Source organism: Petromyzon marinus, chromosome 52 (genome assembly GCF_048934315.1).
Source record: "Petromyzon marinus isolate PM22_M1 ecotype Great Lakes invasive population chromosome 52, UKy_Petmar_22M1.pri1.0, whole genome shotgun sequence".
Classification (NCBI taxonomy): Eukaryota; Metazoa; Chordata; class Hyperoartia; order Petromyzontiformes; family Petromyzontidae; genus Petromyzon; species Petromyzon marinus.
Window position 1 is genome coordinate 12520271 of NC_133718.1, and position 144179 is coordinate 12664449.

Genomic DNA, 144179 nt, shown 5'->3' on the forward strand with positions numbered 1-144179 from the left:
TGACGAGAGTGGAACAGCGCGGACGTGCGAGAGTACAACTCTTATTGGGGACCCAATCTCCTCCTGGCTTGTGTGTTTGTATATTGAACTTCTTTCGCACCGTACGTAGTCGACTGTAATTGTGGTGTAACCATCAACCGCATCAGAACACCATCAACAGGCCGAATGGTAAGTTGAAGACGAATCCACAGCGCTGCTATTGTGGCCATGCAACCCAAACTCTGGACCGCGTCGTGGACCACTGTGGTCTGCGCTCTTTCAAGGAGAAGTAACAAACCTGCACGGACTCTCTCCTGAAACCCTCTCGTCGTGGCTAACACACCTCGACAGTGGACGTCTAGCCCCTGAGCATACCGTACTGCCATACGCAAGTACAGAATAGGATGGATAATAAGAACAGGGAATAATTTCAGACCAAAGCTGTGCAAGGGCTACGCTCCGGAAAAAAATCTGTATTCATTGTGTCTCCAGACACTTTGCAGGAGAATCATTCATTTCGGGACGTGTTTATCTATTTAAAACAACGTTGTGCCGAGTGGGATGCAATCGGAGAAACTCCACTCAGAATACAAAGAAAACAACACATTCAGTGATCCGTGCAGATGGGTTCAAGAATCCACTTGCTATGTTGCCCATCTCCTGACCACAACCTCGCAGCAGCCCATGCAGCGAGGCTTGGTCGTCTCGCAAATCTCGACGTGATCCACCAACCCTTGAATCACAGCCACTCACGTCACCACGGCCAGCTTTTCTTCAGGTCAAGATGCAGCCCTGCAGTTACGCGCTCGCTCCACTGCTCGCGGAAGAAGCCTCGACGAGAGAGAGAGAGCTCTCGGAAGCCCTGGAGGGCCTCTCGAGACGGGATTTGGTCTACCATTGCACGATGGCCAGCACGTTGTGGAAGAGGTGGGAATGCCCACACTTTAACCCACCACACGCGACCTGCCGGTCGACTGTAGGTGCCCACAGTCCTGCTTGATGGACGGGAGTGCTGGGGGTGAGGGGGGAGGGGTAATGAGTAAACTTGGACATTTTGACTTAAAACTTTCGCGACTGCAGGAATTAATGTTCTTTGGTTCTTTCGGTAAAGTCACGTTTCCTTGTTTTCCCCTCCTGATGACGATCGATTGTGTTGTGATCGAAATGTCGTAGTTTTATTTTATTTACTTTTATTTGTTCTATCTACGTGACTTCACTTAAAGAACCAAAGACTATAAACGTGGCCGTTGTTTCAACCGACGAGTCGGGACATACGACCGAGCCGGTGACTTGTGGATTGCAAGGCCAGCGTGCTGCTATGACACACGCGCACAAAGACCCTCAACACATTCGTCAACAACAACACTGTGGCCTTAAAAAAAGAGTAGATAATATGCGACGTTTCGGGAAATGACCCTTATTCATAGCACACAGAGAGGCCAGGGAGACACCCAAATGCAGCATCCCTGAATAATAATAATATTATATCGGCAACTTCGAAACAATATCTGGTGGAGGGGGTGGGCGGGCAGGGGAAGCAGGCGAGGCAAGCCGAATCTTGCACGGCGTATATATTTATACCAGGGGATTATCTCTGTGCCACGCAATAGGTTCTGATCAGTGGAGTGCATCTGTGCCATGGCGTGGCGCCGGGAGGATGAATTAATGAGCGGCCGAGGCTGCTGCATTTTATTAGCGGCGCACGAATGTGCGCGCTTAATTAATGAATTGCAAAAAATGAGACGTGGCTCATGTCAGCTGAAGTGCCGCGTGTGACCGAGTCAGTGAGTGCCTTGGCGTGGGGGAGCGGTGGTGCAGCGGTTAGCGCTTTGCGTGCGCTACGAAAACCGGCGACCCGAGTTTTATTCCCGCTCACGGCCAACAAAACCAGTGACGATTGTCTGAACCGGTCCTGGGCCATCCCCTAGGTCTACTCAGCCTCAAACGAGTACCCGGTGTGGTGTGTAAACATCGCTACCAGGGAGACAAAGGCGGCCGGGCGTGGTTCTGGCCACCCAACCGCCTCGTGTGCCGTGACAACCTTCATAGGTGCTCCTCGTGAACAGCACTTGCCCCAACAGTCTGTTGAAGGCTATACGGGGGACCCTTTGTCTTTTGAGTGCCGTGGTGGGTTTGGTCAATGCATGCAGATTCAGCAGCAGCAGCAGACGCAACAGCAGTGCTCTCGGATAGAAGGCGCGTGGGTTCAAATTGCGGTCAGCTGTCGTCACCGCTGCTGCCGTGGCTATTTATCAGCGCCAGTGTGTCATCGTCATGATTATAATCATCGTCATTCAATGTTCACAATCATAATCATCTAATAATTAATACATATCATCATCCAGTTATCAGATTCAATTGCATCATCATTATAACCATGTACCAGTCACAATTGCATTCATAGGTTAGTCGTACTCAAGTACAAAGACAAAGACGACGATCCCCGAGTATAACCTCATCAGAGTGTTGGGGCAAGTGCTGTTAGCGAGCACCTCTGAAGGCCGGAACGGCACACGAGGGGGTGGGTGGGCAGCACCACACCCGGCCGCCTTTGTCTCTCTAGTGACGATGTCTTTACACAGAGCACCCGGCCGCCTTTGTCTCCCCAGTGACGATGTTTACACACCGCGCCAGGTACTCAATTGAGGCGGAGTCGACTTAGTGGGCCCAGGACCGGTTCAGATAATCTATACTTGGTGTTGGCCGTGAGCGGGAATCGAACTGGGTTTGTCGGGTTCGTAGGGGGCCATCCATTTAGTACGTACGCATGGAGGGGGGTTAACCCAAACGCGTGCGCTTGCGTATGGGGGGGGGGTCTACTGACATTGTACGCATATCAAACGGGGGTGGGGGGGGGCGAAGCCGCGATAATAATTTGTCTACGTTGGACTTCAAATGAGTTAGAGAGTCCGGCGGTGGACTATCTGTTTGCTTAAACACGTTAATATTATTAATCCTTGATCGTTTCTGCGTGGATTAAATATCGGCCGTTCTATAGGAATCGTAGGGGGGGGGGGGGGGGGGTCAGGCGTACGAACGCAGGTGGGCGGGGGGGGTAGAAAGTCCGCGTGCGTACAGGGAGGGGGGAGAGGTCACGTTGTGACAGATCGTTGCGTCCCTACTCAATGGATGGTCCCCAGTGCGGCGTGGCTCTCACCGCTATAATCGTGCTGTATTCATCATCAATAAGTAGTCGCGCTCAATAAACATCGTCATCCGATAGTCACAATTCATTACAGTACATCATCATCATCGCGGTGCATTTTATAATCGTGAAGTACACATCGATATCGAGTGCTTCATAACATCAGCACCGTTCGCAGAAACTGCAACTTTTTGTCCAGCTAAGTTGCCGGTATCGTTTTGAAGACGGACTCGTCCCTGTCATCAGAACGTGGAAATCCACCACTGGCTTTGGGCAGTGATGGTAGACTGGGGCTGCGGATCTGTTCACGGTTTACTAGAAAATATCTTCGCCATCAGCCGATGGCCATTTCACCCGAAATGTGTCCGAGTTCATCATATCTTGTAAGCTAAGCATGTATTGAGGCTGGTCAGTACTTGGATGGGCGATCATCTTGCTTAAAACAAGGTACGCGTACTACGGCTGCTGGGCTACGTGGTGTGCAGTACAGAAAAAAAAACAATTGTTGTATTGTACTTCTATGCTACCACGTCTATGCTCGCCGTGCCTCGCAGTCACCAGCGTGATGAGGTCCAACAGTGTTCAATAACACGCACTTTGCGGAAAGGTCGTCATCCAGCAGTGGATTATTACCGTATACTTCGGATTATAAGAACCATTATTTTTCTGTGCTGTAAAGCAAAAGTTGGGGGATGCGGCTTCTAATCCGGTAGGGGTGTGTGCCTCACTCTCCACAACGTCTTATAAATAAACTGAGATAACTGTCAGATGCACCACCTGAGCTCCCCACTGTGCCAACACTGACACTCACTCATCCACACTCAGCTACAACCATGCTCGCATACACTCAAATATCCCTCGTGTAGCCTTAACAGACTGTTGGGGCAAGTGCTGTTAGCGAGCACCTGTGAAGGCCGGCACGGCACACGAGGGGGTGGGTGGCCAACACCACGCACGGCCGCCTTTGTCTCCCAAGTGGAAATGTTTTTACACATAGCACTAAGTACTCAAATAAGGCTGAGTCGACCTAGGGGAGGCCCAGGACCGGTTCAGATAATCGTCACTGGTGTTGGCCGTGAGCGGGAATCGATTTCGGGTTGACGGGTTCGCAGTGCAGCGCACTGACTGCTACACCACCGCTCCCCCCCCCTCTGACCCACACATCCACACTCAGACACAACCACACTCTCACATGATACTTTGTCGTTCATTCTCATTGGTTTCACAATTTCACAAAATGCTAATAGGTGTATAGCATGTGTACTCGACGTGGTTATTTTAGTTTGACTGTAGTGGCATGGTTCAACTGATGGGCACACGTTGCCGTTTAGCACGAGAACTCAAAGCGAGAATGGAAACAGACGACGAGAATGATACAATTTCATTTGCATAGAATGTGCGGCCATCAACTGCTGGCAAATCGATGTAATTGGGCTGAGTTTAATTGGGTGAATATTTCTCAATGTGGAATCTCAGTTTATCCTTCCACCACCGATATCCATTAATCATCATCATCCACCACGACCAGACCACCACCACCCACCAGCATTATCACAACCACCACCACAGCTTACCAGCACCATCGTTATCACTATCATCGATCACCAGTCGCCAACACCAAGATTATTACCATCATACACCGCTACCACACTTAGCACCATTATCATCATACACCGCTACCACACTTAGCACCATTATCATCATACACCGCTACCACACTTAGCACCATTATCATCATACACCGCTACCACACTTAGCACCATTATCATCATACACCGCTACCACACTTAGCACCATTATCATCATACACCGCTACCACACTTAGCACCATTATCATCATACACCGCTACCACACTTAGCACCATTATCATCATACACCGCTACCACACTTAGCACCATTATCATCATACACCGCTACCACTCTTACTGTAGCACCACCAACATGGGAATCAGCCACAACACGGACCACCACTCCATCCCATTACAACGATCACCATCACTCACCAAGAACAGCCGCCATTCGACACTCAGTGGCAGCGACGTCACCAGGCGCTTGTGCCAGGCTAGGTGCACTTTGAGGCCACAGGAAGTGTCGAAGGCTCGCTGAGAGGAAGACACGGGACAGACCCAGGTGCTTATAGGTTGACTGTCCGAGATGACTGCCAGAGGCATCACCAATGCTTCTCACAGGTTGACTGTCCGAGGTGACTGCCAGAGGCATCACCAATGCTTCCCACTGTGCGAACTTGCTTCGTTTTGGCCGTCCGGCACTCCGCTCGTTGTTGTGAGCGTCATTCCTCCTTCCCCCTCTGTGTTTGAAAGGTAACTGCCTCCAACTGCCCATTGTCGACCTTCACGAGCCTGCTCTACAGCAGAGGCCGATCTTGACACGAGTGATACCAGTCATCGGCAAGCACACTTTGCTCCAAATCTCTTCTCTAGCCCGTGCCGCGCCCGTTCATCCCTCTCTATCTGGTCAACCAGAAGCTGCTTGGGCATGCAGTGGCTGAGCATGTGAGCTGCGTAATCCAGCCAACACAGCTTCGCCTGTCGGAGGAGCTCACCGATGGGACTGTGCCCTGGTCGGTCTTTCAAGGATCTGCGCGAGTTCCTCACACAATCCAGTCCGGTTCATTCCAGGATGGATCGTAAGCAGGCCAGTCTGATTGTTTCAAACCAGCGCAGATGCTCCTTCAGAGGGGTCTATCACTCACAAATCCCACTGTCACATTACTGGCACTACCATCCACCATCAAAAAAACGCATCACCGCTACACCGTGACCATCACCACTCACCGCCACGCACCCACCACCAACACAACTCACCACTACCATCACCCCCCCCCATTACCCCCCCCATCACCCCCACCCGCCACACCCCCCCCCCATCACCCACCCCCCATCACCCCCCCATCACCCAACCCCATTACCCACCCCACATACCCCCCCCCATCACCCACCCCCCATCACCCATCACCCAACCCCATCACCCAACCCCATCACCCAACCCCATCACCCAACCCCATCACCCAACCCCATCATCAACCCTCTCCCAGCCTCATCCCTCGCAAACAAACAAAAAAATCCCGGAGCATCGAAAAATCCGTCGGTTGCTGGCAGTGCGCATGCGCAAAGCACGGGTCTTGGGCTGTAGTGGGGGGGGGGTCCTCATCTGGCACCATTCTCACCATCCCCATTCGCGGGTTAGAGCGGCGCAGAGAGCCGGGCAGCGCAGAGCGAGCATCGTCCAGGTTCGTGCGGACCGCACCACTACACACACACACACACACGTGTACACACACACACGTGTACACACACACACGTGTACACACACACACGTGTACACACACACACGTGTACACACACACGTGTACACACACACGTGTACACACACACGTGTACACACACACGTGTACACACACACGTGTACACACACACGTGTACACACACACGTGTACACACACACGTGTACACACACACGTGTACACACACACGTGTACACACACACGTGTACACACACACGTGTACGCAAAGTATACAACCATACTACACACACGTGTTCACGCCGTGTGTACTGCAGTCAGTATATACTGCACACGTGTACACACACACGTTTACACAAAGTATATCGTGCACTCATATACTACACACGTGTACATACACGCCGTGTGTACTGCAGTGAGTAGATACTCTATTGAACACACGCGTGTAAGCGCAGTGTATTCTGCAGTCCGTCCGTATATACTGCACTTAAAATATACTGCACGACACACAAATGTGTGTACGTACACGTTGGGAAATTGTATAACACGTGCGTATATACGCAACATATACTACACACAAAGACAAAGATCCCCCGTATAGCCTTAACAGACTGTAGGGGCAAGTGCTGTTAGCGAGCACCTATGAAGGCCGGAACGGTACACGAGGGGGTGGGTGCCCAGCACCACGCCCGACCGCCTTTGTCTCCCCAGTGGCAATGTTTACACACCGCACCAGGTACTCATTTGAGGCTGAGTCGACCTAGGGGAGGCCCGGAACCGGTTCAGATAATCGTCACTGGTGTTGGCCGTGAGCGGGAATCGAACCCGGGTCGCCAGGTTCATAGCGCAGCGCGCTGACCGCTACACTACCGCTCCCCATACTACACACACACACGTGTACACACACACGTCTACACAAATTTCCTACATAACCACACGATAGAAGGCACACGGCACATGGGATGTATACGCGATCGGACAGTTGCAGCAGTACACGCGGCAGCAGCGCAGCAAAAAGCGTCGCTCACTCACAGCAATACAGCTTGTGTGTAATATATATTATTATTACACGCAAGGTGCCGCTTATATGTGTGGTCAATTACATGTTACACGCGTGAGATGGTACATGCTAACTACATGTAATACACACGAATCACCATGTACAGGCATAGTATTATTACATGGGCTTAAGCATGCACTTAGCTCAGCATACATGTGCTTGACATGTCTCAAGATAATGCAAATATCACCCCTATAGCCTTCGCAGGCGGTTGGGGTAAGTGCTTACAGCGAGCTCCTACGGAGGCCACCACGGCGCTCTAGGGCTGACCAGCACCACGACCGGCCGCCTTTGTCTTTCCAGTGCAGGTGTTTACACACACGCCACAGCAGCAGGTTACTCGTTTTAAGGCCGAGTCGACGTAGGGGAAGCCCCAGGACCGGTCCCGATACTCTGCACAGATCGTTGGTGGTCACGAGCGGGACTCGAGAACGCCGGAGTCGTAGCGCAGTGCGCTAACCACTGCGCCACCGCTCCCGTCCGCAACGCACGCGCGCGTCACATACTTCGCGCACACATGTCACAACACATGTAAACAACTACACACGTGTAGCAACTACATCCTCGCACGCACGACCGCGCTTGGTGGATAACAGGGAGATGTTTGTATTGTACTGAAATAAGAAGCTTGTCTGTTTTTTTGACGAACAAATTAAATACAAAAGCAAACCAAGAGAATGAATTTGAACACGAATGTAAGAGATGTTGCTCTGCCGTAGCTTCCACGGATGGTGAGCAGTGTGCGGTCCCCGCAACGTTGCTTGTGTGTCCTGGATATTTGCGCGAGTGGATGATCGATGTCGTGCGGAGCGGTGGCGCAGCAGTTGGTGCGCTCGCCGCGAGCCCAGCGATCCCAGCGAGCCCAGCGATCCCAGCGAACCCAGCGATCACAGCGATCCCAGCGATCCCAGAGTTTCCAGCGATCCCAGAGATCCCAGAGATCCCAGCGATACCCAGCGATCCCAGCGGTCACAGCGATCCCAGCGAACCCAGCGATCCCAGCGATCCCAGAGATTCCAGTGATCCCAGCGATCCCAGAGATTCCAGCGGGCCCAGCGATCCCAGAGATCCCAGCGGTCACAGCGATCCCAGAGATCCCAGCGGTCACAGCGATCCCAGCGAGCCCAGCGATCCCAGAGATCCCAGCGATCCCAGAGATCCCAGCGGTCCCAGCGATCCCAGAGATCCCAGCGGTCCCAGCGATCCCAGCGGTCCCAGCGATCCCAGCGATCCCACGTCAAGTAGCAGCAGCAGCAGCGCAAGGCCGACCTGCAGCGGACCGAGTGGTGCCTGTGGGCCCAGCCCATCCTCCTAGGCAGACTCAGTCTTAAATGAGCACCTGGTGCCGTGTGTCAAAAACAAAACGATAGCCTGGGGAGACAAAGGCGGACATGCCTTGTGGTTTCTGGCCACAACCACCCCCCATGGTGCGTCGTGCCAGCCTTAATAGGTGTTCGCTGACAACACTTGCACCAACAGTCTGTATAGGCTATATAGCGATTTATGTGTGTATGTATATCTAGCAATATAATTACGTATTGCATAGGCATATATAATTAAATAATGATGTGAATGTATGCTGAATCTACACGGCTTATTGCTAAATTTACATTGTTGCAATTATTCATGTATAAATGTGCTTACGACCAGCGGGAGTACGAATGCGTACACGTGTATCCAGAGCAGTGTATTAGTTAAATGCAGTACAGTACTGTGTAAATTCTAGACTGTATGCGGGATGTGGAAGTGCTGCATGGAGGAAGCAACCACGTGGATTAGAGAACACGCGCACGCAAGTTTAATGACATCATCCAAACTGTGGCGGAAAGTGAGAGCGTGGCGCTTTGTGCAGGACGCGCCACGGAGAGAAGGGGACTGATGGTCGAGGCAGCCAAGGGATGTAACGCGTCCGAGAGCACGTGACCGTGAGAGATGGAGCGGTGCATTGAGCTCAGCTCTAGTGCAGGTGTTAGGTGGATTATTATTATTATTGTGGCGAATGGAAATGCCTTCAGTAGCTAAATGTCGAGCTCTGCTAGCCGCGAGCAGAGGGCTTCGGTAGAGAGTTCGTAGGATTGCGATGCATGCCGGCGAATTATGGAAGATCTTCATCCAGCAGTGGATTGACCATGGCTGGTGATTATACACTGTATCTAGCTGGGGTTCGTGCTGTATTTACGCATGGGATGACACGTGGTTGTATTTGGGAATGCTATAGGCTCGTGTTGATGCTGGTGTGTGCCTTGGCTGTGGGAGGGCGGCACATTAGTAGTCAGTGGCAGTTCCACGTGGAGGGATATTAATGCAGAACCAAAACAATAAACACCGGAGGCACGGCACAAATAACACAAATAATCCTTGGTGATAACAATACGTAACTAAAACTGGGACCAGATGCTACATTCTTAAAGTGTTTCTTAAAATGTTTTCCTGTCACCATTCCGTAGTTTGTGCAACTGTATTGGATGATATCATTCGGATTTTAAATTGGAGATGGCCCACACAAATACACGCTTTACAAGAATACCATCATCATAGTTTTAACAATAAGTGTCAGCTCATGGATTGAGGAAGGATTCGCATCAACTTTAGGAGGGTTCTGCTGCATTTGGAGTTTGGCCATTGATTCTATTCATCATGGGAGTTTGTCTTCGTGTGGCAAGAAACTTTCGTTGCAGGAGAAATCCCAGCACAGCACCGGTGCTCTGTATAAAGAGGTAACACTCAGCACTGTCATCTACTGGCCACACCTACAAAACCTGGCAAGCCCTGGTGGTCACTCATCCAAGCACTGGCCAGGCTCGTATATACCTGCTTAGCTTCCGAGATTCATCGAGAGAGGCCCTATTTATTTTGACTTGATTGGAGTTGACCGTGCATCATAAACAACGTGATTTATGATATACTTGATATATATATCTATATCATAAACCACGTGATGCGTGTTTTGCAATATGTTCATGGCAGGGATTTATTTTCTTAGGACCTGATTGGTATTTGAGAATAATAATCATACAATATTGCAGCTTGTGGAGGTTGTCATCCAGCAGTAGAGTGGTCAAGACTCTTGTTGTTGATGGTCATGATGAATCTATATGATTACAAAGAAGAATGTCCCATTGGTGCTATGCTCGAATGAAACTTTGGTGACGTGCATCTGTATCTAACAGTGCTGACCCATTGGTGGACATTCCACATTCCCATGGTAGAATCCAATTTATCCAAAGACCAATAGTTGACACATTACTGAGCGCTGTAGCCTCATGGTTGTGGTTCATGTTTAACCAACCTCAAAGGGATGATGATGATGGGGCAAGTTGATCCGGTTGGGCTTTGAACTCATGGTTTGAAGATTGGGAGCTCTGCGTCATCCCGCTTGCCATCTGTGCGATTATTCCCCTTGTATGCTGGGGTTTTCTCCGGGATTCCGTATTTGGTCCCACGTGTTAAACACTCGCGACCGGAACTGGTCAAACGTCCCAATTTCAGGGAACACCCTGAAAAAGAGTTTAGAGTGTTGAGACTTTCCCGAGTAAATAAGTGACTTATTAGACGCTAATTTTGGCACAGTTTCCTCCTTAAGTGGTGTAGCTATCAGGTGTGCAGGCGGTGCAACTGCACTGGGGCCCACGAACCCCGGGGCCTATACCAACCACGCTACAACACACATTTTCCCAGTATTTAAATGATATTGATACATATGCGCTGCATTTCCAGCATTCACAGGAGCGGTTGTGTTTCATGATGATGGCGAAGCGAAGGCCTGTACGTGGAGGCGCCCGTGTACTTTTACCTGCGGATAACAACCACTCGCATTCTGCTGGTGCCTTCGCAGAGATGAACGGCGGTGTCTTCGCGGCCTGATCATCGGCTGCATCCCGAGGCTTTCGATCCTGCTTCGCCTCGGCGTTCCGGGGAACATTTGAGGGACGGTGGACTTCCGTTGAAGAGGATTAACCAATTATATATTTATATATATAGAAACGCAAGCGAGGGAGCTACGGTTATGAAGCTGCCGCATTTAATCGTCCGAGCCGCCATCCCTTGAGCCACCACAATTGAGCTGCGGCGTTGATTCGTCCGAAGGGATCGTGGGCCGATGCGGCTCGGGAGGAGGTCGCTCCGTCGGTGAGCCAAGTTCCGCCGCTGCCGAGTCGCCAAAAGCCTCCGCGATGCGCAGGATGCTGCCGACGGCAGCCGCGTGTGGCCCGACGCCGGACCCGGGCACCGTTCGGTCGCACGAGCAGCCGAGCGGCGCCGCCACCGTCTCGTGCGACCACGACCGGGAGTTCTCCATCACCGAGACGAACTTTGCGGAGGGTGGGCTAAAGCTCAAGATACAGAGCATGCGGCGTGGTGCCAAGCGGCAGCAGCAGCAGCAGATGGAATTGGCTGGACTGCGCCCCACCGCCATCACCGACGCCACTACCGCCGTCGCCGCCCAGCCGGCCATCAGGATAACAATAAGGCCTGGCGAGACGCACGGAAAATCTCAAGTGGCCCGGCAGAGTGAGAGGTTCTCCAAGAAGAAGGTGAGAGGGTGTGGTGTGTGTCCGTGCGTGCGTTCGTGCGCGTGTCCGTGCGTGTGCACGTTGCTTGCGGGGCGTGCGCGAGTCCTGCTGTTCTCCCATGCAGGAGGAGAGGCCACTCCTGGGATGAAGCCTCTGGGATCTGTGTCTCGCGTCTTAAAGGAAGGAAGCCCCCATGCCGTTTGGGGGCTTCCGTTTGGGTCACTTAAGTTGTGGACGTTGTCACATCGATTGTGCAGGCGGTGCAGCTGCACCGAGGTCGACCGGCCAGAGTGGTCCAAGTGCCAGGCTGCAAAGAGGGGGGGGGGGGGGGATGGCAGTCAAGGGGAAGGGGGGATCCCATTTCATTCCTTGCACCGGGCTCAATGCCAACCATGCCATACCACGGTCATGTACAATGCTTTCGTATGATGGAGGATATGTGGTAATGATGACTAAATCTGAGCCTAAGATTGTTAAACCGTCAAGACCCATCATCTGTGCAGTCCTCTTTCTGTGTCTCGGTCATTCCCAACAAGCAACTCCCCATGCTTTGTGCACCATGAATACAGCATTTACAAAGTCTCTCCTGACTTGACACCTCCAAGTGACAAGTTTCTCCTCTTGCTGAGGACGTGGACCTCATGGAGCAGCTCGTGGGATCTGTGTTGGCGCCACGGTGGCAAGATGTTAACTAACTCGCCTGGTATACAGGAGGTTGTGGGTTCGATCCCGACCCTGACACCTGTATATTTAGAGTTTGCATGTCTCTCTCCTCGTGGTCACGTAGATTTTCCTCCTGGTCCTCTGGTTTTTACCTTCACATTTAGAAACATGCGTTTGGAGTATTTGGCTGCAAGAAATTTCCACGCGATGACAAGCCACTTCGTTGAGCGATCTCTTTGTGGCCAGGTCGCTTCTGAAAAAGAGCCACATAGCTCAGTGGGCCTTACCTGGTAAAATTCAAAAATTGTTTATAGTTGTATTAAACGCCCTTTATTTGTCCTGGAAAGCTTCGCAGAGTCTCCACTCCTTTTTTAATGAGGGTCCTGCATTGGGCTCTTCGACCAACTACGCTTTCAAGGAGTGTTTTCTCTGTGGAAGGAAACTGGAAAAATCCCAAGAAAACCCATAGAGAATATCAGCACGTATGAGGGGGGTGGTACTTAAAGGTCCCACACAACCCAATTTCACGAACCTACTTTCTGTACTACACATGGATTAAGTTAATCCACCTCTGTCCGGTTCGTGGACTGATAATATTGCCTCTCGCTATGGCTGCGGCGACTACTGGTCACGTGCCACCTACTCCCTGTCGACCAGCGACCTGGCAAAAAAAATATTCGATGACAAACGAATCCCTTGGTATGTTTAACCATTTCTTGGCCACCTTGCAGTTTCACACAGCTGAACGATAACCCACCAACCCTTGCCCCCAAAGCGGTGGGTCACGTGCGTGTGTGTACGTACGTTTACACGTGTGTACACACGTGTAGACGTACACGTGTGTACACACGTGTACAGTACCGTTGGTGGGCCCTGTGGCTAGCGCAGCTGAGCTTGAGATGGCCTGTGATTGCACTTGGGTAGGTTGAGAAGGGTGTTAGGTGGTAGGTGGAGAAGGATGGTATGTGGTTGGTGAAAGGTGATAGGTGGAGAAGGATGGTAGGTGGTGGGTGGTAGGTGGAGATGGGTGGTAGGTGGAGAAGGATGGTCAGTGGTAGGTGAAAGGTGGTAGGTGGAGAAGGATGGTATGTGGTTGGTGAAAGGTGATAGGTGAAGAAGGATGGTAGGTGGTGGGTGGTAGGTGGAGATGGGTGGTAGGTGGAGAAGAATGGTCAGTGGTAGGTGGAGAAGGATGGTAGGTGGTAGGTGGAGATGGGTGGTAGGTGGAGAAGGATGGTCAGTGGTAGGTGAAAGGTGGTAGGTGGAGAAGGATGGTAGGTGGTAGGTGGAGATGGGTGGTAGGTGGAGAAGGATGGTCAGTGGTAGGTGGAGAAGGATGGTACGTGGTCGGTGAAGGATGTTACGTGATAGGTGGAGGATGGTCAGTGTTAGGTAAAAGGTGATAGGTGGAGAGGGGTGGTAGTTGGAGAAGGATGGTTGGTGGTGGGTGGAGATGGGTGGTAGGTGGTAGGTGGAGATGGGTGGTAGGTGGAGATGGGTGGTAGGTGAAGGATGGTCAGTGGTAGGTGGAGATGGATTTCCCTCGCAGTGGCAGTGGTGGCGATGTGGTTGGATTTTGTGGCGAAGATTTTTTGTTTGTTACCGAATCTCAAAACGGCCGCGTCGGCCTCCGCGCCCCCGCCACAGCTGGCAGGCGCCGGGCCGGGCCGGGCATCTGCCGCCTCCCGTGCACGGATCGCTGGGTGGGCGCCAGGCGTCGGGATGGGCGTCGCGTGGCAGGCGGGGCAGGCGGGACGCACGGACGGATCGACAAACGTGACGCCGGCGAGAACGTCTCTGTCGCCCCTTAGAACCCGCGAAAGGCGCCCGCGGAGATGATAAATGGCCGAGCATTGTCACTGCATTCAGAGGTCACCGGCTCGGGGCACGAAGCTTGCACGTTGCTCCCGCTTGTATTGGCAGGTGTGCCAATTAAGGACACTGTCCCAGCACACCCCGGTTTAGATCTCGCAGCCAAATTGTTCCCTTTGCGTGTGGAGTGTATCGAGGGCGGTGTTGTCGCTGCGCGTGGCGAACGACGTGGAGGCGCTCGATGGTGCCAGTTTTGGTGGATTGACTTCGCCACTCATGTGAGGGTGAAGTTCTGTGGGCCATGGAGGAGGGGGTGTACCGAGTGCAGATTCCTTCAGAATGTTACCGGATATTATAGGATGCGCTTGAGTAGGGGTTGACCCAGTGTTTGTCATCGCGAGGCCTGCGGGCCACGACTGGTGTTTCGTGCGGCCCAAAGGGAGGACACCCCCCATCGTCATCGTGCTGCTGTCAAAGGCCCAATGGTTTCAAATGTGTGGCGGCCCTCACGCTGGCGATGTCTTATTCTTGGTTCTTTCGGTAAAGTCACCACGTAGAAGGGAAACAATAAAATAATAAAAATATAAAACAATAAAATTCTCACGACGTTTCGACTGCAACACGAGCAATCATCATCAGGTGTGAAAACCACAACAAGAAAATTGGTGATGTCTTATCGGCGAAAGTGCCCCCCCCCTCTGAACATTAGTGAAGAACACTGGATAATCCAACAAGGACTGTCCGGGTCAAATGACTGCCAAAAACAAAATAACACCCGGCACACCACTTCCAGTATTCCTATCGGTACGTGCTGGAATGAGTCACGTGGAATGGGTAACGTGGAATGAGTCACGTGGAATGAGTCATGTGCCTCATTCCAGTCTGAACAACAATCTGGAAAATATTCGGTGATCAATGAAACCCTGCACTTACCTTTATTTCAATTTTCTGTTTGACTTTACTCCAAAAAAAGGTTTTATTTCGAACAGACACCTACTACTTTTACCTCGATGTGCATTATAATGTTCCGTCTACGAAATGGAGTGGCGGTGCAGTGGTTAGCTTACTTTGTTATGAAGCCAGTTACGCACCACCTCTGCTTGACTCCGGCCCATGGCTAAGATTGAACCGATCCAGTCCCCACGCCTTCTGCACCAAACTTCACTGATCAGTGTGGTGAAGTATGGTCAAACACCCCCCATGATCGATAGATCGTGGGGGAGGCCTTCATCCAGCAGTGGAATAGACAAGGCACTGTAATAATAATTATGATTATAATAATTATTAATATTATAATAATAATTAAGATTATAATAATAATTATGATGTGTGGCGGCCCTCACACTGACGATGATTATTATATAAATGCCATAATTACATAAGCGCACCAATTTCAAATGTTTATTTTGATCTGAATGATGCATTTTTCTCACGGGCACTTAACGTCGGCTCAGTTTGTAATTGCCATGTATGTCTGCAGTGATATACTGAGAACAGATCAAGTGCTTCTGCAAAAAAGCTGGCGTTTATCCACCTCAAAACATCTCCTAAATGGCTCCTTTTCCAAAAGAGATGCGCTCAATTGTGCGGCCAATTTGGAATTTCAAAAGAGAGGTCATTATCATTTTATTTAAATGCGGCTAATGCGATGTAAATCGTATGCGGCGATGCAACATTACGCCACATTTTGCCGGTGATACCGGCGCATCTGCGTCTTGAGATTTCCGCCTCGTTTCACTCCCCGCCCTCGCTCCGCAGTGGGAATAAAATTGGGGACCCCCCCCCCCCCCCCAAACACCACCACCACCACCACCACCTCCCCCGGCCCATTCGACGACCGCATATAAATATAATAAACAGTCCTAGCGAGGTGATAAGCGATGTCGACAAAGAGATGCGCGCTTAGCGAGAAGAGTGAAAGGTAGACGCGCGAGACATGCAGACGAACGACCACGAGATTCAGTTGGACGACAGCGGCGACGAGAGAGATTAATTGGCTCTTCAGATTGAATATCTTATTACGTCCTCTGGGATTCGAATTCGAGCTGATATTTGGCTTGTCACCCCCGTACGTTTTCACGACTCTGGCGGGGGGCACTCTTGAGCTACTTGGGTCCCTGAGCTGTGTCTTGGCTTGATTATGCCCCCCACCTCACCGCCACTGCTGCCCGCTCATTGCCATGCGGGGTGGCACGAACATTGGCGTTGTCCGTTTCTTTGCGCCGTCGCTGATAATTGGGTGGCGAGTTTGGCCTCCGCCGCTTTCCAAAGCGCGTTCCGGTTGTCTCGGTGGGTTGCCCGAGATTGGGTGGCGGTGGTGGCCGTGGGATGGGAGGGGGTGAAGCTGGGGACTGGGTGGGGGGGTGTGCAGGGGGGTTGGGGGAACGCGAGTAGACATTCTCAGGCTGTGCCTCTTTGATATGCTAATGCACTGAGTGGGCCGATGATGCTTGTGAGGACTGCGTGTTATACATGCTTATCGGCGTGGCAGCTGTCGGCCTGCTCCCTCCCCCTATCCCCCCCCCACGCCTCTTTAAAAGGAATTGTCTTGAGCAAGCTCGGAATATCGTGGCCAGGCCACTGTGTGCCACCGCCAGCAGCGCATTACTATTCGTTGTGATTGTGATCTGTGTTCGGTCGTCATCGTCAATGGCCATGGTCAATCCACTGCTGGATGAAGGCCTCCCCCCCCCACCCCGCAATGATGTGATAATAATAACAATAGTCCACCGTGCCCCTCGATAGCTACGAAGATGATTAATCGCTCGGTCTCCGCGGTGGACGTACTCTGAGACCCGTTCCGTTACGTTGTGGACACAGCACAACGTCACATATCTGACCGTGACATGTCCGCCCTGACCAGGTAACCGCCTGCGCCCAATTACGACATTACACCCACGTGCGCTTGGGTGTCACTGTCATTTTCTAGAGGTGTTCACTCATCCGACTTTTTCACATATCCGCCTATACAATACCTGGGTTCCCAGCCGGTCGGATATGCGACTTTGTACTGGGTACGTAAACCAATTGGTGTCGACGCTGCCTTCGTTAGGAAGGCAACACACGTGACCAAATTTCAGAAATAAATATTTGAAATCGTATCTTGCAGCGAAATGTGACTGAACAAGGATTCGTATTGATAGAGCGCGGGCTTAAATGTCTCCAGAAGTAGTCTAGCCCAGATAACCCCCAGTGGCAGCTGCCCCTATACGGCACGAAGAGCCTTGGCAGCTGGCCTGCAAATGCGCATCAGTTTGGCGGTAGAGGGCGATGTTGCCGTGTAGTCTAGCCTAGGGGACCCTGGTGGCAGCTATCCCTGTGCAGCACGAGGTGAATGCTGCAGCAGTCACATCAGCAGCAGAAGCCTGCAAGTGGGGCGTTTGCCTGCCAATTGGGTGCGATGTTACCATGTGCTTTTACTAATCAAGTAATTTGCGAGCACTGCAATTTGTCAACTCAGTGAATTTGGGTGCGTCACATTGGCATGCATGCCCTGCTATATTTCAAATAACGCCACGGGGTCTTGAACGTCCACTGTGAAGCCCGTAATTGTACGTGACGTCTGTGAACTGCGCGTATTTTGAGATGGTGATCAATATTATTATACGTCCCCCCTGCTTTCACATCTGCAAAAATATTTTGAAGTTCCAAAGCGTAAAAAATATACTACCGTATGCTTACATATCATGAGTCGCATATTTTCTTAATGTTATATTAATATTAGCATTGCTTACACTAATCATAAGCATAAAAACAAAATAACCGCAGCGTTGATTCCTGTCTGTCATCGCCAATGTCCGACATTTCGCTCCGTCCTGGGAGCGCCTCTTCTGAGACTAACAATCCGAATTCTGAAGAATATACTGGCACGTTTTATTTAAACTCTTAAGCAATGTTTTATTTTACCAGGTAAGGCCCACTGAGCTATGTAGCTCTTTTTCAGAAGCAACCTTGCCACAGATGATAGCTCAACGAAGTGGTATATTGTGTGGACATTTATAGCATCCAAATACTCAACGCACGGTGATTCTAAATGTGGAGGTAAAACTCGGAGGACCCGGAGAAAAATCCACGACCATGGGGAGGACATGCAAACTCCAAATATACAGGTGTCAGGGTCAAGATCGAACCCACGACCTCCTGTTTACCAGGCGAGGGAGTTAACATCTCATGGCGTGAAACGTCGGACATCGTGACGAGCGCATCGCGGCGGTTACAACACGAACGCGAGTCGCGGAGAGAATAATATCACGAGGCACGGAACTTGTGACGCATGTTAGAAGCCATATGCGCTTAATAATTTTCCTTGTCGGTGTGTGCACCTGGCGGTGCTGGATGTAACCGCCCCTGACTGGCTCTGTCTTGTGGAATTAAGTGTGGTCCGAGCACCCTTTGGGGCATCTTCGCACGTGCTCGCGTTCGCGTTGTCAACGCTCAAACGGGCTGCACGTGTCCTCCGTGGGTGCACCGCCTTCGTCCGCTCCCAGGGCGCCTGCGATCCCTCTCGATTCATCTGCTTTGTTTCGCGCGGTTCGCGATCGTAATTGAGGCTTATCATCATCATCCCTTTTGAGGTTGGTTCAACAAAAACCACACCATGAGGCTACAGCGCTCGGCAATGTGTCTGTTATTTATTTTTTGCATAAATTGGACCCGACCATGGGAATGTGGAGTATCCACCATTGGGTCAGCACTGTTCGATAGCGATGCACGTCGCCAGAGAAGGTATTTTGAACCACTCTTCCACGCAGGCCATCCATCTTTTGAAGAGGTGGGAATACCCACACTTTACCCCACCACCGATCAATTGAATAGTGATGCTGTACACTGACACTGCCGTGTAGACAGAGGCGATGGGGGGGGGGGGAGAGTTTAAAGAATCTTGCACCGTGGTAACAAACTGCCACGCCGCTCACCGTGACACCACCATGGGGAGCTTCCCTCGTGTCAACTGTTCGACTGTGTGGGGTAATGCGGGGGAAGGGAATGGCCTCGGCAAGACAACATCACCGACGACGAAACTCGCAGCGTAAAATCCCAATTCTGCCCTTGCAGCGGAGTTTTCCCAATTTGTAACATGAGGCCGCCGTGCTGTGGACCGCTCCTACGGATGACATCATCGCGTAATTAACGTCCACCGTGAAGCAGACGACGGCGTATTTTACGGTTGGATACACCCGCAGCGTTAGCCAGGGCGGCCTGCTGGACCGAACCGCGAAGCTCTGCAACAAGCAGCGACCGCGTGCCACGGCTCAGCCCCGTCGCCGCTCGCCGAGCAATGAGTTGGGAGCAGCGGACACGAGACGCCAGCGCGCGCATGAGTGCGCGATGGCACGCTTTCAATTTTTATTGAAAAAAATGTACAAGCACGTTTGATTCTGCAGCCTCAATAATCCGTGCACATATAATATAATCAAGCAGTTACTCCATATCCGTACACACACACACATGAACTCTTTGCACCCCCGATGTAGCGCAGCGTTGGCGTGACTTTGTGGGACCTTTGAACCCACGTGCGGGCGTCTTGCCGTTTTGACGGCTGCCGATGTGGCAGCGAGTGTTACGCAACTACCCCGTTTACACCCTTGCGTGCAAATAGGCCACGGGATGTCTCACAGCGGCACGGACACGCAGGCCAAGAGATTAAAAGAATGTGTTTAAAAATGCACGTGGGAGTCGTGTGTGTGTGTGTGTGCGTATACATACATATATTATTATCAAGCTGTGTCCGCACGTGGCAATTCTGTGTCCGATACACGAAAATTCTCATCGTGGGCCACATATTGTCTACTGCTGGATGAAAGCCTCCTCACGCTGTCGCGAACCCTGAGTCCTGCGATGCCGCACTCCATGCTGCACACACACTTGATCTCGCGGCTCAGCCTTGACAGTGAATGTCTTCTCAGTCATCTTCGTCCCCTTTAGCTGCCAAGCCGTCACCAGTCTTGTCCGTTGGTGATCATCTCTTTGAGTATAAATGCTCTATTACAAATTCTGAGATTTTCTTTGTAAATCGTTTTTATTGGTACCTGTATGTTGAATAGAAAATGGTAGTAATAATATTACTGTACAAAAGTTTGAGCTAGGATGCTCGGCTGGCTCTCAAGGGTCTTGCTAAATTGGGATGTTAGCCTTGTTAGGCCATCCGAGGAGGGCCTGACGCTCAGCACTGCCATCTCCTGGCCACACCGTGCAGCGCCAAACCCACAACACCTGGAAAACCCTGGTGGTGATCACCCATTCAAGTGGCGAGATGTTAACTACCTCGCCTGATATACAGCAGGTCGTGAGTTTGATCCTGACACCTATATATTTAGAGTTTGCGTGTTCTCTCCGTGGTCACGTAGATTTTTCTCCTGCTCCTCTGGCTTTTCCCTCCACATTTATAAACACGCGTTTAGATCATTTTGCTACTTTAAGATTCCACGTGATAAGTTACTTTGCTGAGCTATCATTTGTGGCCAGGTCGCTTCTGAAAAATAGATATATTGCTTGGTGGCCTTACCTGGTGAAATAAAAAATAGCTGAGTTTAGTTTAAGTACCAACCAGGCTCAACCCAGCGTAGTTGCTGAAATTCATTGAGATTGGGGGCATTTAGGGTGGTAAGGATGTAAGCCAGATATAATAAACAAAATAAAATACTATTAGTGAAATGAGACCTTATAAAAAAAAATGCATGCACGTAGATGTTATTCCACATTTGGACTTATTTGCAAAATATTTTGATGGAAACTTAGCAAGGCACGAAGGGAAATGTGCGCGGGAGCAAAAACACGTCTGTAAGGAACAGAGCTTGCATTTAGTATTTAGTGAGGGCAACTCAAACTAAAGGTTTTATGAAATCAATGCTGGTAAAACTGAAAACCCCTACACTGTGGCATTGTTTTGCAATCGTAGTAATAATGATTTCCACTTGTAAAGGGCGCAGTATTTGCTTACTCCCAGAGAGAACGGCTCAGAAGCATGAGGAACCACGGACAAGTGGGAAGGCAGCATCAGCCAGACGGTGAGACGGCGCTACCAACAAATGCCCAAGCCCTGTGGTCCTCTATTAACCCTTTCCCGTTTCGAGACATCTGCAAGTTGTAGGGTGGGTCCTCTTCGCCGCTGAATCTCGGAACGCGCAAGCGGTTAGCGTTAATTTAATTTAGAGAGGCGTAGTGCTGCTGTTTTTAAAGACGTTATACTCACCGCAGAGAACTGTAGCGACGCTACCGCACTCTATGATAGCTGGCGCCAAAGTGTGCCACACACCCTCCTGCATGGCCTTGTGGGAGCCTCGATACATCTTCTGACCTGAAGGCGTACCAATAGAGTTCTAATTTTCTTCTGATTCCGTTCTGATGACATACACGTCTGATGATGTACACGTACGCCATCGGGATGGGCAAAGGTTAAGATGTTTTCAGTCAATTAATGAGCATTCATACGCACAGGAGGAAACCAGAGCGCATGCAGAAATCCCACGCGTGCGAGGGGGCGACACTCGATCCCCGTGCAGAGGCTCGTTCTCTTAAAACGGTCTCTCGCCCAGTTGAAAATGTGAGATGCACTCAGACTGCCAAGTTTCCTTGAGCATTTTGATTTTGTTCCACTTCAGAGTTTTACGATTGTACACAGCTCTTAGTTGTGCACAGCTCTATTGTAAGTCCACGTGCTTGACCGGTTGGGATGTCACTCGCCAATGATGTTGGCCAGTGAGGCGGCTCGGCGGTAGAGTGAGTGGCTTGCAATTGGAGGGTTGGGTGGTAAGGCCCACTGAGCTTATAGAGCTCTTTTTCAGAAGCGATCTGGCTATCGCAAACGATAGCTCAACGAAGTGGCTTACCATGTGGAAATTTATAAGCAGCCAAATACTCGAAACGCGCGATGTTGATTCTAATTGTGGAGGGAGAAACCGGAGGACCCGGAGAGAAAATCGATGCGACCACGGGGAGAGAGACACGCAAACTCCAAATATACAGCAGCAGGCGTCAGGCTCGGGATCGAACCCACGACCTCCCGCATCCTAGGTGAGGTAGTTAACATCTTGCCACTGGTTGGGGTTTGACTCAGCCCATCATCCCTCCGGGGAACTATAAAATGAGTACCACTTTCAGTGCAAGTTCACAGTGGTTGTCCTATATATAGACTCGCCATAGAAATGTGGAATTTCCACGGCTGGCTCTGCAGGGCTGTAAATGAATAGGAGATGAGCTCCGATGCGTCAATGCTGAGCAGCAGGCAATGGACGCTAGTGGCTGTTGATGTTGGCTGTGGGTGGAGATTGGAACTCGCCGAGGTTGGCAGATTCACAGGGCCAGCGCTAGCCAACCGCTGCTCCACCGCCTGCCCGCCCACCCACCACGATGTCCTTTTGGGTGGGAGCGGCTTCGTATTTGGATCGTATCACTTTGCAACATGTGTGGACCACGCACGCCGTTGGACCCACCACTCCGAATGCTGCACCTACTGTGCCTGTGCACATGGATATGCACGGTCCTGTTTGCCACTCCCCTGCACACCAACGCCGGTCGAAGGGAATATCTGACCGTACTTCAGTGCGGGTTGGTGAAGGTGGGGAGCATAGACGGTATTCCATAGTGCAATACTCCATAGTGCAATACTCTCCTAATGTTACGGTACTGCTGCAGCAGCCTGTTTTATGCCTGGAACTTGTAACACTATCCAGTGATAACAAAATAACACAAATCATACAATGTCACCGGTAGTGTCCAAACATCCCAATGCTGAAAAGTGACCTGCAAGTTTCTCTATTGGGATTACACAAAGCAGCATCATCGGCAATACTACTGTGAAAACTCAGCAGGATCTTCCTGAAAAAGAGTATTGATTAAACGAGCTTCATAATCATCGTGACAATCCTGCTGGGCTTCTGAGATACGAGGCAGTTTGGTGCATGCCCAGTGGTTTTGTAGAGGTGTGTCTGTGTATACACACACACACAAACCTATCGTGTTAATGCTGATATCATGGGTTTCTATGTTATGCATCCTTAGGCTTTTGTTGTCGCTGATAAAAAGCTGTGTGCTGCTCACAGACAGGTGGTCATGCCATTTGCACATTCCCAAATCTCTCTTTAAAACGCTGGCGCAAGGGTAATCCATAAATCTAAACGTAGGCTGGCAATGAGTCGCCTCATGTTGGCTCTATTTGTTCCAGCCCCGCGACCGCATTCCGGGCGTAGACGTTGTTACATAAACCCCGCGCAGTCTGTTCGCACCTCAGAGCATTGAGCCCCTCTGTGTGTTTAAAAAAAAAACGATGAAAGGAAAAGACGTGACACTCGCGATTTACACGCAGGCTTTTAAGCGGTTAATCCGAATTGCCAGCAGTAGGCCGTAGTTTATGTTTCAGCTAAAAAAAAATGATTTAGTGGCCCACAGCGATGTGTGTCCTTTGAGTTTGTGACTCGCCTGACGGCACGGCGGGGCCACGTGTCCCGAAGCTGCGGGGGATATAGACCCCTCTCAAGATCACTGACTTAGAACTCTGGGGGGGGGGGAGGAGAAGAGAGACCAGACGGCCAAGTTTAGGAGGCCCCTTCGAAATGAGTTTGAGTCATTTCTTTTTCCTTTCATCCCGTGGCATCCATAAGAGACCTGGCGGGCTCGGCCAACGGTGTTCTGAGATTCAATCACGTGGCTGAAGGAGAGGGATTGAATCACGTGGTTGAAGGAGAGGGATTGAATCACGTGGCTGAAGGAGAGGGATTGAATCACGTGGCTGAAGGAGAGGGATTGAATCACGTGGCTGAAGGAGAGGGATTGAATCACGTGGCTGAAGGAGAGGGGTGAGGCTGGCGAATACGGAGAGATTCTACGCTGCTTATGAACAAAGCAACTTGAATGCGCCTGCTCTGATTCGGATATTGAAGCTTCAGACATGCAGCAGCAGTGCAGTGATGTTCACACTGGCCTATGAACCCGTAACCTGAGTTTGATTGATGAATCACCACTGATGGCTGACATCAGTTGTGATTAATATCTGAACTAGTCCTGGCCCAATGACCAGCCTGGTGAAGTATGGTCAAACACTCCCCATGACTAACGTGGTGTGGAGAGGCCTTGGTCGAACAATGGATTGACAAAGAGATGTATTTCAATGTTGGAAGTAAGCAGCTATAGCCTGGTTAGTATTTGGGACCGGGGAGTTGCTGGGAACACCAGGCATTAGAGCTATGAGCTATGCACTGACCGAGAGTTGGCAGCTCAGCAATGGATTGAAAGCATCTGTGCGGAGTTTTGAGCTGTTTCATCGAATGCATGGTTTGTTTTCTTTAAAAAATTTTCCAGAACATGCCAAACGCACACCCCAACATGCCAATTACAAAATGCGGCTTCCAGGGTGCTAACTGGGACACCCTTTATGTATCACATCACAGAACTGTGCTCCTGTCCCTTCACCGACTCCCTGTCTGTACCCGTATTGATTTTAATATTCTCTTGCTGGTATTCAAGACCTTAAATGGACTTGCTCGTCCCTACATTCATGACTTCCTTCAGCCACGTATGTCCCATGAAAAAGATCATGAAGATCCTCAGATTGTGCATTGCTCACTATCCCATGGTGTCAGGGCTTCACACTTGGGCTGGTGAAGGTGCCTTTGCAATTGCGGCTCCTAAACTCTGGAACTCATTGCCCTCCGAGGTCCGAACTTCCGAGACTCTACAAATCTTCAAATCTCGACGAAAAACGTCTCTGTTTAAAATAACTTTCTCTCTCTTTACTTATTTTCAAACGTCTTTCTCACTCCTTCTTTCCCTGGTTGAGGTTAAACTATTTCTGCCTTTTCATGCATAGCGCCCCGAGAACGATTGTTTAAGGGCGCTTTATACATTTAAATTATTATTACCGCCAAAATCACACACGAATACTGGACCATCCCATTGTGGCCAGACCCTCTGGAGCCTTGAGTCTCGGTTAGGCCTTCCCGGATAAGTAAATATAATGGGCGAGCAGTGGTTATCGCACCGCGCTATGAATTCGGTTGCCTGAATTCGATTCCATGCCATGGTCTGACATTTGTGGTGAGTGCTATCTGAACCGCTGCAGGGCCACTCTTCACCAGCCGGCACTGACCAGTGTGGTGAAGTACAGTTAAACACCTCCCCATGACCTGCAGAGCATGGGGAGGCCTTCATCCAGTGGTGGATTGACAAATGTCCTCACGTCCCAGTATAAACATGCCACCATTGGCCCAACGTTGGCATGCGGTTGAGCCAAGGTTGGCCCGACGTTTGCCCGACGTTGGCCCAACGTTCCACGCTTGCTGGAATGTGGCATTTTACAGATGGTGGGGGCCCAACATATTTGTACTTTATTCAGTTGGACGCGAGCATGTAGGCCAATTTTTAGGATTTCCCATGAAATCGACACGCGTTGGTGAGGGGGTTATTTGGCCGCTATAAATTCCCACAATGACCAGCCACTTCGTTGAGCTATCATTTGTGACCAGGTCGCTTCTGAAAAAGAAAGAATAGCTCGGTGAGCCTTACCTGGTAAAATAAGAATCGTGTACTTTTAGTTAAAACTCTTAGAGTGATTTTCTTACCTTTCCTATACTTTGCACTCCGATAGTTGTTTGGTATTATTTGTTGTTGTAACTTTCTGACCCGCACCTACTCGACATCTATGAATGAGATTCATAGTTTATCGGATCTCTGCAGGATAAATAAAGATGATAACTGATTCTGAGTGTGTGCGTTGCACCGCACTTCAAAGGCTCCGAGCGAGGCAACGCTGTGCCCTGTCCCCTGTGAACCTTGGGGACGTTAATTAAAACGCGACGCCGCCTCGTTTACGAGTGGCCGGGATGCGACACCCGACGCTCTCCCCCCACTCTCCCCGCACCGCGGCTCGGTAATCGTGGCTTGAAATCCCCCCCCCCGAGACTTCGCACGCCTCTGTATTCACGGCAAGTCGAGCAACGTGGTGCGAAAGGCGGGGGAGCGATAGAGACGTCAAGGTCACGCAGGGACGTATGGGATTCCTGTCGGTGCTGCCTCGCCGCTTCAAATATCCCTTTTTGCATTGACACAGCTGAGCCAGCGCGCAGGGCCCTCGTGGTACGGGTGGGTTTCCACTGGCTCACCCGAGCCGTGCCAGCGCGCAGGACCCTCGTGGTACGGGTGGTTTTCCACTGGCTCACCCGAGCTGTGCCAGCGCGCAGGACCCTCGTGGTACGGGTGGTTTTCCACTGGCTCACCCGAGCCGTGCCAGCGCGCAAGACCCTCGTGGTACGGGTGGTTTTCCACTGGATCACCCGAGCTGTGCCAGCGCGCAGGACCCTCGTGGTACGGGTGGTTTTCCACTGGCTCACCCGAGCCGTGCCAGCGCACAAGACCCTCGTGGTACGGGTGGTTTTCCACTGGATCACCTGAGCCGTGCCAGCGCACAGGGCCCTCGTGGTACGGGTGGGTTTCCACTGGCTCACTCGAGCCGTGCCAGCGCGCAGGACCCTTGTGGAACGGGTGGTTTTCCACTGGCTCACCCGAGCCGTGCCAGCGCGCAGGGCCCTCGTGGTACGGGTGGTTTTCCACTGGCTATATGCCGAGATGTGAGAAAACCACGATACGCTGGCCTCATACGACATTTTAATCTACTTTGTGGGCCAAACAGGGCCAGGGCTTATGACGCGTTCGTTGCCTCTGGCCTGAGCCGGTACGCGTGTGAGCACACGGTGCACTCACCGAATCAGCTACTCGCGTCGCAACTCGCTCGCCGTACGCGATGCCGGTCGGTGCAACTCATCCTCGCGAATCTCGATATCGGCGGCACGGCACGGCATTTTTCAGCGGCGCAAAAAAACCAGTGCTGTCTCATGACCTGGCAAATGTGTCGGCGGAAACGAGGCCGATCGAGCTCACGCGGTAGCGAGAGCGCCACACATTGCGGTTGACGCACCGCTTGGCGGAGGGACCCCGGTTCACCCCGCTGGGTGCACCGGGGTCACCCAGCGGGGTGAACGGTCTAGGTGAACGGTTCACCCCGCTGGGTGAACCGTTCGCTGCCGTTAGCCGGTCGGTAGGTCGCGTGTGGCGGGGCGACGTGCCGCGATTGCGCGCTCGCTTTGGCCGGGTCGCCACTGCTCAAGGGCTTCTGAGCTCGCTGGGCATCACCCGGAATCAACTAACTGAACTGAATTGTGGGTACTTCCACCTCTTCCGAGACGTCTGCCCAGCGTGGAAGAGTCGACTAAAATACCTTCGAGAGAGGGGCTGTCGAGAGCTCCTTCCAGTGGAGACCCTTCCACCAGCAGTGGCTTAAGCGAGCGATTGCAGGGCTGCACCTTTACCCTTCATTTGTGATTTTTTTTGTTAATAGCCACGCCAATATTTCCATCGCTAACGATTGCCACCCACCCTGCACGCGTGCAGGAGCACGCGGTGGGCTTGCACCCAGCATCGCCAGCCTCCGGCGCCAGGAATGTTGGAACGTGGCGATGTTGTTCTAAGTCGGCGGCCCCTGGGCTGTGCGTCACCGTCGCGTGCTGGATCGCTATTTATTTGCTTTGTCCCGGCGTGAGGAGGAAGTCGTCATTGGCTTCTCTTCTCCCGACGGCTGACGATGTCTCCGTCGACGACGCAGTGGCGAGACGCGGGGCTGCCATGCCGCTCTTGGGAAGGACCGAGGGGACCTCTTGAAGGCTCCGTCGCAGACCAACGTCTGTCCCTTACGGTGGGGGGGGGGGGGGGGGGGCTTTGCCGACACGTGACGAGATGTTAACTACCTCGCCTGCTATACAGGAGGTCGTGGGTTCTCCCTGTGGTTAGGTGGATTTTCTCCTGGTCCTCCGGTTTTTCCTTCCACATTTAGAAACACGCGTTTAGAGTATTTGGCTGCTATAAATGTCCACGTGAGAAGCCGCTTCGTTGAGCTATCATTTGTGATGGCCAGTTTGCTTCAGTAAAAGAGCTACATAGCTCAGTGGGCCTTAACCTGGTAAAATAAAATATATTGTTTACAATTTATTCTCCGTCTCATAACCTAAAAACTCCTGACGGCGATTACAAATTTGGCTGTCCGCGTTTTATTTGGTGCATTATTCTTGCTGGGAATTCGGAGAAGGCTGCACAATGTCCAGTGGCATCGCCTGGCGTAGCGTGGATGGTAAGGGCCCTCTTAGCCTCGGCACCTCAGATTCTCGAGCCCATGGGCCCTGGTGCAGCTGCACCGCCTGCACACTCGATTGCAAAGCTGCTCGGGCCTGCGTGAGCCCACGAGTCTCTGCGTCGGCGTGTCCATCTCGGACGTTAGTCTGCGGATCGCTGTGTGTGTCTGCAGGTGTCGGTGCAAGTCGATTGGTCTGTACGCGACTCTGTGATCCATGATGGGTCTCGGTGGCGCAGCATGGTTGGCGTGGGCCCTGTTGTCAGAAATGAGATTCAAGCCGTCCCTGTGGCCCCCCTCCCTCGCCCCTCCTTGTCGTAGCCTGGCGCCCGGGTGGGCCCCTTCGGCCCGCCGGTTCTGGGGCAGTGGCACCGCCTGCGCGCTCTCGTTGGCTACGAGGCTGGCGATGATGCATTCTGACACTGCACGCTGCTACTTAATTGGCAGGTTATCCCCAAGGATTCCATTCTAATTTCCGCCGTGCACGTTTAGATTTTCGCCGCCGCCGCACGTGGGCAAGGAGGAACGCACGTGTGCCTCTGATGCCCCGCCATCGCAGATCGCCGCCAATTTACAAACGTTACTGGTAACATTGTGGGTTTATTTATTTATTTATTTCACATCCGAGTTGGATTTCACCACAATCCCTGACGGCGTCGCAGATAACTGGTTTGACGCTTCCTTCACGATTGTGCAAAGCGTTGCTTTTGCCTCTTTCTGGTAGTCGGTGCGCATCTCTGACGAACCTCGTGCCCTTCTTGTTTCCGTCCTTCTCTCTCTCTCTCTCTTTGATCGATCAGCCAAACACCACCGCGAGACTTTGCGCGGGTAAAATAAAAATCGTGGTTGGCTGTGCGCAGGCCCCCAAAGCTCAAAATGCCTAACGGCCAGCAACAATCGGCACCATTGAAGGTGTAGTAAATGAGGGTTTATACATTTCTTGAACTGAGCAAAGGTTACCATGAACATACTCTTTGGTTCTATTGGGTACAGTCACGTAGGTGAAAATAAAATAACAAAAAATCACGACGTTTCGGCCACAACACAAGCGGCCTTCATCAGGTGAAGGGACGAGACTGTCTGGAGGACAGTGCTGGAGTGGGAGAAGCCACGCTTAGATCACGACCTTTAAGCTGTGTGAGAAGAAAAACACCAAGCGCCTTGACAAAGGAATTAGCATATAATTTAGCATTGAAATGGCTCATTGAAATAGCTAAGTTAAAGTATACACATCCGCAGAGGTACCCCTTGACAAAGGAATTAGCATATAATTTAGCATTGAAATGGCTGAGTGATTAGCTTGTAACTGGTCACAGAAATAGCTATGTTAAAGTCAGAGCATATACATTCACCGAGGCACCTAGTACTCATCAAACAGGAGAATTTAGCGAAACACAACCACGCTCAGACAGCGGACCTTTAAACTGTGTACGAGCAAACAAGGTGTTCTGACAAAGAAATTAGCATAAAAATTAGCATTTGATTGGCGGATTTTAGGAAAGAGGTGGTGTACGTGCCGTTTGGTGCGGGGAAGGGGGGGAGGGGGAGTTTACCTATGAATGGTGTGAAAAGGGAATTTATAAGAGCTGTGAAAGTTTGGGGTACCACTACTTGAAAAATATACTGTACCATTGAAATTAGTTTAATGCTTAGTTCGATTTAGAACATCTTTCCAATGGTTGCTTAATTTGAAACCATCCTCTCGGTTGAAATTGTGTCTGTGTTTGTAGATCTGAATTGCTTCATGAACAAATCTCTGATAAAAGCCCGTGGGTTTGCAAAGAACCTTGGTATCGGAGAAAATTATATCGTGATCCCCCACAGCGTTGTAACAGTGATCAGCCATGGCAGAAGAATTCGTTTTGCCGTGTTTCAAATCTGATTTGTGCTCGTGAATGCAGTCAGAGACATGTCGCTTTGTCTCACCGATATAGCAATCACCGCAGGTACAACTCAATTTGTAAACCCCAGGGTACTGTAAATCAGGAATGACATCCTTCACGGATGGGATCAGATCACAAATTTTGTGTACTGTATTGAACCGGACCTGGATCTTGTGTTTGTTTAGAATTTTGGAAATCTTTTTAGTAACGCCTGCTATATATGGAAGTGTGATGGTTTTGACCGGAGTATCAAGTGGTTGTTTCTGTATGGAGGGAGAGACAGCTTGGCGGATGGTACGGTCAGAGTAACCATTCCTTTTGAGGGCCAGGTGTACATGTTTTAATTCACTGGTCAGGTGGTGTTGGTCCGAAATGCAATGAGCCCTATGGTATAAAGTTTTGATGAGATAATTATTTTGGGCTGGGTGGTGGTGGGAATCAGGTTTCAAGTAGGAATCTGTGTGGGTGGGTTTCCTGTAGACAGAATGCCCCAATGAGCCATCAGGTCTCCTCTCAAACAGAACATCTAAGAATGGTAGCTTGCCATCTTTCTCCACTTCCATGGTGAATTTGATGGCGGGATGTCTGGAATTGATGTGGTGTAGGATAGGGTTCAGAGCTGGGAGGCCATGTGGCCAAATGACGAAAGTGTCATCCACATATCTCTTCCACAGGGAAGGTCTGAGGGTGGAAGTCTGGATGGCGTCTGATTCAAATTTCTCCATGAAAATATTGGCTATCACTGGTGATAAGGGGGATCCCATGGGGGTACCCTCATTTTGTTTGTAGAAAGAGCCATTCCAAGTAAAGTAGGTATTGTTGAGGCAGTGCCTAACCAGTGCAGGTGTGTCGGGGTCTAGTCCATGTTGGACCAAATTTTCAATTATTTCAATGGTATCAGGTACTGGGACCTTGGTGAACAAAGAGACCACATCGAAGCTGACAAGGATATCGTCAGGGGACAGTACAACGTCTTTGACCATAGAAACCAATTGGGCTGAGTTAAGTACTGCTGAGGCGGTCTTGCCAGTGAAAGGCAGCAAGGTATCTGACAGAAAACGGGCTAGTCTATAGGTAGGGGAGTTGATCGTGGATACGATGGGTCGAAGTGGGGTGCCTTCTTTATGAATCTTGGGAAGACCATAGAATCTAGGGGGTCTTGCAGCAGAAGGTTTTAGGGAGGGACGTTTAGTTGGGTCGATTAGGGAGGTCGAACTTGTGATGATCTTGTTGGTTTTTATCGCTAGGTTATTAGTAGGGTCATTTTTTATTTTTGAGTAACTTCCATCGTTGAGCAGATTCTGGATTTTGTTGTTGTATGAATCTTTATCCATAATAACAGTAGCGTTGCCTTTATCGGCTGAGAGGATGACTATATCACTTCTGTTTTTTAAATTCGCGAGTTCAGAGCGTTCATTTTTGCTGATGTTACTGATGGGTTTCTTAGCATTCTTAAGAATAGTGGCTATTTCAGCTCTCGCAACGTCTGCTTGGATGTGTCCTACGCCTTTGAGGGCTACATCGACCTGAGAGATGATATCATCTATTGGTATGTGTTTTGGGGTGACAGCAAAATTTAGTCCCCTAGCCAGTACTGTTTTCAGATTGTCCGAAATCGGGGTGCTACTCTGATTAATGATGATTTTGTTAACATCTAGTTTTATTATATGTGGAACTGGGTTTTTCTTTGATAGGTGGTTGAATTTAGAAATCAGGTTAGCTTTACATTTGACTGACAGTGACTCAGCAGAAGAATTCAGATCTACAAACACAGACACAATTTCAACCGAGAGGATGGTTTCAAATTAAGCAACCATTGGAAAGATGTTCTAAATCGAACTAAACATTAAACTAATTTCAATGGTACAGTATATTTTTCAAGTAGTGGTACCCCAAACTTTCGCAGCTCTTATAAATTCCCTTTTCACACCATTAATAGGTAAACTCCCCCTCCCCCCTTCCCCCCCCCGCGCCAAACGGCACGTACACCACCTCTTTCCTAAAATCCGCCAATCAAATGCTAATTTTTATGCTAATTTCTTTGTCAGAACACCTTGTTTTCTCGCACACAGTTTAAAGGTCCACTGTCTGAGCGTGGTTGTGTTTCGCTAAATTCTCCTGTTTGATGAGTACCAGGTGCCTCGGTGAATGTATATGCTCTGACTTTAATATAGCTATTTCTGTGACCAGTTACAAGCTAATCACTCAGCTTTTTCAATGCTAAATTCTATGCTAATTCCTTTGTCAAGGGGTTCCTCTGCGGATGTGTATACTTTAACTTAGCTATTTCAATGAGCCATTTCAATGCTAAATTATATGCTAATTCCTTTGTCAAGGCGCTTGGTGTTTTTCTTCTCATACAGCTTAAAGGTCGTGATCTAAGCGTGGCTTCTCCCACTCCAGTGCTGTCCTCCAGACAGTCTCGTCTCTTCACCTGATGAAGGCCGCTTGTGTTGTGGCCGAAACGTCGTGATTTTTTGTTATTTTGTTTTCACCTACGTGACTTTACCCAATAGAACCAAAGAGTATGGATCCTAGCAGTCACGAAAGCTTTAAATCTAGAAGTTACCATGAACATTTGGGAAAAGAGATGATGGGGGAGAATTCCAAAGCCGAGCAGTGTGAGGAAGTGAGCAGAAGGAGAAGTGTTGTTGTGAACCTACAGCTTGTGAGCGAGTAAGTGGGTGAGCGAGTAGTGAATGGGTGAGTGATAGGGTGAGTGATAGGGTGAGTGGTAGGGTCAGTGGTAGGGTGAGTGATAGGGTGAGTGGTAGGGTGAGTGGTAGGGTGAGTGGTAGGGTGAGTGATAGGGTGAGTGATAGGGTGAGTGATAGGGTGAGTGATAGGGTGAGTGGTAGGGTGAGTGATAGGGTGAGTGATAGGGTGAGTGGTAGGGTGAGTGATAGGGTGAGTGGTAGGGTGAGTGATAAGGTGAGTGATAGGGTGAGTGGTAGGGTGAGTGATAGGGTGAGTGGTAGGGTGAGTGGTAGGGTGAGTTATAGGGTGAGTGGTAGGGTGAGTGGTAGGGTGAGTGATAGGGTGTGTGGTAGGGTGAGTGGTAGGGTGAGTGGTAGGGTGAGTGATAGGGTGAGTAATAGGGTGAGTGGTAGGGTGAGTGATAGGGTGAGTGATAGGGTGAGTGGTAGGGTGAGTGGTAGGGTGAGTGATAGGGTGTGTGGTAGGGTGAGTGGTAGGGTGAGTGGTAGGGTGAGTGAGTGTGTTGTCGTAACAGGGGGAGCGGTAGCATAGCGGTAAGCGCGCCACGCTATGAGCCCAGCGACCCGGGTTCGATTCCTGCTCACGGCCAGCACCAGCGACGATTATCTGAACCGGTCCTCGGTCTCCACTTGGTCGACTCGGCCTGGTGTGTAAACATCGCCCATGGGAAGACAAAGGTGACTGGGCGTGGTGCTTGCCACTCTCCCCCTCGTGTGCCATGCTGGCCATGAAAGTTGCTCGCGAACAGCACTTGCCCCGGCAGTCTGTTAAAGGCTATACGGGGGATCTTTGTCTTTGCTGTGGCTTGCAGTGTAGTGGTTGCACACATTGTGCATGAGACTAAAGGGCCAGTCTGCTAGACCGAGTGCTCGACGTCAGTGGAGGAATCAACGAGTGAAGTTCACGTGAACGGTTCTCATGGTAGCAGCGACAGAAGAGCGATATTAGGCCGTTAAAGTAACACAGCATTGGTGCTGGCCCATTGGGGGCTGAGGAGTGGCGCGTTCACTGCTTGTTGCAGAGGTTCGCGGTTTTAATCAGGAAGGCCACCCTGGTTAATACTGCGCCCTGCGGGTACCTGGTTCTGGTCAAACAACGGGACAAGTGGCAACGCTAACACCCACAGTATAGAGAAGCAGACAGTACGTCTCCTCCTGACCGCTGGTGAGTGAACGATTGAATGGAGTGAATCGGTGAGTTCCAGATCATCGGTCAACCCCGACTGCTACGAAGCGCGTACGACGACATCATGGGATCTGTGCGCTCGGCTCCAGATAAGACGACAGCGTTCCCAACTGTGGCCGAATTTGAAGAGCGAGGGGAAATGGAGCGCACGCTGGCAAGATCTCGAGTACAAATATTCCTCACGGCCATGGACGGAGATTTCCTCGGAAAATAGCGAGCGAAATTCAGGGGCCTTGCAGGAAAGCCATGTTTACGATCTGGGAGGGATGGTTTTCAGCAATTACAGCCGAATGATGTCATTGGCTACATGGCAGCGTTACCAAAGCACGTGGCTTTAATTTAACGCTCGGCACATGTGGCCATTCCATCCACGCGCAGTCTATAAAGAAACGTGATTTACGTGTCTGCGCGCTCGGAGCTTTGCCATGTGTATCGATTAATTGTTTTTTTAAGGCTCCTCTGCCCGGGCGCGCGGGGGCCGTAGTCCGTCTCCGTGCCGCTGCGTCGCCGTCGTTCGTGCATTTGCCTGCGGCTGCTTTGGGCCTCGCGTCGACGCAAAGCCCCCCCGCCCTTTGAAAGCAAAACTCATCGACACGGAGTCTCTCCGGAATCATCGGCGGCCGCCTTTCCCGGTATTGGCTCGCCCCCCCCTCCCCAACCCCTCCGCCTGCCTCGACGAGTCCATTCTGTTCCGACGAGCAACGGAAAATGCCGAGCGACGCTAATGGGTCGTCGTTTTTATTAAACGCGCGTGCGTGCCGTGAGTTCGCCTGTTGTCCGCGGGGGTCGTTTTGTGAAAAATATGCCGGAGCGGTGACGCGGTGGCTAGCGGCGCTTCGCTTGCCGTGCCGCCACCCCCGGAGTTTGATGTCCCTGACAACGGCTTCCGTCGGTGCCGAGTGATTGTGAGATCCGAACCGGCCCTACCCCCCGCCCGCCCCGCACACTGCCCGGCGTGGTGAAGTATGCTCCAACTAACTGCCATGATTGACACGACAAGGGAGGCCTTCACGTAACAGTCAAAAAGTGTTGTAAGTTATGAAAAGAAAAACAATAACTATAATTTATAGTCGTTATGGGCTATAGCCACGTTAATCTGTATGGTGTCATGATTGATTTTATGGTTGGGCAGCATAATTATCATTTTGGCTTTCTGAATGTTTTAATTTGTTTGGCTGTGTTGGGTGATGGATAGTTCTTAGCGACACAACTTTGACCACATCATTATAGGGCCTAACCCAGCCATTTATTGAAAGTCGATTTGAACAACTTTGTTTTTTTTTTAAGCTCGATTAAGGAAGAAGTAGATTAGCGGAGAACGTTAAATGATTTCCTAAACAGAGTTGTGCAGACGTCCATGAGACAAACTCCGCTCCCAACACGTCCCATCGCTCGCATTCAATGTCCTGTGCATTTGGCATTTGCCTACAAATTGGCAACGCGATGGAATCTTTGAATGGTTTCCCCAAAACCTTTGAAAACCTCCCGAGTCCACCCCGCTCCGTGATTAGGCCCTCGGTCGTGTGTGCGCACGTGTGTTGTGTTTAATCCCTGGCAAGACGAAGCAAGCCATTGCTGAGACCGACAGCCGAATGCCAAATGTACCGAGTGGGCATCGTGTGTCGTTAAACAACGCAGACAAAAGGGTGTATGGAGTGCTCTTGCCAATGACATCTGGTAATCCATTCGGCGGTATTTGTTTGGCAAGCCTAACTCTGCTGATGAGACCCAGAATGTTGAAACCGGTGCAGAGCTAACTTGCTTAAACAAATGCTGCTGCTGTTGCTGCTAGATAATGTTGGTCGGGAAATGCCGATAGGCCGGAGGGAGTAAAATGCATATTCATCTCCATCGCATGCGGGGATACACGGGGCGTAGTTCTTCTCACGTTAGGGCTTTACGAGGATTTTTTTTCGCAATGTTTGTACGTTTTAAAATGTTGACCCGAGGTTGCTGTCCGTGAGTCATGAGCTGTGCCCAGTGGTCCGACCGCCGCTGATGCTATCTTGGGGCCCCAGCAGAGCCCAGCCTCCCACCACCACTTTGTTTGCTTTAGTACGAGCGGTCTTTCAGGGGGAAACTTAAACAAGAGTTCTGCCTGAGCTGCCCGGGTGGCTCCTGGGGTTAATGCCAATGTCATGGTACTAAGCCAACAACGCCGCTGATACTGGGTCAAAACCTCGGGGGCAGACAGGCGAAAAATTGCCTTCCAATTCTCAGCTTCATCACCAGCGACTCAGACGGGTGGGGGGTGGAGGGAGGTAGCGTTTGCCCTTGGATCATTTGTACGTGGTCTACCGTACTCTATCTGCTACAAAATAGCCACGCGCTTTTGTTGCAGAGCGGGAGAGCTTCACGCAGCCGATGCTGCGGAGGGCGCTGTGCGGATGTGGCGGCTAAATGTCGCCAAGCAGTAGATTGGAGGAGACCATCTCCCTGCCACTCAGAATGAAAATCAGAATGAATTTTTTTCTGCACTGCCCTCTGATTAGCGCGATGCAGAATCAGAATTTTTGCTTATCCTGGAGAAATCCGATGAGCTTTGGCAGCTTTCAGCGTGGGGCACGAACGCGCCTCCCCCCTTCTCAATTTGCCGCTTCCCCACATGGCAGTGTTCTCTTTACCATGCTGTCCTGAGTAGTTCGTGCTGGCGCGGGAAGTTTCTCTTTCCAGCGCCTGTCCTCGAAAGGAGACCACCCCCCTCCGTCGGCGGTGCGCGCCTGATGTAAATTCTTGCCTGGCAACGGGCGGCATGAATATAAAACTCCCCCTTTGTGCCACCCGAATGCGTGTGCCATGAGAATCCACGGTTGGTTTTGTTTTAGAGGCTTTCCAGGGCGGCGGCGGAGCCAGGAGTTCAGCGGTAGCCGCTCTGCTAAAAATGTACGCGTGTAAAAGTCCTTGGTCGATCGACTGCTAGATACGAACCTTCCCGTCCCCCTCTGCCACAGCCTGTCGTTATGGGTTGTGGGGGTTGTTGGACCATACTTGGCTTGCGAGATTTTCTGAAATGGGGCCCCTTCCATTTGACTTTGGTTTAAAATAATAATCGTGCAATTGCCATGGAAAATGATGGAAATCGCGGTGTGGTTTTAACAAGAAACGTCCAAGCATTTTCAAAGAACCGCAGTTTGTTAGCCACAAATTTGGCGTGAATTTTTTCATAACTTTTTAAATTCATCAGTTGACGAGAAACATCTTGAGATATAGGGGACTGCAGAGCTTGTTGGTAGTGCCGGCTTCGGGCCACGTGGCTGCTGCTCCCTTCCCCACTCGTCCGTGCTTCCTCCTTGTGCCTCCGAGCCATCCTCTTCAAGAGCGAACGAACATTGTGCAGCGACGGCAGCGGCACACAGTTACACGTTGACATGATTATTTTATTATATTTACAATAAATGCCTCTGGAGCTGGAGATCTCTTACTTATGACCTGGGTGACAGCTCATCAAGAGGCCCGAGTCTCTATTGAGGGAAACATGGGTTTTGATAAAAAAAAAATACTATCTGTGTATGGTTATTGAAGGTGGAGGAAAATCAAAGTTAGGAAATAAAAAGGCAAACGAGAGAGAGAGTTGGAGTCATTTTGTAAAAGTGGAACTTCATAAGGAAAAGTAGCAATGTGCACCCAGAAGAAGAGAGCTTTCATATCAGTGAGCGTGTGCACGACTTTCTGTGAAACGTGGTTCAAAAACAGCGATGCCACTCAGGAAACTAAAACTATTTATACTTTCTAACTCTTTTGTTTTACGAGGTTAGGCCCACTGAACTCAATCGCTCTTTTTCAAAAGCGATCTGGCTACAAACGATAGCTCAACGAAGTGGCTTATCACGTGGAAATTTATATCAGCCAAATAATCTTACTACATGTTGAAAAATGTGGAGGGAGAAACTAGAGAACTTGGAGAAAAATCCACGTGACCACGGAGAGAGAGATGCAAACTCCAAATTTACAGGCGTCACGGTCGGTATCGAGCCCACGACCACCTGCATTCCAGGCGAGGTAGTTAACATCTCACCACTGTGCGCAAATAAGCATGGTAGGGAGACGCATGGGAGGGAGGGGCATGCTGGGAATTACGTCGAGAGACAGGAACACGTGGGTGAGAAAACACTCGCAAGTTCATGCCATCATTCACACGTTTGAGGAGGCTTTCATCCAGCAGTGAATAGATCATTGCTGATGATTTATGTCCTGTGTTAACTCTAAGATGCTTGCCTCTGTCTTTGTGCATTGCGGGGAGTGGTAGCGTTGTAGTTGGCGCGCTACATTATGAACACTGCTACGCAATTTCGATTCCCGCTCACGACCAACACGAGTAACGATTATCTGAACCGGTCCTGGGCCTCCCCTAGGTCGATTCGGCCTCAAATTAGTACCTGCTGCGGTGTGTAAACATCGCCACTGGGGAGACAAAGGTGGCAGGACATCATGCTGGCTGCCTGCTCCCTTATTGGCCGTACCGGCCTGCATAGGCGCTGCCCGCTAACAGCACTTGCCCCAACAGTCCGTTACAGGCGATATACAGGGGGTGTTTGTGCATTGCAGAAGATGGCTAGCAAACTGTGCTACCAACTTGGCAACTTGTATTTAATTCCCGACGATGGATAACGTTGGTGACAAGTGTTGTCTGAACCTCTGTGGGGCCTCCTCCTTGTGGTTGACTGGCCCCATGTATTCGTTCCTGGTGTGGTGAATTAACGACTAAAACAACATAAACAACTAAAACAACATAAACAACTAAAACAACATAAACAACTAAATCAACATAAACAACTGAATGTCCGCAGTGGGAGAGACGAAGCTGACCGGGCATGGATCTGTCAGACCCCCCCTCCCATCTCCTGTCCTGTGTTGGTTCTTTATCGGTCAAGCCTGGCACTGTCTGTGAATGATGAGAAACCAATCGGACAGGGCAGTGTGTGCAGGCTGGCAACAACTCGGGGTGAAAGTCCGTGCAAGTGTGGCTTGTGGACACAACGCTTGCCACAATTGAACCACAATACCTCGCTGATCTCAAGGAGCATAAACCATCACGCGGACTGCGCTCATCCCCTCAAGCAGCGGCTTTTGGCTGGCCATCGAACAAAGACGGTCACTGTTGCATCGCGCGCTTTCAGATGCGCTTCTGCGGCCGTCTGGAATGCTCTTCCTTCCGATATTAGGACGCCACTGAAGCTACGCTCTTTTAAATCCAGATTGAAGTCTCATTTATTTAGAACAGTTTTTTTGTGTTTAGTTTGTTGTCCTTGCCTGCACCCCGACGGTTCAACATACATAAATTCGTCCCAACAAGTCTTATACAGCTTAGCGCCACATGTGTCATTGTGAAATAAACATGTATTTCTGAGATCCCTTTATTAACATCCCCAGACCTAGTGAACATCGAATGTTGGGCTGACAACGTTGGGTCAACGTTGGTTTCCCAACGATTCCAACCACAGGCCAACATTGAGATATTTACTGGGGAGTGGAGTGTTGGCATTGGCAGCTCTTCCGAGTCATCTGGCCAGCGTGGAAGAGAAGACCAACTTACCCTCGCCGAGGGAGCTTCCTTGAGCATGCTTCTGGGGGAGGAGGTCCATCTACCAGCAGTGGGCCTGAGCAGGTACATTGCAGGGCTGCACCTCTATGCTGTATTACTCCAAGGTGCGTGCCAACAAGGACGTTTGTCCGGAAAAAGTTTGTGAAGCTGCTGTGGGTGATTTATCCGCGTCTCTCTACGGAGCGCTGCACGCATCGCTGGGGCTGCCCTGCTTAATCTCGCCAGGGCTGCCCTTCTTAATCTCGTTGGCTCGATTGCCACCGTTGTTTGCTTTCAAAAGTCAGCTCGGTCACGGCTGTGCACCCAATGACTGTAATTGCGGTTGGTGGGTACAGTGCCCGGGCGCTTTGCGGGGTGGAAGCTGCTCGCAACAGGAAGCGGTGACTCCACGTGGAGCCCCCGGGAGAGAGCGCGAGAGAGAGCGTGGCCCAACACCACAGGGAGCTGGCATGGCAACGTGGCACACAAGCCGCTGCTCACACGGCCCGGTCGCCCACACGTCCACCCCCGCGGACCTCCTTGCCCGCTGACTCGCTCGCCCGGTCACTCGCTCGCTCGCCGCTCGCTCGCTCGCCCACACGTATCCCAACGGCCACTCGCCACTTGATGCTGGAGGTGGGGACCCAGGTGACTCGTTTGCTTTTCTGGGTACCTACTTTGTGTTATGTTTTTGTTTTTGTAATTCAACACGAGCCCGGTACAGAACATGAACCGTAACAAGTGGAGGGGCACAGAAACTCCACGGACAAGAGTCCTAAATTAATTTCCCATTATTCTTGTGATTTTATTATTGCCGTTGTGCGTTGCGGTATTACGGATTCGTGGTTTCGTGGCTGAGCTGCACAGCTGGGCGGTTAGTACGCCGCACGTGGCTGCGCCACGGAGGTGCCGGCGATGGATCACCGCACATATGTTTGAGAAACTCCCTTTTCCCGTGGGCATCGAGGATGTGCCATACCCTGGCTCGCAAGTAGGAGGCGGTGGAGCAAATGTGGACTAATCGCCATCTGTTACATCTGTCTCCCAAGGCCCCTGCATGTGTGGGTTTTAATTTAGGTGCTCCGGTTTCCTCCCACATGTAAACACTCATTAATTGGCAAAAAATATCTTAGTATCTAGAGGACTGAAGAGCTTGGGCAACTGTCTGGCTGTTGCTGTCTTCCTGCTTGTCTGTGATTCCTCCTCACCTGTTGCGTCTTTCTGTCTACCGTGCGGTGGCAGAGTTACAAGTTGCAATTATTACAGCTCTCTGATGTTTCCAGGGTGCACCGCGTCTTATTCAACGCAATGCATGATGTTTTGCTCCAGTGTGCTGGGAGCTTCTTGAGACGACTCAAGGCTGTCACCTGTCCAGGCTCTCATCTGTTCCGGTCGGTATGTGACGGACTTTGAGCTCTGCCTCCGCGCCTTCGAGTTCTCGATGGAACATTGCGTCCGATTCGCGATACATGTGCGTATTGTATATTTGCGAGTGATTAACCGAGAGCAAATTGCAACTGCTCGTGGCTGCAGAGTTTGTGTCAACGGTTGCGTGCAGATTCCATCTCTCATGTGTGCAGAGGGAATGTACGGTTGCAGTCAGTGTCTCGTTTCCGTTCGGTGACGATGTTCCGCAAGGCGCTCGCCACATTTAAGGGCACGGCACTACAAGACAGTAGACAGTTGCATCTATCCCCGTCCTCTGTAAGCTCAAGGATTAGATCACACATCCCTTTCGCTTAACCCCCCCCCCCCCCCCCACGGCGAGACGTGATTACCTCCACGCAGGGTTTTATCTGTGCAGATCATTACAGGGATGAGTGTTCTGCCTGCACCGCTGATGATGTTGCAGACGCTGTTGAACTTATCTCCGATCTCCGCATTTCGATTTCGCACCACCGCTCTCATGTGGCACAGCCAAGCGCAGGTTTTTTTTTGCCTAATTTTAAAGAAACGTCACATGGCGCTCACACCAATTGTTTTTTTTTTATTATTTTGATGATCGCATGCGGCCTGCCGCTTGGAACAGAGCCAACTACGCTGTCAAGTCTCCTGCGGGAGGAAAAAAAATCCGTTTATTTCCATCGTCACGTGAAGATGTTGACGTGCAAACGATTTGAAGAGACGTCTCATTTCGCTATTTAATGTCGGCTCAGCTGATAAGTCGCGCGCTTTTTGACTATCTCGGGAGCGCTCAGCGCGTTCGTGCCGTTTATATAAACAAGAATTGATTTTCTTTCTGACCCAAGCCAGATTTATTACTTTGAGCGGCGCTGGGGGATCAACGCAACGGGCGTAATAAGGGGAAGGGAAATGCGGCTCGCATTGTTGCGAATCGTGAAGGAAGTTCAACGAACACGGTGGGGGAGCGCCTTCGCCGCTTGTTGGAGAGGTTCGCGGTTCGAATCCGACAGGCCGCCCCTGATTCATACTGTGGGTGAATTAACCCGACTAAATAAGCGAGGACGTTAAAGCTCAACCCCCGCTCACCAACGCCGTGAGAAACGAGCCAGCCGTTGTGTGCCGACCTCACGGTCCACATTTGCCAAATTTGAAAAATGAAATTGGGACTACACGTAACAACATCGCCCCCCTGCTGACAGACCGTATCAGTCTGCGACACACAGAGTACCGTCTCGATAATAGCCCCGCGTTGTAGGAATGGTACAAATACCACCACAATGCAGGCAGGCGGAGTGAAGGTTTAGCGAGAGCAGTCATTGACAAAACAGAAGGGGCGGATCTTCACCTTGAATTAAACAATTGGGGGAAATATCTGAAGTGGTAACGTTGCGCTGAATATTATTCTAGACTGGGGAGCAGCAGAGGAGCAAGAGCAACGCTTACATATGTACACGCCCTTGCTGCCCCAGTGGAGCACATTCGTTGAAGTTTGCGTGACGGCTGTTGTGTAAGAAGAATGCCCATTGTAGTTGTACGACCCGCAACGGCTCAATCCACTGCTGGACAGTGGCCTCCAGACCGTGCGGCTCGCGGGGGGTTTATTAGGGTCGCCACAGTAACAAGCTGTTAACTACCTCGCCTGGTGTACACACAGGAGGCCATGGGTTCGATCCCGACCGTGACGCCTGTATATTTGGAGTTTGCGCGTCTCTCTCCCCGTGGTCACGTGGATTTTTCTACAGATCCTCTAGTTTTTCCCTCCACATTTTGAATCAAAGTGCATTTATTTGGCTCGAATAAATGTCCACGTGACAAGCCACTTTGTTGAGCTATAATTTGTGGCCGGGTCGCTTCTGAAGACGAGCTATACAGCTTAGTGGGTCTTACCTGGTAAAAAATAAAAAATACTTTAGTTTCGTTTTAATTGTCCATACTTCATCACCCTGACCAGCGCAGAGTGAAGATACGATACGCCAACCCGTGGTTTACGTGTCGCGTGAGAAGAAGCTCGCTCGGTGATTTCCCAGCACGTTAAACTTTAAAGGGCCGCCAGTCTCCGCCGTGCCTTTTACATCACGAGATGCAGTTTATGAATTATGGACATGAAAACCGACGAGGTGACACCTTTGATATCTCGCCGTTTAAGTGGAACACAGGCGCAGTGTTAAACGACAGCAGCGTGTGGCGCTGCACTCGCCTTGTGATGAATAAACACAAAGCGTTGTCGGCCTCGCGGTGCGTTTGATAAGCACTTAATATTGCATGCGGAGTCTGCGAGCGGGGATCCTTTCAACAGTTGTCACGGCCGACGACCACGAGTCCCCCCGCTGATCAATGCACGTGCTCCATGGGGCGGATGCGCGGTTGGTACTTTTGTAGTTGAGCGCTCGACTCACAGGCGAAAGGTTGGTCAAGGAGTTGGATCAGCCGATGCGTCAATCCACCGCTGGATGAGGGTTTCCCCATCCCCCCCCCCACCCCTGCCCCATTGGGTGCACCTCTGCAGCAAACATGGAACTTTGGGGCAACTTTGATCCAATGTTAGTACATTGGTTCTAACCACATGTATGCATGTTGAACTTCTTTCGCACCGTACGTAGCTAACCGTGCTCATTGGAGGTACGGGGAAAAATATGCCCAACGTTGACATGTTTATTGAGTCCGAGTGTCGTCGGTCGTGCTCTCGCCTCGACGGCAGATCGCGCCCTGCGCCCCGAGGCGTTCCCAGCCTCGTTCCTGCAGCGCGGAATTCCGAGCGTTCCCGTAAATCGCGCGAAGGGCACAGAGGTCCTGTGAGGACCGTGTTGGATTGGGCGATTCAGGAAGTGGCTGCCCCTAGCTGCCCTGCTGTTTCCTCAACAAGCCGTGGTTTCCTGTTATGATACGCTCGCTCGTCCGACTGCAGGCGCCGGATTAAGAAGAAGGAGAAGCGGAGAGGCGCGCTCGCTCGCTCGCTCACGCCGGCTGGCATGCCGATGGGGGCGTCTGGCCGGCGCTCGGAGCCACCAGGGTTTTGCGTTGGCACCAGTGCTAATTTAGTCGGCGAAATTTATTTCAGTCGTCGTCTTAGGCGCCCCCCCCCCCACCCCATCCTTAGTTATGGCACGGCCCTGGCTTGGCCTCTAACCGCTCAAGCTCAGCTGGGGCGTTGAGCCGCTCCGCTGCTTCGTGAGAAGCGCGAGCGATCGGCTGGCTCAGCCCATCGCTCAGCTCAGCTCGGGCTCACCGAGGAACGGACGTTCACAGAGTGCGACGCGCCAACTTCAACCAGAATGTGTACCTACGCGGCGCGTGGTGATGGGACGGGGGCGGTGAAACTTCACGTGGCCCTCGTTTCCTCTTGTAAGGTGCAGCAACAGAGGAACAATGATCCCTCAACCCTCGTGCCACCGACGTCCCTTCACACACAACGTGTTCCTTCGCTGGTGCTGTTACTTCCGTTTTCCATGATGTGATTTCAGCTTTTGGGAGGCCAAATTTCCTCCATTGGAGGACCACATCAGCGCCATCAGATGTCGAGGTCCAGCCTTTGGATGTTGACTTCTTCCATGTATAGAAACATTTGTTTATGGAAAGTGTCACATTGCGTTGATCTGGATCATCCGGATTGTGAGATAACATCTCAAAGCTGCAGTCCCTCGAACGACACGACCAACTCCAGGCTCCTCTGGTTGAAGAATTTCGTCGACTGTGTACGTGTTTATTGAACTTCTTTCGCACTATACGTAGCCAACCGTGCTAATCGGAGGTGCGGGAAAAGGACAAAAAAACTTAACACAAAAAGCAGTTCGAACGAAATGAGTTTTCAATCTCGAGTAGTACGAGTGGTCCAAAGCAGGATACGTGGATCACCGTCACGAGTAACATGTCGCACCGGTGTTCAGTATTGTTTTGGAATGTATTTCTTCAAGCAAAACTGTCAGGAAGTTGTGAAGGAGGGCGTGTGAATGGTGAGGCCATATTCATTTATCAGATGCGCTGCCGCCACTGCTACTGCCCATTGGGAGCTGCGTCTGTGTCTTTCACTCTTATATTACCTTCCACTGTTGTTACCGCATGATTTAGACATTTGTATGAATCAGCCCATTGGCCATGAGGGCCACGTGGAATTTCACCATTCCTTTTCTCTCGCCACGGGCTGTTCGTGTGCAATCTGGGGTTGAAGTTGGAGCGTGGTGCTCCGTGAATGTTCCTTGTCAGGAAGTCCTCGTCGTGGCTGGCAGCCTGCTCTGGCTCACTGGAATCGGAGTCGAGCCGGGAACTTCAGAAAATGGGCTTCCATTCCGATTGGTGACATCCTGCGGTGGTTTATTCGAGTCTGTGGCGTGCAGGTAGCTGTTCTCTGAACCTCGTCAACTTAAGCAGCAGTCCAAGATGCAGTTCACGTTGAGTGATTCGGTGGTGATGGTGGTGAGTGGCACGCGGCTTGCTGACTCACCTTGACATTATTAGCTCAGCCAGTCGGTGAACTCGGTGACTCTTGCTCTACGGCACACAGACAGATACCGGATAGTTAACTACCACGTTTGGTCTTCCTCGGTGTGCTGCGATTTATTGTAACATTTTTTTAAATTGTCCCAGTCTTTGTCCCGACTCATGGATCTCTTCTTGTCAGTTGGTCGCACTTTGGTGGGTAGCCAGAGTCATCGTCGCGCTCGTTGATTTCGATCGACTACAGGCGATTGTTAACTAAAATGAGCGCGGTTGGCAACGTACACTGCGAAAGAAATTCGACATATACAATACAAAATATCAAACGCGCCTTGCGAAGATGTTTACAGAATGAACGCTGGCTGGCACATGAATACACTGGTCACCGATGGCGCGGCCACGTGGCTTGTAATGAATCACCCCCCACTACGCCTCTTCCCCCGGCGATTCGAGGAATTGTTGAGATTCCGACGAACAGATTCAGACAGATTCAGACGAACAGATTCATTCGAGGAGATTACATTGACTCATCCACACCCCCTCCAGTGTAAACTTCGTTCATGACATTACAGTAAAACCATTGGCTTGCTGAACTAACATGGGGGAGCCCTGGTCTCGCTAGCTAAATGAATGTAACACCACACGTGTCTTGTAATGTATTTCTGTCTGTGTTGTGTCATTATACAGACCAACAAGTACAAAGTATCTGCTCTATACTGTGTTGTACAGTGCAGGAACCCACTGCTATAATTTGGTGCGTTCTGTAGTGTAGATGTCGCCGTTTAATTAGGCGACGCACTTCGTTTCTACGTGTTAATGTTTCACATATTCGTTGTTTTTAAATTGGGAGCGCACGTGGTGGAAGTGGAATATTTTGTGACATAATACCGAACTGCACACCACCAGGAATCTCTCCGCCACGTGTTCAGCCTTTATCCACCAGGCCCCGCCATTATGCGTGATCGCCGTGCACGTGTTAGGTAGAAATATTGAGTCAAGTGATCGTTTTAAAAAGAACAAAGTTTAAATGGCTTACAAAGAGCAGTGGAAAACGCGGAGTAAATGATGACGGTGCCTCCTGGCAGGAAAAGGTGAAGGAAAAATATCGATAACAGCATTTTTCTGAATTGTATTCATCTAGATTAGAAGTTTAAAAGTGTTTATAAGCAAGTGGAAAGGCAGTCGAGTTTGCCAGAATGTTTGCCCAGCGCACGACCTCCGTTGAGCGGGTGCCTCTGAGCGATGTCTCGACACGTTGGGGCAGGGGGCAGTGGGCACCCAGGCGGCCTCTGCGACGCCACAGACGGTGGCGCGTGACCCCGGCACGGGGCACGGGCCACGGGCCGACACCGCCTCCGCGGTTCTGGCTATCCGCAAATCGCATCTGGAACTCTGCACGACTGCATCGAGAGAGAGAAAGAAAACGATGAGATAAAGTGATGAGAGAGAGAATGTGATGAGAGAAAGTGATGAGAGGTATTATTATGGTAATGTTCACGTATTTAATAGCTTATTTATGTATATATTGAAGGTAATTAATAAAAAAAGATAGGTCAATATCATTATCTGCGAAGTTTATATTCACGAGGACCTTCAGAACGTATATCTCGTGAATAACGAGGGGACGCTCTAGTCGGTTTCCATGGACGAGAATGTGACGCTGTGTAGCCCGAGCACGGTCACGCGACATTGCCCGAGTGAGCAAAACGGCTGCCTCCTCGCAGCCGTTGGAGAACCCCGCTGCCAATTTTGCCCAGCGGCTTCCGCGTCGTTGTTGTGAAACTACCGTGAGAGCCCCGTTCGCTGGTGGTGGGCCCCGTTAGCTGGTGGTGGGCCTCGTTCGCTGATGGTGGGCTCCGTTAGCTGGTGGTGGGCCGCATTAGCTGTTGGTAGGGCCCTGTTAGCTGGTGGAGGGCTCCGTTAGCTGTTGGTAGGGCCCCGTTAGCTGGTGGAGGGCCCCGTTAGCTGGTGGAGGGCCCCGTTAGCTGGTGGGGGGCCCCGTTAGATGGTGGAGGGCCCCGTTAGCTGGTGGTGGGCCCCGTTAGCTGGTAGGGTGCCCTGTTAGCTGGTGGAGGGCCCCGTTAGCTGGTGGTCAGCCCCGTTAGCTGGTGGTGGGCCCCGTTAGCTGGTGGAGGGCCCCGTTAGCTGGTGGGGGGCCCCGTTAGCTGGTAGAGGGCCCCGTTAGCTGGTGGGGGGCCCCGTTAGCTGGTGGGGGGCTCCGTTAGCTGGTGGTCAGCCCCGTTAGCTGGTGGTGGGCCCCGTTAGCTGGTGGAGGGCCCCGTTAGCTGGTGGGGGGCCCCGTTAGCTGGTGGAGGGCCCCGTTAGCTGGTGGGGGGCCCCGTTAGCTGGTGGGCGGCCCCGTTAGCTGGTGGTGGGCTCCGTTAGCTGGTGGTGAGCCCCGTTAGCTGGTGGTGGGCTCCGTTAGCTGGTGGTGGGCGGCCCCATTAGCTGGTGGTGGGCCTCATTTGCTGGTGGTGGGCCCTGTTAGCTGGTGGTGGGCCCCGTTAGCTGGTGTTGGGCCCCGTTAGCTGCTGGTAGGCCCCATTAGCTGGTGGAGGGCCCCGTTAGCTGGTGGTGGGCCCCATTAGCTGGTGGTGGGCCCCGTTAGCTGTTGGTAGGGCCCCGTTAGCTGGTGGAGGGCCCCGTTAGCTGTTGGTAGGGCCCCGTTAGCTGGTGGAGGGCCCCGTTAGCTGGTGGTGGGACCCGTTAGCTGGTGATGGTCCCATTAGCTGTTGGTAGGGCCCCGTTAGCTGGTGGAGGGCCCCGTTAGCTGGTGGAGGGCCCCGTTAGCTGTTGGTAGGGCCCCGTTAGCTGGTGGAGGGCCCCGTTAGCTGGTGGTGGGACCCGTTAGCTGGTGGTGGACCCATTAGCTGGTGGAGGGCCCCATTAGCTGGTGGAGGGCCCCGTTAGCTGGTGGTGGCCCCGTTAGCTGGTGGAGGGCCCCGTTAGCTGGTGGTGGCCGCATTAGCTGGTGGAGGGCCCCATTAGCTGGTGGAGGGCCCCGTTAGCTGGTGGTGGCCCCATTAGCTGGTGGAGGGCCCCGTTAGCTGGTGGTGGGACCCGTTAGCTGGTGGTGGGACCCGTTAGCTGGTGGTGGCCGCATTAGCTGGTGGTGGGCCATGTTCTCATTCGCCCGCCGTTGCTGTCACCGCGTGTTGCGCCGAGTGGGAAATGTCGAGGGATCTATACGACCTGGTACTTTTATTCATTGTGATTTTTACATATATTTTTTAATAGGGCAGTATGATGTTTTTAAACTTAATCCAATAAATGTTGTTTCCCTTCAACGTGACTTTACCGAAAAAACTAAGAATATGAATTACTGCAGTCACGAAAGCTTTAAATCAAAATTTAATCCAACAAACTCAACTATTTTTTATTTTACCAGCTAAGCCCCACTGAGCCATGTAGCTGTCTTTCAGAAGTGACCTGGCAACAAATGATAACTCGAGTGGAAATTGAAAGCAGCCAAATACTCTAAATGCGTGACGTTGATTCTAAATTTGGAGGGAAAATCATGAGGATCTGGAGAAAAATCCACGTGACCACGGGCAGAGCGACACGCAAATATACAGCAGCAGGCGTTAGGGTCGGAATCGAACCCACGACCTACTCCATTCTACTCGAGGTAGTTTACATCTTGCCATGTGTTTGCGGCGTTAAAGCCGCACGTTGTTCGGTGTGTTCTCCGACATTTCCCTCCACGATCTGCTAGATTATTTTTTTGAGTTCCCGAGGAAGCTCCCAAACACGCGGAGCGAAACGTCGGACGTCGTGCCTGTGAACAGTGTGCGGCACGACGGGAACACCGTCGCAGGGCTGCACGGCGCCGCCGCCACAAAAAAACCAAAGCGGTAGCTTTGCGGTAAAGTGAAGCGCAGAGTCAGGACAGGTAATGAAAGGCCACCCCCTGGGCCACATGGTACAGGCAATTTAAGGCAAAAAAAATTGTGTGCTACGACCACGCGGAACGGCGTAACAAACTTCTAATGGTCCTTCGTTAACTGCCGGTGCTTATAAATAACACTTGTGGTTTAGCGTAGGTGTGTTTTGTGACTCGAGTGGAGGATTCAAAACGGTTCAACTTCTGATGCTGTTGTGACACGAGGTTTAATTGTGGTCACACCACAAACGCAATGAGGATATGAGCGGTCTGACCTGCTAAACTTTGGTGTGTTATGGGTAAATGGAACTGATCTTCATGGGGAGTTGGTGTGTTTTGGGTAAATATCACCGTTACAATCGTCACGTAGAGCTCCTTGTCCATGAACTGTTGGAGTATGGCCTCGAGATGCTGTGCCGGTCGGTCAGGGGGAACTGTTTATCATACTTCGTCACGCTGGTCAGTCGCTGTCCGTGAATGTCTGGTGAGGAACACGTCTGGTTTCGAAATGGAACCTCCGATTGGCACGGTTGACTACGTACGGTGCGAAATAAGTTCAACATACGATTCGCTGGCCGCTCACATTCACGACATCCAGGAATTGAACTCCAATGGCCACACTCTGTGCTTTCAGACCGACGGCCCCGAGTTTGTGAGTTGCGCGCAATATCCCAACCGGTCCTGGGCCCCCCTCCCTCTTACCTTCACCAATCCATGCTCGCCAGCGTGGTGAAGTGCAGTCACATAACCCTCATGATCAAGAGCGTGGGGGAAGCTTCATCCAGCAGTGGGGTGATATAAGGGGCTGTGAATTCCGCTTGGGCCGGCATCTGGTCGCCAATGGCGCCACCAAATGGCCCGCGTATCCAAACTGTTGGCATTCCGCTTGTTCCGCCGCACTTTCATTCTATTTTGACTTCCAGACCCTTTTCGTTTCTGATTATTTATTCATAACGAAAAAAAAACAGGGAGGGAGGTGGGGGAACCGGATGTATAATATGACCGTGGAAGTATTTATAAACAGTCTGGTTCATTTAAGGGTGCTCGTGTGGCAGTTAATCAACAACAGGTGTGGCCTCCTAAATATAAACGTGGTCGCAGCGGCGGCGCGTGCCGGAACAACACGCGTTCCCGTTCAGGGCATCGTCGCTCGCGACCCTCCCGACCGTCGGCGTGCTCGACGCGGCCGTGCGGCTATGGAAGGCAAAGCTGCAGCGCTGCAATTGCTTTGCTCACGCCACCGCTGGGCGCGCCCAGAAGGAAGGGGCCTTCGCCAGAGGGTGCCACCTCCTCTTCCACGCGCGTAACCCGCGCGCGGCACCCCAGGGTCACGCGCGCGACCCGATGAACGGTGAACCCCGTCTCTCCTGCTAGGCGGGCGGCGAAGTGAACTTTGTTCAAACGACTCCCGTGACCGACGGGGCTTTTGTGCCCCTCTTGTCAGTGCAAGGCTGTGGTGGAGACGACGTAAACTAAACCAAACTATCTGTGATTCACAGATGGCTGTTGTCTGCCAGCAGGGGCGATGTTCCTCCGTGACTTTACCCAAATAAGTCATTGTTGACGCCTGCGCACAACGGCCCACTACTCTTTGGTTCTATTCGGTAAAGTCACGTAGGTAAAAAATAAAACAACAAAAATCACGACGTTTCGGCCACAACGCAAGCGGCCTTCATCAGGTGAAGGGACCAGACTGTCTCGAAGACTGCGCTGGAGTGAAACAGAGCCAAGCTCAGAATACGACCTTTAAGCTGTGTGAGAGGGATTTTTTTTACCTACGTGACTTTACCGAATAGAACCAAAGAGTATGGTTCCTTGTAGTCACGAAAGCTTCAAATCTAGAACGGCCCACCGTTTCTCTGAATTACGTCACTGGTTCTTTAACGTCCGCTGTGAAGCGGGCTGCACGTCATACTTCACCGACACGCGGCATTAACCAGGTCGGCCACCGGGATCGAACCGTGAACCTCTGTAACGAGCGGCAAATAGCGCTCCCGGTGTCCTCATCGAATTAGTGATCCACCAACCCTACCTACAAACCAGGAAGTTGTTTTAGGTGGGGGGGGGGGGTAAGGGTTGGTGGATCATAGAGAGATGGGCATGTGTGTGAAACTTCTCACCTGCTTGGATACAGCGTGTTTGGCATATGACCGCACAAGGATGTGGCTACTCCGTTGACCTATCTGTATGGAATTGCTTTGTAACGTTGTATGTGTGTGTGTTGAACTTCTTTCCCACCGTACGTAGCCAACTGTGCTAATCGTATGCACGGCTTTTCTTCAGCCACACTGGCCACTATCAACTCATGCGGGCCATCCGAGTGCTATTCAGGATATAAAACTTGCTGGGCCTTCAAGCTTAGAGAGGAGAATTGGGTGCCCTCTGTGGGGGTGGCGTGAGTGACGGGACGAGAGTCGAGAGTGGCGGCGGGGTCCTGCCGTGTGACCCACGCGTCCCTCGCTAAGCGGCGTCACGGGGAGTCGAGGGTGGGGGGTGGCCGCTGCTCCCGAGGAGGGGCGACGCGCACGGCTAACGCGGAACGCGTCTGGAGCGCGCCTCGAAATTTTGGCGTCTTGTCGGTCGGCATTTTTTACGAGGCCGCTTTGCCGGGATGCCAGCAGCCTTAAACGCAATGTTTTGTATATCCGGGACGAATTGAAGTAAGCTACTGGTAAATATATAACTCCACTCTGGCTTTAATCTGGAGCGCTCACCGCTTGCCTCGATGTTTGAAGTGCGGGTGAATACAAAAACGGCGTTTTAAAAAAAAAAAAGACCGCTTTGATTGATTCTGCTCTGAGTGCCGGGTCGTGTAAGCTGAGACTGCTGCGGCTGCTTGGGTATTATCGCTAATTGTTTGCCGGAATGTCAGAAGGGATGTGTATGTTGGCGCACGACCATCCGTCACAATGCAGGGGCCTTGTCTTAATTAGTCCGAACGCCGAGTGCAAGTACGTTGAACGTGTTTGCTTATTTTCGAGGGCGAATGTTCGGTGCCACTTTAGAGGAGCTGGGAACTGCACCCCGGGAGCTGAGACCCGGGGGGTGAACACGGGACACGATGCGCTCGGGGTGGAGCGACTGGGCCGCGGGCACGATTCAACGCGTTGCCATGGTTCAGGGTAACGACGCGATTCGAGAAGTTAGATTGTTTTATTTATTTAGCAGCGAATGATTCATAGTTGATTATTTTGTTTAGGCCGTGTAGCGAGCTGGCCAACGTTCTGTCGTGAGAGCCCTCCGCCGCCCGACATGGCCAAGTAAGTTAAATGGTCACGTGGTGTACGAGCGTTTTGTGTCGAGCTGTTTACGTTGGCTGTCATAATTTCTGAAGCTAACAATCGGTGCGATGTGGAAAGCTTCGTAAACGCGACCATTTAATTTGTTTGGGCTGTTTTTGGTGGTGGAGGTTCTTACGATAGAAATTTGGCCACATTTTCTCGTGGCCTGACCAAAACAATCAATGGTTAATCATAATATTGGCTGTGAAAACCTCTGCTACGCATTCAACTGCAGTGAAGTCGGCATCCCCCGTGGCTAGCGGGGATCACACAATCCCAGGGGTCGGCAACCTGCGGCTCCAGAGCCGCAGGATGCAGCTCTTGAAGTGGCCGCTTCGTGATCTTTCTTTATTAGGGACCGACGTCTTGGTGTTCGCCACATGCATTGCGGCTCATGAAGTATTTCGGGGTTTTTTTTCTAAATAAATGTCTCTTCTTGTTATGTTGGTTGCAGACACAATGATAATACGACACAGACAGACTGATGACACGGACACAGACAGACTGATGACACAGACACAGACAGACTGATGACACAGACACAGACTGATGACAAGACAGACAGACTGATGACACAGACAGACTGATGACACAGACAGACTGATGACACAGACACAGACAGACTGATGACACAGACACAGACAGATTGATGACACAGACAGACTGATGACACAGACACAGACAGACTGATGACAGACACAGACTGATGACACAGACACAGACTGATGACACAGACACAGACAGACTGATGACACAGACACAAACTGATGACACAGACACAGACAGACTGATGACACAGACACAGACAGACTGATGACACAGACACAGACAGACTGATGACACAGACACAGACAGACTGATGACACAGACACAAACTGATGACACAGACACAGACAGACTGATGACACAGACACAGACAGATTGATGACACAGACAGACTGATGACACAGACAGACTGATGACACAGACACAGACAGACTGATGACACAGACAGACTGATGACACAGACAGACTGATGACACAGACACAGACAGACTGATGACACAGACAGACTGATGACACAGACAGACTGATGACACAGACACAGACACAGACTGATGACACAGACACAGACTGATGACACAGACACAGACAGACTGATGACACAGACAGACTGATGACACAGACACAGACTGATGACACAGACACAGACAGACTGATGACACAGACACAGACTGATGACACAGACACAGACTGATGACACAGACACAGACAGATTGATGAAACAGACAGACTGATGACACAGACACAGACAGACTGATGACAGACACAGACTGATGACACAGACACAGACTGATGACACAGACACAGACAGACTGATGACACAGACAGACTGATGACACAGACACAGACAGACTGATGACACAGACACAGACAGACTGATGACACAGACACAAACTGATGACACAGACACAGACAGACTGATGACACAGACACAGACAGACTGATGACACAGACATACTGATGACACAGACAGACTGATGACACAGACACAGACTGATGACACAGACAGACTGATGACACAGACACAGACAGACTGATGACACAGACACAGACAGACTGATGACAGACACAGACTGATGATACAGACACAGATTGATGACACAGACACAGACAGACTGATGACACAGACACAGAATGATGACACAGACACACTACAGACTGATAACACAGACAGACTGATGACACAGACAGACTGATGACACAGACACAGACTGATGACACAGACAGACTGACGACACAGACACAGACAGACTGATGACACAGACAGACTGATGACACAGACACAGACAGACTGATGACACAGACACAGACAGACTGATGACACAGACACAGACTGATAACACAGACACAGACAGACTGATGACACAGACACAGACAGATGACACAGACACAGACTGATGACACAGACACAGACAGACTGATGACACAGACAGACTGATGACACAGACAGACTGATGACACCGACACAGACAGACTGATGACACAAACACAAACTGATGACACAGACACAGACAGACTGATGACACAGACACAGACTGATAACACAGACACAGACAGACTGATGACACAGACACAGACAGATGACACAGACACAGACTGATGACACAGACACAGACAGACTGATGACACAGACAGACTGATGACACAGACAGACTGATAACACAGACACAGACACAGACAGACTGATGACACAGACACAGACAGACTGATGACACAGACAGACTGATGACACAGACACAGACAGACTGATGACACAGACACAGACACACTGATGACACAGACACAGACAGATTGATGACACAGACACAGACTGATGACACAGACAGATTGCTGACACAGACACAGACTGATGACACAGACAGACTGATGACACAGACACAGACAGACTGATGACACATACAGACTGATGACACAGACACAGACTGATGACACAGACAGACTGATGACACAGACACAGACTGATGACACAGACACAGACAGACTGATGACACAGACACAGACTTATGACACAGACACAGACTGATGACACAGACACAGACAGACTGATGACACAGACAGACTGATGACACAGACAGACTGATGACACAGACACAGACTGATGACACAGACACAGACAGACTGATGACACAGACACAGACAGATGACACAGACACAGACTGATGACACAGACACAGACAGATGACACAGACAGACTGATGACACAGACAGACTGATGACACGCACGGAGGGGCGCGTCCTTAAGACGCTGCCTGTTCCAGCAGCCGTGATCGTGTCTTGTCTTAAGCGTATGCAGCACGTGTGTCACTGTCACCATGGCTGCCATTCCGTTTCCCCTGTGTACATGGGGGAGCTGCATCTGCCGTGCAAGGGGGCGGGGTGGGAGGGGGGGCACCCCAGAGGTAACTGTTTGGGGGTGCACCCAGAGGTAACTGTTTGGGGGGGGCACCCAGAGGTAACTGTTTGGGGGGGCACCCCAGAGGTAACTGTTTGGGGGGGCACCCAGAGGTAACTGTTTGGGGGGGGCATCCCAGAGGTAACTGTTTGGGGGGGCATCCCAGAGGTAACTGTTTGGGGGGGGCACCCCAGAGGTGACTGTTTGGGGGGGGCACCCCAGAGGTAACTGTTTGGGGGGGGCACCCAGAGGTAACTGTTTGGGGGGGCACCCAGAGGTAACTGTTTGGGAGGGGGGGCACCCAGAGGTAACTGTTTGGGGGGGGCACCCAGAGGTAACTGTTTGGGAGGGGGGGCACCCAGAGGTAACTGTTTGGGAGGGGGGGCACCCAGAGGTAACTGTTTGGGGGGGGCACCCAGAGGTAACTGTTTGGGAGGGGGGGCACCCAGAGGTAACTGTTTGGGAGGGGGGGCACCCAGAGGTAACTGTTTGGGAGGGGGGGCACCCAGAGGTAACTGTTTGGGGGGGCACCCAGAGGTAACTGTTTGGGGGGGACATCCCAGAGGTAACTGTTTGGGGGGGCACCCAGAGGTAACTGTTTGGGGGGGGCACCCAGAGGTGACTGTTTGGGGGGGGGCACCCAGAGGTAACTGTTTGGGGGGGCACCCAGAGGTAACTGTTTGGGGGGGCATCCCAGAGGTAACTGTTTGGGGGGGCATCCCAGAGGTAACTGTTTGGGGGGGGCACCCCAGAGGTGACTGTTTGGGGGGGCACCCCAGAGGTAACTGTTTGGGGGGGCACCCAGAGGTAACTGTTTGGGGGGGGGCACCCAGAGGTAACTGTTTGGGGGGGGGCACCCAGAGGTGACTGTCACCCCCTGCGCTGTGGAGTTGCTGCGACTCCCACGGGGCTGAGGGGTCACGGCACCGCTGCAGGGTGGCTGAGTGAGTTAACGGGTAACGGCGAGGTCGACATCAGCTGGTATCCGAAATGTGTCTCAACCTCGCATTGTTAAGGACTTATTATCGTGATCTGACAGTTATTTTACATCGGTATACAATAAAATACCATTCTTTGGGGTCTAGCGGGGGGGGGGGGGGGCATTCCCCCCATTGCCCCCACCCCTGGGAACCGCTCCTGACCACTGAGAGCCTGAGTGTGGATCCGGGTTTGATTCGTGTGCCGTGCACACTTCTTACAGGTCGTGTACCATGTTCTTTCAATTGTGAACCTTTTAAAGTAGTGAACTAATTCAATCATTCTGTCGTACAACTGGCTTGGCTTCTACTACACCGACCGTAATAGAACTTCGTTTCGTGACATGGGCAATGAAGGGATACTTTGAATAAAATGTGTAAAGGGAACAAAAATATTCCACGTTTTTTTGTAAGTCGTTTTTTTTGCGTGGGATTTTTCTCGTCATTTGTCTTCCCACAGAACACTCAAAACAAAAAGCAATTGTCTAATCACTCGAAATCGTGCTGTTATGAAGAAGAAAATAACATTATTTAGACTTACCGAGGATTCATTGGGTAAACACACAGAGTATTCCACACACGGTGTTACATTCCGCCCCTCCTCCTCCCCGCCATAGGAATGTGGAAATTCCACCAGGAGCTCAGGGTTGTAAACAGGAGGATGAGTAGTGTCACCCCATTATCGTTTGACCAGCCAACAACGTCGATGTGTTTTTAAATTTGACATTAGCGCGTGTGTGTGTGTGTTTGTGTTTTCATTGTATCCTCAATGTACACACGGGGGTTCTGTTGCTATCGCATCTGGCGCTCGGTGCTTTGCCCACGCAAGGTCCGGCCTTTCCGCGGTATTGAATGTCGAGTGCCTGTGTAGGGATTGGCATGCACAACTTTGGCCGTAAACATTACGCAGTCGGGAAGGTCAGCGGGTGTTCATTGCGCAGAGGTAACACAACCCCCGACACCTATACGGCGGCGACGCTGCCACGCTGGTGTAGCGGTTCGCAGTGCCACAACGTGACTTCGAGAGGTCGCTGGTTCGATTCCACCCTCTGGCGCCGCAGTTGAAACAATGGGGGCCAAGTTTCTTCAATCCGCTACGTAGCGGTGGCGTGTTCGCCGCGCGTTGCAGTGTTTCACGGTTCAAATCGAGCGGCCGTCCTGATTAATAGCGCGAGAGCTTTAACCGTAATGATACTACGTGCCGTCTGCGCCACTCGCAGGGGGCGTTACAGATCACCGGATGTTGCTCGCAAGAGGAGGCCATTGTGTGTCAGTGTCAGGCTGTAAATTTCTCAAATTGCAAAAAATGCTCGCAAATGACTCGGTAGGGATTCTACGTCGCATTATTCTCCCTCCTACTGGTAGCAGACTAAAGACCCAAGTCGGTCACTCTTGCAAATGCGACTCACCCTGAAACCTTGGGTTCTCACCTGGCTAAACAAAAAACTGTCAACTCGAGTATAGTTAGGTACACACAACAGCTAGTCAATTGGTAGGCCATGTATGATGGGGTAAAGTGTGGGTACCGCTACACCTTCCATGATGTATGGCCAATGTGGAAGAGTAGACCGAATACCCTCGGGAGGGTACCTCTAGAGCTGCATCTATAGTGGAGGCCTTTCCGCCAGCAGTGACGTGGGCAAGAAATTGCAGGGCTGCACCTGCAGCCTTCACATCCGCACGCATTTTTTTTAATTTGGGGTCAACGTTAAACTTCCCCCCGGCGGCCTCTGCCACGACTGCTCCACTGCTGGACGAAGGCGTCCCAAGCCGAGAGGCGGCTCTCGCGACCCCGCCACTCGGCAATCCGCCCCCGAGCTCCAGAGCCGATCTCGGCGCTCCGTCTCCTCGGTGGGACGTCCCCTAGGACGCCTTCCGTTCCTCCATCGCCACTCCGTCGTCCCTTCAAGCCGTGGACGTGTGTCCTGCCCCGCGCCCCGCTTTAACGTTCAGCTAATCCAACATTTCAGGTGCGTTCAAGTCAGAGTAATAATGATGATGATTTATGGGCCTTGACCCAACAAAGCCGCGATCGGGTAGAGCGACGTCTCTGGGCCGATGGTTCGCATTAAAAGGCGGGCTTCGTTTTAAAGGAGGATAACATAATGAAAGCGGCAAGACGCTTTGTTGTAAGCCAAGCCAAACGGGGCACGGCATTCTCAGGGGTTGCCCTGCATTATGATGGGACGCAGCTTTGAAGGTAAAATGTGTAGATTATTGACTCAAGTCCACTTATCAGTGGAAATAATTCCACCGAGTGATGTGGGGGAATGGTCCCGGGCTCTGCGAGCCTCGGCATTGTCTCTTTCTTCTGTGAACTCCTGACGAGATGAGCCTTGTTTCAGCTCTTCTGGCCGGCGTGCGAGTCGTCTGTGCATTAGTGGCGCGCGTTCGTGTGGTGGTTCATAGGTGCTCACAGCACTTGCCACAAAATGCTATGCGGGGGATCTTTGTATTGTTTGTGTGTGTGTACACTATGTGTGTGTGTACACTCTGTGTATGTGTACACTCTTGTGTGTGTGTACGCTCTTGTGTGTGTATGTGTGTATGTGTATGTATGTGTGTGTTTGTGTGTGTTTGTGTGTGTGTTTGTGTGTGTGTTTGTGTGTGTTTGTTTGTGTGTGTTTGTGTGTGTGTGTGTTTGTGTGTGTCTGTGTGTGTGTTTGTGTGTGTGTGTTTGTGTGTGTGTGTATGTGTGTGTGTTTGTGTGTGTGTATGTGTGTGTGTTTGTGTGTGTGTTTGTGTTTGTTTGTGTGTGTGTGTTTGTGTGTGTGTGTGTTTGTGTGTGTGCGTGTGTTTGTGTGTGTGTGTGTGTGTTTGTGTGTGTGTGTTTGTGTGTGTGTGTGTGTTTGTGTGTGTGTGTGTTTGTGTGTGTGTGTTTGTGTGTGTTTGTGTGTGTTTGTGTGTGTGTTTGTATGTGTGTGTGTGTTTGTGTGTTTGTATGTGTTTGTATGTGTGTGTTTGTGTGTGTTTGTGTGTGTGTGTGTATGTGTGTTTGTGTGTGTGTATGTGTGTTTGTGTGTGTGTTTGTGTGTGTGTTTGTGTGTGTATGTGTGTGTTTGTGTGTGTTTGTGTGTGTGTATGTGTGTTTGTGTGTGTGTGTTTGTATGTGTTTGTGTGTGTGTTTGTGTGTGTGTGTGTGTTTGTGTGTTTGTGTGTTTGTGTGTGTATGCGTATGTGTGTGTTTGTGTGTGTGTGTTTGCGTGTGTGTGTATGTGTGTGTATGTGTGTGTATGTATGCGTGTGTGTGTATGTGTGTGTATGTGTGTGTATGTATGTGTGTGTATGTGTATGTATGTGTGTGTATGTATGTGTGTATGTGTGTGTATGTGTATGTGTGTATGTGTATTTGTATGTGTGTGTGTGTATGTGTGTGTTTGTATGTGTGTGTGTGTTTGTGTATGTGTACACTCTTGCATCGTTCCGTTGCCTCCATTCTAGGTTCGTTCCTTTGTCTTTGCGAGTGGGGGGTGGGGGTCGGAATGCGGTCAGTGGAGATGGCAGCTCGTGAAACGTGACCCCCCCCCCCCGCCTCCTCTGCTTGTTGGGTTCTCGTCGCTCGAGCCGCTGCCCCCCCCCCACCTCGTCTCGAACGTGAACGCCTGCCGGAGGCAGCTTCCGTAATGCCGTCGCTTCGTTTTCATTGATGGCTGGGCCCCTATCAGGTGAATAAAGGAGTAACTATGTCAAGAGCTGAGAGTGTTATTACTATTAGGGTGGGGGGCGGTGGCTGGAGGGGCCTGAGCCCCCCCTTTCTGAAGGCTTGGCCCCCCTTTTTGTTCAAGAGCCCAACAAACAAGCGATGGGAGGGGGATACGGGTCATGAGCGTGTAAAATCTTGTGGCGACACCCCTCGGAAAGGAGACCGTCTGGAAGCACTTGGGCTCACGTCCCTCCCATCGCAGGGGTGACGGTCGGGAGTCGCAGATTTGGAGGGGAGGTGGGTGGGGGGGGGGTAACCAACTCAAAGTAAGAAGTAGGATCCGAGTTTCTCACCCCATTCTAGATTCTCACGCGCAGGGGTTGCGAGCTCGAACGGGATGTGCGGTGACGGACGCGAGCAGACCGCATCGCTGCTCGTTGAGTCCAGCGCTTGACATCCATCCGGTTTGTTTACCACCGCCCCTGCCCCCCCCCCCAACTAAAACAAGGTCACGCTCCCGGTTAATACGTGGGACCTTAGTTTTGTGCCCGTGTCTAATCGCGCCCACGCGCGCGTGGCGACACACACACGCGTGGGTGGGACACGCACACGCGTGGGTGGGACACACACACACGTGGGTGGGACACACACACGCGTGGGTGGGACACACACACACACGTGGGTGGGACACACACACACGTGGGTGGGACACACACACACACACACGTGGGTGGGACACACACACACACACACGTGGGTGGGACACACACACACACACGTGGGTGGGACACACACACACACACGTGTGTGGGACACACACACACACGTGTGTGGGACACACACACACACACGTGGGTGAGACACACACACGCGTGGGTGGGACACACACACACACACGTGTATGTGTGTGTGGGCGCTCAAGTGGGGCGCCTGCACTGTGAACCCGGGGTCATTGCCCCCCCCCCCCCCCCCATTTGGGCTTCGTTAAGGAGGAGGCCGGAGCGCCGACGATGGCCAAGGGGGGCCGGGCCGAACGCAGCCCTCGCCAGCGTCCTCTTTAAGGCGGCGTCGCTGCCGTCAGACGCCGCCGCCCGAATGAAGCCATTCGGGGGACGTGGCGGAGGGCACGCGGCACGGCGAGTTCGCGCCCGCGTGACGCGGCCCGGCCGAGGTGATGCGGCCGTCGTCACGGTCCTGGCGAGCTGACGCCCGAGGAGGCAATGGGGGTTAGTTGCCCAGGGAGTACCAGAAAAAATCAGAAGTTCAACACGTTCGTCGGTAACACGGTGGTCTGAAGAGGGCAAAGTTGAAAATAGGTGGCGATTATGGAGGAGGGCCACGGGGTTATTGACGATATGTTGAGTTGGTTTTATTGTGTGTTCTTGTGCACCAATGCCAACGCAGCAGCCTCGGAGTCACCGAATAACTTGTCCTAGCGGTGCAAGTGTGACACGACAGGTGTTAGAGCGATTCATTCATCCAGCAGTGGATTGACTAAGGTAGTAGTCGATCCACCAGGTGGTGCGAGATGCCCTTTCTGACAATCAAAGGGGTGCACGCTTCAGGAAAGGTTAAGAACCGCGCGTTCCGATGCCCGACGTTTTTCTCCACGTCCCGAGAGCTTCTTCAAGAACAGAAATTCGTCGGACGTCTCGCCAAATGAGACGCGGTGCGGCCACAAAAGGCGTCTGAGAGGCGCAGGGCGTCACCGCGGAAAGACCTCCGCAGAGAGCTGAAGGTCCGAGCGAGAGCTTTGTTCAGTCGCCATTCATCCACGTTCACACGAAGACACCGCCACAATGGAGCCCCAAATGTACAACAACAGCAGCCTGAATTTGTCATGAAGTGTCGGTGCCTCCACCACAGCGCCCGTGCCGGGAAAGGTGCCCCTTTGCGGCCACGTGAGGCTACCGTGGGAACACGCGCGTACACGCACACACGTACACGCACACACGCACGTACACACACACACACGTACACACATGCACGTACACACACGCACACGCACGTACACACACACACGTACACACATTCGCATGCACGCAGACGCACGCTCGCGTGAGCGGTGTTTCCCCACAGATTTATTTCAGGGCCACCGCGGTCAGAGGTCACGGGGAGGGGGGAGGTCACAATCGTCTATAAACCCGCTGATACATTTTATCGACGTGCGCAGTGAAATCTGACGATCAGCTGTTAACACCTAGAGGCCTCCACACCTTTAGAGAGGAAGTGGGGGGGTTGGCGCTGGGGGGCGGTCCCCGAGTGGATGGATCTCGGTGGTTATCGGAGCCCGTTCACCGGTTTGCTCTCCGCGCATCGACGCGAGACCACGAACGTCGATGATTGTAGAGGAGAGAAAAAAACCTCCGGGAGGAGTTAATTTAATTTGCGACTGGTTTTAGTGCGCGGAGCAGCGGCATCCCGTGGAAGGTCGGAGCTCTCCGATGCGACATCCGGGTTGTTACCGCACGTTGCTCGGCACGATGTCCGATGTTTCGCTTCCATGTGCTCGCGAGCTTCTTCAGGAACTCCCCCGGCACGTGGAGCGTCGGGCTTCCTGCCAAAACGGCACGCTGCGTAAACCCAACCAAGAGCTCCGGCACTCATCGCCAATCCCCCAGAGGGGATGATCAAGCCAGGGCCGGATGAACGCTCGGCCCCCGTTTGAACCCCCTCTCTTCGGATCGTCGGCCGGGCCTCGCTGGCGCGGGCCATCCCGGGGCGGTTGTGTGCACGGCCCGCGGCTCCACCGTTGCACGCGCACCCTGGGGGGTAGGGGGGGGGGGGCTCAGCCGTTTGTTTGCATTTCTGCGTGGAGTGCCCTGTCAGCCTCTTCCTCACCTAACAGAGTCGTTCCACCAACTCGCGAGCTGCACACCGCGGTGATTGATGCGCCTGTAGGCCTGCCAGGCGAGCCGGCGTTACGGTTCCTCTCGGCGATGTCCGACAAATGAAATTGACATCTCGATCCCGCGGGGCTGGCGGAGGGGGGGGGGGGGGGCACGTCCGTGAACGTGCGGACGGACAAGGAAATAAAACGGCGTGTCGCGAGAACGAGGAAGGGGAAAAAATGCGCGTACGCTGGATTCTGTTGACGTCTTGCGACGTGCGCAACTCATGTTGCAGCTGGTGCTGCCACATGAGTTGCCGTGTGGCAGTCAACATCTCACCACGGTGGCGAGGAGATGTTGACTACCTACCCTGACGCCTGCTGCTGTATATTTGGAGTTTGCGTGACTGTCTGTGGTCGTGCGGATTTTTACCCGGTGCCTCCGGGTTTTCACTCCACATTTAGACTCATCGTGCGTTTACACGATGGCGAGGTCGCTTCTAAAAAATAACTACATAGCGCAGTGGGCCTAGCCTGGTGAAATAAAAATAATTTAGTTGAGTTTATCTGCAGAGCGTCCCGTTTGCGATGGTTCTTTCAGGCAAACCCCACTATCAATTCGGCCGATTTCCAATGGGTAAATCCCAAGCTAACAACAGGACTTTGCAGCAGCAAAGTTTTGTTCGTATCGGTTCATAAATCAAGAGGAGAGCGATGGTGCCGACCGCCCCCGGCGCGGACCGACAAAGATGACAGAGTCGGGAAAGCGTCAAAAAATGGGGAGAGAATCTGTCCTGGTTGCTCGTCGCGTTTTCAGCGCCTGGAGCTTCTTTGCCCGTTGCAAGAACCTTGCAGGTCGGGCGGCTCGTTTCTCACGAGCGCCGATGAGACGCGGGGAGCGGCGAGGGCTTTCAGGCGGGAGAGGCGTTTCCCGCCGACCCATCCAAACCCCAACTCAGCCTTCCGAGCACAGCCGCTCGAGCTATGGCCTCGAGGTGCAGAGCCCTTGGCTCGTGTTCCCTGCTGACGAGTCCCGCGCGGCCGAGGCGTCTCGGGCCGCCTCCGCCCGGCCTTTGCGCGGCTTATGAAGTCAGCGGGCCGACTGGCGTGGCGAGGCCACACAGTCTGGGGGCCGTGCAAGACCGGGGCGGCTCTGGCACCGGGTGGAGGCACCCACACCAGTCTGGTACTCTGCGAGAGGCGAGACAGAATGAGCTCCCTCCATCGACACGGTGCTCACCGGCGTGGCGGGAAGAATGGTAATGCTTGCCTCACGTTTCTCAAAAGCACTGGTGAAGCAGTAGAGCAGCAAGGACAGGCGGATGGATGGGTGTGCGTCTGCGTGCCCGTGCGGCGATGGCGTGGTTGAAGCCTCCTCCATCCAGCAGTGGCTAGACGGTGGCTGGTGACGATGGCTGACGATGGCAGCCGTGCGTTTTCGTTCCGGCAAGGCGATAACACCGACGATGCAACCTTGGCCTTGAAGGGGGTGGTGGGGGGTGGTGTGATGGGTGGGGGCTGCGGTGGGGTTGTGGTGGGGGGCTGTGGTGGGGAGGGTTGTGGTGGGGAGGGCTGTGGTGGGGGGGTTATTGGTTTCGTGAGGCGGCTGCGTCGCGAGGCTCTGAGAAGCTTCCTTAACGGTGACGAACAAACACTCATTCCGCTTTACCGCCCGGGGCTAGAGCACTAACGATCCGCTCTGATGGGATGGTGGGGAAACCGTACGTGAGGATGGCTCTTGCCGCGGTTGTTCGCCGTCTTTATCGGGGCTGTTAATGAACGTCCAACCCGGGGTGCTCAGGTGCGTTTAACCCCTTGCCTGCTCGTGGCGCTGTCGGAGAGTGCCCCACTGCCACTCCACTCCCCATGGTGATGCTGCTGCTGCTGTCTGCGTTGTGTTGGCATTGAACAAAACAAATTCTACACGTTCATCAATAACACCGTGGTCTTAAAGTGACAATTCTATAATAGGTGATGTTTCCGGCAATGGCCCTTCCTCATAGCACATGCCATGATTGACCCGTGTGGCTGCCATGTGGACCGTGGTGATGTGACCTCGCACGCCGATGGGAACACGTTATCCGTGGGGATGTGTAACGGTTTTATCCTGAGAGGACGCGGTCAGATTCAAGAAGAATCAATTGTTTAGATACCTAATTGATGATTATTGGCGGGGTTCGGCAACGCGCGCAATTATTTGGGCAAATTTGTGTCGTCAAGACCCTCCACCACCCGACACAGCCATACAAGTACACCGATGAGGTTGAGGAGTAAATTCTCACAACTAAATTGAGCAATATTCTTGGTTCTTTCGGTAAAGTCAGGTTGAAGGGAAACAATAAAATAATACAATGTCAAGGTGAGAATTGTACTCCAACCTACCAGTGAGCATTTTGGCCCAGATCACTACCATGGCCTCGCCCAACAATCGACCTTGAGTCGCACTATTGGCAGCAAAAAGCTGCGGGTATTTATCGCTGCGATGGCCAAGCCTCTATTGGCTGCAGAGGTGACGTAAAACACTTTGCGTGCAGTGTGTAGGATATGGAATGTGGTGTTCATGGGATTTTCACCATACTTTACCATACTTCACCATGCTAGGCAGTGTGGATTGGTGAAGAATTGGGGGGGACAGCCAGGGACGGTGCAGATATTGCTCGTCACTGGTGGTGGTTATGTTAGTGGTTATGATTGTGACTAGTGGTGTGGTGGTGGTGATGTTAGTGGTTATGATCGTGACTAGTGGTGTGGTGGTGGTGATGTTAGTGGTTATGATTGTGACTAGTGGTGTGGTGGTGGTGGTGTTAGTGGTTATGATCGTGACTAGTGGTGTGGTGGTGGTGTTAGTGGTTATGATTGTGACTAGTGGTGTGGTGGTGGTGATGTTAGTGGTTATGATCGTGACTAGTGGTGTGGTGGTGGTGGTGGTGTTAGTGGTTATGATTGTGACTAGTGGTGTGGTGGTGGTGGTGTTAGTGGTTATGATTGTGACTAGTGGTGTGGTGGTGGTGATGTTAGTGGTTATGATCGTGACTAGTGGTGTGGTGGTGGTGTTAGTGGTTATGATTGTGACTAGTGGTGTGGTGGCGGTGGTGTTAGTGGTTATGGTCGTGACTAGTGGTGTGGTGGTGGTGATGTTAGTGGTTATGATCGTGACTAGTGGTGTGGTGGTGGTGGTGTTAGTGGTTATGATTGTGACTAGTGGTGTGGTGGTGGTGATGTTAGTGGTTATGATTGTGACTAGTGGTGTGGTGGTGGTGTTTGTGGTTATGATCGTGACTAGTGGTGTGGTGGTGGTGGTGTTAGTGGTTATGATTGTGACTAGTGGTGTGGTAGCGGTGGTGTTAGTGGTTATGATCGTGACTAGTGGTGTGGTGGTGGTGGTGTTAGTGGTTATGATTGTGACTAGTGGTGTGGTAGCGGTGGTGTTAGTGGTTATGGTCGTGACTAGTGGTGTGGTGGTGGTGGTGTTAGTGGTTATGATTGTGACTAGTGGTGTGGTGGTGGTGATGTTAGTGGTTATGATTGTGACTAGTGGTGTGGTGGTGGTGGTGTTAGTGGTTATGATTGTGACTAGTGGTGTGGTGGTGGTGATGTTAGTGGTTATGATTGTGACTAGTGGTGGTGGCGGTGGTGTTAGTGGTTATGGTCGTGACTAGTGGTGTGGTGGTGGTGATGTTAGTGGTTATGATCGTGACTAGTGGTGTGGTGGTGGTGGTGTTAGTGGTTATGATTGTGACTAGTGGTGTGGTGGTGGTGATGTTAGTGGTTATGATTGTGACTAGTGGTGTGGTGGTGGTGGTGTTAGTGGTTATGATCGTGACTAGTGGTGGTGGTGGTGGTGTTAGTGGTTATGATCGTGACTAGTGGTGTGGTGGTGGTGGTGTTAGTGGTTATGATTGTGACTAGTGGTTTGGTGGTGGTGTTAGTGGTTATGATTGTGACTAGTGGTGTGGTGGTGATGTTAGTGGTTATGATCGTGACTAGTGGTGTGGTGGTGGTGGTGGTGTTAGTGGTTATGATCGTGACTAGTGGTGTGGTGGTGATGTTAGTGGTTATGATCGTGACTAGTGGTGTGGTGGTGGTGGTGTTAGTGGTTATGATTGTGACTAGTGGTGTGGTGGTGATGTTAGTGGTTATGATCGTGACTAGTGGTGTGGTGGTGGTGTTAGTGGTTATGATCGTGACTAGTGGTGTGGTGGTGGTGATGTTAGTGGTTATGATTGTGACTAGTGGTGTGGTGGTGATGTTAGTGGTTATGATCGTGACTAGTGGTGTGGTGGTGGTGGTGTTAGTGATTATGATCGTGACTAGTGGGGTGGTGGTGGTGATGTTAGTGGTTATGATCGTGACTAGTGGTGTGGTGGTGGTGGTGTTAGTGGTTATGATCGTGACTAGTGGTGTGGTGGTGGTGATGTTAGTGGTTATGATTGTGACTAGTGGTGTGGTGGTGATGTTAGTGGTTATGGTCGTGACTAGTGGTGTGGTGGTGGTGGTGTTAGTGATTATGATCGTGACTAGTGGTGTGGTGGTGGTGGTGTTAGTGGTTATGGTCGTGACTAGTGGTGTGGTGGTGGTGATGTTAGTGGTTATGATTGTGACTAGTGGTGTGGTGGTGGTGATGTTAGTGGTTATGGTCGTGACTAGTGGTGTGGTGGTGTTGGTGTTAGTGGTTATGGTCGTGACTAGTGGTGTGGTGGTGATGTTAGTGGTTATGATTGTGACTAGTGGTGTGGTGGTGGTGGTGTTAGTGGTTATGGTCGTGACTAGTGGTGTGGTGGTGTTGGTGTTAGTGGTTATGATCGTGACTAGTGGTGTGGTGGTGGTGATGTTAGTGGTTATGGTCGTGACTAGTGGTGTGGTGGTGATGTTAGTGGTTATGATTGTGACTAGTGGTGTGGTGGTGGTGGTGTTAGTGATTATGATCGTGACTAGTGGTGTGGTGGTGGTGGTGTTAGTGGTTATGGTCGTGACTAGTGGTGTGGTGGTGATGTTAGTGGTTATGATTGTGACTAGTGGTGTGGTGGTGGTGGTGTTAGTGGTTATGGTCGTGACTAGTGGTGTGGTGGTGTTGGTGTTAGTGGTTATGATCGTGACTAGTGGTGTGGTGGTGGTGATGTTAGTGGTTATGGTCGTGACTAGTGGTGTGGTGGTGATGTTAGTGGTTATGATAGCGACTGTAGGCCGTGGTGATGGAGCATCTCTGGGGTTTGTGGGGCAGCGTGAGGACCGCTGTGCCCCATGTCCTGGGAGCGTCTTGAGGAGCTGAACCAGCGGGCGTCGGGCTGAGCAGCACACGGTGTCGTCCCACAAGCCCAGGGGAGAGATCGCCAAACGATTAATCATGGAAGCAGCAAAACATTGCAATCACCGGGACCCTCCTGGCAAAAAAGCCTCGAGGCTTTCCTGGTTTCGAGTTTTACGTTTCAGGTTTTTATTTTGTAATTACCTTGGGAGTGTCATCCCGGCTCCGAGTCGGTAGAATTTTGTTCAACCAGCTGAGAACTCGGAGACCAGGATAAGTCTCATTTGCATCAGTAACCCGGGCATTAGTCTGCCAGTAAGGAACAATAATTCCTGTGTATAATCTTAACTGAGTAATTATTTTTTTTATTTAAAGCTTTCGTGACTGCAGGGATTTATATTATTGGTTCTTTCGGTAAACTCACGTAGAAGGGAAACAATAAAATCATAAAATTCTAATCAAATGTATTGTTTTATAATTTTATTATTTTATTGTTTCCCTTCTATGTGACTTTACCGAAAGAACCAAGAATATGAGTAATTATTAATTCGCATATTTGAATTTAATTCGAAAGCTCGCTGTGCTTGCGTACATAGAATGCTTTCTGTTTTTAAAATTTGTTTTAATGGGATCATGTGAACCCTGCAGGCACTGGAAGTGCTACCACTCACCACAAGTCGGGGGAAAACCCCCCCCAAAACTATCCTTGAGTTGAATCACGATCCTAAATCACGATAGCTCATGTCAAGTCTCCCATAAATCACTGTACTGTCTCATTCATCTCTATATCTACATCACCTGAAGCCTCCCGTAAATCACCTGACTTCTGAGTGACCACCCCCACTCTGAACTCCTCCCCTCTCCCCGTCTCCGCCCTCTGTGAGAACAGACTCTGCTTCTCCGTGCAGCAGCAGCAGCGTCGAGGCCATCGTGTAGCCTCCTACTCCTCATACTCCCCCTTCTCCTCCTGCTCCTCCTGCTCCTCCTACTCCTCCTGCTCCTCCTGCTCCTCCTACTCCCCCTACTCCTCATGCTCCTCCTGCTCCTCCTGCTCCTACTCCTCCTACTCCTCCTACTCCTCCTACTCCCCCTACTCCTCATGCTCCTCCTGCTCCTCCTGCTCCTCCTACTCCTTCTACTCCCCCTACTCCCCCTACTCCTCCTACTCCCCCTACTCCTCCTGCTCCCCCTGCTCCTCCTACTCCTCCTACTCCCCCTACTCCCCCTACTCCTCATGCTCTTCCTACTCCTCCTACTCCCCCTACTCCTCCTGCTCCTCATGCTCTTCCTACTCCTCCTACTCCCCCTACTCCCCCTACTCCTCCTACTCCTCCTGCTCCCCCTACTCCCCCTACTCCTGCTCCTCCTGCTCCTCCTGCTCCCCCTACTCCTCCTGCTCCCCCTACTCCTCCTGCTCCCCCTACTCCTGCTCCCCCTACTCCTCCTGCTCCTCCTGCTCCCCCTACTCCCCCTACTCCCCCTGCTCCTCCTGCTCCTCCTGCTCCCCCTACTCCTACTCCTCCTGCTCCCCCTACTCCCCCTACTCCTGCTCCTCCTGCTCCTCCTGCTCCCCCTACTCCTCCTACTCCCCCTACTCCTCCTGCTCCCCCTACTCCTCCTGCTCTCCCTACTCCTCCTGCTCCTCCTACTCCTCCTGCTCCCCCTACTCCCCCTGCTCCTCCTGCTCCTCCTACTCCCCCTACTCCTCCTGCTCCCCCTAATCCTCCTGCTCCTCCTGCTCCCCCTACTCCCCCTCTCTCCTGACCCCTTTGCTCGTAGTTCTTCGTTGCCTTTCCATTCTTTCCCTCTTGTTTCCCCATTTTTTAATCTCACCCTTCCCTCTCCCCTTCCTTTCTCTTTGACCATGCATTGCCATCCTTGACTCCACTCGCCTCCCCGCGGTGTGTAGAAGGTAATGAGTTGCTCGTGTAGAACAAAGATGAAAATGACAATGAGACTGAATGAAGAACTCGTTGATTCGAGCACATCTACCGATATATGTAGGTTAGTGACATCATCCAAACTGTTGAGAAATATCAGTGTCCCTTGGTAGGATGCGTCACGGCCCAAAGTGACGATGGCCAATGGTCAAGAATGATAACGGAGTGGCAGCCAAGGAATGGAACGCGTCCGGATGTACGCACACCATGGAGATGGCGCGATGAGCGGAGCTTTTCTGCCGGTGCTGCGTGGATTGTTGCATCGTGGGAGGAGGGTGGGATTGGCTTGGGGTGGGGGGTGGACTTCATCCAGCAGTGGATAATAAAAGTATTCACACTTCCCTGTGTTAAATACTTTTATAAGTTTCTTCATAGTTACCATATTAACACCACATCGTTAAATATGACTGTTATAACCGAAATATACAATTTCAACTTACGTTTAATTATATTATCAGGCTCGGAGGGCTTTGAATGTCATACTTGATTGTGCCTTGTTCTCACGTGAACACATCTTCCCACAATGCAATGTGTCAGAAACATGTTATTATATTACCTTTAATATAAATTTATTTACGAGTAAAGAATGTAGGTTATTGAAGGGTTTTTTTGTAACTCAATCGTTGCTTTCAGTGTAACTATTTACATGCTCAATTTAATCATTGGTCATCAGAAAATATAGAAAAAAAATATTGATTCTGACCAGGCCCCAGGGGGGAAACAGGTGCAGTCTCCAACTCTTAGCATCCACTGTCTCTCTTACAGCCTCTCTGCTTGTGTGCTATGAAGAAGGACCATTGCCTGAAACGTTGCCTATTACGTCAGACATTTGGATTTGAAGGCCACACAATATTATTGATTAATGTGTTGCATTAAAAAAACAATATCTAGTAGCTATGCTTCTGTCTCAAAAAGAGAATGCTTCTCAAACGCTGTACATGCAAACACAGATGGATGCAATGCAATGCAACTGTAGGAATCCCAGCATGCATTTTAATGTTACATACGACCGCAACCTCTAAGCAATATTTTATTTGATTCCTGCCAACCTGGTTCGTGCTGATAAGTGCTGTAAAAAGCACCGACCTTATTTCTTTGCAGATTTGGGTGATATCACGCTTACCTAGGCATGATGCAGCACCATGCTCGTAATGACAACAGTTGTGTGTGTGGATATCTCGGGTTCATAAAAAATACACAGATCCCCCGTATAGCTCCAACAGACTTTTGGGACAAGTGCTGTTAGCACGCACCTACGAAGGTCGGCACGGCAGCACGAAGGGAGTGGGTTGCCAACTGTTCTAATCGGAGGTGCGGGAGCAGGACATTGGAGGTGCGGGTGAAGGATGCAATATGCATATAGGAGAACTCCTCTTACTCACGACCCTATTGCCCATAATCCACAGGAGCTGTAGGGTCAGCGAAAACTCCTATTATCCGTGCTATTTGTCTGCCTATTATCTGCGATTCCCCAATTTCTCCCATGCATAGGTTTAGTTAAGTCGAGGATAACCCCACGGATTCAAATAAGATCTGTGATGTTTGTCCCTCACAACACCGCGGATAAGAGAAGTTCTGCTGCGAAGCTTAAATAATCTATCGGTGCTCGCTTACGCCTTGTAGCGTGTATCGTCAAAGTCGACGTCACACTCCGGGTTCGTCATTGCGAATACATCGATGACCGTGCCTTTACCAGACACACCATTATAATAATAGAGTACATTTGGTATTCGCGCCATTATTATCGCGTGAGGCTATCGCCAAGCTGCTGTGTTTCACAGTCCACAGTAGATTTCCAGACGGTATATTTTTTTATTTGACAAATTTTGACCATAACGCCGGTAAAAGAAAAAAAAGTCTCTTCTTCCGCTGTGAGTGAAGCCGACGACGCGTGTTTCCCGGTTCATGGACCGCAGCATTAACCAGGACGGCCTGCCGGAATGGAATTGCCTCCGCAGCTGGCGGCGAAGGGGGCTTCTTCGGCGCCGTGGCCGTGTGAACGCGCCGTAGTTGTCCTCTCGTTATTTCGAGCAGACCTTGAAACGGGAACCGTGTGAATGGTGCCTCTCGCGGATTCCACGATCCCGTCGATAGCTCCGGATTCTGCCGCATTGTCCCCGGTGCTGGGATTCCGAATAAGTCGTTGAGGATTTTAACGCTTTGATGGAGGGGCGGGGTGTGGGGAGGGTGTTGCCCACTCACTTAATCTTTGCGACGTGCGCGTGCAACATGTGTCACGGATTAAGGTTGTACTTTATGCACGCGGCATCATCAGTTCCTCCGGTCCGCTCGTCTTCGACGTTTTCGATCTCGTCGTGTTGCGGAAGCTAAGCAGGATTGAGGCTGGAATTTACCTGGATGGTTAACCACCACCGAGGGGGAGTGCCAGGTACCGTCGTGGGGTGGGGGGGGGGTTGAGTGTCCCCCCACCTCGAGTGTGCTTTGGGTTTTTTTCCGGACCCTTTAGTTTCTTCCCACTCGCATCCATGGCGTTGGCCAAACATCCGAACGCAGCAGAATCATCCTGAAGAAAGAGCTTCGAGACTCGGCGAGGCTCTCGCCAGCAAACAGAAGCTGGCGTTGCCCTGCAGTGTTTCTCCTGGGCCATTCGCGATGTTGTCGACGCGTCTCGGAGTTTATAATTGAGACCAGAAGATACCGCACCTACGCCTCGGTCACTTCCTGGAGTCGGCCTCATTATTTTCTCCGAGTTGCTCCGATAGATTCTGGCCGGTGGATAATTTACAACGCCCATGCGGAATGAATCAATGCGTGGACGTCTCCGTGATTGACAGTGCCAGTGACTGACAATTTTAATGGTCCGATTGATCAGTGACCTGGCCCAGGACGATTTATTTTTGGTGACTGGAGGCCTCCTGTTAATTGTGTTTTTTATGGGGCAGGTATCAGGCACTGTTCCAAATGTCCAGGGAGCCGCTGCTGCTGCTGCTGTTGCTGCGAGATAGGCTGTGTTCTCTGGTTGGACGCCTGTTAGAGGAGTTCCTTCACTCTCAACGCCAGGCCCACTGAGCCCAGAGTGTTGAAAAGTGAAGTTCAAATGGGCAACTCGACGATTTTGGAAACAGCGGTATCTAGACCGGGCCTTGCCACCCCCCACCCTCCCCTCTCTCCAAATCGTCACCAACCCATACAGCTGCCGAGCAGAGGCCTAAAAGCCCAAAACCTCAAGTGGCCAGCAACAAACAGCACTGGCGAAGTTGAAGGTGTAATAGATAAGAGTCAGCACATTTCTTGAATGAGCAAGGTTATTGTGAGCTTATGGAAACGAGACGACGGGAGGGATACACTTCCAAGGCGGAGCAGTGAGAGGGAAATACTCAGAAAGAGAAGTGTTGTGACCTGTAGTGTGGTGAGTGGGTGAGTGAGAGAGTGGGTGAGCGAGTGGGTGAGTGGGAGAGTGGGTGAGCGAGTGGGGGAGTGGGAGAGTGGGTGAGCGAGTGGGGGAGTGGGAGAGTGAGGGGCGAGTGAGTGCGTGATTGGATGAGTGGGAAGGGGAGTTAAGGATGTCGTGTATGGGGCAGGAATAAGGAGCGGGAGAAGAGAAAACGACTGGGAAATTGGAGGAGGAGAGGATGGGAAAGGAGCGGAAAAACGGGAGCAAAGGATGAAGGTCTGGAGAGGAAGGCTACATCAGGGCCTCCACGTTGCTGATGCACGTCGCGGCGTCTGCTTTCACAGGGGGCGGGGAGAGAGAGGAGGGACTTGGAGTGGGGGTAGCCACACAGAAGTCACGTGATTTACGGGAGGCTCGAGCTGATTAAAGTCTTAGATGATTGAGACGGTACAGATGGGATGGTACAAACAAGGCTGGCAGTAACCATCAAGACCGTGCAATCGATAAGTTACAAACGAGACAGGACAAAAGAGAGAGATGGTACATAATAATAACAACCATACACGCGAGACAAACAATAACTCAGTGACAATATAACTAGTGACTTTCAATATGCATAAATCATTGAATGAAGTGAGAGGTAAATCATCACTTGCCGATTAAAAACCGGTTAACGCTCCTACTTTGCAGAAAAAGATTCCTGGAAACATTGGGAATCGTACACTCGGGAATTGTGTTTTAAGTTGCGTGTGAAAATACTGCGTCGACTAGGACAGGACACCTTCAGAATGTTAAGGGGCAGGAAACGGACGACCTGAGGAAGCCATCATCTAGCAGTGGAGAGATCGTGGCTGATGCCGGGCTTGACTGTGACGGTGCATGTGAGCCGGACGAGGATGAAAAAAATTGGCCCTGCCGATGTATATGCCGTCGATGCTCATTGCCAATGAACTCTGCAACCTCGGCCTGGAATTGTGTTCGTGGCTGTTGGCAGCCGTGATGTCAGACGAGATGTCGTTTTGAATGCATCTCGATGAGTGGGCTCGCCGCATGCTGCTCGCGCTCGACGCCACGGCTTCATGTGCGCCCAATGCCGCCTCGCGCGCTCATTACGCATCTCGCTCTGCCGAGAGCCGCCTGAATCTCATCGTGCACCGAGGCCCCCCGCCCCCCGCCCCCCCACCCCCCCGCCCCCTAACAATGTAATCGGTTCTTTCGCACCGGCGGACCGAACCGATGTTGCGCGCACCAGGTCGCACTTTCGTCACCTTTACGTAAACCGAGAAGCCCATTGGCGGTGGAGGCTTACGGAGGCATTCATCCAGCAGTGGATTTGGCATTGCTGATGGCGACGACGACGATGATGATGGATGATGATAGCCCAATGTGTCTCTCAAATACTCCTATTTCCACCACTGGTACATGGGAGCTGGGCCAGCGCTGGGTCCTGACGGTACGGGGCGGAACCCCAAAAAATGTAAACCCGCCAAGAAAGCGTGACCATACGCAGTGTCCACTATCATCATCATAAGAAGAACAAGAACAAGAACTCGAGGCAGCGCTGCCGGATTGAAGACTCCACAAGGGGGAGACGCGAGCTCGCGCGAGAACGCCGCCGATTGTGGCCACGGTGAGAGTCCTCCTGGCACCGCTTCGGAGGGAGCGGGCTCTGGGCGGCGAGCCGCTGAGTGGCACGGAGAGGAAGAGGGCCTTTGGGGGTGTTTTGTTTTTCGGAACCCCTTTGCAGGTGAGCAGAGCTCACAGGGGTTGGCGTGGACCCGGAGGGCACGGTTGGAGGCAAGAGGGGGGCTCAGGGCTGGTCGCTTAGGAGAGGTTGCGATCAGAAAGCAGCGTGCACAGTCCCTGGTTTCTTGCTTTGGTTGGCGAATGTCAACAGTTGGCCCAGACTAAGATAGACGAAGTAATATTGTGAATGTAACCAGGAGGACCGTTCAACTTAACGTTGTGAGTCTTTGCATAGCCCCGATTCACAGTGTTAAGTGACTTCATCATGGATTTCACAATGCTCCGTTCCGCGTAGAATGCCAGAGGGAGAATGATTGTGAATATAAAAAATAAATGTATGTTGTAACCTAGAGTGTTACGATGACTCAAATTCAATACGCAATTAGACCTTTAATTTAACTTCGTTTGGCGGAATATTGGTCTCTTTTTTTACGAATGTAGCTGATAGCTGCCGTGCCGAGATAAAAATCTTCTTTTCGAGCGAAGTAATGTTTTGTTGTTGTTAGCGGGTTGTATATGTGGTGTCGCGAGGTCCTCTCCCTCCCTCTCCCCCACCTCTTGCCGTGGCTTTGCCTCGGCCCGCGTCTGGCTGCAATTGTGGCGGTGGCGGGGCGAGGTTGCAGCAAACCTCCCCGGGTATTCTTGGCCTGAGTAGCAACGCAACCACACTTTGCGTGCCTCCTCCTCCTCCCCACCACCACCACTTCCCCGCCCCCTCAACCCCCCACAAGCCCAGCGCACCCCGCCCCGCATTTGCTCAGAGCGGTTTCCCCCTCTCGCTCGCCCCCTTTTTTTTAAATTCCTGCCATGGTCAGAACAGATATTCTGTCATGCGCAAACTCCGCGGCTCAAGTTTAATGCTCAGAAAGATGGCAAGCGCAATGTGCGTGGTTTCGAATCTCCTATTATTCCTTCCGTGATCCGTGCTCGGCTCAAAGAGACCGTCTGGATCACCGCGAGGTAAGTGTGTTCACCGCGAGGTAAGTGTGTTCACCAGAGCCGTGTAGGGGGGCAGGGGGGGGGGGGGAATAAGGCGGGGGCTGTGGGGGTAGAAACGGCACCGCGGTGCTTGAGCGAGGGAGCTCTGTGCCGCGCTCCGTGTTGATGTCGGTGTAATGCGTCCGGGTGTTTCGTGTGCCGAGGGCGGCTGCCGCTGCGCGCACCGTTTTTCCGCCTGACCTTCCCGCCGCCGACGATGTGAACCGTGCGCGTGCGTTGAGACATCGCCCACCGCCCGCCCCCAGCCCCCCGTGTCTCCACGGCGTCTAAATTGAGCCCTCTGCTGCTGCTGCTGCTGCCACCACCACCACGCTGGCTGTGCGCGCCTGGCGGACGAGGATGCCACCTGGAGCGTTTCGACCGCCGTCGCTCTGCGCTCTTTCGCGATTGTCGGCGGTGACATTTTCGGTTTTGTCCGTTGTTAGTTTCGAGGTTTGTTCGTTGCGTCTGTGTTCGCGTTTGTGTTATTCCGTTAACTGCTTCAACACGCACGGATGATATTGTTATGGCAGCCACGTTGACTGATGCTTGCTCTCGCCAACAATCAAGAGGTCCCTGACTGTAAGAGTTCCTGCTATTCCAAAATTACAGAGCTGTTTTGTGTTCAATGGGGGTGGGGGGGAGGCGTGCGTCATTTTAAATAAAAAAACAAATATCTTGCCGCTCCTATCAGATGAAAGGTCACGTGTGTGTGTGTGCATGTCTGGGGAGCAGTAGTGTATCAGTTGGCGCGCTGCGCTACCAACCCGGTGACCCAAGTTCGATTCCCGCTCACGGCCAACACCAGTGACGAATGAATACCTGGTGCGTTCTTGAAACACCGCCACTGGGGAGACGAAGGTGGCCGGGCGTGGTGCTGGCCACCCATCCCCTTTTATGCTGTGTTGGCCTTCATAGGTGCTCGCGAACAGCATTTGCCCCAACAGCCTGTTCAGGCCATACGGGAGATCTTTGTGTTTGCGTTTTGATTGCTTTTGGTACGCAATGTCGCAATGAAGTGATCGTGCAAATATACATACGAACGCTGGGCACGAATTAAAGCCATCGCGTGTGGCAGTACCGTTGCATCTGCGAGGGGGGGCTTATCGGCCGCGCCACGTATTTACGTCTCGCGTGTTACTCCGCAAGGATGGTGCAATGTCAAGAGATTTTGAATGCGAGCCAACATTGCCATGGAAATGAATCGCCTCCGTGTCATCTGCGAGGCAGCTTTCCAATTACTGCCCTTGCGTAGTGCATGGCTTCTGAATTTAAAACAGGGCCCTTTTTTTCACGCCGAAACATTCGTGCCAAATTGTCTGTGTCCGCGTCCCTGTGCTGTACACGAGTGGCACTCGTGAGTTCATTACGAAAGGGGGTGGGGGGCGGTACACGTGTGAAAAAATAGTGTATTGCGTAAACATGTATTCATATATATGAATAACTTGGCCAAACGTTTTTTTTTAGTTCGTTGTCCTTCCCCGCACCTCCCATTATCACGCCTGGCGACGTACGGTGCGAAAGAAGTTCAACATACAGACAAATATCAATGTTTACAGTGGCGTTATCCATTCATCATAGCCGGCGATGCTGGATCGCACGGTTATTGTTCTACATTGCTGCATCAAAGTGAATGGACTTGGACGTCTGTTGTCGTTGGGTGGTGCATCGCCGCCTTAGGGTGGGGATATTTTGTGGGAACCCTTTGAGTTCTGACAGCTGCCCCTGTAGTATGGTGGCCCTCTCCGAATTATGTCAGAAATGCGTCTTGTAAACTAAATGTTAGTTCAAGTTGCTGGCTGTTGCACCGCGCGTGTTTGGATTGGACACAATAACACAACCTCTGGCCAATTTGTGCGGCAAAAAAAACCCCTCAAAAGTGAAAGCGGTGGTCAGGCGTTCTGCAGTGCTTCTTTCCCTCACAATCGTTAAGCTGAAAGTAACAACAAAACCCCCCTTCAGAAAAGTAGAACGTGCTAGAACAAATTGCCGTTAAACGATTTGTCACAACAGACGTTCAATAATGTAAAGGGGGGGTGGGGGGGGGGAGGAAAAAAGTTCAACGTGCTGACGGCTACAAGGAAACAAGAGTCCCAAAGTAAAACATTTTCTTCAATGATTAAAAGGCATTTTGTCAAAGGGTGGCCCTTGCGCTGTGTGCGTGTTTCATGCCACGGTAATGCGGCTCTATCGGCGACAGCCCGCGACACAACCCGCTGGCACTGAGCCGTGCTGCTGCTCCGAGTGTGGGCGAGAACAATTGGACAATGCGTGGCGGCCCGGTGCACGGCGCCCGGCCCGAACGATTCACTTGCGGGAGCGCCGCAGTCCCAGCCCGCGCAGCTCCCCTCAAGAGCTCTCGCCCATTTAACCTCCGCTTGCCCGGAGTCGATTAGCGGTGTGACCCGCGGCAGGTCTACAGGCCAGCGCGCGGGAATCCGATGCCGGCGCGAGGCCCCGTGTTGTCGTGCGCGTCTCTCTCTCCGCCGTCCATTTGGCGGTATTAAAAACCCGCCCGACGATGACATTACCGGCTGCGTGGTCCCTGCCGGGCCGGGTGTCATTAACCCTCCTATGAAATATTCACGTGTCCACGTTTGTTTACCTCGTCGTGCCGTTATCTCGTTACCCTGCGTGGGTTGTACGCTCGCGCTGCGGTAGCGGCGGTGCGGTGGTCCGCCGGAGCTGACCTTTGACCCCCAGCGATCTCCGGTTTGATTTCTGATCGATGCACGGCATTGAGCGGCGGTGCGTGGTGCCGTAGCTGGCCCGGTGCCGCCACCAGGTTAACTCGGCATAGAATGCGTAGCTGTTGTGGGTGGCGTGGTCACCCCCGCGTCGGGTAGGATGAGAGTGGCGGGGTGTCGTCCCGCTCGTGTCGCCTGCTCTGGCCTTAATAGGCGCTCGCAAACTCTGCTCGCGCTGACGATCTGCAAGGCTCGATGTGGATAGCTCTGCTCGTGCCGTTTCAATCGGGCCGTGCTCAAATAATGGATGTGTTGTCAGTTATGGCGAAGGAGAGGTAGAATGTGGGAGGTGTTCCCTAGTCTTAAAAGTTCTCTCAATTTGTTCCCCATTTATTCGCCGCGCGCCGCAATTGCCGTGCGCAAATTCTTGGCAGCAGCTGTTTATTAATTGTTACATCACAGGATCGTCTGAGATGGGGACGGTTTGGGGAGGGGGCAGGGAGGCCTCATCCAGCAGTTGATCGAGCATGGATGGTGATTCTGATGATGCTGACAGTGACATTTATGTAATTCAAAGTGGGGTTTGGGAAATCCCTGCTTGGATATTTGGGGAAGTTTAATTTCCACTTTCTGATGTAGCCCCACAACATCCTATACAGGGTGGCCCAAAAGTCAGGACACATGGTTATTTTATTTATTTTAACAAATCACATCTGGTTATTTGATTTATTTTTACATCAAACTTACTTCCTTTCACGTTCATGCATGCATTAATTCTATTTTTAAATACATTTGACTTTTTTTTTATTACAGGTGTAATATTTTAACATTCACCAATCATTGTTTTGTCTCAGTTCATTCGGGGTTCTTCATCGAGTTTGGTAAATGATGGATTTGGGGCGAGCCCACAGGAAGAAGAAAAATATAATATTAATAAAGATAACAGATACAAAAAATGTAAATGCGTTAATGCCAGTGTTAAAATATGAAATAACCCTATGTGTCCAAACTTTCGGGCCACCCTTTGACCACTTGGGTTTTGCGCGGCGGTCACCCATCCAAGTGCTGCTCAGGCTCAATGATACGGACTGACACATGCTGGGCACCACCACCGGCACCATCACCACCACCACCGACACCACCGCCACCGACACCACCGCCACTGACACCACCACCACCAGTACCACCACCACCACCACCGGCACCACCACCACCGGTACCACCACCACCACCTACACCACGGCCACCGGCACCACCACCACCGGTACCATCACCGACACCACGGCCACCGGCACCACCATCACCACCACCACCGACACCACCACCACCGACACCACCGACACCACCACCACCGACACCACCATCACCACCGGCACCACCATCACCGACACCACGGCCACCAGCACCCCGACCGTGTCATAACGGATTCTTGTGTCGGGCAAAGCAATCTGGGTGGAGTGGGGCTTGCAATCTTGCATCATCGCCCAAGCTGGAATCAGTGATGTCATTCTCGCCTGGCTGCCATGAAAACCACTCGTCGTTTTAAGATTCTGATGAGGTCTGTAAAGCCTGCCCAGAATCACGGTGGCGAGATGTTAACTACCTCGCCTGGTATGCAGGAGATCGTGGGTTCGATCCCGACCCCGACGCCTGTATATTTGGAGTTTGCATGTTCTCCCCGTGGTCGTGTGGATTTTTCTCCAGATGCTCCGGTTTTGGCTGCTTTAAGTTTCCACATGATAAGCCACTTTGTTGAGCTCTCTTTTGTTGCAATGTCGCTTCTGTAAGCGAGCTGTATAGCTCAGTGGGCCTCATCTGGTCAAATAAAAACATTGTCTAGTTTAGAAAATGTCGGGCTACGTGAGAGGTCACGTGGCTGGGTAAACTCGAGCAGGCCGGTCCCGTGTCCCGCTCACCGGAGGAGCCCGGAGTGCGAGATTTGACTCTGCTCAATGCTAGGGTTGCCACGTCTTGGGTTACACACAAACTGGGACGTATGATGGGACTAAAAAAGAAGAACATCTCATGAATGCATGAATTCACCATCTTGAGTGGTGTAGTAGTATTATTATTGTTGTGCAACTGAAAAAAACCCTGCACTTTTAACATCCAGGGAAGATTTTTTTATTTAAAGCTTTCGTGACTGCAGGGATTCATATTCTTGGTTCTTTCGGTAAAGTCACGTAGAAGGGAAACAATGAAATAATACAAATATAAAACAATAAAATTATCACGACGTTTCAACTGCAACACAAGCAATCATCATCAGGTGTGAAAACCACAGCAAGAAAATTTGTGTTGCAGTCCAAACGTCGTGAGAATTTTATTGTTTTATATTTTTATTATGTTATTGTTTCCCTTCTACGTGACTTTACCGAAATAACCAATATTATGAATCCAGGGAAGACTTACAGCTTTCCAAGGACAGAATTCGCCTCGTCGCTTAACAATAGCATGGTCTCCTAAATAACCAGGACAGGTTGGGCAAAATGGCAGAGCGCTCATTCCACCGTGAGATTGTCTCGTTTTGAAGTTGGCTTTGCTCGGGTCGCATCTTGACTCTTTGCATCTGCTCCATGACTTGAAGTGCTGCACTCGGGAGTGGCTCAATGTGCAGCTTTCTCTGATGTGTTGCTCTTGCCGTCTCGGTTTCTGCAGCAGCTCGCAGCCTATCGAGGTGCAAGCCTCAAACCCAGCACTGGACAGGAGAGGGTTGGTGGATCACCGCGCTGTTGTGCAACCCGCACCCCGTGGGCGTAAAGCACGTGCCATACCCTCACTCACCACGGCAGCACAGCAGAATGCAGACTTATCTCGTCTGTCCTTTCTGTACGGGATAGAGCGTTGTCCCGTCGCATGCGTCGGTTTTTCTCTGGTTGCACTGATTTCCTCCCACACGTATGAACATTCATTAATTAGCCAATAACACCTTAAGAAATGGAGGACTGCAGGGTTTGGGGAATTGTTGGGAGTGCCGGGTCACCGCTTGGCCGCCTTCAAGCTTGTCTGTGGCTCCTGAGTGATTGTGAGATATAATTTGCACAAATGACGACGCTATATTAAATAACAAAAGAGAGTAACACAGTAGGCATTGTATATAATCAAACTCTATGGGAGCAAGGCTATGTGTGCTTATATCAGGAAGTCGTGTGTTGTATGAACATTTTTCCTAAGCCTTCCTCCCGCAGTGTAATGTGAGTATGACTTGCTTCTATATGAAAGCTGTGGTTGCATTAGGCCTGCTTATATCTAGATTCCACTGTTTTAGTTAGCGTGTTAATAATAACAATTTACAATCCCTGTTTCTATTCACTGCTAAATGAAAGCATCCCTGATTATTCGAGTTGAGTCATAATTAGAGAGATCAGTATGCTTGGCAACAGAATCAGTCACATCATCATCATCAGTCACATCATCAGTCACATTATCATCAGTCACATCATCATCATCAGTCACATCATCATCAGTCACATCATCATCAGTCACATTATCATCAGTCACATCATCATCATCAGTCACATCATCATAATCAGTCACATCATCATCATCATCATCAGTCACATCATCATCAGTCACATCATCATCAGTCACATCATCATCAGATGTATGTTATGTTGAACTTCTTTTGTATTGCACGTAGCCAACCGTGCTCATCGGAGTCCACGAATCAGCAGAGCTCTGATTTGTGTCGTACCGGTGAAGGGCACACCTTGAATTAATTGTTGAAATGTTTCTATTGAATTCATCGTTGAGCGCAGCAGCTGCATGCGGTTTTTGTCTCATGGCAGAATTTAGTAAACCAATTAGGGTGCGTGCAAGATTGTCTCGAGACGGAATTCTAACCAACGCCCTTAACATTTTCAAATCGGTCGCGTACAATGCAGTCACGTGAGGCAATGTTAGACGTGGGGGCGCCGCCGAAATGTGACGTTGCTCGCCACTGAACGCTCTCCTCGCTTCGGCCTCTGTAACGAGCGTCTGCGGTCAGCCCTGTTAGCCCCGTGTCCCCTGACGTGCCCCCTGACGTGCCCTCCATTGTGGTGCTGCCCTCGTCACGTTGGGTTTTGCTGAGAATGATCGTTAACGTTTAGGTACTCTCTCGCCACCATCACCACCACTATCACCACCATCACCCCCACTATCACCACTACAACCACCATCAACAACAACTGCCGTTCGCCACGCGATCGTGTCCAGCTAGGTGCACTTTGAGGCCACGTGAGGTGTCGAAGGCTCACTGGTAGGAGGTCACGGGACTGACCCAGGTGTTATGGGTTGACTGAGATGACTGGCAGATGGACCATCTGTGCTCCCCACTGTGCCAACCACCACCATCTAATATCATTACCACCATCATTACTACCACCACAATTACCATCAGCACAATTCCGACCACTATCACCAATACCTTCTCCCACAACCACCAGCAAAGACAAAGACCCCCCGTATAGCCTCCCACAGATTGTTGGGGCAAGTGATATCGTGCAGCACCTATGAAAGGCATGGGAGCGTGGGTGGCCGGCACCACGCCCGGCCGCCTTTGTCTCCCCAGTGGCGATGTTTACACGTGAGGCTGAGTTGACCTAGCAGTTTGTAGCGCAATGCGCTAACCGCTACGCCAACACTCCCCGCAACCACCATCGCCACTATCATTGCCTTAGTTCAGACCACTTGCGAGGAAAGCCCTTTCCCGTTCTCTGAGCAGCGAGGAATTTGAAATTCCCTCCGATGTTACTAAACTATATATATAAAAAAAAACTAGTTTTGTTTTACCGTGTCAGGCCCACTGAGCTACATTGCTCTTGATCAGAAGTGACCTGGCCACAATTGATAACTCAACTTAGTGGCATATCATGTGGAAATCTATTGCAGCCAAATACTCGAAACACTTGTTTCTAAATATGGAGGGGAAAACCGGAGGACCTGGAGAAAAATCCACGCGACCACGGGGAGAACACACAAACTCCAAATATTCAGGCATCAGGGTTGGGATCGAACCCACGACCTCTTGTATACCAGGCGAGGTAGTTAACATCTCACCATTTTAGGTTGAACCATATGTGGCTTGGCTCCACGTGCTTCTGAGCTTCTGCAGGAAATGAATTGGAACTGCGTCGGTGGCGGCGTTGTTGTTGTTCGGCATTACGTTTCCAGCACGTGAAGCTCCCAGAAGGCGGAGCGAAACGTCGGACATCATCGTGCCGAACAACACACAGCGGTCTTATTCTTTGGTGTGGCTGATGTAGACGCAGAGCAAGAACTACAATTCCGCATTCAGGCGGTCAAGCCCAGACAAACCCGTCAGGAGCAGCGCAGTGTGTCGCTGTGATCTCTCCTTCGTATTTGTAAATCGGGCATTGAGTCATTATACGTTGTACGGACTGTTCTGGATGACCAGAGGCGCACACTACTACTGGAGAGTTTTTAACTTTCCATTTGTGCATCAGGTATCCGCATCTACTGCCATGGTGTGGTGTGCAGTGGATTCGGTTTAGGGTGGACCATGAGCTTCGTGGAAGATCAAACCAAGGGATGTTTTGCGTTGGGTCTTTCACAACAAGGTGGTGTTTTTGAGTTCTGTTGACCTCCATTCAGCTCGCCACAAGGAGTTGAACTCGCGCGCTGTTCAAGGTTAAGCGCATGGGTCCAACAAGGACTCGGCGTGGCTTCAAGCGATGACGAGGGACGTTCTTGAGGTGCTGGTGAATGAGAAGGCGACTGATTTCCTCGATACGCAGGACTTCCCGGAGGGGGGGGGGGGGAGAGATTTGTGACAGCACGGGCAGCCAGGGTGTTGGGTCGACTTGTGGGTTTCAGTGACACACCGCATTGCAGTGTTCAGTGGGACATCAACAAGTCGAGTGGTGACTACTTCTGGCCCATACTGGTGCACGCGACTCGGCTACAGAGTACAGGAGAAGCAGCGTTGATGTCCGTAGCTCCCCCGCTGGAGCTCGCCAGTTTCTGGACCAGGTCGACCCTTGTTGTGGTCTTCACGGCTACCTTTTTCAGGCGGTCGTGGAAGGTTAGCGGACGGTCCAGCTTCACTCACATAGGTTTGAGTGGGGTCGTGTCGCACAGTGTTGCCGCAGAAGGTTACTCTCAGAGTGTGATTGGCAACATGCAGCGGTGCAAACCGGAAACTTGTCGGAGAGAGCAGCTGTGCAACACAAAACCGCGACCGCTTATGCAGCAGAAATGTAGAAATTAGGAGGGATAATGTTTTGTTCTGGCAGATGTCGCCTTAGACATTGGCAGCGCACGACAATGACGACGATTATGACGATGTATGAATCTCGCACGGAATTTGCACGGAACTTTCAAATTTTCCGGCGCTTCTTATCTCATCTAGATTTATAAAGCAGCGCCTTATTCCAAGGCGCTTTACAGCAATTATAAGATGATAGTGGTTGAGATAAAGAGTGGGGTTGTTATTAAAAGTGTCGGTGTCGTTGTGGTGATAGGAAAACAGGCGGGAGAGGTTATGGAGGGGTTGGGGAAGTGATAGGGGTAGTGCTGGGGGCTGGGGTAGGCCTGGTTGTATGTGTGTATGTTGAACTTCTTGTGCACCGTACGTAGTCAAACACGCTAATCGGAGGTTCGGAGGTAAGGGCAACAAACTGAACACAAACGGCCGTTCTATCGATATCAGCCTTCAATCTAGATTATTTAAACGTAGCCCGGGGGGGGGGGGGGGGCAGTAGTAGGATGGGCGAGGGAGAAGAGATGGCTTGTAAGCGATGAGCGGAAGCAAGTGGGTGTGAAGATGATTGTTTCACGGCGCGCTCTGCGTGTTTCTCCGGGGAACAATGAGTTTACTGCCAGGGGCACGGCCGTCGCGCTGTCGTGAAGTCGTGAGTCCCACGAGGGAAGGCTTCCCCGTGGTTGTCGGTCACATTGCAGGATGCTCGGTGACCCCGGTGTTTGCCGAATACTTTTTTGTTCATTCGGTGGGTTCGTAATCGGCGATCCGCGCTGTCGCGTCCACGACGGCGCAAAGCGAAACCGCACGAGACAGCTGCCTGCCAAGTATAGCGAATACAGTACACACATATTGTTGTCCCACGTCTGACTACATAGCCGCGTGTACGAGTGAATTCAAACGGCGTAATATTGTGAATTGCGTGTCGAAATATGTTAGCAAACCATAAGCGAAGTTTCACAAACCGAACGGGCGTAAAGTGAGGAAAAGTCGTGTGAGGAATGTTTTACTGGCTGGATTCCTGGCGGGTGGGCGAATGCGCGGTGCTGGGACGGATGGACGGCCACGTCCGATGGACGTGCAGGCTGCTCGCTGTGCTAAGGCGACGGAACCGCTGGCTACTGTGCAGCATGGAGCCTGCAGATCGTGCCCTGCTGTGAGCATTCAAACACAGAACGTGTGTGGTACTGCCATTGGTAGTGGTGTCCGTCAGTAATGCTGTGGCCATCAAGAGGACTTCGATATTAGGCGACGTTTCGGGCGGTGGCTCTTGTTTCCCTGCTACAAACCTGGGCCTTTGCCTGAATCGTCGTCGCCTGTTGTATAATTATTCCTCTTTAGGGCCACAGTGTTATTGACGGAGATTTTGAGTTGTTTTTGTGAATTTAAAAGTTCCATCATCAGCGTTAACACCATTTATTACATCACATTGGTCAAGAGAATGAACTTAAACTAAAAAAATAACCACGATGTTTCACCCGTAATGTTAAGGGTGTCTCTTAGCCACATTTAGACAAGTCGTGTTGGTGTCTAGACAACCCACGGCACCCACGGTGGCGGCTCTGCGCCCTGGTCGCCGTGAAGCTTTATGGAGCGTCACGCGAGGAGGATGTCGTAACGCCGCTGGAGAGCGGCTAAAGGGGGTGGGGGGGACCACCTGGGGCTCTGCTTCCCCCACCACAACTTGTTGTTGTTGTTGTTGTCTGCGCCCCTTACACGCCACGGCGACCGCATTGGGGGCTTTGTTGAGCCGCTCGGACCACCGAGCAGCAGCTGTCGGGAGGACGAACGCGTTTCCAGCACACACTTCGCTCATGACAAAGCGACCTACCGCAACGCGTGCCTTCTGGGTCTGCGTGTGTGACCGTGCGTGTGTGACCGTGCGTGTGTGACTGTGTGTGTGTGACCGTGCGTGTCTGTGTGACCGTGGGGAGCGGTAGTGTAGCGGTTAGCGCGCTGCGCTATGAACCTGGCGACCCGGGTTCGATTCCCGCTCACGGCCAACACCAGTAACGATTATCTGAACCGGTCCCGGGCGACCCCTAGATCGACTCAGCCTCAAATGAGTACCTGGTGCTGTGTGTAAACATCGCCGCTAGGGAGACAAAGGCGGCCGGGCGTGGTGTACCGTTCCGGCCTTCATAGGTGCTCGCTAACAGCACTCGCCCCTACAGTCTGTTACAGGCTATATGGGGGATCTTTGTCTTTGTGTGTGTGACCGTGCGCGTGTGTAGTGGGGAGCGGGAGAAGAGCGGTTAGCGAGCTGCGCTGTGAACCCGTCGACCCAAGTTCAATTCCCGCTGACCAACGATTATCTGAACCGGTCATGGGCCTCCCCTAGGTCGACTCAGCCTCAAATGAGTACCCAGAGCAGTGTGTAAATTTTGTCATTAGGGAGACAAAGGCGGCCAGGCGTGGCGCTGTCCACCCACGCCCTCGTGTGCTGCGCCGGTCTTCATAGCTGCTCGCTAACGGCACTTGCTCGCTAACGGCACTTGCCCCTACAGTCTGTTAAAGGCGATACGGGAGATCGTTGTCTTCGTGGGGAGCGGTAGTGCAGCGGTTAGCATGCAGCGCTTTGAACCCGGCGACCCGAGGTCCATTCTCACTCACGACCAATAACAGAGGCGAATATATGAACTGGGCCTGGGCTTCTCAAATGATTACCCGGTGTGGTGTGTGAACATCGCCATTTGGGAAACAAAGGTGGTCGGGCGTGGTGCTTGCCACCCACCCCTTGTGAACGTGCCGGCCTTCACAGGTGCTTGACCCCAACTGTCTGTTAAGGCTACACGGGGGATCGTTGTCTTTGTGTGTTTGGGAGCAAGTGGCATGGTGGTTGGTGGACTGCATCATAACTTTGGTGGCCCTGGGTTCAGTTCCCGCCCATGAACATCACCAGTGAGCAGGGTAGCACGTGAACCTTTTTGGGGACACCTCTAAGTTGATTTAACCTCAAATAAACAAAAGTCAATTGGCTTGCACACATAGCCAGCTGGATTATTACACGGCAGGGGTGTGAGAGTCAGCGGCGGCGGATTGGGGAGAGACGCCTTCATCCAGCAGTGGATTGATCATGGCTGGCGATGAGACAAATGTAGCCTAGTGTAGAGACGATGCCACCCCTGCTTGTCCTCAAATTACCTCAATCGATGCTCGCCAGCGGCACTTTCCCCAACATTTCTCGAGCCATGTGCAGAGCGGATGCTTTTGATGAGAGCGCCAAAATGGTTATTAAATGGTTAGGTTAAGCTTGTTTTCTACAGTAACACTGCGAGGATGATTGTTCGTGTCTTGCGTTGCAGTGGCAATGCCCTTTGTTTGCCTGGGAAAGCCTCGGCAAAGTCTCAAGACTCTCTTTCAGGAGGGCCCTTCTCGTTCGTCAATTTCATTCGCGCGCGTTTCACTTCGTGTGGGAGGCGACCAGAGTGGGCGGAGACAATTCCAGATGCGTGAGTTGGTAGCAGTCGAAGCTCCGTACAGATAGATTTAATAATAAATCCATTGCCGAACTGCCATTCCATCTTCTGGCCACCTCTCAGCCGACAACTCATGGTGTTCCCAGGCCGTCTCCCGTCCAGTAATTATCGCGGGTGTTGCACCGCTCATGACGAGGCCTCGTCCGCAATAATGAATCCTTCACAGGTCCTCGCAGTTTAATAGTTTAAACGAATAATTCGTTTTCAACTTCAAAAACAGCGAGAGTTTATTTATCACGTGTGTATCAAGTGTGTGTATGTGTGCGGCAGAAATATGCTATGAACCTGGCAGCCCGGGATTGATTCGCAGCCAGGGCTAACATCAGTGGCAAGCGATATATCCGAACTGATCCTGGGTTTTTCCTTGGTCATCGGCACTCCGTGGGGCAGTGTGTAAACAACATCAGCACTGGGGAGGCTCAAGGCGGCCTGGGGCGGTGCTAGCCACACCACGCAGCCTGCGCGGGAATCGTCGCCGGCCTTACGTGGTGCTCGCTTCATGGCCTCAATGATCTGAGAATGCCGGTGCAGGGAAGGTCTTCGTCTTTGTCCGAAACGCCCGGTGGCATTTCCAGTACCGTCGCCCATGCCACGCCATCGATTTAGCGCGAACCCGCGCGCTGCCAACCCACGGCACGGCCAACTTGGGCCGCCGGTGAAACCGATGCGGCCTTGTTAATTAAAGCGTGACGCAAACGCCTCTTTGTCATAATTGGCTTCGTAGTTTTCAAAACGAAACGCCGCCATTGACCGGGTAAAACGATGCCGACTTTGCCTCCCGCCCCACACCCAGCGGTGTTCGAGGGATGCTAATTAAATTAGCGATGAAATCAGCCGATGATTAAAATTGGCCTTTTGAAGTTGAATGTCAGCGTTTTCCCTTTGGTTTACAATCCTCGAGTTTAACCAAGACACATGATGTCACAGCCCACAGCTCGGTGTCAACAGAGAGAGAGAGAGAGTCACCCTCTGGTCAACCCCGGGGCACCGTGCGTCTTGGAAGGGGGGGGGGGGCAGCAGTCGCGCCCAAACAAGGCGCCAACATTTTCCAGCCCGGTCTCGATTCTGCAGGGGCCATGCCTGACGCAGACCACACCTCGTACAAGGACGTCGTCGTGTAAACACGCCGTCACATTCTTCTCATTCCTTCATATTTATTTACCCGCCCATAAAAAGCCTCGCGGAGTCTCAAGGCTCTCTCTCAGGAGGGTCCTGCCGAGTGTTGACAGTCCAGGCCGGTGTTCCGAGCTTGCGGTTCTACCCGGTGGAGTAACGGCGCGGCGTAAACGTTATTTATTATTTAATTATCGTATTTATTTATCAAATTTGAACCACGGGACACCGGCACGCGCGGCCTTATTATCTTTCTAGAATAGCGTCGTCACGGGATCGTTGACGTGCACTTTGAGGCGGGCGGCACACTTTTCTGCAATCGATAGGCCCGCCGGTGTTAACCAGGGCGGCCGTGAGGCTCGAACCGTGACCCCCGGCGCCACGATCGCGCGACTTCCGCCGGGCCGTCGCCCTCGGCAGTCGCGCTCCTCTCCCCCCCAGCTTATAACCATGGTCGCCTCTGCGCCGACACCGGCAAATAATGAAATGTGGGAGGTTCAACTTTGAATTGACCTGGGATCTGTCGTTAAATCTGAGTGGTTCTCTCGCTCTCCCTCTTGCGTTGCAATTGCTTTGGTTATGTTATTCTGGAACATGGTGTCCGTGGCGAAAAGGTCGGGCGACCTATCCCACCCTCCCTCCACCCGGTAATTCAAGACGCGCACAATCACACTCGGCCACTTGTGTAACCAGCACCCGCCACGGCCACGGCGGCGTCAGCAACTTCGCTCGGGCAAGAATATTCGAAAAAGGCCCAGTGGCGTGTTTGCTTAGAGCATTGCTTAATATCTGCGGAGTGGAACAAAACAGGGCGGGTGGTGCGCCGTGCACAAACAGCAGCTGCCTGAGTCGTGTTACCTGCCCCTCACCTGCGGCTCCAGGAGCAGCAGCTGTGCCGCCCCTCAACCCCGCATCGGTAAAGTTTGGTGTCCCCCCACGTCACCCATCGTCGTCGTCGCCAGCAACAGCAGCAGCAGCAGCTACTGTTGCTGCTGTTGGTGAAAGCAATCGAATAGCGGCACTCTGAGATGAGCTCTCGCGGTTTCCGATTTTGCGCTGGACTTGTCCGTTGGAATGAGTTTCTCAGTGGCTATGGGAATTGTAAAATAATAAGAGGTGATGCCGGCACTTGCGTATTATCAACAAATAAAACATCGTGTCTAGATCCCGATGGTTCTAAACATCGTTATTTGCCGTGAATGCCATGATGACAGTAGTCAGTAGCATCATCATAGTTAATAACATCAACAGGATCATCGTCATCATGATCATTGACCCCATAATAAATGTAATCATCATTATCAAAATCTTCGCCATCACTGGCATATTTGTCGTCTGCAGGATCATCATTGTTCTCACCACCACGGTGGCCAGGAGATGTTAACTACTTCGCCTGGTGTACACAGGAGGTCCTGGGTTCGAACCCGACCCTTGATGCCTGTATATTTGGAGTTAGCATGTCTCTCTCCCCGTGGTCGCGTGGCATTTTCTCTGTTTTTCCCTGCACATTTAGAATTAACGTGCATTTAGAGTATTTGGCTGCTATCCATTTCCACGATAAGCCAATTCACAGAGCTGTCATTTGTGTCCAGGTCGCTTCTGAAAAAGAGCTACGTAGCTCAGTGGGCCTTACCTGCTCAAATACAAAAAGATAAATTGACGTCGTCATCTTTGTTTCACGCACCCCACGAGTGCCAAGTCGGCTGACCGTGAAGGTGGCCCCCGTGCAACGACTTCACGACGAGTCGAGTCCGCCTGAGGAGGAGAGCCACAGGCCGAGCGAGGCGTGAGGATCACGTGGCCGTTGTCGAGGCGTGGTGCACACACAAGACAAAGATATCCCGTATAGCCTGAGCAGACTGCCGGGGCAAGTGCTTGTTCGCGAGCACCTATGAAGGCCGGCACCGCACACGAGGGGGTGGGTGGCCAACACCACGCCTGGCCGCCTTTGTCTCCCCAGTGGTGATGTTTACGCACCACTCCAGGTACTCATTTGAGGCTGAGTCTACCTAGGGGAGGTCCGTGACCAGTTCTTATCATCGTCACTGGTGTTGGCCGCTAGCGGTAATCAAACTCGGGTCACCGCAGCGTAGCGCTAACCGCTACACTACACACACGTGGTGTATGCAGATGTTATGTTGGCATAGTGCACGTGTACAGGTAAGTGTGTGTTCAGCGAGGGTTTTTTTAATCCGCCCGCATTCGTAATGCTCTCCCGCCTGCCAATATTTAACGCCGTTTCACTTTTACGAGTTATTTACTTTTCCGCGGGTGTGGGAGTGGCGGCGCTGAGGGAAGCGGAGAGGCCATGGAGTCGCTTTATGAACAGTCCCGTGAGGAGCACACTTGGCCTGGACCTTGCTTGACGGACAGATGACCCCTCGTGAGTTCCCGTGGCAGGGCGGGATGGGTTCTGGCGGGGCAGACTCCAGCATCGCGCACGAGGCACGGCGACACGGGTTCAATGTAGAAGGAACGAACGCGAGGCCTTTGGGTTTAACAAAACAAATCCACGAGCCTCCTCCTGACCCAATACAAATGCAATCTCTTGTCACGACAGCCGGCCTAGAGGGAGGATTTTCGTGCGTAACGTAATGCTCGGTTTCAGGTGACTGTCTCTGACTGCACGGACGCGTCTCAGCTTTCTCCACACACAGCGCCACGCTACATCTAGAGGGCCTCGTCTCCCCCTGTGTCTCATCTCCCTGTGTCTCATCTCCCTGTGTCTCATCCCCCTGTGTCTCATCTCCCTGTGTCTCATCTCCCTGTGTCTCATCCCCCTGTGTCTCATCTCCCCCCTGTGTCTCATCCCCCTGTGTCTCATCCCCCTGTGTCTCATCTCCCTGTGTCTCATCCCCCTGTGTCTCATCTCCCTGTGTCTCATCCCCCTGTGTCTCATCTCCCTGTGTCTCATCCCCCTGTGTCTCATCCCCCTGTATCTCATCTCCCCCTGTCTCATCTCCCTGTGTCTCATCTCCCTGTGTCTCATCCCCCTGTGTCTCATCCCCCTGTGTCTCATCTCCCCCTGTCTCATCTCCCTGTGTCTCATCTCCCTGTGTCTCATCCCCCTGTGTCTCATCCCCCTGTGTCTCATCTCCCCCTGTCTCATCTCCCCCCTGTGTCTCATCTCCCCCTGTGTCTCATCTCCCTGTGTCTCATCCCCCTGTGTCTCATCCCCCTGTCTCATCTCCCCTCTGTGTCTCATCTCCCTGTGTCTCATCCCCCTGTGTCTCATCTCCCTGTGTCTCATCTCCCTGTGTCTCATCCCCCTGTGTCTCATCTCCCCCCTGTGTCTCATCCCCCTGTGTCTCATCCCCCTGTGTCTCATCCCCCTGTGTCTCATCTCCCTGTGTCTCATCTCCCTGTGTCTCATCCCCCTGTGTTTCATCCCCCTGTGTCTCATCTCTCTGTGTCTCATCTCCCTGTGTCTCATCTCCCTGTGTCTCATCCCCCTGTGTCTCATCCCCCTGTGTCTCATCCCCCTGTGTCTCATCTCCCTGTGTCTCATCCCCCTGTCTCATCTCCCTGTGTCTCATCCCCCTGTGTCTCATCCCTCTGTGTCTCATCTCCCTGTGTCTCATCCCCCTGTCTCATCTCCCCCCTGTGTCTCATCCCCCTGTCTCATCTCCCCCCTGTGTCTCATCTTCCTGTCTCATCTCCCCCTGTCTCATCTCCCTGTGTCTCATCCCCCTGTCTCATCTCCCCCCTGTGTCTCATCCCCCTGTGTCTCATCTCCCTGTGTCTCATCTCCCCCCTGTGTCTCATCCCCCTGTGTCTCATCTCCCCCCTGTGTCTCATCTCCCCCTGTGTCTCATCTCCCTGTGTCTCATCCCCCTGTCTCATCTCCCCCCTGTGTCTCATCTCCCTGTGTCTCATCTCCCTGTGTCTCATCTCCCTGTGTCTCATCCCCCTGTGTCTCATCTCCCTGTGTCTCATCCCCCTGTGTCTCATCCCCCTGTGTCTCATCTCCCTGTGTCTCATCCCCCTGTGTCTCATCTCCCCCTGTCTCATCTCCCCCCTGTGTCTCATCTTCCTGTGTCTCATCTCCCCCTGTGTCTCATCTCCCTGTGTCTCATCCCCCTGTGTCTCATATCCCCCTGTGTCTCATCTCCCCCCTGTGTCTCATCCCCCTGTGTCTCATCTCCCCCCTGTGTCTCATCTCCCCCTGTGTCTCATCTCCCTGTGTCTCATCCCCGTCTCATCTCCCCCCTGTGTCTCATCTCCCCCTGTGTCTCATCTCCCTGTGTCTCATCTCCCCCCTGTGTCTCATCTCCCTGTGTCTCATCTCCCTGTGTCTCATCCCCCTGTGTCTCATCCCCCTGTGTCTCATCTCCCTGTGTCTCATCCCCCGTCTCATCTCCCCCCTGTGTCTCATCCCCCTGTGTCTCATCTCCCCCCTGTGTCTCATCTCCCTGTGTCTCATCTCCCTGTGTCTCATCTCCCTGTGTCGCATCTCCCCCTGTGTCTCATCCCTCTGTGTCTCATCTCCCCCCTGTGTCTCATCTCCCCGTGTCTCATCCCCCTGTGTCTCATCTCCCCCCTGTGTCTCATCCCCCTGTGTCTCATCTCCCTGTGTCTCATCCCCCTGTGTCTCATCCCCCTGTGTCTCATCTCCCTGTGTCTCATCCCCCTGTGCCTCATCTCCCCCCTGTGTCTCATCCCCCTGTGTCTCATCTCCCTGTGTCTCATCTCCCTGTGTCTCATCCCTGTGTCTCATCTCCCCCTGTGTCTCATCTCCCCGTGTCTCATCCCCCTGTGTCTCATCTCCCCCCTGTGTCTCATCCCCCTGTGTCTCATCTCCCTGTGTCTCATCCCCCTGTGTCTCATCCCCCCCCATGTCTCATCTCCCCCCTGTGTCTCATCTCCCCCCTGTGTCTCATCTCCCCCCTGTGTCTCATCTCCCCCCTGTGTCTCATCTCCCCCCTGTGTCTCATCTCCCGGCCGTGAACCACACACAAACCCAACACGGCCGCCGTTAGCGTGCACGCGATCGGCCTCCTTCGTCGCATCAAATACAAAAAAACCTAACAAACCCCAAAAATGTAACTGAAGGCAAAGGCGAAGTGGTGAATGAGGCGACAACGCCACCCCGACCCTCATTACCGCGGTGATGAGGAGCGCTCGCAGCCCGCACGACTGCGAGCGTCTCACGGATAGCACACACGTGTGTATAGATAGTCGTGCTGATAGCACACACACGTGTATAAATAGTCGTGCTGATAGCACACACGTGTGTATAGATTGTCGTGCTGATAGCATACACGTGTGTATAGATAGTCGTGCTGATAGCACACACGTGTGTATAGATTGTCGTGCTGATAGCACACACGTGTGTATAGATAGTCGTGCTGATAGCACACACGTGTGTATAGATTGTCGTGCTGATAGCACACACGTGTGTATAGATAGTCGTGCTGATAGCACACACGTGTGTATAGATAGTCGTGCTGATAGCATACACGTGTGTATAGATAGTCGTGCTGATAGCACACACGTGTGTATAGATAGTCGTGCTGATAGCACACACGTGTGTATAGATAGTCGTGCTGATAGCACACACGTGTGTATAGATAGTCGTGCTGATAGCACACACGTGTGTATAGATAGACGTGCTGATAGCACACACGTGTGTATAGATAGTCGTGCTGATAGCATACACGTGTGTATATATAGTCGTGCTGATAACATACACGTGTGTATAGATAGTCGTGCTGATAGCACACACGCGTGTATAGATAGTCGTGCTGATAGCATACACGTGTGTATAGATAGTCGTGCTGATAGCACACACGTGTGTATAGATAGTCGTGCTGATAGCACACACGTGTGTATAGATAGTTGTGCTGATAGCACATACGTGTGTATAGATAGTCGTGCTGATAGCACACACGTGTGTATAGATAGTCGTGCTGATAGCACACACGTGTGTATAGATAGTCGTGCTGATAGCATACACGTGTGTATAGATAGTCGTGCTGATAGCACACACGTGTGTATAGTCGTGCTGATAGCACACACGTGTGTATAGATAGTCGTGCTGATAGCATACACGTGTGTATAGATAGTCGTGCTGATAGCACACACGTGTGTATAGATAGTCGTGCTGATAGCACACACGTGTGTAGAGTCGTGCTGATAGCACACACGTGTGTATAGATAGAAGTGCTGATATCACACACGTGTGTATAGTCGTGCTGATAGCACACACGTGTGTATAGATAGACGTGCTGATATCACACACGTGTGTATAGTCGTGCTGATAGCACGCACGTGTGTATAGATAGACGTGCTGATAGCATACACGTGTGTATAGATAGTCGTGCTGATAGCACACACGTGTGTATAGTCGTGCTGATAGCACACACGTGTGTCTAGATAGACGTGCTGATAGCACACACGTGTGTATAGTCGTGCTGATAGCACACACGTGTGTCTAGATAGTCGTGCTGATAGCACACACGTGTGTATAGATAGTCGTGCTGATAGCACACACGTGTGTATAGTCGTGCTGATAGCACACACGTGTGTATAGATAGTCGTGCTGATAGCACACACGTGTGTATAGATAGTCGTGCTGATAGCACACACGTGTGTATAGTCGTGCTGATAGCACACACGTGTGTCTAGATAGACGTGCTGATATCACGTCTACACAGCAGCACGTGTACACACGGGCGCAAGAGCGCAGAGCGCCAAATTCCGCCAATTGCAGTTGTGTGTGAGTGTGTGTTTGTGAATGTGTGTTTGTGTGTTTGTGTGTGTTTGTGAGTGTGTGTTTGTGAGTGTGTGTTTGTGTGTGTGTGTTTGTGAGTGTGTTTGTGTGTGTGTTTGTGAGTGTGTGTTTGTGTGTGTGAGCGTGCCACTAAGAGGTGGGGCCTTACCATCAGCCCCACCAAAACTAAGCACCTGCCTGGGTATTTTGTACCATCGGACACTCCACCCCCACAACTCCCAATCGGTGATGGGGCAGTTGTGGAGAGAGTGGAGAGTTTCCCATACCTGGGCAGTGTGCTTATGACTGGCTCCAGTTTAACAGCAGAGGTCTCACTCCGAATCAGTCGAGCGGCAATATATTTTCATCGGTTGCGTAACGCTGTGTGGAAGCTACCTGGTCTGTCGCTCCGCACTAAGCTTCAGGTCTTCTCGGCCACGGTCATTCCCTCCTTCTCTATGCTTGCGAAACGTGGACCCCCCTAATGGAACATCTTCGCCGGTTAGAAAAATTTAGGCTCGCCTGCCTACGATCCATCCTGGGTTTAACCAGGCTGGATTGTGTGAGGAGCTCACAAATCCTTGAAAGATCTGGGCAAGGTCCCATCGATGAGCTCCTCCGGCAGGCAAGGCTGCGTTGGCTGGGTCATGTAGCCCGCATGCCCAGCCACCGCATGCCGAAACAGCTTTTGTTCGGCCGGATTGAGGGGGCTAAGCGGGCGCGGCACGGGCTAGAGAAGAGATGGAGTGATGTGGTACAGGAGGACGTGGAGCTGAGTGGACTTGCCGATGACTGGTACCAGCGGTGTCAAGATCGGCCTCCGTGGAGGAGGCTCGTGAAGGACGATACTGGGCAGTTGGAGGCAGTCGCCCTCCAACAACAACGGAGGGCGGAGGAGCGACGCTCAGAACAACGAGCGGAGCGCCGGGTGGCTAAAGCACAGCAGGTTGGCACAGTAGGGGGCACAGGTGGTGCATCAGCCAGTCATCTCAGTCAGTCGACCCGTGGCACCTGGGTCTGCCCTGTGACCTCCTGCCAGCGGGCGTTCGACACTTCACGTGGCCTCAGGGTGCACATAGCCTGGCACAAGCGTCGTGGTGACGTCACCGCCACTTAGTGGCGAATGGCGGTTGTTGTTGTTTGTGTGTGTTTGTGAGTGTGTGTTTGTGTGTGTGTGGCATACACACTGCCGCCTACACGTGCGGCATACACGTGTTTGTGTTCGTGTTTGTGTGTGTGTTCGTGTGTGTGTGTGTGCGCGCGCGTATGTATGCGACTGTGCTTGTGTGTGTGGGGAGCGGTGGTGTAGCGGTTAGCGCGCTGCGCAACGAACCCGACGACCCGAGTTCGATTCTCGCTCACGGCCAACACTGCCAGTGACAATTATCTGAACCGGTCCTGAGCCTCCCCTAGGTCGACTCATCCTCAAATGAATACCGGGCACGATGTGTAAACGTCGCGTGCCGTGCCGGCCTTCATAGGTGCTCGCTAACAGCACTTGCCCCTACAGTCTGTTAAGGCTATATGGGGGATCTTTGTATGTTTGTGTGTGTGTGTTTGTTTGTGTGTGTTTGTGTCTGTGTGTGTGTCTGTGTGTGTGCGTGTGTGTTTGTGTGCGTGTGTTTGTGTGTGTGTGTTTGTGTGCGTGTGTTTGTGTGTGTGTGTGTTTGTGTGTGTGTTTGTGTGCGTGTGTTTGTGCGTGTGTGTGTTTGTGCGTGTGTGTGTGCGTGTGTTTGTGTGTGTGTTTGTGTGTGTGTGTTTGTGTGCGTGTGTTTGTGTGCGTGTGTTTGTGTGTGTGTGTTTGTGTGTGTTTGTGTGTGTGTTTGTGTGTTTGTGTGTTTGTTTGTGTGTTTGTGTGTGTGTTTGTGTGTGTGTTTGTGTGTGTTTGTGTGTGTGTGTGTTTGTGTGTTTGTGTTTGTGTGTGTTTGTGTCTGTGTTTGTGTGTGTGTTTGTGCGTGTGTGTTTGTGTGTGTGTCTGTGTTTGTGTGTGTGTGTGTGTTTGTGTGTGTGTGTTGTGCGTGTGTTTGTGTCTGTGTTTGTGTGTGTGTTTGTGCGTGTGTGTTTGTGTGTGTGTCTGTGTTTGTGTGTGTTTGTGCGTGTGTTTGTGTCTGTGTTTGTGTGTGTGTTTGTGCGTGTGTGTTTGTGTGTGTGTTTGTGTGTGTGTGTATGTGTGTGTGTTTGTGTGTGTGTTTGTGTGTGTGTTTGTGTGTGTGTTTGTGCGTGTGGCATTGCACTGTCTTCTTGCGCGGCTCGGCACGACCTGAATCTGGGCGACTGCCAAAACCCTTTCATGCTTTGCCAGGCCAGGCCAGCCTCGCCTGCATGTTAATGATGACCGTTCTGCAGCATTTCGGGAAGAGGGGGGTGGGGGGCAGACGACAAACTGCTTTGTTTAGGCCGCTATTCAGTGCTTTCTGTGCTGTGTTTTTTCTTAAGCGATGTAACCCCCCCCCCCCCCTCTTAATGCGTGGTCTAATCACTGTTGAACATGGCCTATAGGTTTATTACCGTGTGCGAGTGGGTATCTATTTAAATTAACGCGCATAATTGTATCGTGTGCAACAATGTGATAGGAGGCGTGTAGGAGCCCCGACTCAGTATATCTCGCGGCCGTGCTCATGCACAGATAACGGCCCCAGGGCAATATCATTTCCGTAAAAATGTCAATAATGAAAATCGCACTGTACGTTTTAACTCATGGTGTTGCGCGGTTTACAAATGGCGCTCCATGTGTGTGGTCGGTGCTCACTAACAGCACTTGCTAACAACACTTGCCCCAACGGTCTGTTAAGGCTATATAGGGGATCTTTGCCTGTTGTGGTTGGCAAATAACGTTTACGTATTAATTTCCTGAATTGTTTTCTGTAAATTCCAGATTCTCACGGATGTAACATGAACACGTTCTTGTGATGAATTAAATTTTTATTTCGTGAACCTTCGTAGTTTTGTTTTGTAGTTTTGCGACAGTTAAAGGAAAAGTCCGAAATTCTATGATGAGGAGTGGAACGCGTCCGAGAGGGCGTCCACGGGGGAGATGCAGAGATGGGAACGGCTCTTGTTGCAGGTGCTGGATCGTTCGTGGCATCGCAGGAGTGTGAGAAGTGGCGACGGCTTTCGGGAGGCCTTCATCCACCAGTGGATTGACCATGGCTGAGGATGATGATGATGATGATGACGCACGTTAAACATTACATTTTGTTGTCTCTTCTTCAACAGAGTGATCAACAGTTTCACAATAACCACAACAACCACCACAACATCATCATCAAGCAGCCGGCCGAGGAGACCAGGCTGCAGTGCCTCCACATCTCACAACAGCAGCAGCAGCAGGAGGAGGTGGAGGACATCCCCAGAGAGCAGCAGGGGCCAGGTGTGGGAGGTTTCGCTGCGGAAGAGCCGCTGAGCCGGGCGGTGGACAAACCGCAAGGGAGCTTCTCCCCGGCGGTGAGAGGGGGCACCCCGGGGAGCGAGGCGGGCGCAGATGACGGTTTGGCGGCATACGGCGTCGTGAGGGCGGGATCGGCGACCGCCACCTTCCGGCCGAGCGGTGCCGGCGGCGAGAGGAGCAGAACCGCGAGGCCCAGAAAAGCGAGCGGCACGGCGTCGGGTGATGGTGGCAGGCAGCGGGCGATGGACGAATACTTCCAGCAAGAGTTTGGCTGCGTGCCATCCGTGTCGCCCGTCGACCTGGGCGCGGCGGCCGACTGCTGCTCGGCGTTCGCCGGCGACGACGGCGGCGCTGACGAGGAGGAGGAGGGGGAGGGCGCCGCCTCCGAGGACAAGCTGGGCTCCATCGAGCTGAGCGCAGACATCATCAACAATGGCTTCCACAGCAAGGCCTATGGAGCGGTGGCCTCCGAGTCGACGGACGACTGCAGCACGCTCGACCCGTCCGAGCTGCACCTGGACGAAGACATTGGCGAGATGGAGGAGTTCGCCAGCCACTTCCGGCCCACCGCCCGGCGGGAAGGCAACAACAACAACGAGGACGAGGAGGAGGAGGAGGAGGGGGAAGAGCTCGGGGGCTTTCTGGAGAACGACGAGGAGGAGTCGGGTTGCATTTCGGCCGACGTGGCCGCCCTGGGAGTCAGGGACAGCGTGGGGGACGTGGAGCTGGTGGAGCAGGGCGTCGTGTACGCTCCGGAGGATTTCTGCGTCTCCCCGTGTGCCTCCACGTTCTCGGGCTCCGTGTCAGTGGCGAGCCCGCTCTCCTCGCCGCTCTACCTGAGCCCTCGTGGCCCTGCCGGCTCGCTGGAGGACAACGCCTCGGTCGCGGACCACTCCGCGGATTCGTTTCTGTACGAGGACCAGCGCCCGGCGCGCGACTGCAGCTACAAGGAGTTCGAACGCAGCCTGGAGAACGTCCTGGAGGGCAAGCCGCTGGCGGGAGTCGGAGGGGACGTCGCTCCTCCACACCCCGAAGCGGAGATTCTCGCGTGCGGCCCGATGGCGATGGTGGAAGCTGTGGAGAACGCGACGGTGGTGTTGCCATCAGAGACGAGTTGCCCGGAAGAAGGGGAGACTCCGGCCGAGTTGGCCCCTCAAAGCACGAGCCCCTTGCCTGCGCTCGTGGAGTCGACCTTTGACCCCGTGGGTGCAGAGTCTCCCGAGCCGGGAGACCCGCGTGTGGCAGCCAAGAAGAATAAGCAGCGGCAGCCGAGAGGCAAGAAAAGTAAGAAGCTCGCGGGCGCGAGCCGTCGCGTCTCGCCGTCTGCGGAAGCGGTCGAGTGCGAGGGAACCGGCTCGCCCGTCGCCATCGAAGCGAGGGGCTCGCCGAGAAGTTCACCGGCGGACGGAGTCCCTGCTGCCGTCGCCGCCACGCCGGACGCAGCGGAAAGCGACGACGAGGAGTCGGCATCCGCCGTCATTTCCAATGCCGCGTCTCCGAGAGATGGCACGACGGAAGAGCCGCGACACGCGTACGTCGCGAAGGAGGAGCGCTCGGTTTCCATTCCGCCCGTGTTGTCTGGCGGTCCCCAAAAGCCTGCGGACAAAATCAAGAAGAGCTCAAAATCCAGACTGAGGAGTCTCAATGAGCGCAGGATTAAGCTCGGCCGCTTGAACCGCGAAAGCAAAATGCTCCGCGTGGAAGCGATGAAGCAGCTACCGGTGGAGAATGCTCCGCCCGGGGCGAAGGATGGAGACGAAGAGTCACGCGGCTCCCCTCCACGCCAGCCCAGTGTGCTGTATTCCCCGCTCTACACAAACGTGTCCAGTTTGACCGTGCAGGTGCCCGAGAAGAAGAGACGGGGGCGACCCAGGAAGGAGCTCGCATTCAGCGGCGGCGGTGGTGGCACGTCGAAGTGTCACGCTCGCGCCGAAGGTGACGATGCCTTCGGCCGCACGGATGGGTTCGGCCGCGATTGCGTTCGTATTTTCTCTGCGGCAGAAATCGCAATGGAGGGTGACGAACTCCTCCCGACCAACAGGACTTGGGGGCCCAGCACCGTCCCCGGCGATGAGCCCCGGCCGAGCGCGAAGAGGCTGACCGATCGCAAGTTCCTCAAGAAGATCAACAAAATGAAAGGGCTCAAGAGGGAGAGGATCCTCAGCCAGATTTTATCCGGCTCGAAGGGCGGCCCGCACGGCGCTACCGACGTCAGCCGCGAGGCCGACCAACCGACAATCGTCGCCACTGCCGCCCCCCCTAAGGTCAAGAAGAGGCAGCAGATCCACGTGAGCAAGAAGGGCACCATTTATGTCGGCAAGAAGAGGGGCAGGAAACCGAAGGCCCCGTCGGAGGCCCCGGGCACGGCCGCCATCGCGGCGCAACCCAGGCCGCCGCTGCCACCACCGCCACCTCCGCCGCCGCAGTCGTCATCCTCGTCGCATCCTCAGTCGTCGCCGTCGAGTTTCCACGCGTCGGCGTCGCCGTTTTCGCTTCCGTCACCCGCGACGACGCAAGCGCCGGGCTTCAGCAGCGGCCTGGAGAGCCCGGCGAGCGACGTGGGGGGCTACCCGGCCGTGTCGCTCCTGCCTGGGCCCCGTCCGAGCCGCATCCTGCCGACCAAGGCCATGCTCAAGTTCTCCGGCGAGAGGCCAAATTTCTCGCCGCCGCTCCCCACATCTCCGTCGCACTGCTCCGAGATCTCCCTGCTCAAGGTAGCGCTCGCCATCGCCGGTAAACGGAACCCTCGGGGTTATGCGCAGGCCCTGCCGGGTGTTAAGATGGAACCGGGCCGTTGTTATTTGACTTTACGTAGGTTGTCGATAGATAATGTTGTACTGCGACAAATTGGCCAGAGCCATTTTCTCTCCATCACTTTGTAAGCACATTACGTGTAACCAATGCAGGGGGATCAGCTTTCAGGGTGCGTAATTGCATACGGAATCGGTGGTGGTGTTTTCTTGTTCTCGCGATCCCACTGTGGACGATGACCTTTCCCCATTTGGAGTCACACTTCGCTTAGTTTTGCACGAATCGATGACGCTCTTGACCCGACCAGGTGCGAGGAGCGCTGCAAGGCGGCGTGTTATTCCGGCGTCGACCGCCCCGGCGCAGTCCCCCACCGACCGCCTGTTGCTGCCGCCCCCCTCCCCCCCACCACACCAGGAGGCGACGCCGTCTCCCATCAGCGAGTCGCACAGCGAGGAAACCATCCCCAGCGACAGCGGCATCGGCACGGACAACAACAGCGTGTCGGGGCGCGCCGACAAGCGGGATGGCCTCCGCACGGCGTCAGCCGCTGTCGTCGCGGCCGCCGTGGCCGCCGCGGTTACTGCGGCCGCATGCGGCGACGCTCGACGGCCGGGCTCCTTCGTTTCTTCCGCGTCGCCCTCGGACGCCGTCGCCGGCCCGGCCCGTCCGTCGCCGCCGCCGCCGCCGCCGCCGCTCGGGGAGAGTCTGCGACGCCGGCACAGGAGCGGCGCTTTCCGGCAGGACAAGCTGAAGAGGCCGAGGCAGCACAAGCGGCGCAAGAAAGGGCAGGACCCCGGCTTCCTGGCCGAGCTGGAGGAGCTGACGCGGCTGCTGGCGCGGTGCCGCGTCGGCGGGGGGCGCTCGCGCCGCCGCGACGCCGAGCCGCGCCACCGCCGCCTGCCCAGCATCTTCTGCGTGAACTTCCCGACGCCGCGAGCGCCGCCGCCGCCGCCGCCGCCGCCGTCCCTGTGCTACTACGGCTCCGCGCAGGCGTTCCGCGTGGACGACGAGGCGAGGTCCAGGAAGCGGCGGCGCGGGAGGCCTCCCAAGGCGCCCGGCTCGCTCGCCGACGCGGCGCCCGACGACGTCCCCGTGACGACGCACGGCGCCGGGGGCTACGGTTCCGTGCCCGGCGGCGTTTGCTACGGCCCCTACGGCCTACCGTACAGCTCCCTGGCCGTTCCGGCGGCAGCGGCCGGCGGGGTGAACCTGAGCTGCTGCTACGGTTCGTTCGGAACATCGGCGTACCCCGCGGCTCGGCCCCGCGGCGCTGGCCGGGCGGCGCCGGCGCTGCCGTCGCTGCCGTCGCTGCCGTCGCTGCCGCCGCTCCTGCCGGCCACGCGCGACTCCGGGACCTCCCCCTTGCCGTCCAGAGCGGAGAAGCATCGGTGCCGCAAGTGGAAGCAGCACCAGCAGCAGCAGCAGCACAGGGCGGGGCACGCGTTCGCGCCCGACGGACGGCGCGCGCCGTTCCACCCGGCGGGGAGAACTCGCGCGATTCACCGTCGGGGCGACGACGTCGACGCGAAGCTCAAGTGCAAGTGCGGCCGAAAGCATCGCGAGCGCGGGAAGGCCAAGCGGCGGCAGCGGCGGCAGCAGCGGCAACACGCGCTCGGCGCCCACGCGCCGTCGGCCGAGCTGACGCTCCCGGGCAGGAGCTCGGCGCCCGCGGGGGGCGAGCGCGAGCCCAGGCCGGCGATCGCGGGCGGCGGGTGGGAACGGAGCGAGAAGCATCCGCCGTGGAGCCGCGCGGACGCTGGGGCGTGCCGATCGGCGAGCGTGTCGGCATGGGTGAACCGGGCGGCCTCTTGCGACGGGGCCGGCGACGCCTCCGACCCGCGGCGCCGTTCGGAGAAGAGGAGGAAGTCCTCCGCCTCGTCCTCCTCCGCCTCGTCCTCCTCCCGCTCCTCGTCGTTGCGGGAGCGGACCTTCGCGCCGCCGGAAAGGACGGCGGCCGCGGCGGCGGCGGCGGCCGGGCTCCTGGGGGACGCCAGGAGAGACCGGCCGCTCGCCGCCGCGGTCGCGTTCCGGCAGGGAGAACGGCCGAGGACGGCGGACGCGTCGCCCCGCGCAGGTCGGTGCGGGGCCCGGCGACGAGCCGGCCGGCCGGACGGCGTAGCGGCTTAGATCCTGGCTTGGGTGGGGGGGGGGGCGGTTGACTTTGCCCTTCATCTCCCCCCGGGGTCAATAAAAGGAAGTCGACGGCAGGCGCCCCATGGTTAGATTCCGCCTCGCCACCCCCCTTTGCCATAGGTAATGTGGAATTTCCGCCACTCGCCTCGGGGCTGTAAAGTGCTAGATAAGCACCGATACCCTCAATGCTCATTTGCGGAGGAAATCACCTCGATTCTCTAAATTGACTCGGCGAAGGCACTCAGATATGCCTCATGTTCCCCTTTTATAGTGGTTTTCCCTGCTGGATTCTTCTGTCATTTTTCTCCATCGAATGCTGGTTGGATGTCATTCCTTCTACCCTGATTTGAGAGGTGATTGCGTTCCACATATTATTCTCTGAAGTTCTATGTATCTATGTCGAACTTCTTTCGCATCATATGTAGACAAACGTGCATAATCGTAGGTGCGGATGCAATGTGCATGAAGGAGATCTCCTCTTACTCACGCCCCTATTGTCCATGAAGGTTATAATCCACAGGAGCTGCTATTATTCATGGTATTATTCTGCCTATTTGCCATTATTCTCCAAATTTTCCCACGCATACGTTTAGTTAAGTCGAGGATAACCCCAAGTTTAAAAATAAGATCTGCAATGTCTGGCCCGGTGGAAGTGCGTTTGCCGATTGTCTCGGAGGTTCGCGGTTAAAATCCGGCGGGCCGTCCCGGTTTGGGTGCACCAACCGGTAAAACACCGTGCGCTCGCCTGCTCACGATCCCGTGGCGCCATTCGCCACGGTAGGGCCCATCGCGCTGTTCAAGAGTGACTCTGGCAAGTTAGCTCATTGGGGATTGCACATACGCAGCAAGATTGCCCACTGTGATAGCACCGCGCTATAAGACTGGCACGGAATACCAACCATACTCGCTTACTGTTGTTGTTATTTGTGGGAAGCAGTGGCGCAGCGATTAGCACGCCGTGTGGTCAAGACGTTTCTAGGAACTCGCGTAGAGAATGTGCGGGAGACTTTTCTGCGCACGCGACCTCCTTGCATTTTTTGCGACTTTAGCAAGGGTTCTCTCTCCGGTTCCCCTCCTCATTTTGAGGCTGAAGCCCCAGTGAGGCTTCCCCGGGTACAGAAACAGAAAGAATGTTTTTATTTTTTGTACGGGAGTGATGGCGCCGTGGTTAGCACGCGACGCACTGGACTCCAACCCCCCCCCACCCCCCCCCCCCCCCCCCCCCCCCGGTCAGCTCGAGGTAAATTCCTGGTTAGAGATAATAAACATCGCTGGCGAGTGTTCATCTCCCGTCTGAACTGGCCATGTCACTTCAACGACCCGTACTGACCAGCATGGTGAAGTATAGCCAACCGGTAACCGGCAGGGCGTGTGGCGGTCTTCGTCTCGCAGAGAATTGGCAAAAAGGATCCGTAAATGATTATTATCATCATCGCTACTACACAGATGAATTAATTTGTATGTAAACCACCACCTCTTAACTTTCATCATCGCGTAACCATTGCCCCCCCGCCCCCCATTATCACCAAACAACCGACACGACACACACACAAAGTTACTCGGCAGTGTGGGGTGCATTTGGAGAGAGAGGCTCAATTTGATGATGAGAAACAGAATACCCATCGGGACTGATGGGAGATGTGTGCATAGCTGCCAACTGTGACACACGTACGGATCAGAGGCGCGGGGGCAGGGGCACTGGCAAAGGAAACAAAATCTGAAGAGTGCACAAAGAAGCGTGGAGAGAATTGAACGCTTGGGGAGAAAAGCACGCGGATCGGAGGCCAAACACAAATCAGAGGCATCGCGGTGACCGGCGGTAGCGAGTAAAGCCCGGGCACAGACCGGCGGCGGAAGGGCACGTATGTATTTTACGTGTATGTTGAACTTCTGTCGCACCCTACGGAGTCAAACCGCGCTAATCGTAGGTGTGGGGAAACGGCAGCCAAAGGAGAAAGCGCGTCCGAGAGGGCGGCCACCGCGGAGATGGAGCGGTGAAACAGATTATTGTACAGGAGTGAGACGGATCGTGCATAGCAGGAACTCTATAGGGGAGTTGGTGACAGCGTTGGGAGTTCTTCATCAGCGCGGCGTCGACTGCTACGCTCGCAAGATACCAGTCGATGTTTTCCGATGCGCGTACATCACACGTGACGGTGTTGCCACTAGAGGCTGCGACATTCACGACAGGGGGGGGAAATAATACGGCTGGCTAATACGGTAATCATTGAATCCTGAATCGAATCGCCACCGCTGGGCCTCCCCATCTCCCAGTGTACGCCGATCATCAGACCTCAGAAGCTAAGCAGAGTTGAGCCCAGAGAGTGCTTGGATGGGTGACCGGCAGTGGTTCTGTTTACACGGTGGTCAGCAGAGGGCAGCGAGTCAAACCCCCAAATTGTTGCACCTTACTTCTACGCTCTCACCCACGGCCAGGTAGGGTCAGACGACCCCCTCCCCACGACTCGCCCGGCCCTCATCCAGCAGTGGATCGAGCATATGCACGTACCGCTCTCCCCTGTTCCCCACCCTACCTCTCAATTCCTCCCCCCCCCCCATTGTCCCCCCCCCCCCCACTCTCACCCATGACCCTGGGGCTATACCACAAAGCGTACGTCATGCGCCCCGTGTCACGCATGATGGATTGGCCCGCCGAGTTATGGGCAGGTAATACGGGGTTTAATGTTTAACAGAGCCCGTGCCGGGGCGATTGATGAATGCTTTAACCGCGCTGCCCGGCGGAATCCGGGCTCGCGGCGTCCGGCCGAGTGGGGGTGCCCGGCAGCCCCCCACCCCCCTTCCTCTGATGGCCGTGATACGAGCGCTGGGAAAGAGCCGCGTGCGTCATGACGCGGCCAACGTCTCGAGCGTGCGCGGAGTTGTCGGTGGTGGCCGCGGTGGCTCCCCACCACCGACATCGATCGTCGGCGGCGGCATCGGCACGCGTCGCGAGCGGCTCGCGTTGCCGCATTGCCGAGCGCCGGGGAAAGTGCGGAGTGTGTGCGGTCTGTGCGCAGGAGGCCAAGAGACAAAAACACGGTGCACTGCACAGCCCATTTAAGGAAAACACACTTGCAGCTCAGACATACAAACATCCCTGCCCACCCCCCCCCCCCCCCCCCGTAGGCTTAACAGACTGTTGGGGCAAATGTAGTTAGCGAGCAGCACCTGTGAAGGCCGGGAACGGCACACGGGGGGTGAGTGGCCAGCACCATGTTCCGCCGTCTTTGTGTCCCCATTAGAGATGTTTACACATCGCACCAGGTAGACATCTGAGGCTGAGCCGACCAGTTCAGATAATCTTTGCTGGTGAACTGGGGTCGCCGGGTTTGTAGCGCAGCGCGCTAATCACTACACTACCGCTCTGCGCACACACACACGTAGACGCACGCAGACGCACGCACGCACACACACACACGTAGATGCACGCACACACACGCAGACGCACGCACACACACACACGCAGACGCACGCACACACACGCAGACGCACGCACACACACACACGCAGACGCACGCACACACATGCACGCACACACACACACGCAGACGCACGCACACACAGACGCACGCAGACGCACCCACACACATTGAGACCTCCTATTTGATGCGGCCCCCATGTTTATCATGTATTTATTTTCGCTCAGCCACACCTTACCCTAGGTACCCCGAGATACGAGCATCCTCCTCCCTGCACACCTCACGACAGATGTATGCCTGTTCATTGGAAGAAGTAAATAAATACATCTGAAGCTCGGAGGTTTTGCTTGTGCAGAGCCTCCCCGTTGTATTATAAATATTAAGCGTTTCCACTCCTGAGGTTATTAGACTCCCACCCACGTGGCTTTCAACATCACTGAGGCAGGACGTGGCGGTCTCAGAAGCCCCCCCCCCCCACCCTGTGTCTATATTAAGCTCGGTAAGCTCGTGATTCCAAAGGTATTCCTCTGATCTACTTCGAGCTACCGCGTTCACTTGCACTCCGGACACTCTCCGGGCGAGATTCCAACCGTGGAAGGGGGACAAGGGATTGACAGTATCACGATGGGGCCCCAAAGCACCGTATTAAACTCTAAACTATGACCGACCTCGCCTGTTGTGTACACGAGGTCGTGGGGTTGATCCCAACCTTGACGCCTGCTGCTGTATATTTGGAGTGTACATGTTCTCTCCGTGGTCGCGTGGATTTTTCTCCGGGTCCTCTGGTTTTTCCCTCCACGTTTAGAATCAACGTCACGCGTTTGGAGAGTAGTTGGCTGCTATAAGTTTCCACGTGATGTTGATCCACTTCGTTGAGATATCATTTGTGGCCATGTCGCTTCGGAAAAAGAGCTGCATAGCTAAGTGGGCCTTACCTGGTCAAATAAAAATAGTAAAATAAACAAGAGTGCCACCCCCCACACAATGCCATTCGCCAGGGAGTCTGACCCAATGATGGTGAAGCGACGATAAAATGTCCCAAGTTGTGGACTCGGCGTGACTCGGAGTGGAACCAGGAGGTGGTGGCTCTCCTCCACCACCACCACCACCTCTGCTGGCAGCTGCTGCTGCTCCTGTTGTCAGCGGTGGAGGTCACAGGTCGGGGAGGTGCGATATCTCAATGGGTCCCCTCCACTGCATGAACCTGCCATGACCGGCGTGGTGGAGGTCATGGAACCCCCTCCCACCACTGACAAAGCTCGGCAAGGAGGGGGGAGAGCGGCTTTGATTCGTCAACGGGGTGACAACGGCCGTGCACAATTATTAACGTGAATATAAATCATTAAATACCGTCACGGCGACGGCACAGCGCGGGGGACGGCCGCCGTCGCTTCGATCCGCGCCCGGGCCGCCCCGTGACCATCGGCCACGTCGCTGGCAGCGCCGATCGTCTGCAGCTGTCGGCCATGGGCGGGGGAGGGGGGCGGAGGGGATAGAGTCGTCGTCGTCATCGCACGCGGCCGGCAATGATGGGAAGCGAGGGTGATGGCTGCGCGGCGCCGTCAAGCAAATTGGTTGAATGAGCGGGGAGTGTAGGTCGCGGAGCGGGAGGGGTTGGTCGCTAAGCAAAGGCAAAGATGCCCCGTGTAGCCTTAACAGGCAGTTGGCGCAAGCGCTGTCAGCGAGAGGCACCTACGCAGGCCGGCACGGCACACGAGGAGGGGGGCGATGTTTACACACCGGGTACTCATTTGGGGGGGGAGGGTAGCGTTTGGGGCAAGCGTCCCCCTTCTAGATTTAAAGCTTTCGTGACTGCTAGGATCCATACTCTTTGGTTCTATTGGGTAAAGTCACGTAGGTGAAAATAAAATAACAAAAAATCACGACGTTTCGGCCACAACACAAGCGGCCTTCATCAGGTGAAGGGACGAGACTGTCTGGAGGACAGTCCAGCGCTGTCCTCCAGACAGTCTCGTCCCTTCACCTGATGAAGGCCGCTTGTGTTGTGGCCGAAACGTCGTTATTTTTTGTTATTTTATTTTCACCTACGTGACTTTACCCAATAGAACCAAAGAGTAAGCGTCCCCCTGTTGTAATTGTAGGGCCCTTTTAAAAAGCATGATATTTCGAGACTGAAAATGTCTGGATCTGCCTCTGACAGCACACACGGCTACTCTCCGTCAATGCAGAATCACAATATTCATTCATCCTGGAGAAATCCCATACGCTCAGCGCAGGTCTTGGAGGCCACGTTTGCACGCTGCCCAGTGGGAGGTGTGCTCGCCGCTCGTTTCAGTCGTTCACGGTTCGAATCCAGCGGCCGCCCTGGTTATTGCTGCGGGTGTAGTAACAACGCTAAAACCCCTGGACATCTGCCAATACGAGCTTCATAGTTCATCGGATTCTTCCAGTGTGAATAAAGATTCTGATTCTGATTGAGACTACACACCCTCTGCTCCACACAGCGGCCGTCGGCGTCAAGATCCATATTACCACGTAAATTACTCCATTGGGATTATCTCATGGTAATAATCGCCACCTACTGGCAGACTAATGCCCCAGATCACCTTTGCGAAAGACACGGCATCCTGTTCTCACCCGATTCAATAAAATCAACTGGAAACCGCTCTATGTGGAAGATGGTAGAAAGCGTTGTTGTGGCTGTAGCATCGGCGGCTTTTTCCACAATGCCGCCTTGACTCTGACCGCCGACATCGACTGCTGTGTCAAGCGATGTTAGCGAGCGCCTAGTAAGGCGGGCACGGCACCCGAGGGCTGAGGTCACCGACAGCACCGCGTCCCCGCCCACCTTTGTCACGGCAGTGCTGATGGTTCCAAGCCTCACGATCAATTTATATTCGCGGAGTCGATCCGCTGGTCTATCCGTGTTTGATGAAGGCATGGAGTGTTCAAGTACAGTACAACGTAGAATGTCTCTGCGCTGTCCTCCGCGCGGCTCTGCAGAAAGCCTATAACGCCTGTTATGCAGGACGGTCGCGAATCCAAAGCGACGTTTCCAGGCTCGGCCCTGCTTGGCTTCCGAGCTCTGACGAGACCGGCCATTCTGCATAAAGTTTAAGGTTCTTTGAATACAGTGCATTAAAAAATACTTCTCCATTTGGTCGTGAAGCGATGATTAAAGGGCTTCCTGAATTGGGCCCTGTTTTGCGATGCAATATCTCTTGCGGGAGGGGAGTTTTGGGAAACGCGATAAGAAAGTGCCGGTTGTGACGGAAAGCGGAGGAACTCAAAGCGTGGTCTTTTGCTCCCGAGGCTCCCGTCACACGGAGAGGGCCGCGATTTTTTTATTTTCAATCGCACATCCGCAAATATTTATTTTCATGAATAAATCGCTAACGAAGAAGATCGCTCGCATGCTTGAGCTAACGACAATAATACAATGAAACCAAACGGCTCGAGCTTGCTTTTCTGAAGCCGCAGCGAACCTTTCCGAGATTACTTCTTAATCCTTTGCGGGCACCCGCTTAGCAGCCGAAAGCAAGTGTATTGCCTCACTTCGCACACACTCGCCTCCTTTCGCCACACAGTTGCACAAACTGTGGCAAGTTGCCTGCTTTTACCGACCTGCCTCCGCCCGTTATAGACTTTGGCTGTAACGTGACCTCAGGAAAAAGTGGCACCTGAGCCCAAGGATTATCTTGCGTCAAGCCTCGATTCCACGCTGCTTCTTTAAAGGGCACGTGCTTTTAAGCGGGTTCAAGTCCAGTTTAAGGTCCAGCTCAGCGGCAGGGCTCCAAGTCAAAGGATTTTGAGTTTGGAACCGCCCCTCTCCAGCCAAGGTCATTGTGGCAAATTATTTTTCTGAGGAGGTTTTTTGTGCTTGTATCTGCTGTGCAGCTCTCTACCGATGGGCTTTTTTCCGGTTGTGTTGCTAGGAATGGTGTCCCGACTTTTCCCTCCACGTGCTGCAAGCTTCTTTGGGAAATTAACTGAATTTTCCAACCCTGAAACGCACCGGCGATTTCATTTTGAAGTTGATCGAATTAGTACCTCTTTGCAAAAAGCCACGATAACCTGACCGTCTCCTGACATAGGAATGTGGATTTTTGTTTTCTTTTTTTTACAACTGGTTCAGGACCACTGACAGAGATAGTTGCTGCACCCACGCTTTGCTAGAGCAGAGAAATACCCTGAGTGTTTGAATAGTTGAATACAAGCTAGTATCGGCCCATCCTGTGAATATGTTTCAAAGTTATGAATTTACCAAAACTGTCCTTGCATGAGTGACCTGAAGCCTCGTCAAGGCTTTGCCTTCCACCACCAATTTTGGTCACGTTTTTTTTTTATTTACGTGGGTCAAAGGTCGTATGTCATACATCTACAAATACAACCGTTTTGTCAACCCACTGCAAAATTATAGCCTCCCCATGCTGTGTGGGTCGTCAGAATTAGGGTTATTTAACCACACTTCAGCAACGTCGTCCGTGCTGGCTGCTAGAAGAGGAGCATAGATGTACAGTACAACAATATATTTTTCTGCACCGCCCTCTGCTGCCCGCAGCCTGCCTATGACAAGCTGGCATGCATGGTGGTCACTCATCCGTGCATTTTGCAGGCTCAATCCGTCTTATCTTATCAGATCTGATGGGATTGGGTGCATTCTGGGTGACTTGCTCACAGGCGAAGTTTCTCAACGTCGATGATTTTGCACACCCCGGGAGGGTGAGTTTGCTGCAAGTGCCGCGTCGCTCAGTGCCATCGCGTTCTCCCCTCTCCCTCTGCGCCGGCAGACGACCGCGCGAGACCGGAGGTGGTGCACCGGGCAAAGTGGAGCGGCGACGCGAGCGGCCAAACCTGGCGACCGGGCAAATTCGACCGCCCGGCCATAACCCTGACCCGACCGCACGGCCTCGCCCTCGGTCACGTCGGCCAGACCCAGCTCCCGATCCACGGGGCGCACCGGAGAGGCCACAGGGGCCGCGGGCGGCCGCCCAAGGCCCACGAAGACGTCTCCCCGGTGGCCACGGCGGCCACGGCGGCCACGGCGGTGGCAGCGCCCAGGGATGAAGATCCGATGTCCGTCGTCTCCGCCTCGAGGGGACGTCTCCCCCCTGCGGGGGACGCCGACGACTCTGAAGGCACGAGCGGCATTTCGGACTCGATCGAGCGCGTGGTGCGGAGGGCGGTGCTGCAGTGCCGCTCCCTGCCGCCCCACCGAGGGGAACCTGCGCCCGATAACGAGCGGGCCGGGAGGAAGCGAAAAGTCGCGGCCGCGGTCCACAGCCACCAAGGTGGGTGGCGCCGATACAGCTCCGCAATTCTGCAGACTCATGAAGATGTTGGCTGGTGTTAAAGTGCATTGAGTCATTCCCTAGGAATAAAAAAACAAATATTATTCAGCAATGCAGATTTGTTTTAATTAGGGCAGTTTAAATATTGCGCAGTAGGGAAACACTTTTACAGTGTGTGTATTTTTTTCCTTTGAGAGGAAGCTATGATTTTGATTAATGTACGTTTTATGATAAGGATGTTCTCCCAATTTCCAAATGGATTCTGGAAAAAAAATCTGAAAATCAGGCCCAGATTATGAAATGTTTTTTGTTGTTCAGTGTCTTCTTAATTCTTATCCCCGGATCTGCCCATCGACATTTATCTGCGCAATGCGGAGTGAGCGGCCTATTGTGGCCATCGTTTGGGCCCTGCGCAGGGGGGCCGTTTGTGCCGTCGTCGCCTCCCCACTGCTTTTGTGAGCGCAAGTTCGATGACGGGATCTCGGCCGCCGAGGTCACGGCGTTGGTTGCGCTTGTGCTCGTGACGGAAGGCCGCGTGAGACGTCGTCGTCGTCATGGCAATGTCAGATTGGCACGGTTGCATGCGTATATATTATAATCGGAGGTGCGGGGGAAGGACAACAACCTAAACACAAAAAGCAGTTCTAAAGAAATTAGTTTTAAATCTAGATTTAAAAGTGCATAGCTCCAGTAGCTTCGTAATATCGGAAGGAAGAGCGTTCCAGACGGCCACAAAAGTACATCTGAAAGTGCACGATGCAGTGACCGTCTTTGTTTGATGGCTACATGCAGTACGAAAGAAGTTCAATACTTTCTCGAAGTCTCTTTAGCACTTCCTGCCAAAAGTGTAAAACGACCTGACATTAAATTGATTCTCTTACATGTGGAACTCCACGTTTATAATTGCTAAAATTATGAAATATAGTGCATAAACAATGAAAGTTTTTGAAATATAATACATATTGAAATACGAAATAATATCCAATATTGGTCATAAATATCTGAAAATCCAATGAAGGATTTCCCTCGCTTGAGGAGGTAGATGCATTCCAAAAAAGGGTGCACGAAGTGAAACTCCACGAGAGAGCTAACTGCCGAGTAGCGTATACAGCACACACACAATGTTGTCCCGCGTCCGACCACATAGCCGCATATGAGTGAATTCATACCGCATAAAGTTAATTTTGGGTATTAATAGGTTAGCCACGTCCACGTAAAATCGCACAAACCTACCTCCATAGAGCGAAGGAAACCTGTATCTGGAAAAATGTTAATCAAAACTATTTTTGTGTATGAGGAGCGGTGGTGAGCACACTTTTCTCTGAACCCAAGCCAGGGCCAACATCAGTGGCGATTGATATGTGAACTGGTCATGGGCCAAGTCCGTCTTCACCAGCCTGCACTGGTTAAGTATGGTCCTAGATTAGCACGGCTGGCTACGTACCTATTGTGCGAAAACGTTCAACATACATAAATACAAATATCCCCCATGGCCAAAGGGTGTTGTAAGGGGTGGGGGGGGCGCCTTCCTGATAAACATGGGCAAACGTTGGTTCAACCGTTCCAACCCCATGCTAACCGATGGCCGAACGTTGCTTGTTTATTGGATTCATCCAGCCGTGGGAGGACAAAGGGCTATACATATGTGGCGCGTGTTTTTGTGTTTTTTTCCATTTCAGGAAGGACTGTGATTCTGCAATCTCATCCGTGTGAGAGAACGGACCCAAAGTCGCACTTACCGTTCAAACGGAGGGAGGACAAAATGAAAATGGTCATACAGGAACACTGACTGGGATGGTTTGGAGGCCTGCTTGCCTTGCGCGGTGGATTTTGTGAGAAGTGAAACGGAAACGAGCACTTGTTGATGTGGGATCGACTCCTGCCCGGGATTTGCGCCGATCCCATTTCCCGTTGTACTCGGGCGCGTCGCGACCGTCCCTGCGGAACTACAAATGCAGCGACTTGCATTGTGGCGCTTTGTTTGGCCTGTGGAGATGGTCAAGGGTGCGGGGTCACGACCACGCAAACAGAAACCACGACGACCACAGCATCGGCACTGTGGGTGTCGGTGCCACTCGCTCACCGTCGTTTGCTGATCAATGCACTTGGAGGATTTACGAAGAGCAGCAGAGCACGGGGGGAGTTTCAAACGTGTGAAGAAGGCCACAGAGCGAGCGACGGCTCCCAGCTGTTGGACTGGAAAACACACGCTGATAGCCACGTTACGGCACCATTACAAAGGCAGCATCATCATCATCATCAATCGCCATCAGTGCCAGCAAGACCCTCATATAAGTGTTTTGCACCAGTACCCTGTGGAAGTAGCGATGTGAAGACGGACCGAGCGACGGATCGCGACGGATCGCGAGCGGACATTGGCGTGTTCCGCCCTCCGCTCGCGATGGAGGTTTGTCTGAGGATGGGGGCATAAAAGGTCCTGTCTTGCCTTAGTGAAGCGTATTTTATAATTGTTCATAATTGCTCAATTGTTTATAATTGTTTAACGCTGTCCACACAGATCTTGGTGGAGAGAGCGAACGTCAACGGACGCGACGCGAGATTTAAAACGGCAGCGGGTTTTTTTTTTAACGAACGTTGGCAGCTTTTTACGTATTACATAAAAATAAAGAATATATTTTGAATCTGATTTTAGCGAATTGCGTGGAAACCATGGACAAGTGAGTAACTTATACTGTGGTCGTGCATCTGCAGCATTTGTAACGAGTAAGGTCGTGAGTTCCGTGTAGGTGCGCGAGGTTTTTTTGTTCGATACATTTTCGTAAGCGGCATTTTTCGCCTGCCAAGAAAAATCGAGCAGTTCCCAACTCGGCTGATTGTCGCTCTACTTGCACTGAATTTAGTTCACTCTGTTTTTTTTTATTTTGCGTTAATAAAATGTTGACCTTTTTAAACTCGCCAAATATATTTCTAATTTGCCGAGTTTAAGCCGAACCCAAAAACAAGCCAATCGCCGCATCTGTGGCTTCATATCGGAGTGCAGGGCGTTATGATTCATTGCTAACTACCGTGGTAGAAAATGTAGCAAAGTCATCTTTTCTACTCCCTCTTGTTTGTCAATCTGTGACGAGCAGTAAGTAAGCCATTGGTTTTCATCATTAAAGTTTGTGATCTCTTCTCGAGATTCTATAAGAAGCTGTTTGAATCACAGTATTATCCTGGACACGAGATGTTCCATCTCAGCGCATTTTTCTGGTGAAATAGTTGGATAAATCGAATAACTTGCCGGTACTTTAAGATATGTACAAGCAAGTAAACAGTGGTTGCTCTGTGGGAAGACTCAAGCCACCCATAGGAATGTGGAATTTCCAGCACTGGCTTGGGGGCTGTCAACAGGAGATGAGCACAAATGCCTCGATTCTGATTTCAGCAGGAAAATGGAAAGTGGTTTTGAGAAGAGAGCCATCAATCAAGTCGGGTTTGGGATGCATACAAAATGAATAAAATCAGTTTTTAATAATTTAAATGTCAAATAATGAAACGTGTAATGCCACTAAGAAGCAATGTGACAAACGGCATTTAAGCATTTTCAAGCATTAAGAATGTTTGTGTAAATCAAACTACTTGGATTCACTCAGTTATGTTGCCGCGATGGCATTCACGGGGAGCACGAACACGACAGACTGGCAAGGTATCGCGCACGACGCATTGCGTCGCTTCATTGTGCCACTGCGGTTGCCACCTCTACGGTACAAAAGCCGGGACCGTGTCGTGGGAAGAGGGGACACTGCCTGCTTGTCAATGGTTCCGTCTAGAGTGGCGTGGTAGCGTCATCGTTATTACTCTTGCTCAATTGACAAAAACCACGGTTTACATTTTTGGCCCTCGGAAGGACTCGCAGATTTCCCAGGACAGCCGCTACCTCCGCAAAAAGTGGGATGTCCCGGGAAAACCAAGGACGATGTGAAAACGCGCAATGTAAGAGCTCAGAGCTGCGTCAGTTAACCCGGAAAAGCACCGAGCGATTGGGATCCCGGCCACTCGATGAACGTTCGACAATCGCGCTCGCAGACCACCGTGATGGCACGAAGCGGAACGTTGAACCGATTGCGGGGTCGATCGCGAGGCTCCGTGCGGTCACCATCGGCGGCACGAGACTCGCCGCGCTCCGTTGCCGGGCCTCGCGCCTCGCTCTGTCTCTCCTTGCCGCTCTCAGCTGTTCGCCCTTGTTGAGGCCCTTTCCAATCCGCTGATGTGCAAGTCTGTGCCAAGACAGATATGTTTTCATTCGAATAGTCTCAGGACCCGTGAGTAATGTTTTGAGCACCGCTAAGGCACCTGCGATTAGCACGGTTGGCTACGTTCGCTGAAAAAGAAGTTCAACATCCAAGCTGCCATTCTGGGAAGCGATGTAGCTGCTCTAAGTGCCACTGTACAATAAACGTATTTAAAGAAATAAAAATACTCAAGTGGGATGACCGGATGGCTCACAGGTCCCGCCGCCTACCCACACCACTGAGAGCCTGGATTAAGTCCGAGTCCAGCGAGGTGCGAGTGGTTAAACCGGGTTCGCAAGCATGGCGACTTAGACGATGGTCTCGGTTTCAATCGTCAAATGATGCACGAAAAAACGCCCACCTGAGTATTATGTATTGGAGACTATCACTGTACAAGATAGCAGCAGATACTCAGCTCGACAATAACAAATGCAAATAAAAACGGAAGACACTGGAAAATAGTGAAAAAAAAACAAAGCCAGAATTAGTTACACGTTGAATGCATAGAAATGTATACATTAATTTGAAGACGGGCTCTAAACATGTCTACAGACCAAGTAGCACTTAATTAGACTAAATTCCCGCTCTGAGAATGAAAAAGATCGGTTTAGCTGTCATAATTCATCAATTAAATCTTGTCGCGGTGTGGGAAGGTGTGGGAAGGCGTGGGAAGGCGTGGGAATGTGCCACCGCGACTGTGTCAATGATGAAAAGGCCACTTGGAAGGATATTTCGGAAGTTGTGAATAATTATCTTCTCTGTAGCCTTTCGCTCGCACACACAGGTGTGCGCCGCTCGCTGAGACTTCCGTCTGGTTTTATCGTCTGGATTCGCCCACCTCGAGCAGAGAGACCTTCCCTGCTAATCTGTCAAAGAACTCGGGTTCCCTAGAACCGCCTGACGTTTATCTTGCCGTGAAATTGTAGTTCATTTGAACAAAAAATCTTCTGAAGGCAAACAACAACAACAACAAACCACAGCGGCGATTAAAATCTTAAAGGGAGATAAAGGCGCGGTCATCACTTGCCCTCTGCAACCAAATACCACGCGTCAAAACCGGATACTGCTCCGCTGGGGCGGGAGTGTTGTGCTGTCCGGTGGGAGTGTTGTGCTGTCCGGTGGGAGTGTTGTGCTGTCCGGTGGGAGTGTTGTGCTGTCCGGTGGGAGTGTTGTGCTGTCCGGTGGGAGTGTTGTGCTGTCCGGTGGGAGTGTTGTGCTGTCTAATGGGAGTGTTGTGCTCTCCGGTGGGAGTGTTGTGCTGTCCGGTGGGAGTGTTGTGCTGTCCGGTGGGAGTGTTGTGCTGTCCGGTGGGAGTGTTGTGCTGTCCGGTGGGAGTGTTGTGCTGTCCGGTGGGAGTGTTGTGTTGTCCGGTGGGAGTGTTGTGTTGTCTGCTGGGAGTGTTGTGCTGTCCGGTGGGAGTGTTGTGCTGTCCGGTGGGAGTGTTGTGTTGTCCGGTGGGAGTGTTGTGCTGTCCGATGGGAGTGTTGCGCTGTCCGGTGGGAGTGTTGCGCTGTCCGGTGGGAGTGTTGTGTTGTCTGCTGGGAGTGTTGTGCTGTCCGGTGGGAGTGTTGTGCTGTCCGGTGGGAGTGTTGTGTTGTCCGGTGGGAGTGTTGTGCTGTCCGGTGGGAGTGTTGTGTTGTCTGCTGGGAGTGTTGTGCTGTCCGGTGGGAGTGTTGTGTTGTCCGGTGGGAGTGTTGTGTTGTCTGCTGGGAGTGTTGTGCTGTTCGGTGGGAGTGTTGTGTTGTCCGGTGGGAGTGTTGTGTTGTCTGCTGGGAGTGTTGTGCTGTCCGGTGGGAGTGTTGTGCTGTCCGGTGGGAGTGTTGTGTTGTCCGGTGGGAGTGTTGTGTTGTCTGCTGGGAGTGTTGTGCTGTTCGGTGGGAGTGTTGTGCTGTCTGCTGGGAGTGTTGTGCTGTCCGGTGGGAGTGTTGTGCTGTCTGCTGGGAGTGTTGTGCTGTCCGGTGGGAGTGTTGTGCTGTCCGGTGGGAGTGTTGTGCTGTCCGGTGGGAGTGTTGTGCTGTCCGGTGGGAGTGTTGTGCTGTCCGGTGGGAGTGTTGTGCTGTCCGGTGGGAGTGTTGTGCTGTCTGCTCGGAGTGTTGTGCTGTCTGCTGGGAGTGTTGCGCTGTCCGGTGGGAGTGTTGTGCTGTCCGGTGGGAGTGTTGTGCTGTCCGGTGGGAGTGTTGTGCTGTCCGGTGGGAGTGTTGTGCTGTCCGGTGGGAGTGTTGTGCTGTCTGCTGGGAGTGTTGTGCTGTCTGGTGGGAGTGTTGTGCTGTCTGCTGGGAGTGTTGTGCTGTCCGGTGGGAGTGTTGCGCTGTCCGGTGGGAGTGTTGCTCTGTCCGGTGGGAGTGTTGTGCTGTCTGCTGGGAGTGTTGTGCTGTCCGGTGGGAGTGTTGTGCTGTCCGGTGGGAGTGTTGTGCTGTCCGGTGGCAGTGTTGTGCTGTCCGGTGGGAGTGTTGTGTTGTCCGGTGGGAGTGTTGTGCTGTCTGCTGGGAGTGTTGTGCTGTCTGCTGGGAGTGTTGCGCTGTCCGGTGGGAGTGTTGTGCTGTCCGGTGGGAGTGTTGTGCTGTCCGGTGGGAGTGTTGTGCTGTCTGCTGGGAGTGTTGTGCTGTCTGCTGGGAGTGTTGCGCTGTCCGGTGGGAGTGTTGTGCTGTCCGGTGGGAGTGTTGCGCTGTCCGGTGGGAGTGTTGCGCTGTCCGGTGGGAGTGTTGCGCTGTCCGGTGGGAGTGTTGTGCTGTCCGGTGGGAGTGTTGCTCTGTCCGGTGGGAGTGTTGCGCTGTCCGGTGGGAGTGTTGTGCTGTCTGCTGGGAGTGTTGTGTGGTACGGTGGGAGTGTTGTGCTGTCCGGTGGGAGTGTTGTGCTGTCCGGTGGGAGTGTTGTGCTGTCCGGTGGGAGTGTTGCGCTGTCCGGTGGGAGTGTTGTGCTGTCTGCTGGGAGTGTTGTGTTGTCCGGTGGGAGTGTTGTGCCGTCCGGTGGGAGTGTTGTGCTGTCCGGTGGGAGTGTTGTGCTGTCGGGCGTGAGTGTTGTGCTGTCCGGCGCGAGCGTTGTGCTGTGGCAGTCGCTTCGAGGGATCGTTTGACGACCGTGAAATTTGCAAACTCCAAGACGTGATGGAGGGCTCAGAAGCTTTAACGAAGCCGCCAACCAAGGACCCGATCCAGTCCGCTGGATCGCCGCTCTCCTCCACCTCCCTCCCCGATCCCCCCTTGCCCACTGCAGCCCCCCCTCCCCAGCCACCCACCACGCACACAGCCCCTCTCTCGCTTGCAGCAGACGCGCGCCTCTCTTCGTCTGTGGGACCCTTGGGGCAAAAACACGGCAGCAGCCACCGGTACACGCAGTCGCTTCTCTACCCCCACGTCCACCCAACCACCATCCAAGTCGAAGCAATGTATTTAGTTTACCCTCGAGACGGGCTCACGAGAGCTCCCTCTCGTCGAGGCACGTCTGCCAGCCGTGGCGTGAATTCGATATTGTGGGGGGGGGGGGGGCCTGCACAATTTGACCGTTGTCCGTCAAATTCACTTCCGTTCGTTGTTTGTACGGCAACTCGACTGCGCTCGCCTGAACGCCGAGTCCGTGGCACGCGCATCGGGAGGACCTCGCCGTCTTGTTTTCATCGCAAGGGCGCTGCGTGGTGGTGCTGTGGTGGCTCTGTGGTGGCCCTGCGTGGTGGCGCTGTGGTGGCTCTGTGGTGGCCCTGCGTGGTGGCGCTGTGGTGGCGCTGCTGCTGCGTGGTGGCTCTGTGGTGGCGCTGTGGTGGCGCTGCTGCTGCTGCGCTGCTGTGTGGTGGCGCTGTGGTGGCGCTGCTGTGTGATGGCGCTGCGTGGTGGCGCTGTGGTGGCGCTGCTGCTGCGTGGTGGCTCTGTGGTGGCGCTGCGTGGTGGCGCTGTGGTGGCGCTGCTGCTGCTGTGTGGTGGCGCTGCTGTGTGGTGGCGCGTCTCCCCTTCTCCCCTTCGGACGGGCGGCGGCGGCGGTGCCGGTGACGGCAGCGACCTCGCCCGCCCTCCGGCCCGCGTGAGACTCTCGCGGCGGTCCCAAGTGTCGGCGTGCCGGGCTGCTCCGGCGTCGCGACAAGGGCTTTGGGTCGCCCTGCAAACGAAAAGAATCTCGCAGCGCTCGCGATGGCGTGCGAGGGAACCCCACGGTTCTAATGGCTGCCGAAGGTTAAACACGCGCGGGTTGAAGGAGCTCTGGAGAGTTTTGTTTCTAAAGGATGGTGTGCTCGCGATCCCACGCGGTGTGAAGTCGGTGGAGAAGGGACGCCTTCGTCGGTCGTGACGCAATGCCTCTCCCACGATCCGAGTCAATGTTCATAATGAAGGGTTTGGGGTTAGATCGCGTCCGGTATAAATGTGGCGTAACCCTCCACCACCCAAACACAGCCAGTAAGTTGTGTCACGTAAACAGAACGTGACAATTAGTTTACTACTTCAGCCCAGCATTATCGGGCGATTTGCCAGAATAGTTAATTCGCCCGATGATGCTGGTTGATGTAATTACCAGCGAAACGTCACAGTACTCGAAGTGTAAATGTTGTTGATTTGCTCTCCAACACACCGGTGGGCTGAAGTAATAAACTAATTGTCACGTTTTGTTTACGTGACAAACCTTATTGGCTGTGTTGGGTGGTGGAGGGTTACGACACATTTATAGTAACGCGATCGAACCCAAAACTTTTATTATAAATAATATTGGTCGCGAAAGCCTACTACGTCTTAAAGAATCAAGATCTATTTTTTAAACTACGTGGTGAAAGTAGCGGCACCTCGTGGCTGGAGGGGTCACGCCAACCCATGATCCATTACGTGCGATACACTCCGCTACTTTGCAGATGGTGGGACCGGCGTGTTCTGGTGCTGAATATCGCACACGGAGCAGTGGAGGGCCCGGGTTGTTTTAAAACGGAGCTGTCGGGAGCTGAGCTCCAGAAAAAATAATTCTACGGGGCGGAGAGGGGATGAGGGGACGGATGTTTAGAATTTTTGGCGGCTGCTGGGGTTGTGTGGCCGGTGGTGGTAGTGGTTGGGTGGGTGGAGGGAATCTTTAAAAAATATTCCATGACAAATTGAGCCCAATGCAGGTCATATAGGGCTCTTGTCAAGGAATAACAATTGGAAGGTGTCGCGCCAGTGTCTTATCGTGGCCTCGGAAGCAGCAGGACGTCTGCGATCTGGCTCCACCGAAGGCGGCTTTCACTCGCGTCGCTTTGTCGTGACGGCCACTTTACTGTCAGAAGGTCGCGCGTGCGTTTTCATGGTGAGCAGCAAGCGGTAAGAAGGGCTCAGACGAGAGGATGGGACAAAACAAACGTGAATGTAGATTTCCACGTCGGTCCTACGTTTGGTGGCCCTGTGTCATACAAGTGCCGAGAGCCGCAGCCCCTCTTGTTCAAGTGCGCAGTGTCCCACGCCGTGCAGCGCGCACGACGAGGGTAGTGCGAGACTCGCGCATGCCACGTGCGTGTGTGTCCACGTGTGTGTGGGGTATGTGTGTGTGTGTGTGAGTTGTGTGTCCACGTGTGTGTGGGGTATGTGTGTGTGTGTGTGAGTTGTGTGTCCACGTGTGTGTGGGGTATGTGTGTGTGTGTGTGAGTTGTGTGTCCACGTGTGTGTGTGGGGTGTGTGTCCACGTGTGTGTGGGGTGTGTGTGTGTGGGGTGTGTGTGTGTATCCACGTGTGTGTGGGGTGTGTGTGTGTAGGGGTGTGTGTGTGTGTGAGATGCGTGTCCACGTGTGTGTGTGTGGGGTATGTGTCCACGTGCGTGTGTGTCCACGTGTGTGTGGGGTGTGTGTGTGTGTGGGGTGTGTGTCCACGTGCGTGTGGGGTGTGTGTGTGTGGGTGTGTGTGTGGGGTGTGCACGTGCGTGTGGGGTGTGTGTGTGTGTGCGGCCCAGGCAGCGGTGGCAGCACGGGCCCCGGTCGATCGTCGTGTTTACAGAAGAAGAAGAAGTCTGTTGTCTAAACTTTACACTTTTTTTCGTACGCGATCCCGTCCTGCTATTTCCGTGGTTTGTATATAAACAAATAAAATAAATAATTGACGTGCGCGTGGGAACTGCTGCACTCTTGTGCTGGGTCAAGGTCACCGGTGTGTTGACGACATGGACCGATTCACTCCCGTCGACCCGCTCACCGGAGGGCGGTCGCCTTCTCATCACCTCTCTCTCGCTACTCGCACGCTGCCTGTGCCCGTGAACTTCACTCCGCCAGGGTTGAGGGCCCGGTCTCGTATCATCATCCTTGCACACTGTGATCATCAACCACCACCACCACACTGCATGTCACAACAACACACTCGCACACTCAATCAACTTACCCACTCACCCATACATTCATTCACCCACCCAACCACACAAAACACAACTACAAAGATCCCCCGTATAGCCTTAACAGACTATTGGGGCGAGTGCTGTTAGAGAACACCTATGATACCGCACACGAGGGGGTGGATGGCCATCACCACGCCCGGCCGCCTTTGTCTCTCCAGTGGCGATGTTTATACACCGCACCATGTATTCATTTGAGACTGAGTCGACAGGGGAGGCCAAGAACCGGTTCATATAATTGTCACTGGTGTTGGCCGTGAGCTAGAATCGAATTTAGTTTGCCGGGTTCATAGCTACACTACCGCTGTCAACCACACACCGACCCACTCACACACTCACTCAGTCACTCACTCAGTCACTCACACACTCACTCAGTCACTCAGTCACTCACCCACACAACAACCGCCATTCGCCACTAAGTGGCGGTGACGTCACCACGACGCTTGTGCCAGGCCATGTGCACCTTGAGGCCACGTGAAGTGTCGAACGCCCGCGGGCAGGAGGTCACGGGGCAGACCCAAGTGCCACGGGTCGACTGACTAAGATGACTGAGATGACTGGCTGATGCACCACCTATGCCCCCTACTGTGCCAACCTGCTGTGCTTTAGCCACCTGGCGCTCCGTTCGTTGTTGTGAGCGTTGCTCCTCCGCCCTCCATTGTTGTTGGAGGGCGACTACCTCCAACTGCCCAGTAGCCTCCTTCACGAGTCTCTTCCACAGAGGCCGATCTTGACACCACTGGTACCATTCATTGGCAAGTCCACTCTGCTCCACGTCCTCCTCTACCACATCACTCCATCTCTTCTCTAGCCCGTGCCGCGCCCGTTTAGCCCCCTCAATCCGGCCGAACAAAAGCTGTTTCGGCATGCGGTGGCTGGGCATGCGGGCTACATGACCCAGCCAACGCAGCCTTGCCTGCCGGAGGAGCTCACCGATGGGACCTTGCCCAGATCTTTCAAGGATTTGTGAGCTCCTCACACAATCCAGCCTGGTTAAACCCAGGATGGATCGTAGGCAGGCGAGCCTAAATGTTTCTAACCGGCGAAGATGTTCCATTAGGGGGGGTCCACGTTTCGCAAGCATAGAGAAGGAGGGAATGACCGTGGCCGAGAAGACCTGAAGCTTAGTGCGGAGCGACAGACCAGGTAGCTTCCACACAGCGTTACGCAACCGATGAAAAGATATTGCCGCTCAACTGATTCGGAGTGAGACCTCTGCTGTTAAACTGGAGCCGGTCATAAGCACACTGCCCAGGTATGGCAAACTCTCCACTCTCTCCAAAACTGCCCCATCACCGATTGGGAGTTGTGGGGGTGGAGTGTCCGATGGTACAAAATACCCAGGCAGGTGCTTAGTTTTGGTGGGGCTGATGGTAAGGCCCCATCTCTTAGTGGCACGCTCCAGTCTCAGCAGCAGCGTCTCCAACTCCTCCTCTGAATGAGCAGCTATTACCAAATCATCGGCATACATAACGTGGTTGAGCAATAGGGAGCCATCCCTTGACCGCACCCGGGCAACGATCAGCCTCCCATTATATCTGTACCAAATGGAGATTCCCCCGATACAGCTATTGAAGGCTTCACGAACTACGTGGTCAAAATAGATGTTAAATAATGTGGGAGCCAGAGGACATCCCTGGCGCACCCCAAGGTGTACAGGGAATGGCTCTGACTCCCGGCCACGTAATTTTACCCGAGCCCGCTCACCATCATGAAGGTCCTTAATGATCGTGAGCAGAGGGTCAGGGACTCCAAAAGCACGAAGAACAATCCAGAGCCCAGGCCTACTGATGGTATCATAGGCCTTGATCAGGTCAATAAAGCAGAGATGTAGGTCTTGTTGAAGGTCCCTACACCTCTGCTGTAGCAGACGGACAGAAAATATGGCATCTGTGCAGGACCGCCCTTTTATAACACCGCATTGGGGCTCCGCAAGCCTCTCCTCAGCGTGCCTGGCAAGGCGATGTTGAATAATCCTTGCCAGGACCTTTCCCGGCACACTGAGGAGTGAGATACCCCTGTAGTTGTTACAGTCTGTGCGGTCCCCTTTCTTAAAGAGGGGACCACCAGGGCATCCTTCCAATCCTGCGGAACCCGTCCAGTGGTCCAGACTGTTGTTATGATGTCATCTAGGGCAGTCAGTGCACAAACGCCACCCTCCCTCAGCATTTCGCTTGGTAGATCATTTCTGCCCGGTGCGTTTCCTGGTCTCCGGATAGCCTTCAGTACTTCCTCAACAGATGGCACCTCAGCCAGCCACTCACAGGGGGTGACTTCCTCCAATATTTGAGGCACCGCAGCCTCAGCAGGGTCATCCCCACTTTGTGCCACGATGTTTTCCTGGCTGAGGGATTTCCCCTCCTCCAGGACCTCACAGAAATGCTCAGCAAATCTGCAAACCTGTTCCTGGGGGTCGGAGATTGGATCACCGTTTTTTCCCCTAATGATGGTAATAGGTGTGGCGCTGCAGGTTACTTTTTTGATGGAGTTACATAGAGATTTGTGATTGCGGGCCACTGAGGCAGACTCCATCTCCTCAGCAACCTGCGACCACCACCCATCCTTGCAGCGCCTCACGGCTCTCCGAACCTCCGAGTGAAGGCTGCGGTAAGCCTCCTTATTCTCTGACGTGGGATTCTGTAGCCGATGACAGTGGGCCTGTCGCTTTTTCTCAACTATCCTGAACACTTCCTCTGTCAGCCAGGGTCTCTGGGGAGGTCTGGACCGCGTACCCAAAGCGGCTATTGCAGCTGTATGAGTCACAGTCCTAAACCTCGCCCGTTTACCCTCGACATCAGGAGGAGTGGAGGACGATGCCAACCCCAGCCGTAAGCGATGATGAAATTCTCGCTTGCAACTTTCATCGGATAACTGAGGACAAGCCACTTTAGGTAGGAATGGGGTCCTGGGTGTACACCCACCACCGGAGTGGAAGAATGGCAGGCGCATCTTACAGATGACTAGTCGATGGTCAGAGGGCAGATCAGCTCCACGGTAGATCCTGGTGTCAAGGACATGGGCTCGCATCCGCTGGTCCGTCACTATGTAGTCCAGCAGATGTTCTTGCTTGGACCCGGCATGCATCCATGATGTTGTGTGGATGCGCCGATGCCGGAACAGCGTGTTGGTAATTACAAGCCCATGGGGTGCACAAAAATCTAGCAGCCTCCTACCGTTGTCATTGGGCTGATCTGGCCCATGCCCTCCAATCACTCCAGACCAGGTGCCAGCATCATGACCAACTCGGGCATTGAAGTCACCCAACAAGATGACTCTATCCCGAGGGGCCACTTTAGCCAGCACCTGTAACAGGAGGTCATAGAAGGCATCTGACTCATCGGCTTTGCCTGCATCCCTCCACGGATGTTTGTCTTCGGTGGGGGCATAAGTAACCACGACCACCACTCCTCGCCTCCGGTTGATGGGAAGGCGAGCCCAAAGTAGCCTGGGGCTTACAGCTTCCCACACCTCACCGCCACACTCCCACGCCCCCTTCATTATTTTGTTCAAAGGAAGAGCCACACCCTGTTGTTTGGCAGTCTGCTGCCCCGAGTAGAGGACTGTCCACCCCTCATGGTGGCAGGAGCCAGAACCGGTCCACTGGACCTCCTGAATGCCACAGAGATCCAGGCAGTACCGGTCCAGCTCCCAACAGAGGAGTGGCAGCCTCTCCTCCGCAGTGAGCGTTTGAACATTCCACGTGGCCACACGAAGTAACTTTTCGTTGTTTCTGGAGGAGCCCCGAGGGTAGAGATTCAATCTCCTGGCTCCGTCAATTGGGGTTTGGCCAGGAGACGTCATAGACGCCTGTCACCCCGGGGCCTCCGGCACAAGCTTATTAGTTCAAATTTTTATTTGTGGTTTCGTGGTAAAAATGTTGAAGGTGGAGGGGTTACCAGCCCCTCGCACCCGTCCAGAGCTCCCGTTTAGCCACTGTGGTGGTCACAGACACCATGAGAGGAGGGGCCAATCGAAATTGGCCCTCCCCCCACAGCACTGTCCACGACAGAGTTTCCCGTCCGGCACCGCGAGGAGGTAGGGGGTTGTTTTGCCGGACTCACTCACACACCCACTCACTCGCACACCCACTCACTCAGTCACTCACTCACTCACACATTCACTCACACACCCACTCAGTCATTCACCGAACTCACTCGCTCGCCCACTCACTTACCACACTGCTGCCGGACACAAGACTCCTCTTTCGCCTTCTTCGCTTGCACCGCTCAACTTTGTAATTCCCTCCGACCATTGTCTCTTCTCCCGAGTTCGGACAACCTCGCTCACTTGAAGACGCGCGGTGCACCCTTGATCTGTCACACCTTCAGGTGGGGGCTCGCAGGGCCAGCTCAGACGTCGCTCTCCGCTGATGTTAGCCACGGCCACGAGTGGAACTCGGATCGCCGTGGTTATGTCACGGTGCACGAAACCACTGCGCCACCGCTCCCCAATGGCTAATGCATGCGACCCTGAACCCCGAATCAATGTTGCAATTCATGACTATGACAACACTCTCTTGAAAGGAAACGTATATAACAAGGCAACGTTTCGGGCAATGTTCCTTCTTCATAGCGCGTAAATAGACCAAAGAGGTGAAGTTCATTGTCCGAAACGTTGCCTATTGTTTATGTTTCCTTTAAAGTGTTATTGACGATTGCGTGGAATCGTTATTCGCTGGTGTTTTTTGTACCACTGCCAACGCAGCAACAGCATCACCAACACAATCTGTACCATCATCGTGAAGCTGGCATACCTCACTGCTCCTTGTTGGCACGCGACTGCAGCATGCAATTATGTTACAATAATTTGATCTCTTGCAGTACAAATATATATCTACAGATAAATACACGAAGAAATATGCCCGTAATTTCAGTGGCGCTTGTTTTAATGCCAGCCCTTCAAAAGTGAAGTCTGCGTTCACGTCTGGCTGGGTGTTTCCACCCCTTCTAGGGGAAATGGTAATTAACGTCTCTGCTGCCATTATTGTTTCAATATTTGCGTGTTTTTTTTACTAAATTACTAAATGCGCCCCAATGTTGTCTCCTCAGCTGGGATCCGCACAGCAACGCGGCCCCGCGTGAAGCCGCGGGGAGCTCTGCCCGCTCTTGGCTTCTACCCTAACGGACACATCGACAATCTTCACACCAAGACGAATGATGATGGCCTTTCGGTGGCGTTGCTTAATCGCCGTGGCACCACGCATCACATCTCTCAAAACATTTGAACTGCCCCTGTGCACCTGGCCTGTGAGTGGGCATGAGTCTTGCCAGTCGGTGGCGAGACGGCCACTACCTCGCCTGGTTTACGTTTATGCATTATCTTTGGTTCTCGAGGGATGCTGTGGTGGTGTAGCGATCAGCGCGCTGAACTTGCAATCCAGATGTCGCCGGATCGATTCCATCTCGCGGCATGGCATTTGAAGCGACGGTGCAGATATCTTGAATCCACTCCACCACCGCCTCTGCCCACCCACGCGGTGTGAATCGGTTCACCGCAGTCAATCGTCTGGTCGCGTGCGGTGGCGCAAAGCGTGGGGACGTCCACCCCTTGTGAGATATTTGACCATCGTGGATGAGTGAGGCTCAGAATACCGTTTAGAGGCGCTCTCTAAGAGCCCCCCTTCCTGGAGGCCACTTCCGAAAGCAATTGCAGGGCTGCACCATTACCATTGATAGTTAAAGAAACAGCAAATATAAATGTGTACGATAATCATCATTAGTCTTGTAACTGTTTGATTGCGGTTTAGTAGTTGTCCTTCCCCCGCACCTCCGATTAGCAAGGTTAGCCACGTACGGTGCCAAAGAAGTTCAACACACATTCACCGTTTGCGTTTTCTCCATTTCCTTGTACCATATAACCATGTTGGATTTCTCCCAGAAAAAAAACATTGAAATCATGCAATGTGGCATTGGATCACACATACGAGAGAGAGAGAAGATCAGGTTGGTCGATGCTTCGCCCAGCTGGTTTTCATTGAGCATCCGTCCGTTTTGATTACCGTGTTCTCCTGAAACGTCGGCATTTATCCTCAGGAATGTCACGCCAAGGCCCTAACCAGGGAAGGGAAACGACGAACCAATAAAAGAGAATAAAAGCGAAATCTTCGTTGCAAAAAAGAGGTGAAGTCTCCAAATTCCACCCCCAATATTAATTTAGTTATTTAAAGCAGTCAAGTGAAACAAAACTGGTGAAACAGAAACGTATTGTTGCTATTGTAGAGTACGGCTTTGTTGGCGTTGGAGACGACGTCACCGGAATTGACGACGGCAGCGCAATGGGCCGCGGGGTTCGTGGCAGCGCCGCGCGGCTGATGGCGCTCAGCGCCGCGTCGCCGGAGCCGTCGCCGCCACTTCAATGAAAGTGTTTCGGGTTTCCGCGCGCGCGGGAAGCAGTGGTTTGAAATGTTTAAGTCGCAGAACCCACGCCACTAACACTTCGCGTTGTCGCGTTTCACCCATTGATGTCGAGGGCCAATGTTTTAATGAGGTTCTTGTTTTGCAACCAAATTCGTATTTCAAAGGTTGCTGCCTGCCGATTGAAGTTGGGTGCAGCGGTGGGGCGATGCAATGCATCACGAACCAGGGCACTTGAGTTTGATTCCCAGCCACGGCCAGCACCAATGTGTATGCAACATATTAACGGATTCTGGCTTTCCATCACCAACCAAGTCAGGTAAAACAACCGTCCCCACCCTCCCGCCGTGACTAACACGATGTGGGGAAGCATTCCTCCGACAGTGGACCGACATCGGGCTGTGCATTCAGCAAGAAGGGCCTGGGTTTGACTCCTGCCTCTGGCGCTTTTCTGCGTGGAATTTGTACATTCTCTCCCTCTGTTCTGCACGGCGTTCCTCTGGGTCCTCCTGTTTCTTCCCATAGCAAACAACAAACGATACAATGAAACTGGTGTTGGCCAAACATCCGAAACCTTAAATTGCCTGCAAATGACTACATTGTAATTACATCCAGCAGCAACATGCCCTTCTATTGCAAAAACTTGGCAGGACCCTCCTGAAACAAGTCTCGAGATTCGGCGAGAATTCCCTATGGAAGTGGAATAATTAAAAAACCATTGTTGGGTGGGTGGTGGGGGCGCACTTTGAGTCATACATCGTTTGTATTGTTTCTGTGTTTCTGTGCGATTGTTGCAATACATGTATGTTGAACTTCTTTCGCACCGTACATAGCCAACCGTGTTAGTCGGAGGTGCGGGGTGAAGGACAACAAACTAAACACAAAAAGCAATTCTAAACAAATTAGTTCATAATCTATATGATTACTTACAAATGCGTAGCTCCAATGGCTTCCGAATATCGAAAGGAAGAGCGTTCCAGACGGCCGGGGAGGTGCATCTGAAAGCGTGCAATGCAGTGACCATCTTTGTTCGATAGCCAGCAGCCAAATATCAATATCCTTGCACTCAGTGTCCCAGAGTTGGCGATGGAAGAGCCAGGTTGGTCCCAGCGCTTGTATCCTCCCGCACGGCCACTTCACTGATTGCCTGCCGAAGCACGTGGTAGCGCACGAAGCACGTGGTAGCACACGAAGCACGTGGTAGCACACGAAGCACGTGGTAGCACACGAAGCACACGAATCACGTGGTAGCACACGATGCACACGAAGCACACGAAGCACGTGGTAGCACACGAAGCACGTGGTAGCACACGAAGCACGCGAATCACGTGGTAGCACACGAAGCCAACGAAGCACGTGGTAGCACATGAATCACGTGGTAGCACACGAAGCACATGAATCACGTAGTAGCACACGAAACACACGAAGCACGTGGTAGCACACGAAGCACATGAATCACGTGGTAGCACACGAAGCACACGAAGCACTGGTAGCACACGAAGCACATTAATCACGTGGTAGCACACAAAGCACACGAAGCACACGAAGCACGTGGTAGCACACGAAGCACGTGGTAGCACACGAAGCACATGAAGCACGTGGTAGCACACGAAGCACGTGGTAGCACACGAAGCACATGAAGCACGTGGTAGCACACGAAGCACGTGGTAGCACACGAAGCACACGAAGCACGTGGTAGCACACGAAGCACGTGGTAGCACACGAAGCACACGAAGCACGTGGTAGCACACGAAGCACATGAATCACGTGGTAACACACGAAGTACATGAAGCACGTGGTAGCACACGAAGCACATGAATCACGTGGTAGCACACGAAGCACATGAATCACGTGGTAACACACGAAGTGCATGAAGCACGTGGTAGCACACGAAGCACATGAATCACGTGGTAACACACGAAGTACATGAAGCACATGGTAGCGCTTTGGTTATGGCGTCAACAATAATTGGTGTAGATTTGGGGTGAAGAGGGGAAATAGCGCATTAAATAAACTGCCATTAACGCAATTTTTTTACTTTGCTCCGTGTAACCGATGTCAGCGTTCACATTCCGCTCTCTATCTTATTCACCAAGCAGGATGTACGTAACCGTGGAGGTGCCAGCCCCGTGCCACCTGCTGCGCAGCACCAACGCTCTCCGTTCCCAGCAAGGAGAGGAGGGGCAGAAGGAATGACTGGGTCAACATGTTGCGGATGAGAGGGTGATGATGATGATGAGAGGGTAGGGGGGAGGTAAGAGAAGGAGAAAGCAGGCAGGAGCGATCACAAGTGAGCTGCACGGAGCGGCACCTGTTTTCACAGAGGGCAGGGAGAGGGGAGGGATTCAGAGTCAGCGTGGCCATACATGTGATTTAATCGTGCGATTTACGCGAGGCTTGAGCTGATTTAGATTTGTAGTTTATGATCTTAGATTTATAGTTATAATGATCCGTTCCCGTGTAGGCGTGAGATGGATGGCGATGCCGCGGGGAGACATTAATCCAGCAGTGGATAGACATTGGCTGATGATGATGTTTATGACAATACGTATATAATTCGCTTCTGAGATCTGACCAGATCGGGTAATTTGGGCTCTTCCATTCGTGACTATGATGGCACCAATACGGTCAGGAGCTAAATGCCCAAGTCGAGGTCTACTTGACCCGAGAAGGCCTCAGGAGAGAGTTAATTCGCTGTTCCTCCGTCGAAGGAGCGCAGATTGCACTGGTTTACTTTAGGTCCATAGTTTGGGTTGCTTGGCCACGATCCCACTGTGGCTGGTCAATTTGTGTTATTTAATCATAGGCCCTGGATACATAAATGCCTGGAAAAATAAATGGCATTATAATTAATGTAGCTACATATATGTTTTTGCCTTTAGAATATAAATATATGTGTGTGTGGACGTAGTCCAACCCGCGCTTCCTAACCCAGTTCCCAAACGGTGCTGAGCTCAACACAGCGCCCTTTGGTGCATCACCCAGAACGTTAATTTAGTTCGTCTCATTACTCATTTGAGATGTCTCGTTGCATTAATAGATTTGTTAATCACGGGGCATTGAGTGTTGGCTGTTGATGCAATTAACTGGGAGTCGAGTAATTCACAAACAGTGCCGGGGAGGGCAATGCGCACCCATACGGTCGCGGTCGCATTCACATGGAGCGTAAAAACGGATTAACATAAAAAAAAGTAAATTGAAAACTTGACTTATTTTGACTGGAAAGTAATTGGTTAAGAGTCGCTCTGGTTTTTGCCAGAAAATTCGTAGGCGAAGCTGTCAAAGGTTCCATTATATTGCGTCTCGCACATTCTGAATCCTTCACTGTTGCCTTTGGACTTGAAGAAGAAAAAAACCCCGCAGCAAAACGAGACGAGGGAAATTGTGATTTGGCAGTCTTTTGAGGGCCCCGTGAGGCCTGCTTGAAAATATCGGCCACAAATGCTGGTTCCACGTGCCATATAAATTATGTACACACAATACATACACATACTATACACACACAATACATATACACAATACATATAGGCGATATACTTTGTGCTGCTTGACCCCGTTTCGGGGTGGCGTCGCAGTTTTGTGGAATAAGGCGGCAGTAATCGCCTTGGCTGTTTCTCTGATGTGGGCTGCGCCTTTACGGGATCGCGTGTTCGCATCGCCGTATGCGATGCCGTTAAAGATCTCAATGGCAGTGAACCTGACTTCTTGGCGGTGCTGGGGAGAGAGGGTTGGGGAGAGATGGACTGACAAGCCACGTGATGGACTGTCACAATATGATGATGTGCGTGGAACTCAATGCTCTTCATCGTGGAGGAAATTATAAAGGTACAGCCAGTTTGTCAATCCACTGCTGGATGAGCGCCAGAGCTCCCACACATGCCAAAAAACCCAATAGTGATGTCATCCCGTCGGAGGCATTCAACAGAGTGTGCACAGCAAGGCGGAGAGAAACCCAGGCGGTTGGCAACTCTACCTACATTTATGAGGCCAAGATTTGCTTGTCTAGGCGAGGCCTGCATTAGGCCTGTGAGTTAAACGGTGATATGTGTTGAGATGTTTTGCCCTTATTATTGTTTACAAAACTGGTTCATAGAAAAGCAAGTTAAGTGCCAAAGAAAGCACAGCAACGAGTGTGGCAAGATAGACAGACATTGGGTACTAGAATGTCCTACCAAGTGAGCCCATAAATTTAACCTTTTTTAAACACATGTAAAATTTAAAATTAAATTTCATTTTGCATGCCTCAATTTTGTATAAATGTTTGTGCGGAAACTTGGATTTCATCCAGAAGCAATATATATTTTTTTTAATACTTAAAAAATGTCATCCCAGCCCTTGCAAAGTATGGTTGCTTGGGGAGAGAGAGGCCTTTGCTGCGTGTGTGGGAAAAAATTGAGGATTTAAACTGCCCTGCAGTTCACCGAGCAACTCTGTGATCTGAGACTGGCCAGGTTTAGTAACTCCAGCTCTGTTTTATTTAATCAAAAGAATAGAGCGTCGGAAAACATTATGTTACGGTAATTTCAAGGCTGCTTTGTTTCCGGTTTGATCATTTGAACCCAAACTGTTGTCCTTTGGAGCCTGGCTGTAACCAGCGACCTTTTTTTATTCTCCTGCCTCTCAGTTTGTCTGTCATTTTTTAACGTGACGGAAATTCGGACTGCCAAGATCCGACTGGCCTTTGCCAAGAGTTTAAATTCCGGTGCTTACTCCTGACAGCGTTACATACATTTCCACCCTAGGGCAATCTTATTACACTTATTAATTGGCTTCACATGTGCTGGTAATTTAACCTAGATAAAGCGCATTGCCTTGCACGAATCCCCGTTGTCACCGTGTTAATCAGCTGATCTGCTGCAGACCCAGCGAGTCAAAGTAATTACCTGACTCGTGAGCAATGGAGCGGTGCCCATCTCCTCTGTACAGTCCTGAGCCAGTTTTTTTATTGTAAATTACACATTCATATGGCAAGGGTGAGTCCATATACGTCTTTCACCGCTGTTGATTTTCCGACAAAGTGGTACTAATTTGAATCACCCACCCCGGAGTAATGATGGGCTGAGTTTGACCCGCAACCAGGTTTTGAAGTAACGACTAATACTGGATGTACTAATTTATACTGCTGGGGTTGCAAGTCTAGCGTGATAACCATTGCACCATCGAGGTATCAACAACAACAACAACAACTATTACATATTGGAGTTCTTCATAACTCGGGTTGCATTTTCATCGTTGATGTCGTATTGAAATCACTCGTACAATTCCCAACAACCGTGTTGCGCAGCGTGCATTCAAATAATTAGCGATTCCATATTTTTTGTGCTGATCGTTCATTTTCTTAATTATTTATAAAGCCGGGGGGGGGGGGGGGACCGGCGCGATAGAGCACGCCCACAGCGAGTTGGCAACCGGCCACTTCTTGCCTCGAAGACAGAATGTCAACATTTTGAAGGGCACCACCACACACAACATGCTGCTTAGGGCCGGGATTAAGTTTGATGGGGGCGGGGGGGGGGGCGGGCTGGTATAGTTTTTGCCCCCCCCCCCCTTCACACTCTTTGTACATTTAAATTCCTTCCCCTTGACTGTTCCACCACCACGCGTGTCCGATGCCAAGCGCGCTCCGTCGTTCCCCATTTTGGTTTCGAAATGCGATGCACAAATTGTGAAGCTGAACGAATGAAACAATTTTATTTACTTCGCATCGCGAGTAGTCTTCTTATTTACTCATGTGTACTGCTACCAGTAGTCGTAGTACATGACTATCGCTAGTAGTACACATGCACTACACATACTACTACCCATAGTAGTAGTACACATGGAGTAGTACACATGTAGTACACATTCTACTACCCATAGTAGTAGTACACATGTAGTAGTACACATGTAGTACACATACTACTACCCATAGTAGTAGTACACATGGAGTAGTACACATGCAGTACACATTCTACTACCCATAGTAGTAGTACACATGTAGTAGTACACATGCAGTACACATACTACTACCCATAGTAGTAGTACACATGTAGTAGTACACATGCAGTACACATACTACTACCCATAGTAGTAGTACACATGCAGTAGTACACATGCAGTACACATACTACTACCCATAGTAGTAGTACACATGCAGTAGTACACATGCAGTACACATACTACTACCCATAGTAGTAGTACACATGTAGTAGTACACATGCAGTACACATACTACTACCCATAGTAGTAGTACACATGCAGTAGTACACATGCAGTACACATACTACCCATAGTAGTAGTACACATGCGGTAGTACACATGGAGTGATGCTATGGCTTTATCTACCAAATAACACGACTGGATTTATCACAGTGCCAATATATTCACTGCTTTTGCCCAATATACACCCGGCACGCGTTTTGTTGTAATACTGCATTGGCAGTGGTGCACCCGCACCCAAGTAAATACTAAATCACAACATTTGTCAAGAACGCTACGCTCAAATTTAATTTATATAAATGTATATAGATGGCAACGTATCGGGTGATGCTTCTAATCCGTGTCTCCCTGCCACGAAGTAGGCGCACACAGGGATATCTTCCCAAAATGTCACATTTAAAATTCGACCTCCTACATTAATAACAACAACCGCCATTCACCACTAAGTGGCGGTGACGTCACCACGACGCTTGTGCCAGGCCATGTGCACCTTGAGGCCACGTGAAGTGTCGAACGCCCGCTAGCAGGAGGTCACGGGGCAGACCCAGATGCCACGGGTCGACTGACTGAGATGACTGGCTGATGCACCACCTGTGCCCCCTACTGTGCCAACCTGCTGTGCTTTAGCCACCCCGCGCTCCGCTCGTTGTTGTGAGCGTCGCTCCTCCGCCCTCCGTTGTTGTTGGAGGGCGACTGCCTCCAACTGCCCAGTAGCGTCCTTCACGAGCCTCCTCCACAGAGGCCGATCTTGACACCGCTGGCACCACTCATCAGCAAGTTCACTCAACTCCACGTCCTCCTGTACCACATCACTCCATCTCTTCTCAAACCCGTGCCGCGCAAGTTTAGTCCCCACGATCCAGCCGAACAAAAGCTGTTTCGGCATGCGGTGGCTGGGCATGCGGGCTACATGACCCAGCTAACGCAGCCTTGCCTGCCGGAGGAGCTCACCGATAGGACCTTGCCCATATCTTTCAAGTATATGTGAGCTCCTCACACAATCCAGCCTGGTTAAACCCAGGATGGATCGTAGGCAGGCTAGCCTAAATGTTTCTAACCGGCGAAGATGTTCCAACCGGCGAAGATGTACACACACATGCACACACGTGTAATGTAACTTCTCTGCTGAATACACTGTGTAACATAATTTTTTTGTTCCTGGGTAGTAAATGTTACTTCCTAATTGCTTATGCCTCAAAAGTACAAAAATGGCTATTATTCCCCACAAACTTTGCTTTTATGACTAGGACAGTGATATTTTGAAATGTACCTATTTTCCAGAACATTCCAGATAGATTCAGTTCTGAGTAAACTTGGAGTGACTTCTAGAACATTCTAGAACTTTCCAGTAATATAAATAGTAGTATAAAATACAGGGGCCTTAAGTCCACCAGTTCAGTTTAGTTACAGCTGCCTAAGTGGATACATATCTGCATTTTTCTGAGATGGCATCAAGAGGTTGTAAGCATCCATCAGACGCATTTTGCTATGTCTGCGGCCAATTTATCAAGACGAGAGCGAAAAAGTACTCTGTGGAAGCATCTGCTAAGATGTGTGAGGCCTACAAGGCATATTTCGGGAATCAAGCAGTGGAACTTGTTGGATGAAAGTGTGCAAGTTGCAGATACGAGGAAGCGTCTCCAAACTTCTTGCAGCTTTTTCACCCGTCAAGATGGGCTCTGCTTTTGCCACAATGTGACCAGTCTGTTCGAGGCAATCGTATTCGCCTGCAACCAGAATTAGTGGCGCCTCTTCATTGACAGCTCATCCAGGAGCCTCAAAGCCGTGCTGCTCCATAATGGTAACAAGTACCCGTCTCTTCCCCTGGCTCACTCGGTGCACCTCAAAGAGGATTACAACAGCATCAAGACCTTGCTGGGCGCCTTGAAGTATGATGAGTACGGCTGGGAGGTCATCGGAGACTTCAAAATGGTGGCATTCCTGATGGGTCTCCAAGGTGGTTTTACCAAGTTTCCCTGCTATCTTTGCCTTTGGGACAGCAGGGACACCAAGGCGCACTACCACAGGCGGGACTGGCCACAGCGGACCGACTTTTCTGTGGGGAGGAACAACGTCAAGTGGGAGCCACTGGTGGACCCCCGGAAGGTGCTGATGCCACCACTGCATATCAATTGGGCCTTATGAAACAATTTGTCAGAGCTGTAGATAAGGAGTCGGCAGCCTTCAAGTACCTTCAATACTTCTTCCCTAAGCTGTCTGAGGCAAAGGTCAAAGCCGGTGTCTTCATCGGACCACAGATAAATGAGATCCTGGAGTGCAATAAATTACCAAAGAAGCTCACTAGTAAGGAGAAAGCGGCTCAGAACAGCTTTGTCGCAGTGGTTCGTGGCTTCCTGGCCAATCACAAGGTCGAAAACTATGTGGAACTGTATTCTTAGTTTTTTCGGTAAAGTCACGTTGAAGAGAAACAACAAAATAACAAAATATATATAAAACAATAAAAAATTCTCACGACGTTTCGACCATAACTCAAACGGTCATCATCACACCTGATGATGACCGTTTGAGTTAAACGGTCATCATCACACCTGATGATGACCGTTTGAGTTAAACGGTCATCATCACACCTGATGATGACCGTTTGAGTTATGGTCGAAACGTCGTGAGAATTTTTTATTGTTTTATATATATTTTGTTATTTTGTTGTTTCTCTTCAACGTGACTTTACCGAAAAAACTAAGAATATGAATTACTGCAATCACGAAAGCTTTAAATCAAAATTTATGTGGAACTGGTTGAGACTCTGGTGAAGAACTACGGCACAATGGGCTGTAGGATGTCCCTCATATCCTTGATGCTTATCTTGATAAATTCAGGGAGAACATGGGAGCATACTCGGAGGAGCAAGGCGAGCGCTTCCACCAAGATATACTGGACTTTGAACGCCGCTACCAGGGACAGTACAACGAGAACATGATGGGAGACTACTTTTGGGGGCTGATCCGTGAAAGTGATTTACAATATAATCGTAAATCTCGAAAAACTACTCACTTCTAAATATTTTGAAGTAATTTTTATATTACTTTAGTATAAATACATATTATTTTTTATTCATATGTTATTTTTTTCTGAATTTATGTTAACAAAAAGACACAAATTTGCCAATTTTCTCATTGAAAATAGGGACATTAAAAATATCACTGTCCTGGTCACAAAAGCAAAGTTTGTTGGTAATAATAGCCATAGAGCCATTTTTCGATACGTTTTAGGCAATAGTAATTAGGAAATAATACTTACGACCCAGGAACAAAAATTGCGTTACGTAGTAATATCAATGAAATTTTCGGGGGCTCCAAGGGGTGGGTGGCAATCACTCCCATCGTCTCACCTCCGGGTCTGTCACTGAAGGGCCATTTGTCTGAACGTCGCCAGTAATATGTGTGTACGTCTCATTTTAAGGCAGCGTTTAATGATGAATGCGTTGAGTTTTTGTTATATTTTGATGTTTGGGAGGGGGGTCAAAATCGTCGGCCCTGGGCTGCAGCCTCTAAAGCTGTCTTGCTTGCGTTAATCCCACTTCTGGTGCACCTACGTCTGAGAGCGAGCGAGCGAGAGTGGGAGAGAGCGAGATAGGGAGAACGAGAGAGAGAGAGCGAGATTTTTAACTTTTAAACAACTTTTATTGCCGCTAGCAGCAACACCACTGGAGGCGATTCCGATACGAAATACAAAAAAGTCACCAGCAACAAATGACACAAACACGATACATCCACGCGCTGCGGCGCTAGATGCGCTGCGCTCAACACAAAATCAAAGTCACGTGGTGGTAGTGGTGATCATCGCGCACGCCACGCCGACGAGCCAGCGCTTCAAAAGGTGAACACGTGGGGTGCCGTCCACGCTAGTACAGTGAGGGGCTTTCCCGGCCCCCCAGCGTTCGAAGAAGACGCGCTGCACATCACCGGCATGTGTGTGGTACATGGCGTGCTCCGGCCGGAGCCGCGCCTTGAGCAGACCCCTGAATACTGGAAGCACCACAGAGCAGCCGTCAGTGTCACCTTGCAGCAACTTTTTTATCGTCTTGTACACCGAGAGGGAGAGAGAGCGAGGGAGCTATAGAAAGAGACCGGTGCACTCCTTAAACAATAATTAGTGTTGATTTGTGTAGCGCACTTCGGGTCCCGGGAACCGCCGTTCTCGCCCCCCAGAACAACCAGGATCTCCAATCCCCCTCCACGGCGAAGTTACAAAAACCATCATTCCAGCGAACACAATGACTCATTGTGCTGCCTGCGTGGAATTTACGGAAGAAGACTCCTCAGAGAGGTGGTCTCATGACCAGTAATTGCATTCATATTGCCGCGTTTGGATCTGTGCCAGTTTGGCAAATGACTCCGCTCTCCAGAAGCGAGAGCGAGAGAAAAACATTTCCCTTGTTACGATGGCTATACATAAGCCATGCTTGCAGTCGTACCTTTCCGAAGCCATCAATCTTTCGAAAAAACAGTGGTAATTAATTGTCTCAAGAGCTAACAGCTGGAGGAAAGTTATTTTTTGGTTGTTAAAAGTCAAACATTTTGGTGAAAAAAGAAATGCAATCTTAAATTATTCCGAAAAGAAATTAGAAAACAGCTTCGTAGTCGCCTATAATCTGTAAGGGATCCCGAAAAGTCGAAGGCCTTGTTAAATCCGTGGGATAAATACTGTGCTTCGTTCTGACCCCGTTGGCTGCGTCATCAAACGTATCCCGAGGGCGCTCCCCGCAGTCCGGGCTCTCCCCGCGGCTTCGAGAAGCTCGCGGCGCGTGGCGACCATCGCGACCTACCTCGAGAGGGTCAGAGCAGCGGAGCTTGAGAACCAAACCCGCCGGGAGGCTGGCATCTCGCTATCGTCCATTGGCCATCGTAGGCGTTAAAACAACAACAACAATATGGAATTGCCAATATCACCAAAAGTATAAACCTATTTTAGTGATTATTTTTATTCGAAAAATGTATTACATTTTCCAAAAAAAGGGAAGCGTTTAGATTGTACGGGGAGTTATTCTCTTTTTGCGCGAAGCGAGAGTGTACGATTCTTTCTCGGTGCGAGAACGAACAGTGACCTCTGATTTCCGTCACGAGATTTGTAGGTGGCATTGCGTTTGAAGCCCGCACCGCCTGGAGGCGCTGAACAGGTCGCAGACGACGACGATGGGATGAATCGCAATATCCTCCTGGGAGACCGCGTGCGAAATCGTGATCAACCTAATAAGATACATCTCAACTTAATAAGAGTTCACAGGGTTTTTACCCTCCACTGTTCATAAATCTTAGATTATAGCAAATTTATCTTCTTTGGTTCTTTCGGTAAAGTCACGTAGAATGAGGATAAAATAATAAATTGATAAAATAACACCATAAAATTCTCACGACGTTTCGGCCACAACACAAGCGGCCTTCATCAGGTGAAGGGACGAGACTGTCTGGAGGACAGCGCTGGAGCGAACACAGCCAAGCTCAGACCGCGACCTTGCAGTCACGAAAGCTTTAAATCGAAATTATAGCAAATTTGTCTTGAAATGTTTACGTAGAAAAACACGGATAATTTTTTTTACTGTCAAATAATGTCCTTTGGTATTGTACCGAGTGTTGTTCGGCGCGATGATTGACGTTTCACCCTCCCACGTGGTTGTAGCTCCAATTCGTACCCTGACGAAGCTCCCCGGCATTTGTAGCGAAACGTCGTACAGACTTTGAGCCAAGGAGCGCGCGGTGCCACCTGGGAGCCCCGCGTCGCTCCTCTCCAGTTGCGCAACCGCGGCAACCCGCGCGGCAGTGGCAGACGTCATCATGTGACTGACTGCAAACATTATAAACCAGATCGTTGCCTATAAGAAAGAAATGTACTGGGGAAATTGTATACGCGGTGTTATAAAAACATAAACGCAATTTGTCGAGGAAAATATGTAAGAAAATAATGTTTTGGCAAAATGATTTTCTTTCATTGGCGTTGAGCGCCACGAGAGTTGACACATTTTTTTTGTATTTAATTGGCAGCGTTTGATAAGAATGGAATCGACGCTTTTCTTTGGAACGAAATCTATTCCTATCTTAGCGCGCTACTCTGTTTTAATGTACTGGTCAACCAGAGCAGCTTGTTGCGCTGGTCACTTTTAGTTAAATGTTCTGCCCCTAGCTGTTCTCGCGGTGAGAACGCAAAATGCAGGCCCGGTATTTGATAAGAGCTTGATAGTTAACCGACATAATTCAGTTTTCCTTTGAAAAGTTGATGCTTTCATATATTTTAGTTTTCTTAAAAACAAAACAAACACGTTTGTTTGTTTAAATAGAAGAGCAATTGTGAAAGGTCAAAGAGCAGGCCTTGGAGAATTATCCCTCACCTTCTGTTCATCGAGGCCGACAGCCTGAGCGGGCAGTGCGTCTGGGGCCCGGGGTTCAGGTTCGGGCCCACGCGAAACCTTGAGTCGGGCCCGGGAAGGAATCACTCGCGTCAAGGGGATCTCTGGCTTCCATTTACAACCCACACCGCGCCAACGCAATCTCAAGGTGAGGCATATTAACTGCAGCGGGTCGTGGAGTTTTGTTCCACTTTGGTGTTTCTGTTTAGGTACTGTGATACGCTAGATTACGAGGTCGCACCGCGTGATGATTCCATTAAAATAATTGTTGCGGTATATGCACCGTCATTATCATCATCATCATCATAATAGTCGTTATCCACTGCTGGTTGAAGACCTACCTATCCCTATATATCCCAAACGGTCCGGTGATACAATAATTCACCTAGTACCTGCAAACGAGCTATCACTCCGGTAGGAAGATATTAACTACTTCGCTTGGTATGCAGGAGGTCGTGGATCTGACCCTGACGCCTGCTGTATATTTGGAGTTTGCGTGTCGCTCTCTCTCTCTCATCATCATCATCACGGTGGCTAGGAGATGTTGACATCCTCGGCTGGTATACAGGAGGTCGTGGATTTGACCCTGACGCCTGCTGCTGTATATTTGGGGTTTGCGTGTCGCTCTCTCTCTCTCATCATCATCACGGTGGCTAGGAGATGTTGACATCCTCGGCTGGTATACAGGAGGTCGTGGATTTGACCCTGACGCCTGCTGCTGTATATTTGGGGTTTGCGTGTCGCTCTCTCTCTCATCATCATCATCACGGTGGCTAGGAGATGTTGACATCCTCGGCTGGTATACAGGAGGTCGTGGATTTGACCCTGACGCCTGCTGCTGTATATTTGGGGTTTGCGTGTCGCTCTCTCTCTCATCATCATCATCATCACGGTGGCTAGGAGATGTTGACATCCTCGCCTGGTATACAGGAGGTCGTGGATCTGACCCTGACGCCTGCTGCTGTATATTTGGGGTTTGCGTGTCGCTCTCTCTCTCATCATCATCATCACGGTGGCTAGGAGATGTTGACATCCTCGCCTGGTATACAGGAGGTCGTGGATCTGACCCTGACG

At 52.1% G+C, this 144179-nt stretch overlaps 1 protein-coding gene across 1 annotated transcript; it reads left to right on the forward strand.

Annotated features, from left to right (window-relative positions):
- Window positions 1-6287: 6287 nt before the first annotated feature.
- Window positions 6288-118116, forward strand: SETBP1 (SET binding protein 1). Its single transcript, XM_032973935.2, has 6 exons — window positions 6288-6375; window positions 11283-11979; window positions 99911-102796; window positions 103248-104907; window positions 113137-113637; window positions 115317-118116. Exons 2-6 carry the CDS (start codon window positions 11620-11622, stop codon window positions 115424-115426), a joined length of 5517 nt encoding a protein of 1838 aa, XP_032829826.2. The 5' UTR covers window positions 6288-6375; window positions 11283-11619; the 3' UTR covers window positions 115427-118116.
- The last annotated feature ends 26063 nt before the right edge of the window (window positions 118117-144179 follow it).

Bases quoted from the DNA above. Each gene is read 5' to 3' on its own strand.
- SETBP1 (XM_032973935.2), top strand. From the start codon at position 11,620: ATGCGCAGGATGCTGCCGACGGCAGCCGCGTGTGGCCCGACGCCGGAC. The intron at 102,797-103,247 runs GTAGCGCTCGCC...CCACCACACCAG, and splicing joins CCGAGATCTCCCTGCTCAAG to GAGGCGACGCCGTCTCCCAT. The intron at 104,908-113,136 runs GTCGGTGCGGGG...CTGCGCCGGCAG, and splicing joins GGACGCGTCGCCCCGCGCAG to ACGACCGCGCGAGACCGGAG.